This window comes from Microtus pennsylvanicus, chromosome 5 (assembly GCF_037038515.1).
Source record: "Microtus pennsylvanicus isolate mMicPen1 chromosome 5, mMicPen1.hap1, whole genome shotgun sequence".
NCBI lineage: Eukaryota > Metazoa > Chordata > Mammalia > Rodentia > Cricetidae > Microtus > Microtus pennsylvanicus.
The window spans coordinates 41,290,440-41,421,380 of record NC_134583.1 but is presented as its reverse complement, the minus strand read 5'-3'; the positions used below and the strand labels follow the sequence as shown (position 1 = coordinate 41,421,380).

Sequence of the window (130,941 nt, the reverse complement as noted above, 5' to 3'; positions counted from 1 at the left end):
TTTCTTTCGCCACCACTGGCAGGAAACTGTCATTACAGGTAAATAATTTTCTTTTATAAATAAAAATAAATACTGATTTGATTGAAAATGTTTGAAAACGTTACCATTCAAGTAACGCCACCACCACCCAGCCTTTAAATTGATTTTACATAGAAATTAATTTCTTAGCCGGGCGCATGCCTTTAATCCCAGCACTTGGGAGGCAGAGGCAGGCGGATCTCTGTGAGTTTGAGGCCAGCCTGGTCTACAAGAGCTAGTTCCAGGACAGGCACCAAAAGCTACGGAGAAACCCTGTCTCAAAAAATAGAAAAAAAAAAAGAAATTAATTTCTTTCAGTTGATGAGAAGAACTCACATTCTATTCCTAAAATATTTTATATCTGCCCCCATCTTTGCTCCTCAAGTCTAACATGCCCATTTCTACAAAGCTCTGCTATAGGAACTTTTTCTGCTTCCCCTTACATGTCCTTCCCACCCCCAACCCATACTATTCTATTTCCAAAGACTTTTCATTGAATGCAGTTAAGATGAAATCTGGCATGCGAAGTGAGTCCTAATAGGTCCTTGCTAGCCTGACTCTAGACATTGTCATCTCCTACCACTCTTCCCTTCGGATAACATACTCTAAACACACGGCCTTCTTTTCGGTTCTTATATGCATCATATCTTCTCCTCCTTGGGGCCTTTTCTTCTTCCACCCATCATTCTCCTTTCTCCACTTTTTGTTCTTTTCAAAAACGGTTGTTTTAGAAAATTTGTTATAGGCAAATTCTAATAATGAAAAGCCAATAAATATAATTGAGGAAATAATTTTGTATAAGAGTCACAAAAAAACCGGCAATAAAATTTCTACACATTATTTAGCTAAGAGAAATAAAGCACATGTTCACAAAATGATTTGTTCTTTAATGTTCCTAAGGACTTTTATTAGTAATATTCTGTGATGATTAATCTTCACTGTCAACTACATTGCACTTATAGTCAGCATAGAAATATACCTCTAGGTATGTCTATAAAGATGTTTCCAGGTTTAACTGAGCAGCATAAACCCATCCTGAATATGGGCAGTGCCTTGTCTGTGAGTTGGGGGCTCAGACTGAATCCCAACACTAATCTCCTCTGCTTACTGGATGTGAGTGCAGCGTGCCCAGTGCTTCCCCCACCATGATGGACCACATCCTCAAACAATGAACAACAAATGTTTTTCTTCCTTGACTTGCTTTTGTCAGGCATTTTGTTATAGCATAAGAAAATAAACTGATAACAACAGATCCCACACTAAGAACAACCCAAACTCCAGCATAAGAATGGATCGACAAATTGTGCTGTATTTATATATCATACAAATCCATTAACAAGCAATTCCAAGGGCAAGCAAAAATGGATAGAGATAGACATGCTTCCAGTTGAGAGGCAGAAGTGCATTGGTTTGAAAGGCATATGAGAACTTCCATGGGTAATGGGAACGGTCTGTGTCATGCTTTGAGTAATGACTTGAAACACATAGATAGATACATAGATGATAGACAGACAGACAGACAGATAGATGATAGATAGATGGATGGATGGATAGATAGATGATAGATAGATGATAGACAGATGATAGATAGATAGACGATAGACAGATGATAGATAGATGATAGATAGACAGATGATAGACAGATGATAGATAGATGATAGATAGACAGACAGATGATAGATAGATAGATGATAGATAGACAGATGATAGATAGATGATAGATAGATAGATGATAGACAGACAGATGATAGATAGATAGATGATAGAGAGATTATAGATAGATAGATGATAGACAGATGATAGATAGATATATGATAGATGATAGATATATGATAGATAGATAGATGATAGACAGATGATAGATAGATAGACAGATGACAGATGATAGATGAAAGACAGATGATAGATAGATAGATGATAGGTAGATGATAGACAGATGATAGACAGATGATAGATAGACAGATGATAGACAGATGATAGATAGACAGATGATAGATAGATGATAGATAGATATATAGATGATAGATAGACAGATGATAGATAGACAGATGGTAGATAGATAGATGATAGATAGATAGATAGACAGATGATAGATAGATGACAGATAGACAGACAGATATGAAGTGCATCTCAAAAAGTGACATGATCTTGTGTTATTGTAGTCTGGTTACTCAGAAGAGGCTCTTAAAAGAGTCATATCTAATGAGTCACACTGTTTTCTTTCTCACCTCCTTTATCTCTTTTGGATCATATTCAGAGGTTACATATGTTAATGTGAGCGGTTACCACACACTCTGCTCTCCAGGCCTAAAGTAGTTTTATGATTCCATGTATCATTCCAAAGTTACATCAGATTAGAAGATGGATGGTAGAACGTACACATTCAGGCATATTAGCAATTGTGTAGGTTCATATTGTGATACTAGGGAAGAAAAATTAACTCTAAACCATGACATAAGAATTCTAAAGTGTGAGCTTGTGATAACAGATAAAATCAGGCTATTGTATCTTTTCCTTTTGAGGGAGGGCGTCAACTTTTATAATAGATTTTTATAGTAGATTTCATCCTGAAAACTTTCTTTTTGTAGCTTTGAAGCCTGTCCTGGAACTACCTCTTGTAGGCAAAGCTGGCCTCAAACTCACAGAGATCTGCCTGCCTCTGCCTCCCAAGTTCTGGGATTAAAGGAATGTGCCACCACTGCCAGGCTTCATCCAGAAATCTTAAAGGATAGCCTGTTTTAATGCAAGGCAGAAAATATAAGTGACAATTCCATAAAGAGTATAATTTAAATAATTTTTTTTTCTTGGTGCTCTAAGGAATAAAACTTAAGATATTTAAATCAATCCAGATAGGGATTAAAGTCATTCTGTGGTATAAGCTAGGACTGTTGTTAAAAGAGGGATAAATACAAAATATCAAACAACCAAGTGCAGCTCTAATCAGCTAGAACAGGTCATGCAATCCAACAAAGACTTCCTGAGCACTCTTGCTGCCTACAGAGATGATGTGGCAGGAGGAATACTCTTGCGGACCTTCTCTCTCTGAGCACACACCACATCTAAGCCATTAAAATGGTCTTGCTAGTTCCTCTGGAAGTATGCATTCTTAATGACATCCCAGAGTGTTTTCGCAGTGATTTTTACTCTACAGACACATGGCTATAGAAACTGCCCCGTGAGCTTTGACACCAAACCAAACCAAGCCAAAACAGCACAAATGCTGTCAACTGAATACACTTAGTTCTTGTGTTGAAGGAGGCTCTTCCTGAGTTGAACTCCAGAATGAGAGAGAAAAGGGTAACCCTTCCAAAGGGCATCTCGGGGAGGGTGGGGAGTAGGGGTACTCCTACCATCTCGGGGATGGTGGGGAGTAGGGTACTCCTACCATGAGACCTATCCGTTAATTTGGAATCTTGCTTGAAATAGACGCAGGGATAAGGGAACCACTGAGAAATCAGGAGAGGGAGGCAGCAACTGTTGGAAGAAGAATGCCTGGAAATGTCAGACATAGTCAGGAGAGAAGGGTATGTAGGTGTGGGAAGGTATCAGGGAAATCATCGCTGCCAAACAGATTTGTTTTGTAATTGTCAAAATCATTCTTGGATAGTCTCCTTAACTTGCCAGGTCTAAGGAAGCTAAATTTCAACCATATCACAAATACAGGCAGATGTATTTTAAATCACAGATGAAGTCTAAATTACAAAGTTAAATTTAAGTGGAAAATAACTTTATTTATGTTTTTCTAAGAATACTTTGAATATTCTGGGGAAAATCCAAACAAAATAACTTACTGATTCCGAAGCGTTAGGTAGGATGCGAAGCTCACTCAGGACAGGAAAGCTGGCTTGACTTGATGACACCTGGGGAGCCCCACGCTCCCAGAGTGCAGGGGGACTGACCTCCATCTCCAAAGGTCCCCTTCCCACCCTGTGAAAGCCTCACTTCCGGGAGAGCCTGCGGCTTCCGGTGTCCACCTAACGAACTCCAGTCCTCTTTTAACAGGTAGGATTGTATTTTCATGTTCTCAGAAAAATTTTAATGTTTCTGAAAACAAAAATCTCTTTTCTGGAAATATTTTTGGGTCAGTTAAGTTTCCTTTAGAAAAACCTGAACCAACTGGGAAGAGTTGTTGCGGGAAAGCAAGCCGTGGAGAGGAACCCCTCAAATATAACTTCATGGTGGTTGCCAGGATTCCTTCCTTTGGCAGTGCTCGTCATAGGCCTTTGTTTTGTCGGAATGAAGGAGAGGACAAATGCGGAGTGACGACGCCATTCTGTGATCCTCAAGTGGAGCTGAAGGAGCGTCCACCCACTTCTGTAGTGAGGAAACAGGTCCAGAAAGTCACCGAGTTTAAAAATAAGAAACTTCAGGTTTAAACTTAGGTCAAGGCCCTAAAATGAAAAAGAAATGTATGTTTAATTTTCCTCTTCTTTTCTTTGGAGACAGGGATTCTCTGTAGCTTTGGAGCCTGTCCTGGAACTTGCTCTTGTTTATTACTTTTGTTTTTCGAGGCGGGGCTTCTCTGCATAGCCGTGACTTTCCTGGAACTCACTGTGTACTCCAGGCTGGTTTTGAATCCACAGAGATCAGCCTACCTCTGTCTCCCGAGTGCTAGGATTAAAGGCATGTGCCACCACTGCCTAGCTAAAATTAAAAACTTAACTGCAAATATCATTAAATTGTAGTAAATTCATAATCCCAGCAGAGCATTCAGGTACACCCTTCCCCAGCTCCCTCCAGAACTGACAACTGTACAGCCACGGCACATCTGTCAATATTGACACGATGCTTTTAAACTGTTAACCTTATTTAACTGTACAAGTTTCCCTCCTTAGTATATTGACTATCTTGATATATTTCAGAATCTCCTAGGCTAGTCCAGCCTGTCATAGGTACTAAAATACCTAGACCTTATTTGTTTGTTTGTTTATTTATTTATTTTTGTGGACACAGGCTCTTTTGCATTTTACAATAATCTAGAACTCAGTGTGGTAAAAGTAAGCTTGAAAGTCTGCTCCTCTTGCCTTTGTCTCTAGTTACTGAGAATGCAGATGTGTGCTATCACGCCTCTTTATGCAGCTCTGGGGATGGAACCCATGGCTCTCTGCAGCCTACATAATGTATTCTACCAGCTGAGCTTCACTCCACTCCCAAATTTTTTCTTTTATGACCTTGACGCTTTAAATTTATTTGGTTCTTTTATTTGTGCATATGAATGACCCGCAGACTTGTTAAAATTCATGCTTTTTGGGCACTATGAGACTCTGCATACCCAAAGTGCATTCACTTGGTGCTAATTCTGCAGCTCCAGATTCATGCTCAGTAGGTAGAGCAATGGTTCTCAACCTTTCTGCTGCAGTGACCCTTTAACACAGCTCCTGATGTTGGGGTGACCCCCCAACCATAAAAATTATTTTTGTTGCTACTTCATAGGTAATTTTGCTACTGTTATAAATCATAATGTAAATATCTGATGTGTAGATGATCAGACCCCTGTGAAAGGGTTGTTTGACCACAAAGGTGTCAGGACCCACAGGTTGAGAACTGTTGAGCTAGCGCTGAGCCCTCACCTGTAAAGTAACATCAAAAAAATATAATGGACTGGAGAGATGGCTCAATAGTTAAGGATACTGACTATTCTCCCAGAGGATCTGGAATTATGCCCGGCACTCATACAGTAGCTTATAACTGTCTGTAGCTCCAGTTCCAGGAATCTAGTACCCTCTTCTGGCCTCCACTAGTACCAGGTAACCACAAAGTGCACAGACGTACATACAGGTAAAATATCCACACACATAAAATTAAATTAAAACTAAAAATATATATATTTAAAAAACCAACTGTCATATGCAGTAGGCAGCAACTCTGAACTATGTATGTGTTCCTTAATACCTTGTTTTAAAAAGTAATTGTAGAAATAGGAATAGTTTTAGAAGATAAGAATTGGCATGAATGTTTTTATATAACTTTGATAAAGATGTGATCATCACAGTCCTCAGCAATAAACTCATAATTATATATGCACCATCACTGATGTAAGTGCCCATAGAATTTAAAGCCAGTGTAACAGAAAAATTTAAATGTAAGTCTTCAATATTAGGTTTTAAGTTTAATTAAAATATAATTGCACCATTTATCTCCATCTCCTCCCTCATACCCCTCCCGTGTCTGTCCTCCAATTCTTTGTCTCCTCTTTTTAAATCATCGTTATATATACGTACAAAAGAATGTAAGAATGTGTCCTGTTTAGTCCATTCTGTGCTGGCTGCCCATATGTTTTTAGGGGTGATCATTTGGCATTGGATAAACAATCAGGGGCTCATTCTTGAGAAAGACTGATTGTCCTTCTCCATGCAGATGTTAATTGCTTGTAGCTCTTCATCTAAAGGGAGGGGCCTTGTGAACTTTCTTTCCCCCATCTTTGGTGGAATTTCAAAAAAACAGTCAAAATGACTACATTCTACACATGCACCTTTTAATAACTCTGAATAATAATAGAATGACTCTAAAACCAAGTAACACAGACTGACTGAATAGATCAAGGAACAAAATCCAATCTGTTGTCTATAAGAAACTCAGCTTTAAAGATAGACAGGCACCACGTATAGTAAAAGGACAGAAGAAAGCACTCCAAGCAAAGGAGGTAGCGGGCAGACATTGGCATCCTAACCCCTGAAAAAAGAGACTTCAAGGTAAGACTAACCAGAAGAGACAAAGAAGGGCACTAATCAAGACATGAGTCAATCGGGAGAACATCACAGCACTAATCAAGACATCAGTCAATCGGGAGAACATCACAGCACTAATCAAGACATCAGTCAATTGGGAGAACATCACAACACTAATCAAGACATCAGTCAATCGGGAGAACATCACAACACTAATGAAGACATCAGTCAATCGGGAGAACATCACAGCACTAATCAAGACATCAGTCAATCGGGAGAACATCACAACACTAATCAAGACATCAGTCAATCAGGAGAACATCACAACACTAATGAAGACATCAGTTAATCGGGAGAACATCACAACACTAATGAAGACATCAGTCAATCGGGAGAACATCACAGCACTAATGAAGACATCAGTCAATCGGGAGAACATCACAACACTAATGAAGACATCAGTCAATCGGGAGAACATCACAACACTAATGAAGACATCAGTTAATCGGGAGAACATCACAACACTAATGAAGACATCAGTCAATCGGGAGAACATCACAGCACTAATCAAGACATCAGTCAATCGGGAGAACATCACAGCACTAATCAAGACATCAGTTAATCAGGAGAACATCACAGCACTAATCAAGACATCAGTCAATCGGGAGAACATCACAGCACTAATCAAGACATCAGTTAATCAGGAGAACATCACAGCACTAATGAAGACATCAGTTAATCGGGAGAACACAGCACTAAAACTTAGATGTACTGCTCTGGGGCACCCAATAGAGGTGATTTCAAACCTCCATCTCTCCAATAGACAGGTCATTGGGACAAAATATAAAGAGAGGAACCTTAGAAGTAAGTGACATCTTACATCATCAAGTGGACCTAAGAGATATCTATATGATAGTCCACTGAACACCAAAAAATACACACTCTACTCAACAACACATAAACTTTAAAATAACCCTTATCTAAAGACACAATGCAACCTTTTTTAAAAAACATATAATCAGTTTATTTTAAAAAATATTGGTTTTTTTTTTTGAGACAGAGTTTCTCTGTGTAGCTTTGGAGCCTGACCTTTTACTTACTTTGTATTCCTGGCTGGCCTTGAGAGCACAGAGATCCACCTGCTTCTGCCTCCTGAGTACTAAGATTAAAGGCATATGCCACCATCACCTGACAAAGCAAACTTTAAAAAAATATTTGTTGTTTTTATTGAGTTATATATTTTTTCTCCATTCCCCTCCCTTACTCTCCCTCTCCCCTGGTCCCCATGCTCCTAATTTACTTAGGAGATCTTGTCTTTTTCTACTTCCCATGTAGATTAGATCCATGTATATCTCTCTTAGGGTTCTCATTGTTGTCTAGGTTCTCTGGGATTGTGAATTGTAGGCTGGTTTTCTTTGCTTTATATCTAAAAGCCATTTATGAGTAAGTTCAGATGATATTTGTCTTTCTGTGTCTGGGTTACCTCATTCAATATGATGTTTTCTAGATCTATCCATTTTCCCACAAATTTCAAGATGTCATCCTTTTTTTTCTGCTCTGTAGTACCCCATTGTATAAATGTACCACATTTTTATTATCCATTTTTCAGTTGAGGGGCATTTAGGTTGTTTGCAGGTTCTGGATATGACAATCAATGCTGCTATGAACATAGTTGAGCACATGTCCTTGTGGCACGGCTGAACATCCTTTGGATATATACCCAAAAGTGGTATTAGTGGGTCTTGAGGGTCCTAATTTTCTGAGAAATCATCATACTGATATCCAAATGTACCAGTTTGTACTCCCACCAGCAATGCAGAAGTGTTCCCTTTACCCCACAACCTCTCCAGTATAAGTTGTCATCAGTGTTTTTTATCTTGGCCATTTTACAGGTGTAAGATGGAATCTCAGAGTTGTTTTGATTTGCATATCTCTGATGACTAAGGATGCTTAGCATTTTCTTAAGTGTCTTTCAGCCATTTTAGATTCAGCTGTTGAGAGTTCTCTGTTTAGTTCTGGATTCCATTTTTTGTTGGATTATTTGGTCTTTTGATGACCAATTTCTTAGTTTTGTATATATTTTGGAGATCAGCTCACTGTCCAATGTGGGGTTGGTGAGATTTGCCTAGGATGTAAAATACGAATAAGGAAGTTGCATGCACTATAGACCCATGATTTCTGCCTCTAAGGGGGGAAACAGGATGATGATCAAAGAAAGCCATTATGTCCCTATACCCAAGATTATGTATGAGTTCTTTGGTCACATAGCTTACAGGAGTAATCAGGTTTTGGTGTGCACCATGAAAAAAAAAGTTGTGAAAGGAAATTAGTTGACCATATTGTGTGTAAAGAAAAAAGAAAAAAAATAGATGGTTAGCTAGACCACTTGTTTAAAGTTTTGTAGAGTAAAAATAGGATTGGAATCTGCTACACTGAAACAAGAAACTGGCTGAGATATACTTGGCTTGCTTAAAACTGTGTTAATCAACAATAAAAGAGTCATTTGTGGGGGTGAAGATGTTAATGGGAAAATTAATACAAATTGTACAAAGAAAAGTGTTTAACTACTTGTGGACTCCTGATCATAATGTGATTATTTTCTGTGTAAAGAGTTTAATTGGTTTTTTGAAAATATGTAACTTGTGGTTGTAAGGTAATCTTTTCTTACATAGAAATTTTTGTCTTAGGTAGTATAAAAGGAATAAGAAAAAATAGAGTCATAAGAGAAAGAGTATAAAGAGAAAAATAAAATGAAGAATTAGGCTTTGCCCCTCAGATAAGTCTCCTGTGTGTTCACAGCAACAATTCCGCACCTCTTTTCCAGTTTTTCTGACTTGTTTCTGAAGCTGGATGTCAGCAGCAACTTTAAAAAAGCTTATAATTGTAGCGAGCTGCGTGGTGTCACACCTGATGGAGATGTATAATCAACTCCTGAGATGGCTAAGGTCTGACCTATGCTATGATCACGCAATGATCATCAGCTGCCTGCATATGCGTGAGCCTATGGGCAGTGCCTACCTGGCAGTTCGGGGTTGGTAGCCCATGCCTACTTAAGGGCTGGGAGAGGTTTGCCCGAGGAGAGAGAAAAGGAAAGAGAGAGAGGGGAAGGAGAGAGAGAAAGTGAATAAAGTCCTGGAATAAAACTACAGTGAGAAGAGCTCCGGGTGTCGCATCATCCTTGTGGGTCGAGGGCTGAACGTGACTTATAATACAGAGCTTATGGTGTCAGAGAGTTTGAGTCCATGCTGACAAAGCAAAGGCACGACAGTAGGAACAGTTGAGAGCCTACATCTTCATCAACAATCACAAGGCAGAGAGAGAACACTGGAAATGAGGAAAGTCTTTGAAGTCTCAAAGCCCACCTCCAGTAACCTATCTCCTCCAACAAGGCCATACCTCTTAATCCTTACCAAACAGTTTCACCAACTGGGACCAAGCTTTCAAGTATATGATTCTATAGGGACCATTCTCTTTCAAACCATCACAAGAAGAAACATCCCCTCTGTTAGATTTGAAAGAAAAAATAGAAGCCAGATGATCACTGCTCTGAGATACTCTCCTGTGATCTTTGATCTCCATAGGTTCTTAACCCCTTTGCCTGTGCTCTTTAAAGGGAACGACATCTGTTCCTAATTTCCAGCTATCTGGAATCAAGATCATTTTATTTCCCAGTTCACAGCAATCTCAAGACAGCCAGAATCTTTGTCTTCGGGTTGCCATGGCATGGAATTCTATTTGCATATTGGCTTGTTTCTTAGAAACAGATAAAAAGACCTTGAGGGTCTAAGCAAGGATATTCCGTCCCTCTTCCTTGAGCTTGTTTTATTATCTCTCTCTCATTTTCACTAAAAGAATTTGAAAAGTGAAAGTTTTAGGGGGAAGTTCTGGTGGGTGAGCCTGGGGAGAAGAGAGGGTTTACTGGAGTTGTTAGGAGCACTTAGGCATGAAGGATTGTCTTAGCTCTGCTGAGGAGAGAACCGACAAGCCTCTTCCTTCCTTGAAGAACATGCAGAACCTCTATCCTGGACACAAGAGCCATTAGGTTGGCAGATATAGTACTAGCCTTATTCCTGGCCATGAACTGACTGATCTAATTGACTTAACAAGGTTAGTTTGGGGAAAATTAATAATAAAAAGAAATGTAAAGAAAGAAAGGTTATTACCCTGAAGGGTAGCAGGAGAGAAGAATGGCATCGGGAACTGGAGTGAAGTCTGTTTCTCAGTGTAGGTCGAGGAATGGCTAAGCTATAAGACATTAGACCTTCTGTGTTCCTCTGCCCAGCCCTGCTGCCCAGTCCCGTTGCCAGTCTAGCTCTTTCCAAGCCCCAGCAAAATCAGTGCCTCACAATTGGCAGGAAGTGAAGTGATATGAGATATGATATAGAGATGGCTTTGGCTTGGCTTGTCCTGGTTCCCACCTGAGAGACTCCTGTTTCCACTGTGCACAGATGGTTACTGCTGGAAGATATAGATTTTATATATGTCTGTGTTACTGGCTTCAAATCATAACCAGCATCATTGTCTAAAATTGGTCTATTTATTTTTTATGTTCATTGGTGTTTTACCTGCATGCATGTCTGTGTGACAGCCCCAGAATCCAGAGTTACGGACAGGTGTTAGCTGCCATGGGGATGCTGGGAATTGATCCGAGGACCTCTGGAAGAGCAGCCAGTGCTCTTAACTGCTGTGTTATCTCTCCATTCACAGGTCTATTTAGTTTTGTGTTTTAAATTTTTGCTGGCTCTGAAGACAGTATGCTGTTATTAACTTGGCTGATTATTTGAAAATCTCTATTTACTGATGACCTGCAGTTTTCTGGAATAACATAAATCCACTTATAACCTCTTCAGCATATCTCTCTTCTCTTCTCTTTGACCTTGGATAGTCTTTGACTAGACTATTTCAGGATGGAAATATTGTAAGTTACCTTGTTGATTTAAAAGTGGTTTGAAGTCAGGCATGGTGTCACAAACCTAACATCAAGGAGAAGGAAGAAGGAAGGTTGCAGGCCAGCTTTGTCTACAACACAACACCTGTTAAAAAAAAACAAGAATAAGAAAGATCAAAAAAGAAGGTTTAATTGCACTTTCTTGTCCCATGTAGTAAATGTGTAATCTCTAAAATATCTTATATTTAAACTAATGTTAATTTTTGTTGAACATTCAACAAATCTGTTCTTGTATGTCTAGAATTGAAATATCAAAAGAAAACATAATTTATGTTTCACAGATATGACAAATTTGTACAAATTGCAGATTTAAGAATATTAAAGATTCAAGATGTTCTATATATAACATGTATGTATATAAAATTTATAAGTATATAAGACTGATTTCCATCCTGACTTCAATAATATAAAATGTACTTTTAACACATTGAATATAAAATTCATTTATGCCATTTGTTTTTTAGGCTGTGGATTAAGTTTAATCACAAGACAATATCATGCAGGTATTTAAGAAGAGCCCTTTGTATCTCTGGTTAGAACACTATGGATATAACAGGTAAGCGACACCTTCCCAATGTGCTGTTCTCCAACCACAGCTCTCAGTGTGGTTAACAGAGTCAGGGACATACGTGCACCTTCTTAATAGATGTAAATTGAATAGAAATGCTATTTGACAAGTTCACAGTTTAGAGAAACCTGGGCGCATAATTTTCCTTTAAAATACTACAATTTAGGCATATTCCATTCACTTTAAGTTTTTCCTCGAGGGACAGCTGTTTGAATAATGGTGGATATCCTGTGTAGGGTTGGTAAGCTAGTATTTGATTCAGGAAGCCATTCCACAGAAATGGTCACCTCTTAGTACCAGTTGATCTGTCTCAATTAATTTCTAAATAATGTTTGTCATTCCTTTAAAGGTCAAAAATGGGTTTTTACTAATGAGATTAATGGATGTTGGCTTTATATGAAAAGCTGCAATATTTCAAGCAATTCCACTCATGTGAGAATGCAATATAAGATATTTCTGAGGCGTCCGTTATATAACCTTGGGAATGACACACGGGATTTGGTCCCTATGTGGTCTTATCTTTAGCTGATCACTTGTAAGATTTTTTGCCTCTGTAATACTAGAAATCTGTTGAAACACAACTTTCATGCAAGGCACTGTTTGAACATCAACTGTGTTTCAGAGCTCGTGGCCACTATTTGTTGTTCTTGGCTGTTAAATGTTTTGTTCTATGACATACTTTGATAGAGCCCAGTATCATGATTATAAAGGCTTAAATGACTTTGACCTGCCCCAAACTTGTACTGTGGTTACTCCTCCCTGCCAAAATGAATTGTGAGGGTCGGTCATAACCAAGTTAGTTTAGGATAGTTCACAGGTATTGATTACATACTATTCCTGGTGTACAGGGGAAATCGTATCTGTGTCCCTCTTGGCAACTTGACACATTGTTACTGCAGGCTTGATACAATACTATACCTGAGCTTCTTTCATGTATTATTTATGAATGTCTCATGACCCATGTAGATTGATGCCTCAAGGAACTTCTCGGTTTCCCTGGTCTGTCACCTCAATGTGCTCAATCTAAGGAGTCACTTAAGTATCTTTTCCTCAACTGAAGCCATCTGTGAAATCCATTAATCACTCAAGGCTTCCTATGAAAGAAAACACTTCTAGACCCCTTTGGAAGTCAGAACCTTGTTTCCTGATCTGATTTGTCCGTGTAATCTGCATAGTTTGCCTTGTTGGGATTCTTACTGGAAACTGGTAGAAGCTTACGAATGACTTTGTTTTTGTAAAGGAATCTTATTTCTTAAGTCAGGAAGGAACTGGAGCCATGCTTTAAGACTGATACCTCTCTGGAACTTAAAAAGTGACTTTTATGGATCATAAATCGTCAAATTCTATTCTTTCCTTAGAAACAGACTGAAAAATAACAACAAAGGAATATATTAACTTAGACTTTTGAGCTATTGGTTAATATAGAATTGGCTTGTAAAAAGGTTTTTACTTAGCAAAATTAAGAAATGTCATTAATACAATATTTGCAAAATGTGTTTCTGCCACTTTTCCTTTGTCCCAAAGACTTCTGCAGTTAAGTAGGGTTTATGACTTCCTTCAAATTCTTTTCTTAGAGATTCACAGTGCTTGTTAGCAACAAAAAATGCATATCATAAATTTCTCAGACCCACTTTAACAATTGAAACGTTTGGAAAATCTGGTGGCTGATAGTGTGGACGCTTCATTTAGATGATTTGAGTTGCAGATCTATCATCCAGACTCATGACAAGAGGCACATGGCTCAGCCTTTCTGTGACTCTTTGCTCACACTTAAAATAGTAACAATAACATTGTAGCCCTCATATGATTATTGTGATACTAAATTAACTGGATGAGAAGCATTTAGAGTAGCACCTATGAACTATCCTGTTTTGTCATTTTCTGTTAATATCTCCCAAATAATTGTTCCCTTATAAGAACTTCAGCAAATACTTCCCTCCAATGTGAGCCAAACACATCATATTAGCTTGCTGGGATGTTCATTTGAGATATGTCTGGGGAGAATGTTTATAGTGAAGTTGAACTATTTATCAGTTGGAAACTTGAAGTTCACTGTCTTCCGTGATATCTAGAAGTTTATGTAAAGAAAAAAATAATGAAAAAATGTTGTAAAGACAGATATGTGAAAATAATAGAAAAGAGAATCTCTGAAAATTTCAGTTAATACAGGGAAATCAGAATGTCCAATGTCTACTTTTAGATGTCTGTGAAGTGTGGGGTGATTAAGAACTAAGAGTTAAGGCAGTAAGATGTCTACTTGCTTTAAAATCTCAGCACTAATTTTCTTATTGTTATGACTCTTGAAACACAACCAAAACAGAAGCTTTGAAAAGACAGACTAACTTTCAGAGTGATGCTGATACTCTTGGTGAAGATGCACATTAGTATTTTTGCAACTTAAAAATCTCAACTTTGACTAGTTGTGAATCTCAGCATCGACTCCACAGAGAAGCTTCTCTGATGAGGGCTGAGTGCTGCACTAATCTGTGGGGACAGAGAAACGTATTTAGAAGGCAGTTTGATGCTAGGTCCATTTAGCAAAATTATGGTATTAAGTTTACTCCTAGGATCTGTGAGCTCCCCAGACATGGGTTCTTGTTCAGACTTATGGTTTCAGAATTTCGTCCTGTGGAATTCATTCATAAATAAGTTGGTTGCTTCTACAGCATTCATGCCAGTGTTGTCTGTACGGACATACCTTGCCCGGCTGGTTGTTGTAATAGCTCTCAGGGGTTACAGTTTTACAAGACTTATTCTAACACCTTTAAAAAATAACTCTGTGTGTGTGCACAGAGATGCAGTAGTGTATATTACATATGTGCTGACTTGTAAATTCATATTCCTGTGATCTGTTGGCTGATTGTTTGCAGCTGTTGTCTCAGCATAGTATGAAGATTTATAGATTTAGGTAAGGAACTAAACGTCACCCTTATTGAAAGCCAAGACGGAATCTGTGCCTTTCTTTGTTTTAGTTTAGCATGATGAGAGGTAAAGGGGTCTGGAAACACTGTGAAACAGGCAACTGCTAGGGTCAGATGACGTCCCCTTTGAGCACCTGGGGAAAGCAGCCCTCCTCAGGGATTGTCATGTAGGCTGTGGAGATGGAGGACTGAGAAGAGAAGACCCAGTGATTGCCTTTGGCCCTTCCCTCATTTGTAGGCTTGTCATCTTTAATATAATTCTGACTGGGTAGCCACTGTTGATTTCTAAGAAAAGGCCTTAATGGTTTTCAACCAGAGTAATTCCACAAAAGCATTTGTCTTCTCTGTGGGGTACTTTGTGGGGTCCCGCAAGATTGCCTTTGATAGCCTTTCTGTCCCGTGTGTCGCGGGTATTACGGCATCCACGTCTTTGGTGTCTTATTTAGAGCTCATTTGTTATTTGTTTCCCTCCCTCCCTCCCTCCCTCCCTCCCTCCCTCCCTCCCTCCCTCCCTCCCTCCCTTTCTCCTTCCTTCCTTTCTTGAAATAGGATCTCATGTAGCTTAGGTGCTCACCTACACTGACAAGTAACTAAAGATAAATTTGCACTCTGGATCTTCCTGTCCCTACCTCGGAAGTTCTGGGATTACAGGAGGGCACCGTTATAGTCACATTTACTGCTATCTCTTAAAATATGTTATTTCCAGGTTGTTTCTGGAGTATGGGATAGATGATACCACAGGAATTTTTTCCAGATATAGGAATGTATGATTTCTCAGGTTATCATAAGAGATTTTTTTTTGTTTTGTTTTCAAGAGTGGGTTTCTCTGTGTCTTTCTGACTGTCCTGGAATTCACTCTGTAGACAAAGCTATCCTCAAACTCACAGTGATCCACCTGCCTCTGTCTCCCTGAGTGATGTGCCACATCAACTGACTCAGAAAATAATTTTGATGAGAATATGTTTTGAATCTCAAAAATACATATTTTTTGCAATATAGTACTTTGTATGTGTGTGTGTGTGAATGTGTGCATGTGAATGGTGTGTGTGAGTGTGTGAGTGTAAATGTGTCTGTGTGAATGTGTGTGTTGGAGACAGAGCTTCCAAACCTCATCTCCCAAAAGCTAGGATCACAGGTATGTACCACCACACTTACATTGTGGCATAACGTATACTGGAACACAAGATGAATAAAATTCAATTATACTCGTGAGTGACAAGCAGTAAGCGTGGTTTTATTAATTTGACCAAAGATACGTTTTATATGTGGCATAATCTACAGAGGAAAGATTTATTTATTTATTTATTTTTTATTGAGAAAAGGAAGAAAAAAAAACAAGTTTCCACCTCCTCCCAGCCTCCATTTTCCCTCCCCCTCCTCCCACCCTTCTCACCCTCCTCCCACCATTCTCCCCCTCCTCCCACTCCTCTCCCCCTCCCTCTCCAGTCCAAAGAGCAGTCAGGGTTCCCTGCCCTGTGGTAAGTCCTAGGTCCTCCCCCCTCTGTCCATATCTAGGAAGGTGAACATCCAGACTGGCTAGGCTCCCACAAAGCCAGCACATTGTATAGGATCAAACCCCGTGCCATTGTCCTTGGCTTCTCATCAGCCCTCATTGTTCGCCATGTTCAGAGAGTCCAGTTTTATCCCATGCTTTTTCAGTCACAGTCCAGCTGGCCTTGGTGAGCTCCCACAAGATCAGCTCCACTGTCTCAGTGGGTGGGTGCATCCCTCATGGTCCCGACTTCTTTGCTCATGTTCTCCCTCCTTCTGCTCCTCATTGGGACCTTGGGAGCTCAGTCCAGTGCTCCAGTGTGGGTCTCTGTCTCTATCTCCATCCATCACCAGATGAAGGTTCTATGGTGATATGCAAGATATTCGTCAGTATTGCTATAGGATAGGGTCATTTCAGGTTCCCTATCCTTAGCTGCCCAAGGAAGTAACTGGGGACCTCGGCTTGGGCTCCTGGGAGCCACTCTAGGTTCAAGTCTCTTGCCAACCCTAAGGTGGCTCCCTTAACTAAGAATTGTGGTTCCGTGCTCCCCTATCCAACCTTCCTTTATCTCAATCCTCCTTTTTCCCATAGTTCCCCCCATCCTCCCCTTCTCCCTTTTCTCTCCCCGTCTCCCCTTACCCCCATCCCACCCCACCCCCAAGATCCTAATTTTCTCCCCGGCAATTTTGTCTACTTCCCATAGCCAAGAGGATAACTATATGTTTTTCCTCGGGTTCACCTTCTTACTTAGCTTCTTTAGGATCACCAATTGTAGACTCCGTGACCCTTATTTATGGCTAGAAACCAATTATGAGTGAGTACATCCCATGTTCATCTTTTTGGGTCTGGGTTGCCTTACTCAGGATAGTGTTTTCTATTTCCATCCATTTGTATGCAAAATTCGAGAAGTCATTGTTTTTTACCGCAGCATAGTACTCTAATGTGTAGATATTCCACACTTTCATCATCCATTCTTCCATTGAGGGGCATCTAGGTTGTTTCCAGGTTCTGGCTATTACAAATAATACTGCTATGAACATGGTTGAACAAATGCTTTTGTCATATGATAGGGCATCTCTTGGGTATATTCCCAAGAGTGGTATTGCTGGGTCCAGGGGTAGGTTGATCCCGAATTTCCTGAGAAACTGAAACACTGATTTCCACAGTGGTTGCACAAGATTGCATTCCCACCAGCAATGGATGAGGGTACCCCTTCCTCCACAGCCTCTCCAGCAAAGGCTATCATTGGAGTTTTTTATTTTAGCCATTCTGACAAGTGTAAGATGATCTCTCAAAGTTGTTTTGATTTGCATTTCCCTGATCACTAAGGAGGTTGAGCATGACCTTAAGTGTCTTTTGGCCATTTGAACTTCCTCTGCTGAGAATTCTCTGTTCAGTTCAGTGCCCCATTTTTTAATTGGGTTAATTAGCATTTTAAAGTCTAGTTTCTTGAGTTCTCTATATATTTTGGAGATCAGACCTTTGTCTGTTGCGGGGTTGGTGAAGATCTTCTCCCAGTCAGTAGGTTGCCTTTTTTGTCTTGGTGACAGTGTCCTTTGCTTTACAGAAGCTTCTCAGTTTTAGTAGGTCCCATTTATTCAATGTTGCCCTTAATGTCTGTGCTGTTGGGGTTACACATAGGAAGGGATCTCCTGTGCCCATCTGTTGTAGGGTACTTCCCACTTTCTCTTCTATCAGGTTCAATGTGTCCTGACTGATATTGACGTCTTTAATACATTTGGACTTGAGTTTTGTGCATGGTGATAGATATGGGTCTATTTTCATTCTTCTACAGGTTGACATCCAGTTATGCCAGCACCATTTGTTGAAGATGCTTTTTTTCTTCCATTGTATACCTTTGGCTCCTTTATCAAAAATGAGGTGTTCATAGGTTTGTGGGATAAAGTCCGGGTCTTCTATACGATTCCATTGGTCGACTTCTCTGTTTTTATGCCAGTACCACACTGTTTTCATTACTGTAGCTCTGTAATAGAGTTTGAAGTCAGGGATGGTAATGCCTCCAGAAGATCCTTTATTGTATAGGATTGTTTTGGCTATCCTGGTTTTTTTTTCCATATAAAGTTGATTATTGTCCTCTCCAGATCTGTGAAGAATTTTGATGGGACCTTGATGGGAATTGCATTGAATCTATACATTGCCTTTGGTAGAATTGCCATTTTTACTATGTTGATCCTCCCAATCCAAGAGCAAGGGAGGTCCTTCCATTTTCTGGTATACTCCTCAGTTTCTTTCTTCAATGCCTTAACGTTCTTGTCAAATAGATCTTTCACTTCCTTGGTTAGAGTTACCCCAAGATATTTTATGCTGTTTGTGGCTATCGTGAATGGAGAAGTTTCTCTGATTTCCCTCTCTGCTTCCATATCCTTTGTGTATAAGAGGGCGACTGATTTTTTGGAGTTGATCTTGTATCCTGCCACATTACTAAAGGTGTTTATCAGCTGTAAAAGTTCTTTGGTGGAGTTTTGGGGGTCTCTTATGTACACTATCATATCATCTGCAAATAACGAAAGTTTAACTTCTTCCTTTCCAATTTGAATCCCCTTGATCCCCTATGTTGTCTTATTGCTATTGCTAGAACTTCAAGCACTATATTGAAGAGGTATGGCGAGAGCGTTGGGGAGAGCCAGTGTTGGGGTGCCAGGAGAGCCAGCGTTGGGGAGAGCCAACATTGGGGAGAGCCAGCGTTGGGTAGGCAAGGAGACATGATCCAGTAAAAGAAGATCCTTAAGGGAGCATTTGGAAGAAGAGATGGGCAGACGCCATGGCAAGAATTCGTCCAGCAAGCTGAAAAGCAACATGAAGCCACCAGAATCCAGCGACCTCACAACGGGAGGACATGAACACCTTAATCAGGAAGAAGTAGAAAAGATTGACTTCATGAAAGTGATTGACGCCCTTAAACAGCTTGTAAAAAACGCCCTTATAGAAATGGATGAGAAATATAACAGAAAGTTTGAAGAATTGAATAAATCAGTGAATGATACCCTAGAAAACCAAGGAAAAACAATCAAACAGATAATGGAAACAGTTCAAGACTTGAAAACTGAAATGGAGGCAAAGAAGAAAACACAAACAGAGGGCCGGCTGGACATGGAAAATTTAAGTAAACAAACAGAGTCTACAGAAACAAGCATAACCAACAGAATACAAGAGTTAGAAGAAAGATTCTCAGATTCTGAAGATACCATAGAGACTGATCAAAGAAACACACTGATCAAAGAAAACAGCAAGTCCAACAAACTCTCATCACAAAACATTCAGGAAATATGGGACACAATAAAAAGACCAAACCTAAGAATAATAGGAGTAGAAGAAGGAGAAGAAGTGCAGCTCAATGGTCCAGAAAATATATTTAATAAAATTATAGGAAGATTATTTTTATAAAGAGGCAGAGGCACCCTAAACCAGCGTTTGGATAGATGGAAGTCTTGATTGTTCTGTTGCTGGTTGTGTGTTCCACCACATTCTACCCTTACAAATCTTTTAAATATGATTCAGAACATCTTTGACCTCTGAATAATGGTGACCAAGAACTAAACCTTGCTATGGTGGTGTTTGTTGATTTGGAGTTTTCTCTTTGTCTTTCCCCTCATGAGCGTTTGTTTGGGTACCCCTTCTTATCCCTATGCTTACAAGTCTAGCTTCTGTTACAAGCTTATCCAGAGTTACTTGAATGTCACACAAAACAGAATAAAAAGGAAGACCATCATCACTGTCTTTAGAGTCCCTGTCTTCTCTTCAGTAATGTGCACGTGATACATGGAGGTTGCTTCAGGGTCCCCCGTTCTGAATTCCATGTCTCTTTCTTGAGTTTTTTATAATTTCTTGTGATTCCTTTTTACTTTTTGTTTCGTGGAATCTGATAGGAGAAAAAATTATTGCCTTGTAAAATGTTTAGCTTGATGTTGCCTGTGCTCTTTACTCTTTGGCAGAACTGCAGATGCTTTCACCATGTATTCTGTGTCCTTGGAAAGAAGTCCCAATGGGTGAGTTGATTCGACTGATCTGAGAAATAACACGTACTGGGAACATATAGCACTAATTGGTTTCTTAGAAATGTAAACGCGTGTGTCTTTTAGGAGTAAGTAAAGAATAAATAAAGCTCATGACCATGGGAAATTTGCTGTAACCTGTTTGTAATATGTAGCGGTCAGATTTCTTAGGATGTTTTCAGATACCCTGTTTTACCCTTTACTGGGTTAGCTTAGAAAGGGAAGAAGGCTGTGCTTGGGACAAGGAGGACATGAGAGTGGAAGGAAGAAGAGCTCCTAGTAGAAAATGGAGGGGGATAATGGGGTTTGAAAGTGTGCCTCACCTTCCATAACTCTGCCACTAAGGTGAGTAGTAGGTGCCCCCAAATCAAAACATCAAATTGAATTGAAGAGGCTCAGGCCTATAGCTACTGTACCTTATTTGGGGGTCAGAGAAGGCAGTTATGGTGGGTAAAAGTAAGGAGGGATGGAAGGACTGAGGAACAAGTCATTAGAAAGGACTGGAGGGATGCTAACATGCTAAAGGCGCACTGTAAAGGGATCTTTCATATAGTGTCTGAGTTTAGTAGTAAATAATTGTTCTTATTCTTGAATCACTATATTCCAGTAGGACTTCAATGATATTACTGTCATGTGAAATGTCATTTGTAGGAAACAGGGCATTAAATTCCAAATTACTGATTTATACAAAAGGATATTAAGAATCAATCAATTTATAAGTACAAGATTAATTGTAACTAATTTAAACTTTTATGAAAACATGAATCTAGGAAGTAATTATATATCTTTGTTTATATATCTCTTAATCACTTAGCACTGTCTCAGCTGGATGTAAACAGTGCTCTTAGGTGGTTTGAGACCTTTGGTTTCTGCTACAATATGGATACCGGCCCTCTCTGGGACCCCTCTTGGCTATTCTGTTGTTGCCTTGTGTTATGGAGATCCTGTAGCTTTGTATCTGCAGATACAGCCCCTTCACATGCTCTTGCAGTTCATCAATGAGGTGGATTCTGGTGTGGGCTACTTCATATTCCTGGTTCTGGGCCTGGGTGGTCCTCGTCGTCACCACCAGGGCATGCTCACTAGCCCTGCCCAGGCTAGTTCATCCACTGCAGCACGTAGCAAGGAGCTAGGTCAGTTCTTCCTCTCTCATAGCCTTTGGTCCAGCTCACCTGTACTCACAACACCGGGGCCAGCTCTACTATTTTATCCAGAGAGTAGTGCAGGACCTTCTCTCTGGATTGCTGCACTTGGCCAACTTTTCTGTTCTCATGCCCCTTGCCCCAGGCTGGCTCTCCTGCCTGCCGTAGGTAGCAAGGGTTGGCGGGGGTAGAGGGGGTATTTCCACTATCCTTGCCACCAAATGGCATATGAAGGAGGGGGCAGGGGAAGCTCCCCTGCTTTTACAACCACAGGTCTGGCTCACCCACACTCTCACCAACAGGGTCAGCTCTAGTGTACTGCCCAAGTGCGGTACCGAGGGGCAGGGCTAGTTCTTTCTAGTGAAGAAGGACACTAAAAAGAATCCCACACTAGCTCAGAATTAAGAATAATAAAGGGTTATTTATTTAGGGGTACACTCATAGATCACAGTTCTCTGCATGAATGGGGAACAGGAACCAAATTCAACAACCAGAAGAGAGAGCAAGTACACACTTTGCATAGGCTTTTATAGTATATGAGGCCACGCCCAAGTGGGCTGGTATCTTAAAGGCTGTTCCTACAGCACTCTAGTGTTGCAGCCAGTGAGGGGCAGGGCCAACTCTGTGCAGTCCTATCCTTACTGTTTTTGGTGGTAACAGGAATTGCAGACATCAACACGGGCACCATAGCTCCTGGCGTCAGATCTGAGTAGTCCTGACAGAGGCTCAACACTCAGACACTAACCCGACCCTAGGTGGCAGCCCAGGCCCTTGACAACCTCATGGCCCTTAGTGGCACTGTGGTCATGGATATCAATATAGACCCCAGCTTAGCAGTCCTTGGCAGCAGTCTGGGCTCAGATGAAGGTCACTTTGATCAGCACGGACCCAAAGACAGCATGGCCTTTGAATCCCCACATGGTCCCAAGAGTAGGCCCAGATCCCGGGCATCTGCACTGCCTCCAATGGCAACAGGAGCCTCAGACATCAGCACAGGTCCTGGGCTGTGGCAGGGCTACAGACACAGACATGGCCTTGGTTACAGCTTAGGCCTTAGGTGACTGTGCATGTCACCCAGGTCTATATGGCTCAGAACCGCACAGCCATTGAGCACCTAAAAGGCCACGGATGGAGGCCCAGATCCTGGGCTTCAGTGTGGCCTTTGGTGGCCACAGGCCATGGGCATCAGCACAGACTTAGGCTGCAGTAGGATCGTGGATCCAGATCCCTTGGCATCAGCCCAGGCTCAGGTGTCATTGTGGCCCTTCTTGGAACTGCAGATCACCAAGTTGGCATGGCCCTAGTGTTAGTGTGGTCCTGAAACACCACCATGACCCCAGGTGACAGCCCAGATCTTGAGGATCCACTCAACCTTCAGTGTCAACAGGACAGTGACATAGACCCTGTCTGTGGTAGGGCCACAGACCCAGACATGGCCCACAGCCTCAGTTTGGGAACAAATGACACAATAGCCCTAGGTGGCAGCTTGGGCCATCTAGGTTTGTATGGCCCTGGCAGTACCTTGAACCTCTAACACTAACATGGTGTCAGGTGTTGGCCTGGACTTCAGGCTTCTGCATGGCCCTCGGTGGCAACAGGAACCATGGACACCATTTCAGAGCCCAGAGCCCACAGACCTAGACATGGCCGCTGGCAACAGTTTGGACTGGACGTCACTATGGGGTCCTGGATTGGCATGGTCCCTTTAATATCAGCTTGGTCATAGGTAGTGACCCTTGGTGGTAACAGGAGCTGTGGACATCACCATAAACCCCCAGAGCTGCGTCAGAGCCATGGACCAAATCACGGCCTTCATAAGAGCCCAGACCCAGATATAACTGCTGGGTGGCAGCAGGGCATCTACCTCAGCCCATCCCTCACTACCCCCACCTCTTCGGATTTGAATCATCCTGCCTCTCTCTCTCCCATTTTGCCATCCTGTACTCACTCACCATAATGGTGCCCAACTGGTTCATGAGTAAATTCTTCCCACCTAAGGTTTAGAGACCTAGGGTGGAACTGTTTGTCCTTCAGAGCCCTCTTATTTGTTTTTAAATGCCGAGGCTCTAACTTAGGGCCTCATACGTGCTAGGTGAGTACTTTATCCCTGAGTCACGAGCTCGTCTTCCATTCCTGTCTGTTACCTATCCCTGGTATTCATTTGCTCATTTCATGGTGTCCCAGAGATCTTGCATTTTCTCTTCACTCCTTTAAAAATACTATTTTTAATTTAAATGTTTAAATGTTCTAATTTGTCAGTGTTGTCAAGTCCACTTTTGCTTTTACATTGTGAGATTATTCACTGAGTTATTTTAACATTTAATTTACTGAACTTTTACATTGTGAGATTATTCACTGAGTTATTTTAACATTTAATTTACTGAACTTTTACATTGTGAGATTATTCACTGAGTTATTTTAACATTTAATTTACTGAACTTTTCATTTAGAAGATTTCTAGTTTTTCCCCAGAATCTTTGTGTCTTTGACTGAATTGCTCTTTTATGTTCTTTGTTGTCTTCTCTAACTCAATTAGCTGATTATTTAATATTGTTTTTGAAATTATTGTTAAAAAATCATTTTTTAAAATTATTTATCTGGCATCTAATCTAATTTTATATATTTGGAGTTCATTTCTAGAGTTCTTTTAATGTTTGGAGAAGCCATGTTGCCTGCATTTAAAATTCCTTGTGTTTCTCTGTTGAGCTTTGTGCATCTGTAAAGTCCTCCTTGGGGCGCAGCCTTCCCTTGGCATGCCCAGGGCAGTCAATTTGTGTGTAGTGTAGTGTTGGGTATAATTCCAAATGAATTCTTGGGGCGCAGCCTTCCCTTGGCATGCCCAGGGCAGTCAATTTGTTTGTAGTGTAGTGTTGGGTATAATTCCAAATCAATTCTTGGTGTAGTTTCTTTACAGCTTCTTCAGTAATGATGAGAGGCTTTGGGACAGTGTATTTGTGCGGGAGCCCATGTGACCTGTTTCCCATGTAGGTTATAACAAGGGTGGGGACTCTCTGGAAGTGAAGGTGGGTGTTTGTAGACAGATGTGCACATGGATATGTGTTCTGTGTGTACTTCTCTGGACAATCAGAAGTGACAGGGTTACCTATGCTGAGGACTCTTGTCGACGTGGTGTAAACAGAAGTTTCGTGGTCACTGCTGTCACAGTGGAGGTAAGATGGAAGACGGCTTCTCAGCTCTTCCCTGTTTGTGCCTGTTTTGGGGGAAGAGCTGATGACTGGCTGTTTTTATCTGCCTTATTCTTAAGGTTGAAGTATTTTTCAGCTTCAGTCAGTACTATATTGTAGCTGGATTGAGGTTTGATCACTCATAACAGGGTTGAGAGTATATTTAGTAACAAATGTTCAGGGCCTGGGATCTGTCCGTAACACCTCTCAGAAAGAAGGAAACAAGTATCAGAAACAATCATAACATATGAACAAACTAGATATGAAAATACAGTTATAAACAGGAATAACTAGTACCATCGCATCAATATCAGTAGAAAAGTCAGTCGAAAAAATTATATAAAATAAATAAAAAGTAACTCATATATAAAAACCCAAAAGAAATAACACATAGGACCAGCACGATGGTGGTTAAAGGGGCTTTTGTCGTTTCCAGTGATCCACAGAATGGAAGGAGGGAGTCAGTTATCAGAAGCTGTCCTCTCACCTCTACACGCATGCCTTGGCATGAGCATGCATACTGACACACATAACACACGCACACATGAACAAGATAAAATTTTAGAAGAAACCAATAAGGCTAATAACTTTACCCACTCATTTGGAGAGGCATTTCCCCAGCCTGTTTGATCTGTGGATCGAAGGAAGGACATCCTGGAGTTTTCTTTCTAACCCATAACAATTCCATTGTTGCTGTGGTTTGGGAAGGAATGCTGCATGTAGTTTTATTTTTTATTTTCCTAGGAATATAGGAAATTTAAGGTTTCATAGGAGTTGTATTTCTTTAATAAGAATATATATTGCAGAATTTAAATATGTCAATTTGTATGGTTGCTACATAGCAATTTAAAATATTAATCATTTGTTTATTTAATAATATTATTCTCTGATCTTTCATATGCTGTATTTTGTTTATTATTTCTCAAGGATATCATACAGAGGGTTCCCCTAGCTCTTTCCCATGGGATCTCTCAGCTTTCCCTTTTAGCCCATATCCATTTCTTTGCGTCAGCTCCTGACCTGCAGAAACTCTTTCTATAAAGGACTCCCTCCCAGTGGCCACCGTGGGCAGAGATGAAGGGAGGGGTTATTAACCAGATGACTTTACTGCCACAGTAGCCTGCTGATCAAAAGATAGAAAACATATGGAGGTCATTTAATCTTTATCGCTGAACTTGGTAAGTCCTTCTGTTTCCAGTAAATGTGTGTATCTTAATCACAGAAGCTTCTTTTTGCAGTAAGCTGTGGCCAATGAAGAGACAAAACTGGTCAATGTGCTGATATTAAGGAACTATGAGCACACACTCACACACTCTCTGTATCTCTCTCTCTCTGTATCTCTCTCTCTCTCTCTCTCTCTCTCTCTCTCTCTCTCTCTCACACACACACACACACACACATACACACACACACACACACACACACTATGTGTTCACATACATTCCTGAGAACAGTTCATGTTTCCACTCTGGTAACCTGAGGCCATAACCTAAACTTCTGCTGTGTGCCCCACAATACATTGTTTGTAACCTAGTTTTGTGTCTTACAGGGAAAAATCACGAATTCTTTGATATTTTCTAACTATTTTTGTGTCTATTTTTTGTTTGTTTACAGAAATATAAAGGAGTCACCAAGTGCTTCACAATCTCTTAAATTAGATGGCAACATTTGGTGAGCTGACTTTTTCTTCTGAATGACATTCCTCTGAATGAAAACCATTTTACTGTACTCATGACAATGCACATACAACAACCTTTCAGCATTTGCATGTGGCGTTGTTTTTTGGTAGGTACAAGACGCAAAATAATGGACCTGATCAAAGATACTTGATCACAGTCTGTTGAGAACTTCAGAGTCTAGCAACCATAAACTCTAGTTCAACTGTTTAAATGCCTGTGTGTTGGTGGAGGCTGTTTGTTCATTTCCTAACCACTCAGGACTGAAGTAACCACACAGAAACTTTCATCTAGAGCATTGCTTGGCCTGTTATCTTATGCATACTTTTAGCTAGCTCTTTAATCTCAAATTGACCCATTTTTATGATTTTATATTTTTCCAAGAGGCTTGTGGTTTACTGGTAAAGTTTCTGAGCATCTCCCTCCTTTGGTGGCAGCTACATGGCATCTCTTTGACTTTACCTACTCTCTCCTCCTCTGTCTGCTTGGAATTCCCACTTGGTCCTGTTCCTCTAAGCCACTGGCCAATAAAGCTTTATTCATGAACCAATAAAAGCAGCACACAGAAAGAAAGACTTCCCACACCATGATGCAGGGAGATGGAGAGGTGGGAGTAGTAGGCAACAGAGGAACTCTCAATAAAGAAAACAGAGTTCTCCAGAACTTTGCTTCCACTTAAGCCTGGCTCCCAACCCAGACACACCAGTGTGCCAGCAACACCTACAGCTTCCAGAGCTGTTGCTCCCTGACATCACATGATAAGTGGTAAACACAACCTTGCTAGGTGAAACTAAGGGAGAACAAAATGACAGAAGGCATAAATTTAGAAGGACTAAGAAGGGCAGCATCCGCCCAAATGTATTACTTTTTACTGAGAAATTTTACTGAACAGGAAACAAATGCAGTGTTACATAATGGAGTGCTCATGACTGGATTATTAATAACAAATAAAAGGTTTTTTTTTCCTGTAAATAACTAAAATCGGTTTTTAACTTAGATTTTTAAAATCCAATTTCCCTGAGCATTCTGTGACTTGATCTCCTATATATAAATATGTCTTATACATCATTCATGAAAATATAATAAGCACAGATTACCAAACAAAAACAGAAACAAGGAAGGGTGACTCCTCATAAAATTCATTTTCATTATAAAAGACTTTCATATCACATTAGGTTTCAAACTAAAGTTCTTAAATCTTGATATATTAAAGTATCTTTTGTACGCCTGTATATTTCATTCATGTAAACCTTCATGTCTAAGGACAGGTTGTTTCTAATTCTGTTCTAATGCTTAAATTCATGTCAGTTTTTATATAGTGATTTTATTTATTCTTTAAGAATTGCATGCATGTTTTATGCACTTCTACCTCCAGGCCCCCTCTCACCTGCCAATACATTCCCTTTCCAACTTCATTTCCTCCTTTTATTTTGCTTTTAAATACTGCACTAAGTTCAGTTAGCACTGCCTGTCATACCCAAGCATGGAAATACTCACTGGGATGTAAGTATTTTGCCCCTCGTCACATACCCAAAGAAATATGACTCTTTCTGCCCAAATAGCCATCAACTGCCAATAGTTCCTCAGCCTGGACTGGGACCTGATGAACTCCTCCTCATCCCATGCCCTAGTGTTGACTGGCGTGATCTTGTACAGGTCTTTTTCAGGTAGGCACAGTTGCTATGAGTTTGTGAGTGCCATGACCATGTCATATCTGAAAAGACAGCACTTCACAGCAACTCTCCTATCCCCCAGCTCTTACATTCTTTCTGCCCCTTCTTCCATGAAGTTCTCTGAACCTTGGGTTCCTATTCAGGACCTGAGTATTCATAGTGATTTAATATCAGCACTGTTATATCTCTTTATTAACCAAAGCTTACTGCAAAAAGAAACTTCTCTGACAAAGGGTGATACTAGCACAAATCTATTGGATATAAGATATATATATTTGGTTTTACGAGACAGGGTTTCTCTGTGGTTTTGGAGCCTGTCCTGGAACTAGCTCTTGTAGACCAGGCTGGTCTCGAACTCACAGAGATCCGGCTGTCTCTGCCTCCCAAGTGCTGGGATTAAAGGCGTGTGCCACCACCTCCCGGCAAGATATATTTATAATATAAATATTTAGAAGGTAGTTTGACAACATGACCATTTAGAAAAATAGCAACAGTAGGTCCCCTTCTAGGGCCTATGGCCTCCACAGTCAGTGGTTTTGACCAGGTTTATAGCATGAATTCTCTCCTGGTGAGATGGCCTCAAATCCAGTCAGAAGGCGATTGGTTACCCCATCATATTTAAGCCCCAATGCCTCGCTGAGTACATCTTGCCTGCATACCAGTATTGTATTAAGTACTATCCAGCACTGAGTAAGAACATTGATGCTATTACTGTGAAAAATAGCTCACAGGGAGGAATTTCCCAGTCAATTCCAAACTGATTTTTCTGTGTCCAACTACCATAGTGTGTAGTGTATTTGGCACTAGAGTCTTACTTTCTAGATCTGCTGGGCAACCCAAAGCAAAGGCAGGAGCGTTCTGAGACCTTCTGAAGCATTCCATTCATACCCAGTGTTGAGATTTTTGTTTCATAACCTATGTGTTTTAGAAGTAGCATTGTCTACCCATGCAGAGTATCTACATTTTTTATATTAGCTTATAAAGTGTTGAGTTTCCATAAGAGTTTTCATAAGGCTTAGTGTTAGTTAACCCACCTCCCCACTCCCTTTTCTCCTCTATCATGTCAGTTTTTTTGGTTCAACCAATTTATAAGTTGTAGGAAAATTTAGTGAGAAGTAAGTCTGTGGTTTAAATGGTGTTTGATTGTGTACAATTTCAATTCTTTAGCTGTGACACAAATGAAGAGTCAACACTAACCCATAATGGAAGCAGCGGTGGAAGGTCAGTTACATGCATATACAGGTATTAAGCATAGAGTGCTTTGGATATTCTTTCTAAAGTATTGGAATGCCAGTGTCTGTTTATCATGCTTCTTGTTTTGGTTCTAGTTGAATAAATGAAAAATGTATCAGGAGAAACTTTAGCAACTAGTGACCCAAACTCATAGAAAACTTTTGAATTGCCTGTGTGTAAGAAAAGTCTATACACTGTGGCATTAATTTGCTGTAATAATAAAACATTCTAAATTAGGTAGCTTAGACTGTAGCAATTTATTGCATTACCCTTAGTGGTAGAAGTCTGCTACATGATGTCCTCCAGCTAGCTCTTTTTAAAGACTGCTGATTGTGGGACATCTTTGGCATTCCCTGGTGTCTGTATTCACTGCTGGATGTGGGACATCTTTGGAGTTCCCTGGTGTCTGTATTCACTGCTGGCTGTGGGACATGTTTGGCGTTCCTCGGTGTCTGTATTCATTCTCCACGCCTCTGCCTCAGTTTGTGCTCAGCGGTCTTCCTATGTGCGTCTTATTTCAAAATATCCATCTCTGTAAGGATACCACTCATATTGGTTAAGACTGAATTTATTAGTGTGATCTCATCTCATAACTGTTTATGCTTGTGGTGACTGTCTTTAAATAATAACATTGATAAGGACGTCAGTAATTTAATTTGGGGGGCAACACTCAAATTGAGGGGTAATCCTGCTTGTGATGAAGACAGTGGTGATGATCAAACACGGGGCTGTGGGGCACGAACAGTAGTGGTGAGGCCCGAGGATTCTTACAGCAGCTCCAGCCCTCCAAACCCTGCAGCTGACACAAATTCACCACCATGTTGGAGTAAGCTGCTGACAGCCCTTATCTGATGGGCAGAAAAGACATACATAAATGTGTAAATGAGCAGGCAATCATGAGAATTCAGAATCAGGAATCAGGTGAGTTCACGGGCATGTGTACTTACAAACTGAAGTTCAGTTTGAAATTCTATCACCACAAAAGACTCTTACACACTGGTAATGAGATCATAGTTAAGTCTGTGAAGATTACTATCTTCATAGGCCTAAGATACTCTTTTTTTTGTCACAATCATTTTGTTTTATAACCGAGTCTTACTCTGCAGCCACTGTGTACGCTGACCTTAGACTCTTGGCATCTCCTGCCTGAACCTCCTTATTGCTGAGATCATAGGCATAAGTGTCAAAGCTGGCAAGACAGCCATTAACACCTAAAGTCCAATCCCTAATCAAAATGTGATACCAAGTTGAAATAATGATCTTCATATGGATATTCAAAGATCGACCAGCTAGCGTTTAGAGTAACTATAGTTATTTTAACTTAGAAATTTAGTAAAAATTGTTTGTTTTGTATGTGACATTATACTTTTATATTCCATTAGTTCATATCCAGATGAAGTGACATCAGTGAATTATCTGGAGCCTGTCAGTGACATGTGAGTTTAAAAAAATATACACATAACATGCATAAATATGTGAATATGTATGTACATATATGTGTTTATATCAAGACAAGTACATATACATGTAAAGAGTCTTTCTCCGTCCCAAATAAAATGTAGTCAGACTTTCCTTTGGGCCGCTAGCCCACCCCCAAATAATAACAAGGGATCTTATTATTAATTTTGAAGGCTTGACTTTAGCTTAAGCTTGTTTTTAACTATCTCTTATAAGTTAAATGAACCCATTTCCATGAATGTACATTCCATCAATGCTGCCCATCCTTCTTCTTCCATACATCCTCTCTGTGTCTCCACGGCATCTCCTTCGCACCTTCACTCATCTTCTCCTCTCTCTCCCGAGAAATCCCACCTTTATCTCGTGCCTAGCTAATCCAGTTCTTTATTAAAGCAATCACAGCAATATATCTTCTCAAAGCGTGCAAATATCCCACAACTTATACACATACAGAAACACTGAACAATAAAAAGACAAAACAATTCAACATTAAACGACGATTGAATCACCAGTCTGAAGTGGGATATATGTTTCTCACCGCCTAAGACTTGGGGAGCACTGGAGAAATGTGGGTAGAAAGAATGTATGGGCTGGGTGATAGAGACGTGTGCTGTAAAACCTTACCTCTAGGGCTTGACATGGGTGTGGCAATCATGAGTTCACAACAGCTGCCATTGCCTGCAGTGAGTCTGCATGAGACTGGACGTGACAGCATCCACTCATGAGAGGAGAAGGGGCTGTGAGGCCCTGCTTCTCCCTCACCAGGAACCATTGACTGTTTGACTGTTTATGGCATCTAGAAAAAGGGGAAATCATTGTCTTGAGTGGTGTAGCCACAGGGTAGTTTCCATACTCCAGCGGCAGTTTCCATACCCATGCTCATGTGGTGGCCCTGGTGAAACTTGGTGTGTCAAAGAACAAAAACAGAAAGATGCCAGGTGGGTGTGGGGCATGCCATCTTGAAAAACCAAAAAATTAAATAAAAAAATATTTACTTCAGGTACACCAATGGTGAAAACAAAGGTCTTAGTTGCTGTGTCTGTATAAATCTCTCTTAATTAAGATACATTGAGGGTGTCCGTATTTCTTACTTTTAATAACAACCAATGTATTGGAAAGAATCAGATTTACTAACTGAGATAGCAATAGTGTTGACCAAAGAGAGAATCCTTTTAGAGCATAAAGACAGAATGGTGACTGGTAGCACTGGAGGCCTTAGCAGAGAAAGACTTGCCAATGAGACCTGTATGTGTCCCTCGCCATTCAAGCTCTCTTGCTAGGTAAGGCTGGTGCCCACATGAACACTCACTGTTAAATTAGATGGAGCCACTGCCTCCATCCACAGATACTTCATCCAACCTCAGCGGGAGCAGAGAACCTCCAGGGATGAGAGTAAGAAGGTAGAAGACAGTTAAGACTCAGGAATTTCTATAAACTGTAATTGGATTAGACATAAGTACACCAGGAGACTGTTCCACTTTGGTGATAATGGTTAATCTGGATATTTTACATTTCTTTTTTATTTTTGAGGTTATATTTTCATTAAATTTTTGTCTTAAGTTTCCCTCCACAGAACCCTTCCAGTATCCCCCTTTGTCTCCTTCAAATCTATGGCCTCTTCTGTCAATTATTATAGTGTGATATATGTATATGTATATTATATAACCTGCTCAGTTGGTAGAATGTTGCTCGTATGTGTGTTTCCAGTGCTGACCACCGTTGGTGTGCTTTTCTCTGGAGAAGACCGCCTCTGCCATCCCAGCTCTCTGCACTTGCTACAGGATGCAAATTAATGATTTTCACATGAATATTTTAAAATCAGCTACCATATAATAAGTATAATAGCTGTAGTTATTTGATCTCCCCAAAAGTGGTTGCATTTTAAACATATGTACTTTTTACTGACTTTTCAAAAATTTAGAACATATACGGATGATTCGGCATCAGTACAAATCCTTGATGGAGCTGTGAGTGATAGGTGAGTGAACTGAATTAAAAATATACACCCTTAAGTACATTTACATGCACACACGTGTAAATATCTATCTATCTATCTATCTATCTATCTATCTATCTATCTATCTATCTATCATCTATCTATCTACCTATCTATGTATTTATCTATCATCTATCTATCTATCTACCTATCTATCTATCTATCTATCATCTATCTATCTATCTACCTATCTATCTATCATCTATCTGTCTATCTATCTATCTATCTATCTATCTATCTATCTACCTATCTATCTATCTCTCATCTATATATCTCTCATCTATCTATCTCTCATCTATCTATCTATCTATCTATCTATCTATCTATCTATCTATCTATCTATCTATCTACCTATCTATCATCTATCTGTCTATCTATCTATCTATCTATCTATCTATCTATCTATCATCTATCTATCTGAGTGTGAGTGTATATATACTGACTAGTGTGCACCAGCAGTTAGAAAATTTGAGTAGGAGAAACGAGAAAGAATGAGCAGAGAGGGAGGTGTGGGGCATGTAGTAGAACAGAAGACACACAGGCGATGGAGCCTGGAAGCATCCTCGCCCTGCAGATCCCCACCGTCATCTGCAGGGAGCGCCTCCATCAGAACAGGAAAGACAGCATGATTGGGAATCATAAAATGAGGAAAGAGGGGTTTCCTTGTAATCTGCAGGTATTATCTGAGATAAGTTACAACAAGAAAGCCTGTTATAGTTTAAGAGTAAAGTAACAATTGCTTCTCTTTGGAATCTTTTCCATTTTTACAGATTTGAGGAATTCAGTACTAGCATAAAAAGCCCAATGTTTGAAAAAAAATAAATCTCACTGGGCAGTGGTGGCTCGTGCCTGTAATCCCAGCATTTGGAAGGCTGAGACAGGCTGATCTCTATGAGTTCAAGGCCCCCCTGGTCCAGGACCAGGACAGGCTTCAAAGCTACAGAGAAACCCTGTCTTGAAAACAAAAACAAAAACAAATCTCCTGCTTAAGTTTATGGCATATACATTAACATTTCAATATTGGTTATTGATTTATGGATCAATTGTTACTATATAAACTAATTGTAGAATTATCTATAAAATTTTTTTCTTTTTCTTTTTTTATTGAGAAAAGGAAAAAAAGTATCCGCTTCCTCCCAGCCTCCCCTTTCCCTCCCCCTCCTCCCACCCCTCTCCCCCTCCACCAAACTCCTCTCCCCCTCCCTCTTCAATCCATAGAGCAGTCAGGTTTCCCTGCCCTGTGGAAAGTCCAAGGTCTGCCCCACTCCATCCATGTCTAGGAAGGTGAACAACCAGACTGGCTAGGCTCCCACAAAGCCAGAACATGAAGTAGGGTCAAACCCCGTGCCAATGTCCTTGGCTTCTCATCAGCCCTCATTGTTCGCCATGTTCAGAGAGTCCGGTTTTATCCCATGCTTTTTCAGTCACAGTCCAGCTGGCCTTGATGAGCTCCCACAAGATCAGCCCCACTGTCTCAGTGGGTGGGTGCACCCCTCGTGGTCCCGACTTCCTTGCTCATGTTCTCCCTCCTTCTGCTCCTCATTGGGACCTTGGGAGCTCAGTCCAGTGCTCCAGTGTGGGCCTCTGTCTCTATCTCCATCCATCACCAGATGAAGGTTCTATGGTGGTATGCAAGATATTCGTCAGTATTGCTATAGGATAGGGTCATTTCAGGTTCCCTATCCTCAGCTGCCCAAGGGACTAACTGGGGACATCACCATGGGCTCCTGGGAGCCACTCTAGGGTCAAGTCTCCTGCTCACCCTAAAGTGGCTCCCTTAACTAAGAATTGTGGTTCCGTGCTCCCCTGTCCAGCCTTCCTTTATCCCGATCCTCCTGTTTCCCCAAGTCCCCCCCTCATTCCCTTCTAACTTTTCTCTCCCCATCTCCCCTTACCCCCATCCCACCCCACCCCCAAGATCCCAATTTTCTCCCCGGCAGTTTTGTCTACTTCCCATAGCCAAGAGGATAACTATATGTTTTTCCTTGGGTTCACCTTCCTATTTAGTTTCTTTAGGTTCACCTATTGTAGACTCCGTGACCCTTATTTATGGCTAGAAACCAATTATGAGTGAGTACATCCCATGTTCATCTTTTTGGGTCTGGTATACCTCACTCAGGATAGTGTTTTCTATTTCCATCCATTTGCATGCAAAATTCACGAAGTCATTGTTTTTTACCGCAGCGTAGTACTCTAGTGTGTATATATTCCATACTTTCTTCATCCATTCTTCCATTGAAGGGCATCTAGGTTGTTTCCAGGTTCTGGCTATTACAAATAATACTGCTATGAACATAGTTGAACAAATGCTTTTGTCATATAATAGGGCATCTCTTGGGTATATTCCCAAGAGTGGTATTGCTGGGTCCACGGGTAGGTTGATCCCGAATTTCCTGAGAAACTGAAACACTGATTTCCACAGTGATTGCACAAGATTGTATTCCCACCAGCAATGGATGAGGGTACCCCTTCCTCCACAGCCTCTCCAGCACAGGCTATCATTGGTGTTATTGAATTTAGCCATTCTGACAGGTGTAAGATGATATCTCAAAGTTGTTTTGATTTGCATTTCACTGATTGATAAGGAAGTTGAGCATGACCTTAAGTGTCTTTTGGCCATTTGAACTTCCTCTGCTGAGAATTCTCTGTTCAGTTCAGTGCCCCATTTTTTAATTGGGTTAATTAGCATTTTAAAGTCTAGTTTCTTGAGTTCTCTATATATTTTGGAGATCAGACCTTTGTCTGTTGCGGGGTTGGTGAAGATCTTCTCCCAGTCAGTAGGTTGCCTTTTTTGTCTTAGTGACAGTGTCCTTTGCTTTACAGAAGCTTCTCAGTTTTAGTAGGTCCCATTTATTCAATGTTGCCCTTAATGTCTGTGCTGCTGGGGTTATACATAGGAAGCGAACTCCTGTGCCCATCTGTTGTAGGGTACTTCCCACTTTCTCTTCTATCAGGTTCAGTGTGTTCGGGCTGATATTGACGTCTTTAATCCATTTGGACTTGAGTTTTGTGCATGGTGATAGATATGGGTCTATTTTCATTCTTCTACAGGTTGACATCCAGTTATGCCAGCACCATTTGTTGAAGATGCTTTCTTTCTTCCATTGTATACTTTTAGCTCCTTTATCAAAAATGAGGTGTTCATAGGTTTGTGGGTTAAAATCCGGGTCTTCTATATGATTCCATTGGTCGACTTCTCTGTTTTTATGCCAGTACCACACTGTTTTCATTACTGTACTGAGTTTGAAGTCAGGGATGGTAATGCCTCCAGAAGATCCTTTATTGTATAGGATTGTTTTGGCTATCCTGGATTTTTTGTTTTTCCATATAAAGTTGATTATTGTCCTCTCAAGATCTGTGAAGAATTTTGATGGGACCTTGATGAGGATTGCATTGAATCTATAAATTGCCTTTGGTAGAATTGCCATTTTTACTATGTTGATCCTCCCAATCCAAGAGCAAGGGATGTCCATCCATTTTCTGGTATCCTCTTCAATTTCTTTCTTTAATGCCTTAAGGTTCTTGTCAAATAGATCTTTCACTTCCTTGGTTAGATTTACCCCAAGATATTTTATGTTGTTTGTGGCTATCGTGAATGGTGAAGCTTCTCTGATTTCCCTCTCTGCTTCCATATCCTTTGTGTATAAGAGGGCGACTGATTTTTTGGAGTTGATCTTGTATCCTGCCACATTACTAAAGCTGTTTATCAGCTGTAAAAGTTCTTTCGTGGAGTTTTGGGTATCGCTTATGTACACTATCATATCATCTGCAAATAACGAAAGTTTAACTTCTTCCTTTCCAATTCGAATCCCCTTGTCCCATTATGTTTTCTTATTGCTATTGCTAGAACTTCAAGCACTATATTGAAGAGGTATGGTGAGAGTGGACAGCCTTGTCGTGTTCTTGATTTTGGTGGGATGGCTTTGAGTTTCTCTCTGTTTAATTTGATGTTAGCTGTCGGCTTGCTGTATATAGCTTTTATTATATTTAGGTATGACCCTTGTATCCCTAATCTCTCCAAGACTTTTAACATAAATGGATGTTGAATTTTGTCAAATGCTTTTTCAGCATCTAATGAAATGATCATATGGTTTTTTTCTTTCAGTTTATTTATATGCTGGATTACATTGATAGATTTTCGTATGTTGAACCAGCCCTGCATCTCAGGAATGAAGCCTACTTGATCATAATGGATAATTTTTCGGATGTGTTCTTGGATTTGGTTTGCCAGTATTTTTTTGAGGATTTTTGCGTCGATGTTCTTGATTGAAATTGGCCTGTAATTCTCTTTCTTGGTTGAGTCTTTGTGTGGTTTTGGTATTAGGGTAACTGTAGCTACATAAAAGGAATTTGGTAATGACCCTTCTGTTTCTATATTGTGGAATACATTAAGGAGTATAGGTATTAGGTCTTCTTGGAAGTTCTGGTAGAATTCCGCATTGAAACCATCTGGTCCTGAGCTTTTTTTGGTAGGGAGATTTTTGATAACAGCTTCTAATTCTTCGCGACCAACAGGTCTGTTTAGATTGTTCACCTGGTCTTGGTTTAACTTTGGTATATGGTATTTATCTAAAAATGTGTCCATTTCTTTTACATTTTCCAGTTTTGTGTTATACAGGCTTTTGTAATAAGATCTAATGATTCTCTGAATTTCCTCTGTGTCTGTGGTTATGTCCCCCTTTTCATTTCTGATCTTATTAATTTGCATATTCTCTCTCTGCTGTTTGATTAGTTTGGATAGGGTTTTATCAATCTTGTTGATTTTCTCCAGGAACCAGCTTTTTGTTTCATTGATTCTTTGGATTGTTTTCTGTGTTTCTATTTTGTTGATTTCTGCCATCAGTTTGATTATTTCCAGTCTTCTACTCCTCCTAGGTGAGTCTGCTTCTTTTTTTTTCTAGAGCTTTCAGGTGGGCTGTTAAGTCTCCAATATGTGCTTTCTCTGTTTTCTTTAAATGGGCACTTAGTGCGATGAACTTTCCTCTTAGCACTGTTTCATAGTGTCCCATAAGTTCGAGTAGGTTGTGTCTTTATTTTCATTGAATTCAAGGAAGACTTTAATTTCTTTCTTTATTTCTTCCTTAATCCAGGTATGTTTCAGTAGTTGACTGTTCAGTTTCCATGAATTTGTAGGCTTTCTGGGGGTAGCATTGTTGTTGAATTCTAACTTTAATCCATGGTGATCTGATAAGACACAGGTGGTTAGTAATATTTTTTTGTAGCTGTGTAAGTTAGCTTTGCTACCGAGTATGTGGTCATTTTTCGAGAAGGTTCCATGAGCTGCAGAGAAGAAGGTATAGTCTTTCCTATTTGGGTGGAATAATCTATAGATGTCTGTTAAGTCCATTTGCTTCATTACCTCCATTAATTCTCTAATTTCTCTGTTAGGTTTCTGTCTGATTGACCTGACCATTGGTGAGAGAGGAGTGTTGAACTCTCCTACTATTAGTGTGTGCAGTTTGATGGCTGCCTTGAGTTTTAGTAATGTTTCTTTTATGTACGTGGGTGCTTTTATATTAGGGGTGTAGATATTCAGGATTGAGACGTCATCCTGATGAATTGTTCATGTTATGAGTATAAAATGTCCCTCTCCATCTCTTCTGATTGATTTTAGTTTGAAGTCAACTTTGTTAGAAATTACCATGGCCATACTTGCTTGTTTCTTAGGTCCATTTGCTTGGTAAGCCTTTTCCCAACCCTTTACTCTGAGTAGGTGCCTGTCTTTGTGGTTGAGGTGTGTTTCTTGTAGACAGCAGAATGTTGGATCCTGTTTTCGTATCCAATCTCTTAGCCTGTGCCCTTTTATAGGTGAGTTGAGCCCATTGACATTAAGTGATATTAATGACCAGTGGTTGTTAACTCCGGTCACTTTTTTAGTAGTAGAGTTTGTGTGTTTCCCTTCTTTGAGTTGTGCTGGTGAAAGGGTCTCTAGATGTCTGAGTTATTGTGGTCATTGTTGGACTCCTTGGTTAGTGATTTTCCTTCTATTATTTTCTGTAAGGCTGGATTTGTGGCTATGTATTGTTTAAATTTGTTTTTATCCTGGAAAATTTTGTTTTCTCCATTTATAGTGAACGAAAGCTTGGCTGGATATAATAGTCTGGGCTTGCATCCATGGTCTCTTAGTTTTTGCAGTACATCTATCCAGGACCTTCTGGCTTTCATGGTTTCCATAGAGAAGTCAGGTGTAAGTCTGATAGGTTTACCTTTATAAGTAACTTGGCCTTTTTCCTTTGCGGCTCTTAATATTCTTTCTTTATTCTGTATATTTTGTGTTTTGATTATTATATGGCGAGGGGATGTTTTTTTTTTTTTTTTGATCCAGCCTCTTCGGTGTTCTGTATGCTTCTTGAACCTTCATAGGTACATATTTCTTCAGGTTGGGAAAGTTTTCTTCTATAATTTTATTAAGTATATTTTCTGGACTGTTGAGCTGCACTTCTTCTCCTTCTTCTACTCCAATTATTCTTAGGTTTGGTCTTTTTATTGTGTCCCATATTTCCTGAATGTTTTGTGATGAGAGTTTGTTGGACTTGCTGTTTTCTTTGATCAGTGCGTTTATTTTTTCTATGTTATCCTCAGAATCTGAGATTCTTTCTTCTATCTCTTGTATTCTGCTGGTTATGCTTGTTTCTGTAGTCTCTATTCGTTTACCTAGATTTTACATGTCCAGCCGGCCCTCTGTTTGTGTTTTCTTCTTTGCCTCCATTTCAGTTTTCAAGTCATGAACTGTTTCCATTATCTGCTTGATTGTTTTTCCTTGGTTTCCTAGGGTATCATTCAGTGATTTACTCAATTCCTCAAACTTTCTGTTATATTTCTCATCCATTTCTATAAGGGCGTTTTGTATATGCTGTTTAAGGGCCTCTATCCCTTTAATAAAGTCAGTTTTTTCTACTTCTTGATTAAGGTGTTCATGTCCTCCTGTTGTGAGGTCGCTGGGTTCTGGTTGTTTCATGTTGTTTTTCAGATTGTTGGGTGAATTCTTGCCTTGGTACCTGCCCATCTTTTCCTCCAAATGCTCCCCTATGGATCTTTTTTTACAGGATCAGGTCTTCTTGCCCACTGATGTCCCTTCCCAGTGATGTCACTCCCCAGTGATGTTTCTCCTGGTGTCCAGATCGGATCTCTGTGCTGCTTGGGTGGCTTGCAAACAAAGTGCCCACCCTGCTTGCTATGGAGACAAAGGAGCTACCGCCCTCCCCTTTTCCCTCCCGATTCGGGTTTGGTCCCAGCGCCCAAGCAGGCTGAGCTGGGAGGTGCTATGCTGCCAAAGAAGGGAGGGAGGGAGGGAGACAGGGGGTGGGGGATCTGGATGTAAGCTGGATGGGATAGGAAGAGAGAGGAGGTATCGGGCAGTATAGCCCCTGTAGGATGACCAGGAAGTGTAGGAGGGATGAGGAACATCTGAGTTCCCTGTTCCTGGCTGCTGCAGCACTCACTCACCACAATGATCTCTATACAGTTTTTAAATGTAAAATAAAGCTTAGACTTACAGTTCATATATGATCATGTATTTTCATATCCTTTAACCCAGATGTAGATACTTTGCTATCCATGATATCTGAGAGAATTACCAATTTTATAACATGATGTATAAAATGTAAATGAAGACACTTAAATGTATTAATATGTTCACACTTCTAGAATATGCTGTGCACACATAAACCCAAGCATTAAAACTGTTGATGGAAGGAGGTTGGAATTTGAGAGCTGCACTCTGAGGAGCACCCACAGCAAAACGGAGTGTCTAAGCTGTTTCTAAACAGTCTTCCTCATGTATCTGTCTGGAACAGTCTTTTTAGTTTAGTGCAGGTTAAAGAAAAGAGAATCGCTCACAGAAGGATGATTTGTACCATGTGTATTGTCCTTCTATGTTTGTGTAGCAGTCAAATGTTTAGGACATTCAGGCTTTTTATGTGTTGTACATTTGGCAAAGGCTAGAGAGATTCTAATGGGAGCCAGAAAGAAGGAAGAATAGGAAGGAGAAGAGGGGCCTATGGCCAAGAACACAGTAGTACTGGAAGAATCCATCAACCTGTAGAACTCTGCCACCATATTGAGGTGGGGACCTCAAGCACAACCCTCCTGCGTGCCCCTGTTCAGAGCCCAGCACAGTCCTGTACTTGAGCTTCCGTAAGGCAGAGAAAGACTCTGTGGGGCAACAGTAGGAAACAAATGCCCAAATCATTCGATAAGGTAAAATGGATTTGTACCTAGAAACTGCATTTGCAATTATACTTGAAAAACGAAAAATAAATAAAAATTACCTGAAAGCAGAAAGCTGTCACTTGGCTGAACCCCAGACAGAAGTCTTATTGAATTTTTACCAGACAAGATATGTCTGTTTCAGATATATAAAATTCATTTTGGTGGAAAAGTGATATGGAAGCTTCAGAATGACTAATTGTGTTAATAAAGGGAATCTGAAGAGTGTAGAGTCCAGGAATACAGTGAGGAGGAACGGCTGCATCCCACCGCCTGGCTAGCTTAACCCCCGACATAACAACACCCAAACTATATTTATTTAAACACTGCCTGGCTAGCTTAACCCCCGACATAACAACACACAAACTGTATTTATTTAAACACCGCCTGGCTAGCTTAACCCCCGACATAACAACAAACAAATTGTGTTTATTTAAACACTGCCTGGCTGGCTTAACCCCCGACATAACAACACACAAACTGTGTTTATTTAAACACCGCCTGGCTGGCTTAACCCCCGACATAACACACAAACTGTGTTTATTTAAACACTGCCTGGCCCATTAGCTCTAGCCTCTTAGTGGCTAACTCTCACATCTTGCTTTAACCCATATCTAGTAATCTGTGTAGCACTATGAGGTCGGTCGTGGCTTACCGGGAAAGGTTCAGTGTGTCTGACCTGGCGTCTCCATGGTGGCTCTCTGACTCGGCTTTCTTCCTCCCAGAATTCTGTTCTGTTTGCTCCACTCACCTAAGTTCTGCCCTATCAAAAGGCCAAGGCATCTTCTTTATTCAACCAATGAAAGCAACACATAGAAAGAAAACCCTCCTATACCACAGGCAGTCATATGATGTTCACTACTTGTGTACCTTCCCATGTGAATTAGTGCATGGTAAGAAGCTATGAAGGAAACACATAGATACATAATGCTAAGTTTATGACTGGCGGTGATGACCCTCAGATGTGCCCACCAGAGCACTGCCCATCACCATACTAGATGGAGTGCCTTCCACAGGATGAAAATGAAGCCAAGGAGAACTTGAAACTGGTAGGAGGGGCAAGTATCTTTAAGCAATAGCTGAATTTGAAACACATCCCATCAAAAACCATGTTATATAGTGGGAAGAGCCTTGGTCCTGCCTCAAAGCAATGTGTTAGACTTTGGTGACTTCCCGTGGGAAACCTTACGCTCTCTGAGGAGTGGATAGGGGTGGAGTGGAGTAAAACTGGGATTCATATGTGTAACTAAAAAATAAAAGCAATAAAACATAAAAAACTGTTATATATTGGAATTAAGATACTGGTTACTTAAATGTAGGTCAATTACTATTTACACATTCCCAGTAGATTCATTACCATTATATATAGATAGCCACTCTTCTAATATAAAAATGCCAAACTTGAATTAGTGATATACATGAATATTTAAAACTCTATTAGTTCACAACTCAGAACTCTTAGAAACAATGTAGTTATTTGACTCTGGAAGTCATTTATGTTTATATAGTTTCTGACTATACTTTGGAGTACTTTATATCACACATGATTGAATTGTGAAAGTCAAGTTGCAAGTTAAGACAGTACACACAACTATAAACACGTACAAAAGGACAAATATTTCTATGAATATGTACATGCATGATACACAAAAAGGGTAGAACTGTGAAAATAAGGAAGGTTCAGTTTTGCTTAAAGTACTCTACATATTTATTCTTAACAATACAGAGTATATTAGGCACTGTATCTAAGTCTGCATCAGTAATAACTTTCCTCTTTTTTATCAAATTGTTTGAAAGGAGTCTAGATCATGATCAGGATACTTCTTCATGTCTACATGAGAGGAGAAGTTTAGGGTTCAACCAATTTATATGTTGTGAGAGAGAATCATAGCTAATAAAAAATTTAAAAGGGTCTGTGAACTTATACACTTTTTCATTATAGTTTACTTTCAATTCTTACATAATGAAGTGATATTAATTATCTATGATAGAATCACTAATGAAATATCTGGGTTGTATGTTAATAAAATACACATGCAACAAATATATATTCACAGAAACATAAAAAACAAATGAGAGATTAATACTTGGAATGGAGCAAGAGAGAAAAAAAGCTTCTTTACAACAAAGAGAAATTAGCAGTGAGCAAGGCGCACTCTAGCTCTCAGCATGGAAAAAGTAGAACTAATTAAAGTTGAATGTGTCCATCACTTCAGAACTCTGCCACCGGTTAAAGCTGGTACTCCACACTTCAGATCACCATTGTACGGGGTGAAAACACTGCCTCAGGTCTGTGACTACCTGATCACATCTCATTATCAGATAATTCAGCAAAGGTGTGTGAAATAAGGAGATAATGATGGGACTTGGGAAGTAGGACATTAAATGAGATTGAATATCTGAGTGTCTACAAAATAAGTGTAGTTCCAAATAAATTGAACCAAAAAGACTAACATAACTGATATTATGTATTATGTAACAGTAAAAACTAAACTATATTTCTGTATTGAGTTACTTTTATTTTTACTACTCATTAGAATCATGCAAAGCATCATTCCTACAAATATGTCATATCGTATTCCAAATATTTAACTCTAAGGTATAGCATCTTGACTTACTATGTCTGTTTTTATCCTTCAGCACATCCCTGTATGAACTGAATTCCTCGAGTGAAGTAATGAAAGAAATGTAAGATATGATTAAATAAATGGATATATGTGTGTGTGTATAGTATATATTTGTTTGTGCATAAGTACTTACATACACATGTACACACAGATTGATATCTGTGCTATTAATAGTCAGGAACATAGTACTATTACAAGTTCCCGTTCCAACTGTTTCTAGTATCGTCTCATAAATATTCTTGGTCTTTAATCATGTAGAAAAATAGAACAAATAAGAGATGGGCTCCTCTGGTGTTTGTCACTTTTGGTTACTATGTTAAAAGTTCTGCTGATCACAAATAGAAGGGATCTTCTATACAGCCAGGAGGAGGCAGCAGTGGGCTGGGAGAGAAGGCCCCACAGGACAGTAGAATAAGCTAAAAGATCCTGCACCTTTCCCTCATCTCCAGAGTTCTGCTGCCAGGGGTTCTAATGTTCCAAGAGTGTAGTCTCTTTGGATGGAAGCTATGCCTCAGAACTTGCTCATCATATATAAAGCCTTATATCTCATTCTTGGCACTGCAAAAATAAATATATATTAACAAATATTTACATGAACATCTGAACTCACACATTTACAGAAAGGCAGGTAAGGCAGATATGAATGATCATAGAAGCATACATGTTCTATACTCTTGATAGGACTAAAGAATTTGTTACAACAAAAACGTGTGTTTGTGTACTTACAGCATCATTTGCAGAGAAAATGACATATTTAACCTGTTAACAGATTTAGATAACATTTCAGAAATCAATCACTTATAAATTGAAGATTTTAATTAATTTTCATGAAAGAAGTCTAAGTCATGTAGTTTCTTTTTAGCCCATGAGTAGTACTCAATCTGAATTGAATAGGTCATCAGTAAGTAGAGTCGCTGCCAATGCAATGAAGGATATAAGGGAATTAACGATACATGTTTGTATGTACATGTGTGTTTACATGTTTGTGTGTACGTGTGTTACATGCACATAAAAATTAATAATACATGTTTGTGTGTACATGTGTGCTTACATGTTTGTTGTGCGTGTGTTTACATATGTGTACATGTGTGCACGTGTGTCAATGTTTGTGTGTGTACATGTGTGTGTACGTGTGTTACATGCACATAAAAATTTGTACCCACACATACCACACCCTCTGAGATATTAACATTTGAGATATTCTCTCTTGGGAACATTCATGAGATATTAACATTTGAGATATTCTCTCTCGGGAACATTCATGGGATAACAGGGCTCCTTTTCATTCTCATGTCTTCTCACATTAACTTTTCATAACAAATGGTGCCTCATGAATAAAGAAGACAAAATGAGCACTAAGTTACTTATATATTCATAAATGCATCAGCACAAGTGGCTCTGTCTGTACATTGTTACCTGAATGTATGTTTTTGGAACTGAACTCTTGGTATTGGATAACTAGTTGCTGTGCTCTTTCCTGGGGAAGATTGTTTCTCCCACTTCCAGCATTCCTTAGTTGCCTGTAATTTGTCTAGGGTTGAAGTTCCGTAGGCTTTCCTCTTCTATTTAGCATGTCTGTTGGTGTCATCCTTGTTCAGGCCATGTTTAGACAGCCTGAACTGTCTAACTGTTGGTGAGACTTCATGCGGGTAGCTTTTCACATTTCTGGGAGACACTATGCTTCTTTTGATTTTTTTTAGAACTATCCATTAAGAATTGAATTCAGGCCAGGCAGTAGTGGCACACGGTTTTAATCCCAGCACTTGGGAGGCAGAAGCAGGTGAACCTCTGTGAGTTTGAGACCAGCCTGGTCTACAAAGCAAGTGCCAGGACAGGCTCCAAAGCTACAGAGAAATGCTGTCTCCAAGGGGAAAAAAGAATTGAATTCAGTATCCTGGGGTAGACTCACGAATGTATTGTGAAATATAAATTACATACAGTATCTATATATTATACCAGCATGAATTCACAAACATGGTAAAATTTAGATTCAGACATTTACTCTCAGAAAAATCCTCAGGAATCCAGTTTCCTGAATGTTGTTCCTAAATTCCTATTATGGAAATTTCTGTTATGGAAGAGTCTTTATCTTTAGACTTGAGGTTGAGAAAGGAAAAATAAACCATAGAGGGTGTTTTCTAGCTCCTGAAGTTTGTTCCCTTTGTTAGCCAAGGGAAGAGAGAACTCTATTTAAAACCAGAATATAGAACTTGGAAGGCTACAGAGGAGCCTTCAGCAAAGGGAACAGACTCAATAGCCCCTACCATGGAACCTCTCTCCAGAGGGATGGCGCTGTGTATCTCCAAACTCATACTCCCATCTTCACTTTGTTTGACACCCCTGACTTGTGCCTTTAGATTCCTTGTGTGAAAGCAGGAAAGAAGGCAAACAGCCAACAAAGGGACCTGAGGAAAGATTTACACAATAAAGGAGGAATTGTGTCTAGAATTTGCAGCTGAATTTAGATTCATTCATCAAATGCTTTCTCAGTATGGTTAAGTCAATAAGGAACTGAATTTAAGGATTTCACAGGTTTAAGATATTCATAAGAGGGGCCAGGGAGATGGCTTGTGTTTTAGAGTACTTGCTGTTCTTTCAGAAGACCTGTGTTCAGCATGCATGTTGGGTAGCCCTCCCTCACCTACAACTCTAGCATCAGCAGATGCCACCCACTCTTATGTTCTCTAGAGAAACTTCACACAAACACATAAATAATAAGAAATCTTAAGAAAATATTTTCATTGTAAACATGAAAAATTTTTTGCCTTTTTTTTGAAAATAGATTTTTCTAATGTAATATATCTTGTTTATGGTGTACCTCCCAAATATACCCTCTTCCTACCCTTATATCTGTTCCTCTCTGTTCCTTCCCACATCCTCCCATCCAGATTCAAACTCTGTCTGTCACTAGAAACAAGCAGACTTCTAAGGAATAGCAATAAGATACAACAAAAATTAGCACACCAGAATAAGGCAAAAGAAAGAGAAAACAGAAGGAAGAGAACCCAAGAAAAGGCACAAGAAATAGATTTAGATACACTCATTTGCACACTCAGGAATCCCATAAAAACACTAAACTTGAAGTCCTAATCTACAGCTAAAGGCCCTGTAGAGTAACCTGAGGGAATGACAGTATGAGACAAGGAACTTCCAAAGACACCACTGAGCTCATGTCCTGTTGACCGTATACTGCTGGGCCTGCAGCCTACCCTCGGAGTAGTTTGTTTCCTCGGTGAGTCTCCTTTGAAGAAAACTAAATTTTCATTTGAAAGTGGTTATCATTTGAGGCTTAGGGATGGAAGCATCCACTTTTGCTTTCGGCTGTAGGATGCACTGGTGCAGACCCCTGCAGCTCTTGTGCATGCTGCCTCAGTTCCTGTGAGTTCATATGTGCATCAATCCTGTTGATATAGAGGTCCTTGATTGCTTGGGGTCTTCCTTTTTGTCTGGCTCTTACACTAGTTCTGTCTCCTCTTCCACAGGATTCCCTAAGCCTTGTGGAGAGGGATTTGATGGAGACATCCCATTTAGGGATGAATGTTTCAAGGTGTCTCACTTTCTGCATATAGACTGGCTGTGTCTCTATATTTGTTCCCATTCACGGCAAAAGAAACTTTTCTGATGTTGAATGAGCAAGGCACTGACCTATGAATATAGCAGAATATCGTGATGAGTCATTGCTACATTCTTTTGTAGAACAGTTGTATTTGGTTTCACCCTAGGTCCCTGGGCTATCTAGTCTCAGGTTCTTAGTCACCCAAGCAGTTTCAAGTATGGGTTCCATCTCATGTAAGGAACCTTTAGTCAAATAAGATATTGGTTGGTTACTCTCACAAGCTTTGTGTTATCACTGCCCCAACATATTTTATAGGCAGGGCACCATTGTAGATCAAAGGATTTGTGGCTGAGTTGGTGTTTACATTTCTCCTTTGTTTATCTGCAGAGTACCTTCTGGCACCAAAGACACTAGCATGTTGGGGTGCATGTAGATACCCACTTGATTCTCCATATTCAATGAGTTGTATCAGTTTGTGTTTTTCTCTATCTTTTTTCTTTCTTTTTCTCTCTGTCTCTCTGTCTCTCTGTCTCTCTGTCTCTCTCTGTCTGTGTGTGTGTGTGTGTGTGTGTGAGTGTGTCTGTCTGTCTTTTTCTTTTTTAATTTTTGAGACAGGGTTTCTCTGGGTAACAGTATTTGCTATTCTGGAACTAGTTATGTAGACCAGGCTGGCCTTGAACTCACAGAGATCCGCCTGCCTCTACCTCCCAAGTTCTGTGATTAAAGGTGTGCACCACCACTGGCTGGTTAGTTTGTGGTTTGTAGGAAGAGTATATGGAAGTTTTCAAATAACACTGCCATGTATGTAAATGTTAGCCAGCTTATAGTGTTTAGAATAATTTAAGTGAACTTGAGCCAGCAAGCTGTGCCTTTGACATCACGTGACATCTAATTATATGTATTTTTAATCTTCTAGCCTTTCCCAGAACAAGTCTCTGACACCACATGGTGATGGAACTGCCAGTGAACTGTGAGACATACACTAATATGTTAACAAATGCATCAGTGAATGATAATGAATAATGAAATGTATGGATATAAATACATGCTATTTGTATTTTCATGCACACACAACAAGACATGCACCACTTGCACCACTGTAGATACAGAAGCAGAGGAAGATGTAAGATTTGGAGGCTTCTAGGACTGGTCTCTCAAGCATATAAATGGAACTTTCTGTCATTTTTGACCAATTTGGATAAAATAAGTCGCTCTCATAAAACAATGCTTTTCCCAATTACTGGGTGTTTAACACTCTAAATAAGCACCAGATGAAATGATTAGGAAAATTTCCAACTCTATGTGTATTAGATTTTATTACACTGAGTAAGAAAGCAGAGACCCCTGTTTGAAGCCATGCAATAGCAGGGAATAGGAAGTAGAGGAGCCCTTGCTGGAAAAGAATACAAACAATGAGCGCTTGATGTGTCCATCACCCTCTAGACCTCAGCTACCAGATGAACAGGCGTCCCAAACTAAAACATCATATGTTGAAAAACTTTGACTCATACCTATAAGATGCTTTCTGGTGTAGTAAAAGACAACTGGTGGAGCACGCCTTTAATCCCAGCCCTCGGGAGGCAGAGGCAGGAGGATCTCTGTGAGTTTGAGGCCAGCCTGGTCTACAGAGCAATTTTCAGGGTTGCTGGGACTGTATTACAGAGAAACCCTATCTCAAAAAAAAAAAAAAAAAAAAAAAAAACAGAAAAAAAGACAGCTGGTGGAAATAAGAGGGCAAAGGAGACACTTAGGAACAGATATCATATGTGATAAGTTCCATCAGCTTCTATGCATGGAATTGGATTTGAAGTAATTTATATTATAACATTCACACATTGGTTCAGCTTTAGTACCAAAGACATTACTTACTTTTTTCTTTTTGTTTTCTTTGTTGTTTTTTTTTTCTGAGATGTTTTGCTATGTAGCCCAGGCTGACTTTAAATTTCTGAAATTCTTGCCTTAGCTTCTCAAAAACTGGAATTATAGTGGTATACCACAACATCCAACTTCTCTCTTTAAACAAGACTAAAGTATTTATTAAAATATAAAGCATCATTAAAGGAATATGATATGTTTATTATAAACAGTGGGTTTACATGTGAGGTTTTGTTTTGTTACATTGCTAGGAGGACCTTTGTACATATTTAGGCAGGTGCATTTCCCATTGAACTACAGCACCAACCCTATATGTGAAAAATCTTAAGGTTCAAAAAGTTTATAAATTAAATTATAATTATAATCATTAAATTGTAATAAATTCAAACTCATTTGAGTTTTTTTTTATTCTTTAGCACAGTCTCAAGTGGATTTAAACCAGTATACTCAACTGTGTCCACCAGTATACTGTAAGATATAGATAAATTAATACTTCTTTCTTTGCACTTTTCCTCTCTGTGTATACCAATCCTTCCCATGTAACATGTAGAGTTTGAGATCAGAGCGGGCACTATCAGGACCATGCAAGGAAACACAGCTCTTTTTGTACACTCATGTTCTGTGATGATGAGCTTCTGATTATAGCTCTTGAATCGTGGTGCAGAGAAGAATATAAAAAAGAGGGAACCTTCTTATTCATAGTCTTCAATCTTAGTGACTAGCAGCCAAAACCCACAGAAAATTATTAGAATGTCTATGTATGACAGAATAGTGGAGAATGCGAAGAGTAGATAAATATCCATTTAGATGGAAAAAGGAGGTATCAGTGGACAGGAAACAGATACTCTCAAACAAACAAAAACAGAAGCAAATAAACCATCGCTGTATCCATCACTTCTGAGCGCTTTCCACATTAGGGCAGTGTCACAACCCACAGTTATCACCATCTTGAAAGGATCTTCTGACTCAGGTTGACAGTTACTGCCTTATCTGAGGGACAGAAACAACTATAATTAGTAAAATATCCAGTGATGCTGGATATATTTGAGATTCATAAAGGAAGGTATCCAAAGACAGATGGGTACCTAAGGACTAAAGCAGATTCTTTATTGGTACAAGCTTTATAAAATACCAATGATGTTCTTTGCAATATTAAAAAGGTGTGTCTGAAATAAGTACAAAAGCACAAAAGATCCAAAAGAGGCTAAGCGCAAAGAACAAAGCTAGAGGCATTCTACAGTACAAGATTCCAAGACATAAAAACAAATCCATAGCACATGACCACAGTGACACAGTATAGTTTTTGGCATAAAATAGCGCATAGACCAGTAGAACAGAGTAAAAACCCAGCAACAAACCACATGTCTATAACCAGCTGATTCTCAACAAAGATGCCAGAAACCAAACCCTGCAATGAGGACAGCCTCTCCAACAAGTCATGCTGGGAAAACTGGTCATCCACATGCAGAAGATTGAGACTAGATCCGTACAAAATCAACTCAAAACATAGCAAGGAATTTAAGCAAGGCCAGAAATTCAAAAACTGTCAGGAGAAAGCACCTTAAGATACTGGTACAGGTGATGATTATCTGTAGAAGACTCAAAAAGCACAGGAAGCAAACATGAAATTTGACAAAGATAACATAAAAATGAAAAGCTTCTGGAATGGGCAAGATTCCAGCAGGTAAAAGCACAGTTGCTTAAGCTGAGTCATTCATGGTTAAAGATGAGAACTCCTTTATGCAAGTTGTTTCCTGACCTCCTCTCAGGCTGTGGCATGTGTATGTACACACACACACACACACACACACACACACACACACACACACACACACAAATATAATTTTAAAAAGTCTTAAAGCTTCTTCTGTATAATGAAACAATAAGAGTGAAGACACAGTGTATAGATGGTAGGAAATGTTTCTCAACAATTCACATCACAGACATCAATACTGAGAATATATAAAAGACTAAAGAAATAGCATCAGTAATATCAGTTTAAAGATGACAATCTGAAGAGATCCTTGGCCTAGACTCAGAGGAAACAAAGTCAACATATAATGAAGATATTTGCATATCCATGTGTGTTACTGCTTTATTCTCAATAGCGAAGGTATATATTGAGCCTAGGTGTCTACCCAAAGATGAGTGCAGGAAGAAGATGTGATATATGGATAGAGTGGAATATTGTTAGCCAAAAGGAATGGAATTCTTCCATTTTCAACAAAATGAATGGAACTGAATGACACTAAATAATAAAATATATAATAAAATATAGTAGATACTAAAAGACAAGTGTCACGTAATTTCTCTTCTCTGTGAGTAAAAGCAAGAGTTGATTTGAAAGCAGAATATAGTTGTTACACGGGACTGAGATGGTTACTGGGCAGTTGGTGAGGGGAAGTGGATCACATGCCGAATGCATCCTGTAACTCTATGGGAATATCAGTAATGCATGCTAGTGAAAGGATAGGAAAATCGAACCCTGAAGTAAATCATTATGAAATACTGTTTCAATTTAAAAGAAAGGTCTTTTAAACCTTTGTCATTTTGGATATATTAAATTTTATTTTTTTCCCATTAAATTATTAAAAGTTAACAAGTTCATGAATGTCAAACAGTAATCATAGCTAGTTTGAACAAAAAAATCAATTTAAAAAAATCATGTGGTATTGACTACCTGTTCTTTAAAAACTACTTTAGCATTGCCTCGTCTGATTTAACAGCAGAAATCAAGGAAGAAAACATCAACAAATAGTAAGGTCTAAAAATATGTATTAATATATATTATATGTAAATATATATTTCAATTTTTTGGAATGCACCAGAAAAGAAACATACTGAGATTTATGGAGTTGATTAGTAGTGTTAGTGACAATTATAGATTATGATATTATTTTTAAAAGTCTTCTTATCATAGTATCTCTTGATACCTTTCTATCTTAGTTGAATGTAAGGGAAAATCCTTGGAAAAGTGTTTTGAACTCTTAATCTGTTGATCACCTGTGTAACACCACAAGAATGAGAAGGCGGGGGAGAGATCCTATTTGTAGCAAGAAGGGAGGTGACAGACAAGAAGGAAGAAAGTGGAACCCTAAGAGAAAAGAATCAAATTAATAGGCCTTAAACCTGTTCCTCACCCTCCAGGGATCTGTCTCTACATGATGCTGGTGTCTCAAATTTATAACCATTATCACAGACCTTCTCCTCCTCACAGACCTTCAATTATTTTAATGCTACACAGGACAAGAAAATTTCCATGGTATATGAAAAGTACAGAGTGGTGGAAGGACTTGAAAATCATGAAACTAGAAAGGGCAACATTTAAATACCTACACTTTGAAGCTGAATTTTGAAATAGATGTAACCTCCGAAATGGCAGTACATATTGATTCGGATGTAGTAATAAAAAAATCACACTTTAATCCCTATTCATTGTGTTGTTTTGCAGGGCTACAGTGATCTTTATAGTATACAAGGGTTAATTTAGATAAAATTATATTCCAGTTTCCAGACAACGAATAGGTATATAAGTTATAAGTGTTTAACAATTTTATGAAATATAGGACAATTGTGCACATTTCAACCCAAAATAAGTCTTTGAATTTACTCAGCTCCTAGATGAGTATTTTAAATCTTTAATACTGGCATGATTACAATGACATGAGTAGTCAGTCATTGACTGCTTTGTTAAAACATTGATATAGTTCATGTTGCAATGATGATATCATCAAAGGCTGCTTATATATATGTGTGTGTGCAAATATATATATATACACACACATGTGTATATGCATATATACACACGTGTATGTGTGTGTGTGTGTGTATGTATGTATCTGTCATCAAAGACTGTTCTGGCAGAGAAAATGAGACGAAACCAAGAGAGGAGAAAGAAATCTGTTAAATCTTGAAATCACTCATGGAAAACAGTGATCTGAACATGATTCTAAATTCTATTTTTTTTTTCAGAAAATTTGTATCTTTTAGGTTCAAGGGATTCTTGTTCATAGAATCTTTTCATATTACTGTTGAATGTAGCACTCTGTAATGATGTCTCTTTCCATTTGTTGGTGCTAAAGCAAGTTAAAACAGGTCTCCAAGTTCTATGACGGTGATGAATGCATTGATATTCGCAAGACATATTGGTAAGTAAGTTTGATATCTGGAGAAAGGGGAAGAGCCATTGATGGATCTCTTATCTTTTGGAAGGCAGAGCAGTGCTGTGGAAAAGCTAACAGTAGAGAAATGTGGACAGTAACTCAGTAAGAGCCCATTGTATTTATAGACAGGTCAATGCTGCGGAAAACATTTTTTCTACTCACAAAAAGTTTACTTTGTTTAAAAATTGATAATGTTCTTTCTTGGTAGTAATTTTATTGAAGCATTTCTTTAAAGATAATTGTAGAATTCTACTTAATTTTTAACATTGGTCTTTTCTATTTTTCCTGGATATTTTCTGATTCCCAGTTTACAGATTTTTGTCTATGAGAAATGGTAGGAAAAAGAAGCATAATTTGTTAATAGAAGACCTCTTCATACTCATTGAGATTTTATTAATTTTTGATTTATTTATGAATAATGTTTCCTGGGATACTTCCTACTGCACAAATCTAGTAGTACATAATGTGGGGTTTTTATTTATTTAATTATTTATTTTATTAAAAATTTCCGCCTCCTCCCTGCCTCCCATTTCCCGCCCCCTCCCCCCGCTCCCCTCTCCCTCCCTCTTCAGTCCAAAGAGCAGTAAGGGTTCCCTGCCCTGTGGGAAGTTCAAGGTCCTCCCCGCTCCATCCAGGTCTAGGAAGGTGAGCATCCAAACAGACTAGGCTCCCACAAAGCCAGTACATGCAGTAGGATCAAAACCCAGTGCCATTGTCCTTGGCTTCTCAGCCAACCCTCATTGTCCGCCACGTTCAGAGAGTCCGCTTTTATCCCATGCTTTTTCATTCCCAGTCCAGAATAAAAAACAATATGTTCATAAAATCTTTTCTGTCAAGATTATAGATATATTGAGAATTCTGCCCTTTTGGATACTCATTAATTGGCTTTTATCAGTGATGTAGAGGGAATACGTACTAACAGAAGTGAAATTAACTGGTCACTATTGTAAAACACTATTGTGTTCAGATATTACAGGAAAAACAAAGGACTAACTAATGACTATAAATAAGTTTTCCAAGTAGCCAGAATTTCCACTTTAAATAACTTCTAAAAAATTTTGGATCCTCATTCCAGAGAGATCACACTACTACTTTATTAAACTCTGAGTATTAACTAAACATTTTCTCCAATGGAGTTATCAGGGATGTGGTAAAATTCAGGCAAATTGAGCAAAGCCAGTATTTTTTTTGCTCCACTTCAAAAAAGTAAGCTTTGTTGAAGTATAAAATCTTCCTGTCACCTACACGCTGCTATTCTCCCTTTCACCCCATTTCCACCTATGGCTCCTTTACACTTTCTAGTTTCTGTGGTTACTCCATCTTGTATACCTACCTCTGAAGATTTGGACCTGGGGACTTGACGTGAGAGAGAACATGTGACATTTATCTTTCTGTGTCTGGGTTGCCTCCTTCAAATTCCATTCATTTATCTAAAAATTTCATGATTGCATTGTTCCTTACAGTTAAATAGTATTCCTTTATATAAATTGTACTGGATTTTTATTATCCACTCATCTGTTAACAGACATTTAGGTTGTTGCTGTTTCCTAGCTATTGTAAATAAGACAGCAATGAACACTGGTGATCAAGTATCTGTTGTAGGCAGACTGCCCAGATCAGAAATAATCATAGAAACTGTATTAATTAAAGCACTACTTAGCCTATTAGCTTAAGTGTATTCCTATCTAGTTCTTATATCTTAAATTAACCCATTTCTATTAATCTGTATATCACCAATGTGGTTGTGGCCTACCAATAAAGTTCTGTTTGGCATCCGGCATCTGTCTCCTGTAACAGTTATATGGCCTCTCAATGACTCAGCTGACTCTCTCCTCCTCTGTCTGCTTAGAATTCCCACCTTGCCCTACTCTGTGCTGCAATAGGCCCAAAGCAGCTTCTTAATTCAACAATGGTATTCACAGTCTAAGAGGGGAATCCCACATCACCTCTGCTTTTCTGTCAAAATAAAAGGAAGGTTTTAACTTTAATATAGCAAGACTATATATAACAAAACACTTATTAAAGAAAAAAGATTATAGTTACAGTATTTATACCTACTTTATATTATGCTAAAACTGAATAAAACTAAATATAACTATCTATTCTTTACTCCATAAAAAAATCCCAGAAGGATATAATATTATCTAAGTAAACAGGAAGTACATTGTAAGCAACTTCTAAAACTCTAGAATTGACAGACACATCTCACTGCCTGGACAGTCACCTAAAGTTCTTTTGTAATATTGGGAAATCCATCTTCAGCCTACAGGACCATGGTATCTGGCAGACTTTTCCATGAAACAGGAAATTTCAAGATATTTTATGCCTTGTACTGGTAAAGTTCATAAATTGATTTCTTATGTGTCCTGCAAAATGTATGGCAGATGATTCCATGAAGCAGGGACCCTGAAGGACTGTCTCACCTTTAGGCAAGTTCATCAGTCATTTTTCTATCCATCCTGCATGTCCAGGACATACAGCATAACATCAAGCAGTCCAGGCAAGAGCAGTTTCTTGCCCAAATGTCTAACAAACTCTATAAGGAACCTCTTCGATGCCCATAATCCTCTTGAAGTAGATTGGCTCTGCCAGAAGCAGGTGTTTCTCATTGCCATGAAAAGTCCTAAGTTCTTGAAACATTTTAAATGCTATATTCTCCTAGTCTTTGAAAGGTTTAAAGATTATCTATTGAAATAATATCTCTGTATATCTAAAAATCCTAACTAACATGACTATAAGCTTGACTATTGTAAATGACTATATATTAACCTATATTCCTTGATTATACATTACATTTTTAAATGAGCTGCACAAACACAATACCTTAATCAAAAGCAGAAATATACATATAACAAAATTGTGCTTAAATTTGTATTAATAGACCAAAATCCATCCGAGTGAAAAGTATTTATCTCTATAGCACATCTCCCTTTAAATGTAAACAAACATTTATAAGCAATATTTGGGAATTTGGACATAGTTCTCTCCAAAGTACTTCCTGCTTTTGGTTGGGCAAAATAATTTTGGAGTTTATGGAAACCTTTCAGGGGGTCTATATTCATCAAACCACATTAGTTTGGAAAGAATCCACAGGTTCTTATCCTCTGTGGAAACAAAAGAAGAATTTTTTCCCAAACCAACATATCCTAGACTCAAATTTTGAAGTCAAGATACCTTTAGTATATAGGTTGGTTTAGCTTAGCAGCCCTCACAATGAAATGTCTTTGTACTTAGCTCATTCACAGTCAAAAATTCAAAGAAAACAAAATAATATACATAATCTAGACTCTGGGTAGTTTCCATCTTATTTATTTATTTTATTTTCTATTATTATTGAAAACAATTTCTGCCTCCTCCACGCCTCCCATTTCCCTCCCCTTCCCCTGGTTCTCTCCCCATCCCCTCATTCCTTTCCCCCTCCCTTTCTAGTCCGAAGAGCAGTCAGGGTTTCCTGCCCTGTGGGAAATCCAAGGTCCTCCCACCTCCATCCAGGTCTAGGAAGGTGAGCATCCAAACAGACTAGGCTCCCACAAAGCCAATTCATGCAGTAGGATCAAATCCCAGTGCCATTGTCCTTGGATTCTCATTAGCCCTCGTCTGCCATGTTCAGAGAGTCCGGTTTTATCCCATGCTTTTTCAGTCCCAGTCCAGCTGGCCTTGGAGATCTCCCAATAGATCAGCCCCACCGTCTCAATGGGTGTGTGCACCCCTCGTGGTCCTGACTTCCTTACTCATGTTCACCCTCCTTCTGATCCTCATTTGGGCCTTGGGAGCTCAGTCTGGTGCTCCATCGCCAGATGAAGGTTCTATGGTGATATGCAAGATATTCATCAGTATGGCTATAGGATAGGGTCATTTCAGGTTCCCTTTCCTCAGCTGCCCAAGGAACTAACTGGTGACATCTCCCTGGACACCAGGGAACACCTCTTGAGTCAAGTCTCTTGCCAACCCTAATATGGCTCCGTTAATTAGATTATATACTTCCCTGCTCCCATATCCACCCTTTTTTTATCCCAACCATCCCATTCCCCCAAGTTCCCCCCATCCTCCCCTTCTCACTTTTCTCTCCCCATCCCCTTACCCCCATCCCACCCCACCCACAAATTCTCAATTTTTGCCTGGCAATATTGTCTACTTCCAATATCCAGGAGGATAACTATATGTTTTTCTTTGGGTTCACCTTCTCATTTAGCTTCGCTAGGATCACAAATTATAGGCTCAATGTCCTTTATTTATGGCTAGAAACCAATTATGAGTGAGTACATCCCATGTTCATCTTTTTGGGTCTGGGTTACCTCACTCAGAATAGTGTTTTCTATTTCCATCCATTTGCAAGCAAAATTCAAGATGTCATTGTTTTTTATCTCTGAGTAGTATTCTAATATGTATATATTCTACACTTTCTTCATCCATTCTTCCATTGAGGGGCATGTAGGTTGTTTCCAGGTTCTGGCTATTACAAATAATGCTGCTATGAACATAGTTGAACAAATGCTTTTGTAATATACTAGGGCATCTCTTGGGTATATTCCCAAAAGTGGTATTGCTGGGTCCTGGGGTAGGTTGATCCCAAATTTCCTGAAAAACCACTGCACTGCTTTCCAAAGTGGTTGCACAAGTTTGCATTCACACATGCAATGGATGAATGTACCCCTTACTCCACAACCTCTCCAGCAAAGGCTATCATTGGGGTTTTTGATTTTAGCCATTCTGACAGGTGTAAGATGGTATCTTAAAGTTGTTTTGATTTGCATTTCCCTGATCGCTAAGGAGGCTGAGCATGACCTTAAGTGTCTTTTGGCCATTTGAACTTCTTCTGTTGAGAATTATTGGTTCAGTTCAGTGCCCCATTTTTTAATTGGGTTAATTAGAGTTTTAAAGTCTAGTTTCTTGAGTTCTTTATATATTTTGGAGATCAGACCTTTGTCTGTTGCAGGGTTGGTGAAGATCTTCTCCCCGTCAGTGGGTTGCCTTTTTGTTTTAGTGACACTGTCCTTTGCTTTACAGAAGCTTCTCAGTTTCAGGAGGTCCCATTTATTCAATGTTGCCCTTAATGTCTATGCTGCTGGGGTTATACGTAGGAAGTGGTCTCCTGTGCCCATATGTTGTAGAGTACTTCCCACTTTCTCTTCTATCAGGTTCAGTGTGTTCACATTGATATTGAGGTTTTTGATCCATTTGGACTTGAGTTTTGTGCATGGTGATAGATATGGGTCTATTTTCATTCTTCTAGAGGTTGACATCCAGTTTTGCCAGCACCATTTGTTGAAGATGCTTTCTTTCTTCCATTGTATACTTTTAGCTCCTTTATCGAAAATTAGATGTTCATATGATTGAGGGTCAAAATTCGGGTCTTCTATTCTATTCCATTGGTCGACGTCTGTTTTTATGCCAATACCAAGCTGTTTTCAATACTGTATCTTTGTAATAGAGTTTGAAGTCAGGGATGGTAATGCCTCCATAAGTTCCTTTATTGTATAAGATTGTTTTGGCTATCCTGGGCTTTTTGTTTTTCTATATAAAGTTGATTATTGTTCTCTCAAGATCTGTGAAGAATATTGATGGGACCTTGATGGGGATTGCATTGAATCTATAAATTGCCTTAGGTAGAACTGCCATTTTTACTATGTTGATCTTCCCAATCCAAAACCAAGGCAGATCCTTCAATTTTCTGGTATCCTCTTCAATTTCTTTCGTCAAAGACTTAAAGTTCTTGTCAAATAGATCTTTCGCTTCCTTGGTTAGTGTCACCCCAAGATATTTTATGCTATTTGTGGCTATCATGATGCTTCTCTAATTTCCCTTTCTGCTTCCTTATCCTTTGTGTATAGGAAGGCAACTAATATTTTGCAGTTGATCTTGTATCCAGCCACATTACTAAAGCTGTTTATCAGCTGTAAAAGTTCTTTGGTGGAGTTTTGGGGGTCGCTTATGTATACTATCATATCATCTGCAAATAACGAAAGCTTAACTTCTTCCTTTCCAATTCGAATCCCCTTAATCCTCTTATGTTGTCTTATTGCTATTGCTAGAACTTCAAGCACTATATTGAAGAGATATGGAGAGAGAGGACAGCCTTGTCGTGATCCTGATTTTAGTGGGATTGCTTTGAGTTTCTCTCCGTTTAATTTGATGTTAGTTGTCAGCTTGTTGTAAATAGCTTTTATTATATTTAGGTATGACCCTTGTATCCCTAATCTCTCCAAGACCTTTATCATAAAAGGGTGTTGAATTTTGTCAAATGCTTTTTCAGCATCTAATGAAATGATCATATGGTTTTTTCTTTCAGTTTATTTATATGATGATTACATTGATAGATTTTTGTATGTTGAACCAGCCCTGCATCTCTGGGATGAAGCCTACTTGGTCGTAATGGATAATTTTTCTAATGTGTTTTTGGATTTGGTTTGCCAGTATTTTATTGAGGATTTTTGCGTCAATGTTCATGAGTGAGATTGGCCTGTAATTCCCTTTCTTGGTTGAGTCTTTGTTTGGTTTTGGTATCAGGGTAACTGTAGCTTCATTAAAGAAATTTGGCAATGATTCTTCTGTTTCTATATTGTGAAAAACATTAAGGAGTATAGGTATTAGGTCTTCTTGGGAGTTCTGGTAGAATTCTGCATTGAAACCATCTGGACCTGGGCTTTTTTTGGTAAGGAGGTTTTTGATAACAGCTTCTAATTCTTCACGACTAACAGGTCTATTTAAATTGTTCACTTGGTCCTGGTTTAATTTTGGTATATGGTACTTATCTAAAAATGTCCATTTCTTTTACATTTTCCAACTTTGTGGCATACAGCCATTTGTAGTAAGATCTAATGAATCTCTGAAATTCCTCTGTGTCTGTGGTTATGTTCCCCTTTTCATTTCTGATCTTATTAATTTGCATGTTCTCTCTCTGCTGTTTGATTAGTTTGGATAGGGGTTCATCAATCCTGTTGATTTTCTCCAGGAACCAGCTTTTTGTTTCATTGAATCTTTGGATTGTTTCCTGTGCTTCTATTTTGTTGATTTCAGCTCTCAGTTTGATTATTTCCAGTCTTCTACTCCTCCTAGGTGAGTCTGCTTCTTTTTTTTCTAGAGCTTTCAGCTGTGCTGTTAAGTCTCCAATATGTGCTTTCTCTGTTTTCTTTATGTGGGCACTTAGTGCTATGAACTTTCCTCTTAGCACTGCGTTCATAGTACCCCATAGGTTTGAGTATGTTGTGTCTTTATTTTCATTGAATTCAAGGAAGACTTTAATTTCTTTCTTTATTTCTTCCTTGATCCAGGTGTGGTTTAGTAGTTGACTGTTCAGTTTCCATGAATTTGTAGGCTTTCTGGGGATAGCACTGTTGTTGAATTCTAACTTTAATCCATGGTGATGCAATAAGACACAGGTGGTTACTAATATTTTTTTGTAACTGTGTAAGTTCACTTTGTTACCGAGTATGTGGTCAATTTTCAAGAAGGTTCCATGATCTGTGGAGAAGAAGGTATATTCTTTCCTATTTGGGAGGGATGTTCTATAGACGTCTATTAAGTCCTTTTGATTCATTACCTCCATTAATTCTCTTATTTCTCTGTTAGGTTTCGGTCTGATTGACCTGTCCATTGGTGAGAGAAGAGTGTTGAAGTCTCCTACTATTAGTGTGCGTGGTTTGATGACTGCTTTGAGTTTTAGTAATGTTTCTTTTACATAAGTGGGTGCTTTTATATTAGGGGCATAGATATCCTGGATTGAGACTTCATCCTGATGAATTGTTCCTGTTATGAGTATAAAATGTCCCTCTCCATCTCTTCTGATTCATTTAAGTTTGAAGTCAACTTTGTTAGAAATTAGCATGGCCACACCTGCTTGTTTCTTAGGTCCATTTGCTTGATAAGCCTTTTCCCAGCCCTTTACTCTGAGTAGATGTCTGTCTTTGTGGTTGAGGTGTGTTTCTTGTAAACAGCAGAATGTTGGATCCTGTTTTTGTATCCAATCTCTTAGCCTGTGCCTTTTTATAGGTGAGTTGAGTCCATTGATATTAATGACCAGTGGTTGTTAACTCTGGTTATTTTTTTTGGTAGTAGAGTTTGCATATTTTCCTTCTTTGAGTTGTGCTGGTGAAGGGTCACTAGATGTCTGAGTTATTGTGGGCATTGTTGGACTCCTTGGTTTGTGATTTTCCTTCTATTACTTTCTGTAAGGCTGGATTTGTGGCTATGAATTGTTTAAATTTGTTTTTATTTGGAAAATTTTGTTTTCTCCATTTATAGTGAATGAAAGCTTGGCTGGGTATAGTAGTCTGGGCTTGCATCCATGGTGTCTTAGTTCTTGCAGTACATCTATCCAGGACCTTCTGGCTTTCATGGTTTCCATAGAGAAGTCAGGTGTAAGTCTGATATATAAGTAACTTGACCTTTTTCCTTTGCAGCTCTTAATATTCTTTCTTTATTCTGTATGTTTTGTGTTTTGATTATTATATGGCGAGTGGAATTTTTTTGATCCAGTGTATTTGGTGTTCTGTATGCTTCTTGAACCTTCATAGGAATATCTTTCTTTAGGTTGGGAAAGTTTTTTTTAATATAATTTTTTTCTTTTTTTATTGATAAAAGGAGAATAAAGAAAAGAAAAAAACAAATTTCCACCTCCTCCCATCCTCCCATTTCCCTCCCCCTCCTCCCACTCTTCTCCCCTCCTCCCACTCTTCTCCCCCTCCTCCCACCCCTCTCCCCTTCCCCCCACTCCTCTCACCCTCCCTCTCCAGTCCAAAGAGCAGTCAGGGTTCCCTGCCCTGTGGTAAGTCCTAGGTCCTTCCCCCTCCGTCCATATCAAGGAAGGTGAACATCCAAACTGGCTAGGCTCCCACCAAGCCAGCACATTAAGTAGGATCAAAACCACATGCCATTGTCCTTGGCGTCTCATCAGCCCTCATTGTTCGCCATGTTCCGAGAGTCCAGTTTTATCCCATGCTTTTTTGGTAACACTCCAGCTGGCCTTGGTGAGCTCCCAGTAGATCAGCTCCACTGTCTCAGTGGGTGGGTGCACCCCTCGTGGTCCCGACATCTTTGCTCATGTTCTCCCTCCTTTTGCTCCTCATTGGGACCTTGGGAGCTCAATCCAGTGCTCCAGTGTGGGTCTCTGTCTCTATCTCCATCCATCGCCAGATGAAAGTTCTAGGATGATATGCAAGATATTAGTCAGTATTGCTCTAGGGTAGGGTCATTTCAGGTTCACTATCCTCAGCTGTCCAAGGAACTATATAGGGACCTAAGCTTGGGCACCTGGGAGCCCCTCTAGGGTCAAGTCTCCTGCCCACCCTAAAGTGGGTCCCTTAACTAAGAATTGTGGTTCCGTGCTCCCCTATCCAACCTTCCTTTATCCCGATCCTCCTGTTTCCCCACGTCCCCCCTCCTTCCCTTCTACCTTTTCTCTCCCCATCTCCCCTTACCCCCATCCCACCCCACCCCCAAGATCCCACTTTTCTCCCCGGCAATTTTGTCTAATTCCCTTAACCAAGAGGATAACTATATGTTTTTCCTTGGATTCACCTTCTTACTAAGCTTCTTTAGATTCGCCTATTGTAGACTCCGTGACCCCTATTTATGGCTAGAAACCAATTATGAGTGAGTACATCCCATGTTCATCTTTTTGGGTCTGGGATACCTCACTCAGGATAGTGTTTTCTATTTCCATCCATTTGCATGCAAAATTCACGAAGTCATTGTTTTTTACCGCAGCGTAGTACTCTAGTGTGTATATATTCCATACTTTTTTCATCCATTCTTCCATTGAAGGGCATCTAGGTTGTTTCCAGGTTCTGGCTATTACAAATAATACTGCTATGAACATAGTTGAACAAATGCTTTTGACATGTGATAGAGCATCTCTTGGGTAAATTCTCAAGAGTGGTATTGCTGGGTCCAGGGGTAGGTTGATCCCGAATTTCCTGAGAAACCGAAACACTGACTTCCACAGTGGTTGCACAAGATTGCATTCCCACCAGCAATGGATGAGGGTACCCCTTCCTCCACAGCCTCTCCAGCAAAGGCTATCCTTGGTGTTTTTGACTTTAGCCATTCTGACAGGTGTAAGATGATATCTCAAAGTTGTTTTGATTTGCATTTCCCTGATTGCTAAGGAAGTTGAGCATGACCTTAAGTGTCTTTTGGCCATTTGAACTTCTTCTGTTGAGAATTCTCTGTTCAGTTCAGTGCCCCATTTTTTAATTGGGTTAATTAGCATTTTAAAGTCTAGTTTCTTGAGTTCTCTATATATTTTGGAGATCAGACCTTTGTCTGTTGTGGGGTTGGTGAAGATCTTCTCCCAGTCAGTGGGTTGCCTTTGTGTCTTAGTGACAGTGTCCTTTGCTTTACAGAAGCTTCTCAGTTTTAGTAGGTCCCATTTATTCAATGTTGCCCTTAATGTCTGTACTTCTGGGGTTATACCTAAGAAGCGATCACCTGTGCCCATGTGTTGTAGACTACTTCCCACTTTCTCTTCTATCAGATTCAGTGTTTTCAGGCTGATATTGAGGTCTTTAATCCATTTGGACTTGAGTTTTGTGCATGGTGATAGATATGGGTCTATTTTCATTCTTCTACAGGTTGACATCCAGTTATGCCAGCACCATTTGTTGAAGATGCTTTTTTTCTTCCAATGTATACTTTTAGCTCCTTTATCGAAAATGAGGTGTTCATAGGTTTGTGGGATAAAGTCCGGGTCTTCTATACGATTCCATTGGTCGACTTCTCTGTTTTTATGCCAGTACCACCCTGTTTTCATTACTGTAGCTCTGTAATAGAGTTTGAAGTCAGGGATGGTAATGCCTCCTGAAGATCCTTTATTGTATAGGATTGTTTTGGCTATCCTGGGTTTTTTGTTTTTCCATATAAAATTGATTATTGTCCTCTCCAGATCTGTGAAGAATTTTGATGGAATCTTGATGGGGATTGCATTGAATCTATAAATTGCCTTTGGTAGAATTGCCATTTTTACTATGTTGATCCTCCCAATCCAAGAGCAAGGGATGTCCATCCATTTTTTGGTATCCTCTTCAATTTCTTTCTTCAATGCCTTAAAGTTCTTGTCAAATAGATCTTTCACTTCCTTGGTTAGATTTACCCCAAGATATTTTATGCTGTTTGTGGCTATCGTGAATGGTGAAGCTTCTCAGATTTCCCTCTCTGCTTCCATATCCTTTGTGTATAAGAGGGCGACTGATTTTTTGGAGTTGATCTTGTATCCTGCCACATTACTAAAGCTGTTTATCAGCTGTAAAAGTTCTTTGGTGGAGTTTTGGGGGTCGCTCATGTACACTATCATATCATCTGCGAATAACGAAAGTTTAACTTCTTTCTTTCCAGTTCGAATCCCCTTGATCCCATTATGCTGTCTTATTGCTATTGCTAGAACTTCTAGCACTATATTGAAGAGGTATGGCGAAAGTGGACAGCCTTGTCGTGTTCCTGAGTTAAGCGGGATGGCTTTGAGTTTCTCTCCGTTTAATTTGATGTTAGCTGTCGGCTTGCTGTATATAGCTTTTATTATATTTAGGTATGACCCTTGTATCCCTAATCTCTCCAAGACTTTTAACATAAATGGATGTTGAATTTTGTCAAATGCTTTTTCAGCATCTAATGAACTGATCATATGGTTTTTTTCTTTCAGTTTATTTATATGCTGGATTACATTGATAGATTTTCGTATGTTGAACCAGCCCTGCATCTCAAGAATGAAGCCTACTTGATCATAATGGATAATTTTTCGGATGTGTTCTTGGATTCGGTTTGCCAGTATTTTGTTGAGGATTTTTGCGTCGATATTCATGAGTGAGATCGGCCTGTAATTCTCTCTTCTGGTTGAGTCTTTGTGTGGTTTTGGTATCAGAGTAACTGTAGCTACATAAAAGGAATTTGGTAATGACCCTTCTGTTTCTATATTGTGGAATACATTGAGGAGTATAGGTATTAGGTCTTCTTGGAAGTTCTGGTAGAATTCTGCATTGAAACCATCTGGCCCTGGGCTTTTTTTGGTAGGGAGGTTTTTGATAACAGCTTCTAGTTCTTCGTGACTGACAGGTCTGTTTAGATTGTTCACCTGGTCCTGGTTTAATTTTGGTAATTAGTATTTATCTAAAAAAGTGTCCATTTCTTTTACATTTTCCAGTTTAGTGGCATACAGGCTTTTGTAGTAAGATCTAATGACTCTCTGAATTTCCTCTGTGTTTGTGGTTATGTCCCCCTTTTCATTTCTGATCTTATTAATTTGCAAATTTTCTCTCTGCCGTTTGATTAGTTTGGATAGGGGTTTGTCAATCTTGTTGATTTTCTCCAGGAACCAGCTTCTTGATTCATTGATTCTTTGGATTGTTTTCTGTGTTTCTATTTTGTTGATTTCAGCCCTCAGTTTGATTATTTCCAGTCTTCTACTCTTCCTAGGTGAGTCTGCTTCTTTTTTTTCTAGAGCTTTCAGCTGTGCTGTTAAGTCTCCAATATGTGCTTTCTCTGTTTTCTTTAAGTGGGCACTTAGTGCTATGAACTTTCCTCTTAGGACTGCATTCATAGTGTCCCATAAGTTCGAGTATGTTGTTTCTTTATTTTCATTGAATTCAAGGAAGACTTTAATTTCTTTCTTTATTTCTTCCTTAATCCAGGTATGGTTCAGTAGTTGATTGTTCAGTTTCCATGAGTTTGTAGGCTTTCTGGGGGTAGCATTGTTGTTGAATTCTAACTTTAATCCATGGTGGTCTGATAAGACACAGGTGGTTAGTAATATTTTTTTGTAGCTGTGTAAGTTAGCTTTGTTACCAAGTATGTGGTCAATTTTCGAGAAGGTTCCATGAGCTGCAGAGAAAAAGGTATATTTTTTCCTCTTTGGGTGGAATATTCTATAGATGTCTGTTAAGTCCATTTGCTTCATTACCTCCATTAATTCTCTAATTTCTCTGTTAGGTTTCTGTCTGATTGACCTGTCCATTGGTGAGAGAGGAGTGTTGAACTCTCCTACTATTAGTGTGTGCGGTTTGATGGCTGCCTTGAATTTTAGCAATGTTTCTTTTACGTACGTGGGTGCTTTTATATTAGGGGCATAGATATTCAGGATTGAGACTTCTTCCTGCTGAATTGTTCCTGTTATGAGTATAAAATGTCCCTCTCCATCTCTTCTGATTGATTTAAGTTTGAAGTCAACTTTGTTAGAAATTAGTATGGCCACACCTGCTTGTTTCTTAGGTCCATTTGCTTGATAAGCCTTTTCCTAGCCCTTTACTCTGAGTAGGTGCCTGTCTTTGTGGTTGAGGTGTGTTTCTTGTAGACAGCAGAATGTTGGATCCTGTTTTCGTATCCAGTCTCTTAGCCTGTGCCTTTTTATAGGTGAGTTGAGCCCATTGACATTAAGTGATATTAATGACCAGTGGTTGTTAACTCTGGTCACTTTTTTAGTAGTAGGGTTTGTGTGTTTCCCTTCTTTGAGTTGCGCTGGTGAAGGGTCTCTAGAAGTCTGAGTTATTGAGGTCTTTGTTGGACTCCTTGGTTAGTGATTTTCCTTCTATTATTTTCTGTACGGCTGGATTTGTGGCTACGTATTGCTTAAATTTGTTTTTATCCTGGAAATTTTTTTTTCTCCATTTATAGTGAACGAAAGCTTCTCTGGATATAGTAGTCTGGGCTTGCATCCATGGTCTCTTATTTTTTGCAGTACATCTATCCAGGACCTTCTGGCTTTCATGGTATCCATAGAGAAGTCAGGTGTAAGTCTGATAGGTTTACCTTTATAAGTAAGTTGGCCTTTTTCCTTTGCAGCTCTTACTATTATTTCTTTATTCTGTATATTTTGTGTTTTGATTATTATATGGCGAGGGGATGTTTTTTTTTGATCCAGCCTATTTGGGGTTCTGTATGCCTCTTGAACCTTCATAGATACATCCTTCTTCAGGTTTGGAAAGTTTTCTTCTATAATTTTGTTAAGTATATTTTCTGGACCGTTGAGCTGCACTTCTTCTCCTTCTTCTACTCCAATTATTCTTAGGTTTGGTCTTTTTATTGTGTCCCATATTTCCTGAATGTTTTGTGATGAGAGTTTGTTGGACTTGCTGTTTTCTTTGATCAGTGCGTTTATTTTCTCTATGTTATCCTCAGAATCTGAGATTCTTTCTTCTATCTCTTGTATTCTGCTGGTTATGCTTGTTTCTGTAGTCTCTATTCGTTTACCTAGAATTTCCATGTCCAGCCGGCCCTCTGTTTGTGTTTTCTTCTTTGCCTCCATTTCAGTTTTCAAGTCATGAACTGTTTCCATTATCTGCTTGATTGTTTTTCCTTGCTTTCCTAGGGTATCATTCACTGATATACTCAATTCCTCGAACTTTCTGTTATACTTCTCATCCATTTCTATAAGGGCGTTTTTTATATGCTGTTTATGGGTGTCAATCACTCTCATGAAGTCAGTTTTTTCTCCTTCTTCTTGATTAAGGTTTTCATGTCCTCCTGTTGTGAGGTCGCTGGCTTCTGGTGGTTTCGTGTTGTTTTTCAGATTGTTGGGTGAATTCTTGCATTGGCGTCTCCCCATCTCTTCCTCCCAATATTCTCCTATGAATCTTCTTTTACAGGATCAGGTCTTCTTGCCGACTGATGTACCTTCCCAGTGATGTCACTCCCCAGTGATGTTTCTCCTGGAGTCCAGTTCGGATCTCCTTGCTGCTTGGTTAGCTCGCAAACAAAGGGCCCACCCTGTTTGCTGCAGGCAGGCTATGGAGACAAAGGAGCTACCGCCTTCCCCTTTGCACTCACCTTCGGGCTCAGTCCCAGCGCCCAGGCAGGCTGAGCAGGGAGGCGCTCTGCCGCCCCAGAAGGGAGGGATGGAGGGAGACAGGGGGTGGGGGGATCTGGATGTAAGCTGGATGAGATAGGAAGAGAGAGGAGGTACCGGGCAGTATAGTCCCGTAGGTTGATCAGGAAGTGTAGGCGGGCTGTTCCCGGGTGCCGCAGCACTCACTCACCACAATGATGTTTCACTAGGTGCCCTGATCGAAACTCCGTGCTGCTTGGTTCGCTCGCAGACAAAGGGCCCACCCTGCTTGCTGCAGGCAGGCTATGGGGACAAAGGAGCTACTGAGCTCCCCTTTACCCTCCGCTTTGGGTTAGGACCCAGCGCCCAAGCAGGCAGGGCAGGGAGGCGCTCTGCCACCAAGGAAGGGAGGGGGGGGAGAGAAACAGGGGGTGGGGGGATCTGGATGTAAGCTGGGTGGGAAAGGAAGACTTAATATAATTTTATTAAATATATTTTCTGCCCTGTTGAGCTGTACTTCTTCTCCTTCTTCTACCCTTATTATTCTTAGATTTGGTCTTTTTATTGTGTCCCAGATTTCCTGAATGTTTTGTGATGAGAATTGTGATGAGAATAACCGCACTGTTTTCTTTGATCAGTGCGGTTATTTTCTCTATGATATCTTCAGTGTCTGAGATTCTTTCTTCTATCTCTTGTATTCTGTTTGGAATTCTTGTGTCTGGAGTTCCTGTTTGTTTACCCAGATTTTCCATATCTAGTCTTCCCTCGGTTTGTGTTTTCTTCATTACCTCCATTTCATTCTTCAAGTCTTGAACCGTTTCCCTTACCTGTTTGATTGCTTTTTCTTGTTTCTCTTGTTTTTCTTGGGTATATTTGAGAGATTGATTCATTTCCTCTACCTTTTTGTTTTTCATCTCTTTTTCTTTATTGCAGTTTTTCACCTCCTGTTTAAGGTCCTCTATTATTTTCCTATAGTTCCGTTTAAAGTCAATTTCTTCTATTTCTTCTGGAGTAGGGTGTTCAATTCTTCTTGTTTCGGGATCCCCGGATTCTGTAGTAATATGGAGCTGCGGCGGGGCTGCGTCCCCAACACCCCAGCCGCCTGCCCGGCTAGCTTTACCCGAAATAATTACACGGACACTGTATTCTTTTAATCACTGCTTGGCCCTTAGCTCTAGCCCTTACTGGCTAATTCTGATATCCCAATCAACCCATCTCTAATAATCTGTGTGCACCGGTCTTACCGGGAAGATTCTAGGTCAGAGCTTCATCGCATGTGTCTGCCCGGGATCGGGGCATGACGTCTCTCTCTGAGGTGTCTGCTCCCGAGAGGAGAGCTGTGGAGTCTGGGGTCTGACCTCACTTCCTCTTCCTCCCAGCGTTTTGTTCTGTTTACTCCTCCCACCTATGTCCTAACCAATGAGAGCCAAGCAGTTTCTTTTATTTTAACCAATGACCTTCCTCCATCATTTCCCCTTTTTCAGTTTAAACAAAAAAAAGGCTTTAACTTTAACATAGCAAAATTACATATAACAAAACAGTTATCAAGTAAAAGTTACAATAATCTTTATCATAACAAAGGAAAACTATAACTAACTATTCTTAACTCCATCAAAGACTCCAGAAAGATACAATACTACCTAAGCAAACAAGAAAAAAGCAACTTTTAAAACTCTAGAAATGACAGAGACATTTCGCTGCCTGGACAGTCACCCAAAGTTCCTCTGTACCGTTGGGGCATTCATCTTCAGCCTTCAGGCCCATGGTATCCAGCAGACATTTCCATAACGCAGGAAAATTCAAAGTCAGTTCAGTCACTATCTGTTGTGTCCTGCAGAATGTCTCGCGGACTCTTTCATGAATCAGGAACCCCGAAAGATCATCTCACCTTAGGCAAGTTCAGTAGTCCTCTCTCTGCGGGTTCTCTGTGTCCAGTTTATGCAATAGTCCAGGCAAGAGCAGTTTCTTGCCCAAATGGCTATCAAACTCCATACGGATCCTCTTCGATGCCCATCTTCCTCTTGAAGTAGATTGGTGCTGCCAGGAGCAGAGTGTCTCATTGTCATGAAAAGCCCTAAGTTATTAAAACATTTAAAATGCCATATTCTGTAATCTTTGAAAGACATGAAGAATGTCTATCTAAAATACATCTCTATATATCTAGAAAATCTAACTAACATGACTGCAAGCTTTACTATTATCGATGATTATCCATTAACAACCTATATTTCTTAATTATACAGTACATATTTAAATGAACTACACAATCACAATACCTTAATCAAAATCAGAAACACTTATACATATAACAAAATTGACCTTAAATCTCTATCAATAAAGCAAAATCTATACTAATGCAAATTATTCATACCTATATCATATCCCCCTTTAAATGTAAAAGAACATTTATAAACAATATTTTGGGAACATGGGCGCAGTTTTTTCTCTCCAAACTGCTTCCTGCTGAATGGGGGCGTCGTTAATTAGATCTTTCATGGTATAACCTGTGTGCTAGTTTCATCTCAGTTGGCAGTTGAGCGAAGTAATTTTTTGAGGGTGTTCACAGGAACTTTTCGGGAGGTCGTGGTCTATCATACCAAATCAGGATAGAAGAAATGAACAGGGTCTCATCCTCTGTGAAAACAAAATAAGAAACTCTTTTCCAATGTATCATATCCTTAGATCCAAATTTTGAAATCATACCCTCATGATATCCGTTCTGGTTCCACTTGGCAGCCCATATAATGAAATGTCTCTCTGTACTTAGCTCCTTCACAGTCAAAAATTTTAAAGAAAACACAATAATACAAAGAATCCAGACTCTCTGTGAATTTTCCATTTTTATGTGGCTTATTTTTATTTATATCTATAACTATCTGTACTCTGTCTCTTTAAAGACTTTACTTTTACTTTTTTCTTTTTAAACCATTAACTTTATTCTCTATATTCTTTTTCTTCTCTCTCCCAAGCCTACGTACATTCATCCAACAGTGTGACTCATTTAGTGGTCTGAATCTGTCCTATTGTGAATCTGCAATTTTTTACTATCCAGGAGCACTTTTGATTTGCGCCTTTAAATCACTACGCGCTTAAGAATCTAAGCTGTGACATTCCTAGGTTAACTTTTTGCTTTTTGAGTGTATATCTTTGACCTGTAGACCAGGCTGTCTTTGAACTCTCAGAGATCCGCCTGTCTCTGTCTCCCAGGCATTGGGATTAAAGGTGTTTGCTACTACACCTTGAACTCACAGAGATCTGTTCGTCTCTGCCTTCTAGGCACTGGGATTAAAGGCGTGTGCTACCACACCTTGAAGTCACAGAGGTTTACTTTAAGAATTTTAACTTTTAGTCTGCATATATTTTTAACACATTTTAAACCATTCAGAAATTTTCTCTGTCTTTGAATCTCTCTTTACTGTATATCTCTCTTTTTTTTTGACCACATGAGTCTTTAATTTACCAAGCAATCTCAGTAGGACTAAAGCCGTGGCATTGATGGCTGGATCCTTAGCTTTCCAGCCTCATGGCTGAGGTACTGGCTGTAGCCATGTTTATAGCATTTCAAGGTCCTTGCCAGCCAGCTAGCCACAACAGACAACACTCAAATCCTCTCTCTGTAGCCGGCCCTCCTGCCTCAAACAGTCAGAGTTTGCCCTGGCAGGATGGCCCAGAAAGCCGGCATTTTAAAACGGCACAGCTTTTTTCCTGCTACGGCTGAAAACCGAAAAGCATGCGTTCAGCTTTTCATCAACACCGTTTAAGTGTTTCGTGGCAGGACCTCTTAATGAGCTGCAGGCTTTGCAGCTGAAGCTGAGTCAGGAAGCCTCTCTTAGATGAGGTGCTTGCTTAGTAGACCCAAGAAATTGCCATAAGAAACATGCTTTACTCTATTCTTTTCCAAGCTTTCTCAGACTTTCTGTGGACTCAGTTAGCCACACGTCTGGGCGTCATTTGTAGTAATATGGAGCTGCGGCGGGGCTGCGTCCCCAACACCCCAGCCGCCTGCCCGGCTAGCTTTACCCGAAATAATTACACGGACACTGTATTCTTTTAATCACTGCTTGGCCCTTAGCTCTAGCCCTTACTGGCTAATTCTGATATCCCAATCAACCCATCTCTAATAATCTGTGTGCACCGGTCTTACCGGGAAGATTCTAGGTCAGAGCTTCATCGCGTGTGTCTGCCTGGGATCGGGGCATGACGTCTCTCTCTGAGGTGTCTGCTCCCGAGAGGAGAGCTGTGGAGTCTGGGGTCTGACCTCACTTCCTCTTCCTCCCAGCGTTTTGTTCTGTTTACTCCTCCCACCTATGTCCTAACCAATGAGAGCCAAGCAGTTTCTTTTATTTTAACCAATGACCTTCCTCCATCAGCTGTATAAAAGGGTTTTATTTTTACAATGTACCACACTTGTCAATTCTCTCCTTAATTCCTTGGTAAATAAAGTCCTGTTCAGAAAACGCTTTTCTCTACCTATATCTTGTAGGGAAAACCCATGTTTTCTTCTAGCAGTTTTAGTGTTTCAGGTTTAAAATTGAGGTCTTTGATCCACTTGCATATATAGATCCTATAAAGATATATAGGTCTAATTTTAGTCTCATGCATGTGGATATCCAGATTTCCAGGCACCATTTGTTTAAAATGCTGTTTTTGCCTATTTGTCAGATACAAAAAGACATACTTGGTTCTTGTATTTTGTTCAATTAGTATACATGTTTGCTCTTGTGGTGGTGCCATATTGGTTTTATTATTTTATATCTTGAAGTCTGAAATGGCAATCCCTCCAGTATTATTCTTTTTTTTCTGTGATGATTTTTTTTATGACAACTTATGCTGGAGACGTTGTGGGGTAAAGGGAACACTCCTCTATTTCTGGTGGGAATGCAAGCTGTTACAGCCCCTTTGGATGTCAGTGTGGTGATTTCTCAGAAAATTAGGAAACAACCTTCTTCAAGACCCAGTAATACCACTTTTGGGTATATACCCAAAGGATGCTCAATTGTGCCACAAAGACATAAGCAGCATTGTTTGTCATAGCCAGAAACTGGAAACAACGTAAATGCCCCTCTACCGAAGAATGGATAAGGAAAATGTGGTACATTTACACACTGCTTTGGGTTTTTCTCCATTTAGGACAACGTGACTGTGGGTTTGTCATATACAGCCTTTATTATGTTGAGGAGCACTGTTACAGGAGTGGGTTACTTGTTCATCCAGGCCGCCCATTAGCTTACATCCAAGATAACAACACAGAAATTGTATTTATTAAAACACTGCTTGGCCAATTAGCTCTATTGGCTAACTCTTACATTAAATTAACCCATTTCATTAATCTGTATATTGCCACGTGGCAGTGGTTTATCAGGAAGAGGATCCACAGTGTTGACTCCTTCTCCACCTTCCTTCTCCCAGCATTCTGCCTAGCTTTCCCTGCCTACCTAAGTTCTGCCCTATCAAGGCCAAAGCAGTTTCTTTATTCATTAACCAATGAAAGCAACACACAAACAAAAGGACCTCCTACTCCAGAACACGACTTCCACGTTTACTTCTCCAGGACTTTTTATCATGAAGCATGTCAGATGTCAGTTTTTACATCTCTTGTCATAATCATATGCTTTTCTCAAGTTATTTGTTTGATTTACTGTACTTATTGACTTATGTTTATTGAATCAACACTGCATTTACAGGATTAAGCCAACTTTATCATGGAGAATGCTTTTGTAATATGTGTTTTTATTCAGTGTGCTAATATCTTACTGGGGCTTTTTGTATCTATGTTTGTAAGGAGTATCTATCTATATTTTTGCTGTATCTTTACCTGGCTTGGATATTAGAAAAATACTGGCTTTAAAGAAAGAGTTTGGGAGTCCTCCTTTAGTTATTGTTGTTTCTAGACAGGGTTTCTCTGTGTAACTGCCCCAACTGTCCTAGAACTTGCTCTTTAAACCACAATGGCCTTGAACTCACAGAGATCTTTCAGCCTCTGCTTCCCAAGAGGTGGTATGCACCAATACCACCTGGCTTTAATTTGTATTTTTAAGAAGAAAACCATCATTTTGTTGCTAGGACACTGAGGTATCTCCAAGTCTGACGATTTGCTGATAGAAGAGTGGACACTGGAATCCTTTTTAAAAAGCCAGCCTTCTTCATCCCCATCCATGATGCTTTAATTGGCTGTTCCCAAGCTCAATGTTTCCTTAAAGCTGGAGTTGGAGCTTTCCATGCCAAGATATGTTTACTAAATATCCAATGCAAGGTGTTTTATTCACATGTATTCTAGCTAGAAACACAAAAAAAGCAAAAGCACAAATATTTTAATTACTAGCATAGGACATTTTGGTATACATATTATGAGGAATATTATGTAAAATTTATACTTATAAATTATTTTTTTCTAAGTTCATAATACATGTTAGGAGGAATATGTGATTGATTTAATTTTCCTAACTTTTATAGGAACACGATTAAGGAAATAGCCTATTTCCTTGTATCATCAGTTGCCTTCAGGTATGTGAGGGTCTTGAAATGGAAGTAAATATTTTTGACATTTATGTTTAAAAATTTAATAAAAAGGGACCTGAAAAAAATAAGAGAGAACAAAATAAAAGAATTTTTGCATCAATGTGTTGCTAAATTAGTTCATGCATCCACAATATATAATCTAATCTATCTTGCAAGTTTAGTTAAGACTAAGCAGTATGAAGTACAATGGAATAACCTTTTTTCAAATCTAAATGTTACATATTGATTTTTATCTGATTATAAATGTAAAAATAGGAAAGAGTACAATTTTAAATTCTGTAATTATAAGCTAAATGTTATATAAATGCTTTATACACCCCAAATTACTCAATTCCAGAAATACTTTAGTATTTAATTAGATTTATTTGACACATGATTACAAAGATTTATGCAATGCAATTATTTTCTTTAAAATTAATTTTGTATGTGTATGGTGTTCTTATTTGTACAGATGTGTGAGTATATACGTATGTGTATCCACATCTCAACATTGGGTATCTTCTTCAATGTCTTGTCATCTTATTGTTTTGTAAATAGGGTCTCTCATTATATATGTCATTCACTCAGGCTATGCTGACTGACCAATGATTTCCCAAGATTCTTCTGTCTCCATATGCCTAGGAATGAGATTACAGGAGCTGCACTCCCCTGTACCCTACTTTTGCATAGATGCTGTGGATGGAACTGGGGAGTTCAAGCATGAGTGGCAGGTGTTTTACTACTGAACTATTTTGCCAACTCCCAAGTTAGCAATATTTTAATTGTATTGGTAGGTTTTAAAAAGCATACTTTAAAGTTGAGTTGATTCATCTTTGTAATTTAGGAAAATAATAATCTTATATGTTTTTTGAGACTATGCAAGAATAAGTCTGGGACAATTAAGAGTTGAATTAATCATTCAATATTTATGAAATTGAATTCTTTCTCATGTATCTGTTCTGTATGCAGGATCCATGTGTGAACCCGTGCATATGTAATCGTGTATTTACGGGTGAAAGTGTGTTTTAAAGGGAATATGTTATTCATGCTTTCACTTCTTTTTGTTGCTAAAGTTAAACTTATTTGGACTAATGTGATTTCATTTATTATGAGAAATTTGTAAAAAGTCATTATAAATTCTGAGCATTTAAAGGGTTTACACTGAGAAGCTTATGACTTTAATTTAGATTTGTTGTTCTAGCTTAGAAGTGTTCAACTGACATCCCTGCTGTAGGAAGTGTGGAGGGGCTTGGTGCAGATTTTAATCACTGCTTTTATTGTGTGAAAACTGAACATTTTCTTAAGACTCTAAAGCAGCACTGTTCTTTCTGTCACAGGACAGTTTAGCTTTAAAAAGGAATTTTGGGGGCATCTGAGCATTGGCTTTAATATTGTGTCACTATGGAGGCAGCACCTTCACTCTCTCTGTTTGTTTGTTTTAGAATATTTGAAATTATGCTGATCTTTCTGGACATATTTCTTGTGGCTATAGATCTACATCTTAATAAAAACATATTTTATATTCCTCTGGAATATAGTTCAGTTTCTTTTGCTATTGCTTTGTTTTTCCTTGTGGATGTTCTTCTTCGAGTATATATAGAAGGGTAAGTGTGATTTTACTTATTTTTTTGAAGCATAAAGACAATTTTTGCAGTGATATAACAAGTATCCTGTAAGAATTGTCATGTCAGCTCAACAAAATGGGTTCTCCATCAAAGTGATTCTCCTCATAGGTTTGTTCCACAGAAAAGCAATCAGCTAAAGTCAGTTTTCTGTGGAGCAGCTTTGCCAGTGCTGCCATTGCACCTCTGTCTACAACAATGCGCTGCAGAGGATTTTCTCAATTGTGTCTCTACATTCATGAATAAAAGGAACATGTATGTGATTGTTTTAGTTAGGGTTTTTATTGTTGTGAAGAGACACCATGACCACAGTAACTCTTATAAAGAAAATGTTTAATTAGGGCGGCTTACTTAGTTTCAGAGGTTCAGTTCATTAATCATGTTGGTGAACATGGCAGCATGCAGGCAGACATGGTGCTGGCTATATCTTGGCTTGCAGGTAATAGGAAGTTGACTGAAACACTGGGAAATATCCCGAGCATAGGAATTCTCAAAGCCTGCCCCCACAGTGACATACTTCCTTCAACAAGGTCATACCTACTCCTATAAAGCCGTATCCCCTAATAGTGCCAGTACCTATGAGATTATGGGAATCAAATTACATTTAAACTATCACATTTCAATCCCTGGCATCCATAAAATTGTAACAGTTTCATAATGCAAAATTCATTTACTCTAACTTACCATAGTCGGTCACAGTCTCAACAATGTTTAAAAGTCCAAAGTTCAAAGTCTCCTCTGAGATTCATTCAATCTCTTAACTGTAATCACTTGTAAAATTAAAATTAAAAATGATCACATACTTGCAGCAGGATATGCATAATGGCACAGGATATGCATTACCATTCCCAAATATAGGGAAGGTAGCATACTGAGGAAATGCTGGACCAAAGCAAGAAGGAAAGCAAGCAGGGAAAATTCCAGATTCTGCATCTTCATGTCTGATGTCAAAATGGTCTTTAGATCCCCAACTCCATCCAGCTTTGTTGACTGCAGCACACTTCTTTCTCTTGGGCTGGTTCTACTCTCAGCAGACACCCCACAACTCTCGCATCTCCAACATCTTGGGATCTCCAGGGAAATCCAGGCTTCAACTTCATAGCTTCACAAAATGGCCTCTCTAGGCCTCCATTCAGTGACAACGCTGACACTTGCCCGGCCTCAATGGTTTTCATCGGGTGTGGCAGCACATTACCTAACCCATTTCTTCTACCCCTAACTCTAAAGTTAGAACCACATGGTGGAAGCTGACAAGTTTTTCTGCTTGCTAGGCCTGGAACATGGCTTCCTCATTCAATTACATTTTTACCAGCTTTCTGTTCTTCACTGCCTAAGATTGGCTGTCTTGAAACTGGATCTCTAGACCAGGCTAACCTGAAACTCAGAGATCAGCCAGCCTCTCCCTTCCCAGTGCTGAGAATAAAGGCTTGCCCCACCACTCCTGGCTCTAAACTTTTTTCTAGTTCCTTTTTACAAGTTGAAAATTCAGCTAGGTGAGATCTTGCCCTGAGGTCATCACTCTGTTTATTGCATTTCTTATCCATTTATCTTTTTTTAAAATACATTATTTTTTTTTATTTTATTTGCATTGGTGTTTTGCTTGCATGTATGTCTATCTGAGAGTGTCAGATCTTGGAGTTACAGACAGCTGTTAACTGCCATGTGGGTGGTAGGAATTGAACCTGGGTCCTCTGGAAGAGCAGTCAGCACTCTTAACCACAGAGCCATCTCTCCAGCCATTTATCTTGACTGTACTTTCTAATGGTCTTTCTCTCCTCAAAATTTACATTTTGTAAATTACCCTGATCAGTTTGCTCCTTTTAATTATAAAACTTTATTAGAGTTACCACAAATAACCACATAACAGTGTCTATACTAGGTTGAGATTTCTTTGGCCAAAGGAATTAATCCAAACCACTTCACTTTAGCATCAGGCAGACTCTTCAGACAAAGGCAAAAGTCAGCCACTTTCTTCACCGATGTATCACAAGACCAGTCTCTAGGCCACATACTAACATTCTTCTCCTCTGAAACCTCTTGATAACCACAGTTCATCAAATCATGTTCAGAAACACTGTCTTCCATGAGAGTATAGTCTATTAAGCAGTGCTTAAAGCATTCCACTGCTTTCCTAACCCAAACTCCCAAAGTCCATATTTCTCTAAACAAAACACGGTCAGTCCTATTCCCGCAGTATCCCAGTCCCTTGTATCAACTTCTATCTCAGGGTTTATTGCTGTGAAGAGACACTATGACAGCAGTAACTCTTATAAAAACATTTGATTTGGGTGGCTCAGTTTCAGCTTCAGATGTTCAGTCCACTATCATCATTGTTGGGAGCATGGCAGCATGCAGGCAGGTGTAGTACTGGCTGCGTCTTGGCTTGTAGGCAGCAGGAAGTCGACTGCAACACTGGGCAGTTTCCTGAGGATAGAAAACCTCAAAACCTGCAACTACAGTGGCACGCTTCCTTCAACAAGGCCATACCACTCCAACAAAGCCACACTTCCTTCAACAAGGCCATACCCACTCCAACAAAGCCACACTTCCTTCAACAAGGCCATACCACTCGAACAAAGCCACACTTCCTTCAACAAGGCTATACCCACTCCAACAAAGCCACACTTCCTTCAACAAGGCCATACCACTCCAACAAAGCCACACTTCCTTCAACAAGGCCATACCACTCCAACAAAGCCACACTTCCTTCAACAAGGCTATACCCACTCCAACAAAGCCACACTTCCTAATGGTGTCACTCCCTGAGGTTATAGGGGCCAAGCACATTCAAACTACTATAGTAGTGTACAAATATTTACATTGATTGACTTGAATTCCAAATCAAATGTGATGACACACTAAAGAATAAGTCACATGGGCTGTGGTGGTGCACGTCTTTGATTCCAGCCCTTGGAAGGCAGAGACAGGCTCCAAAGCTACACGGAGAAACCCTCTCTCAAAAAACAAAAACAGAACAAAAAGAATACATCACAAATAATTCATATTTCAACATAAATAAAAATGTCAATTATATTACAGTGCAGAAGAGTTCAGAGGCAAATTCTTTCCATCAACAAAATCGCAGTAAAACAGACCATGGTTTTCTAAGCCATACTTTGTGGTTATATTGCTCTGGGAGTCAGGGACTAGATTCTCTAGTTTCATTTTATTCTCGAGCATCTCAGAGTGCAATTTCTCTCCTTTCCTAAGAGGATTTTTATCCTCGTGTACTTTTTTGAGCTAAGTATAGTTCTCCACTGCTCAGTTTCCCAGAGTCTGAGGAAAAGGCTCTCACTAGTTTCATCAGTGATGTAGTCATTGCTAAGGTGTTTATGCTTCTGTAAATAATCCTTCACTGATAGTCCTCTAAGGAACCCTATGGAACTCAGACCTCAAAACAGACACATAAACAAAAGTCATCTGAAAGGACAGAACCTCAATTCAGAAATGTCATCCATAAGAAGCAGCTGTAGTGCATTTTCTTAACTAGTGATTGATGAGGTTCTGAGTTCTATAGGAGAGAAGGCTGAGCAAGCCAAAGGGAGCAAGACAATAAGCAGCACCCCTCCATGACCTCTGCATCAGCTCCTGCATCCAGGTTCCTGCTCTGCTTGAATATTTGTCCTATTTTCCTTTGGTGATAAACATCACTGTGGAAGTGTAAGTCAAATAAACTCTTCTTCCCCAACTTATGTTTTGGTCAAATATTTCATTGTAGCAATATAAACCATAACTACGACAATTGAAAAACATCCATCTAAAAATAGATGCTATCTCAAAATCAGAAGAAATTTTCTCTAGAATACCAGTAATCACATATGAAGAAAGGAAGTCTGTTTTTGACCTGGACAGACTATATTTGTTCATTGAAACACCAGGATTCATACAAAGCCAGGTCCTGAGTTTGAAATAATGGAATCCTCTCCTTATATAAGTTTCTTCTATACTTTCCCATTCCCAGTTTCTTTATACTCCTTATTCAGCTTCATCTGCTCACCAGCAATGCATATTGTCTGTACTCTACCTACAAAGGAGAAGGAAGTTCTTGCCTCTTGCTCAGTGGTTTACTTCTGTCTCTTATCAATTATGAATTGCTATCTTGACACTTTAGATAGATAGATAGATAGATAGATAGATGACACATAGATTGATAGATACATAGATAGACAGATGATAGATAGATAGATAGATAATAGATAGATAATAAACAGATGATAGAGACGTGATAGATGAGAGGGGGGATAGATGCTTTACCACGTGAAAACTCTATATTGATGTATGTTTCCACTACTTCAGTAGTTTTGATAATGCATTTTGAACAGATTAAGACAGGACTCTTTTTATTTTGGTGAATTAGCAAGTTTATTGCAGTTACATACAGAAGCATGAACAGCTTGGCCACCTCTACCCCATCATAGGTGGTAACTCTCAAAATTTATTGGCCAGTCTCAGCTCCAGCCAGCCTACACACCCAGAAGACACTTGTTCTTGGAACATAATTATATGCAGGTGACAGAGTGGGGACCAGGAGCCAGTAAGTGGTTAGAATCCCGGGACTACTGATAGGGCTGAAGACAGAATTCCTCATGGAGATGAGTCAGATAACTTTCCCATCTTTCTGCCCCAGGAGACAACATTACTTTTCTGACTTACTGAACACCCTAGACGCCGTCGTCATTGGTGTGACTCTGCTCATCGCCATCGCTGTCATGTTTTACGAGAAGAAGTTTCTTAGAGATGTCCCAATGTATGAAACATATTGTTTACCTCTCAAAACTACTACTTTTATGTTTTTTGAGTTGTTTGCTTCCTTTGATTTGTTGCATTTCCCATGGTTTTATTTACTATTTTGACTGAACTCTCTCTTGGCTGTTCCAGATAAGTCGTCTACAAATAAGTGTTCATATAAATTTCCATGTACTTTGAAATTAAAACATGTTGGTATTTAGGGGTCTGTTGAGGATATACACACCAACAATCTTTAACTGAATAAAAATTACAAAGGGGAAAAACTAGACTTGACTCCTCTTATATCAACTTTAACTTCAGAACGTAATGTAATTTCATAAATTCCCATTTTTGCTTCAATAACAAATACCTTAGATATAAAGTATTGCAGTCCGGGGATTTACCTGTAACCAAGAGATTATTTAACATGTATATAATTTGAGTGACTCCAGTTAATATCTCTAAAGTATAACAAGCATAGCAAGAAACTAGGAGGTAATGTGGGCAACCACAGACAGGAAGTTTTGCAGGGCAGTTGTACTAGGAATGAGACGACTCTGGCAAAGTCTGAATTGGTAGGGTCTATTAGGAGGGTTCTCTTCTTTCCCTTCCCTCATCCTCCCCAACTTTCCCCCTCCTTTTTTTCCTTTCTCTCCCGCTTACCCCCTCTTTTTTACTGTGGCAATGTAGAACAGAAAGATATGTGTGTCTAAAGATCACAGGGGCAGTTTTATTCATTTGTTAAATAACTGGCTTCTTTCTGTACCCCAACATCCTAGGACTTCAATCTAGGATTCAACTAAATGTGTTGTATATTGGAAGTAACCTGAGCAACCAACCTCTCAGTTGACACCTTAAAGTCAATGAATTAGGGGCTCTAAAACCTGTTACCCTATGCTTTATTTTTTATCGTTTTTAAAAACACTTATTCATTTTTATCTTATTTGTTTGGGTGTTTTGCATGCATGTATATATATGCACCATACATCATCAGTGCCTGTAGAGACCAGAGAAGAGAACTCGATCCCCTGGAACTGGAATTGCAGATGGTTGTGAGCTGTCGTCTGGGTGCTGGGAACTAGACCCATGTCCTCTACAAGAGCAAGTGCTCTTAACTGCTGAGCCACCCCTTCACTCCATAGCCCATGCTTTGAAGAACTTTACAGAGCTCTTCATGGTGCCTTGTTCATATGGCTTCAAATTAAATACCCAGGGCTGGAGAGATGGCTCAGCAGTTAAGAGCATTGCCTGCTCTTCCAAGGTCCTGAGTTCAATTCCCGGCAAGCACATGGTGGCTCACAATCATCTGTAATGAGGTCTGGTGCCCTCTTCAGGCCTGCAGACATACACACAGACAGAATATTGTATACATAATAAATAAATAAATATTTAATTAAAAAAACAAATTAAATACCCAGTTTTTAGAGCAGTAGTTCTCTACCTTGGTGTTTTACATGGTAGGAGAAACAACAGTGAGCTTATTTGGCTAATATTTGAGTCTATTTTCTGATATATCCTTACCAGCAGTAGTGATTCTTTATTTACTGATATTAATATCACAGGCAGTGTTTTGATGAGCACACAAACATGCACACTCACAGAACAGGGGAAAAAAAGAAAAATGGTGTTAAACCACAAATTCTGAGTTTATCTTTTCCAAACTTAACATTATTGACATTTTAGGTCAAATAATTCTGGCAAAGGATGTCATTCATGATGAAACATTTATTAGGGCACCTATCCCATATCCGCTTAATAGAGTAGCAACACACCCACATAATATGACAATCAAAAGTGTCTTCTACATGGGAGTAAAAGAACGCTGCCCTGACCAAGGACCACTGTTCCAAACTGAAAACAGAAGTAGGAGCATGCTTGGCCCGCAGCACCAGCAAAAATGAATGAATGACTGTTAAACTTAACACACAGTAACCAAATATTCTGAGTACTTAAATTTTTATGTATAAATTTACTTAGATTGGGAATTGTATTTCGACCTCTGCGGCTTTTTATTCTGATACGAATTTTGCAACTGGCTCATCAAAAAAGAGACCTTGAAAAGTTGCTGAGGCGGCTGGTGAGTGGCAGCACATTTATTCTTTCAGGTGGTAGATTTGTGTATTTTGTTATTTTTTCCTGATGATCTGTGTCTAAAACTTTATGACTTTCCAATTCAGGTTTCAGGAAACAAAAGACGATACATGAAGGATGGGTTTGACCTGGACCTCACTTATGTTACTGGTTTGTGAAACCTACCTGTTGATATTGTTTATAAAAATTGGACATTTTGTGTGTGACTAGTAGATGTTGCATTCTCTTTTGATTACTGCAATGTTATTTCAAAGGATTCTTTATCTAGGAGCACACATGCCATTGTGGCAGTGTGACCATGGTAATGGGAATATCTACTTATGTCACTTAAAACCAGTACAGGAGGTGGGATGGGTTATAATCTTAGTAGGCTTTTATTTATTCAGCTCAGGTAGTTAACCGTGGTTCCAAGGACCCCAGGAGAATTTCCAGTCTCCTTACAACTCCAGAAACAACAACTCTGTTGTTCTCAGATTTCCTGAGACACATGCCTGGAAAGTTCTCTGGAAGTTGCTGCACTTACTGGAGTTCAGGCTGTTTTCTTTGGTTTGTTAAAGAAATTTTACTGATACTGAGGAAGCTTCAGACTTAGCCCTATAGAAATCTGTGGTCAATAGATGATCCAATTGAGTCTTAGGATCACTGTACCCATTTAATGGTTATTATTATATCGAGTAATTTAATATAGTAAATCATTCAGATTATTCAGAGAATGTTATTATTCTATTCCAAATGTTGTCTTTATTTTTTTAAAAAAGGAGTTTTTCTATATGTAGTTGAAATTTTTATATGTTTTGTCATCTTTATTATGATAGTCATCATAGCAATTACTTTGACCTGCAGAGCGTATTATTGCCATGTCATTTCCGTCATCTGGATGGCAGTCTTTCTATCGAAATCCAATTAAGGTAAGGCTGCCCCTTAGCCAGTGCTCACTGCTCCATAATAACCATGTTGATATACTTCTAAATGCTATTCTTTAAGTCAAAACTCTGACTGATTGGCATCAATTTGCTTTTTCTATTTATAAACTATTCTAAAATTTTACTGGCTTGAAAGCACGATTTTGTGTATTTTTGGTTGTGAGCCTTTTAATGGCTGAGCCATCTCTCCAGCCCTAACCATTATTATTATTTTTTTTTGATTTTTCGAGACAGGGTTTCTCCATAGCTTTTGGTTCCTGTCCTGGAACTAGCTCTTGTAGACCAGGCTGGCCTCGAACTCACAGAGATCCGCCTGCCTCTGCCTCCCGAGTGCTGGGATTAAAGGCGTGCGCCACCACAGCCCGGCTCTTAACCAGTATTTTTTAAACTCATGATACTGTGGCTTAAGGGTTAAGCTGGGTGGTTCTAGTGAACCAAGATGGAACTGATTTTCTCAGCGGGAAACTCTTGCATTTGTGAGAAACTACTGGGCCATCTGAAGATTTACCCGTCCTCAATAGCTTAGTCTCTCTCTCTCTCTCTCTCTCTCTCTCTCTCTCTCTCTCTCTCTCTCTTTCTCTCTCTCTTTCTCTCTCTCTTTCTATATATATAAAATGTTCTTAAAATAAGGCTTCTTGATCAGCACAAGCAGGCCAAGATTCAACTTTTTTACATAAAGGCAATGGCAGAGGTTACAAAAACAGCAGTCAAAAGAGACTGCAAAGCCACTTAGGACACATGCTCAGCCTAGTGTGATATGGTCGCCTCTGCCATTCTATTAAAACAAGTAAATTACAAAGCCAGACTTGATGAAAGGAATAGAAAATAAGTTGTATCTCTTAATGGGAGGATCTGAAAAGAATTGTGATGATTTTGTGAGGAAGAAATAAAAAATGATATAAATAAAATATATATTCTTTAAAAAAATCATTAGCTAATTTATCCTTTGAGAATTTCATATATGTATGCAATGTATTTTGATTGTCTAACCCCACTTTCCCCACTCAGCCCCCCAGAATTCCTGCCAGCTCATCCCCCTCCCAACTTCATGTCCTCTTCTTTTCCATATCCTGTCAGTTCTCCTTATATGTACATGGTGTGTGGCCATGCCCTAGAGCATGTGCAAAGGATCAGAAGCTACACCCTCAAAACTGACTCTCCCCAAGCAGTCACTAACTTCCGGGGGTTCCTCAGCTATCAGGGAAGCCCACTGTGTCTCCACCCTCCATGCTGGTGTTGACTGGCTTGACTTGACGCTGACAGCCACGGCTAGTATGAACTAAGACATCATGTCCCGAATACAAGCTTTTTATGGCACCCTCTGCATTCCCCAACTCTTTCTTTCTTTATCTTTTTATTTATTGATTGATTGATTTTTCCATTAAAAAAATTTACACTTCTTCCCCTCCTCCCATTCCCCTCCCACTCCCACACTCATCCTCCTCCTTCCCCCTCCCTGCTTGAGAGAGAGCAGGGAACCCTGCCCTGTGGGAAGTCCAAGGCCCTCCCCCTTACATCCAGGCCTAAGAAGCTGTGCATCCTTATAGACTAGGGTCCCAAAAGGCCAGAACATGCAGTAGAAACAAGTCCCAGTGCCTTTATCAATGGCTTCTCAGTCAGCCCTATTGTCAGCCACAATCAGAGAGTCTGGTTTGATCGCATTCAGTCCTGGTCCAGCTGGATTTCGTGAGCTCCCATTAGAACAGGCACACTGCTTCAGTGGGTGGACCAACCCCTCGTGGTCCTGACTTCCGTGTTTGTCTTCTCCTTCCTTGTGCCTTTCAACTGGACCTTGGGAGCTCAGTCCAGTGCTCCGATGTGGGTCTCTGTCTCCATCTCCATCCATTGTCAGACAAAGGTTCTATGGTGATATGCAAGATATTCATCAGTGTGATAGTAGGGCAAGGCCAGTTCAGGCACCCTCTGCTCTGCTGCCCAATGACCTAGCTGGGGACATCCCTATAGACACCTGGGATCCCCTCTAGAGCCAAGTCTCTTGCCAACCTTAAAATGGATCTCTTAATGTAGATATCTTCTTCCCTTCTCCTATATCTGCCCTTCCTCCATCTCAACCCTCCCACTCCCCCAAGCTCTCGCCAGTCTTTTCCTTCTCCCTTCCCTCTCCCCCTCCCCTTACATCAACCTCATCCCCACCTCTATACCCACACCCATGCTCCCAACTTTTGCTCAGCGATCTTATCGGCTTCCAATTTCCAGGATGATCTATATATGTTTTTCTTTGGGTCCACTTTGTTATTTGTCTTCTCTGGGCTTGTCAACTATAGGCTTAATGTCCTTTGTTTATGGCTAGAGTCCACTAGTGAGTGAGTACATACCATATTCATCTTTTTGGGGATGGGTTATCTCACTCAGGATAGTGTTTTCTATTTCCATCCATTTGCATGCAAAATTCAAGATGTCATTGTTTTTTACCACTGAGTAGTACTCTAATGTGTACTTTCTTTATCCATTCTTCCATTGAGGGGCATCTAGGTTGTTTCCAGGTTCTGGCTATCCCATGCTCTTGGATAGGTAGGAACAACATAGTAAATTCTATGGCAATTCTACCAAAGGCAATCTATAAATTCAACGCAATCCCCATCAAAATCCCAACAAAATTCTTCACAGACTTTGAGAGAACAATAATCAACTTTATATGGAAAAACAAAAAACCCAGGATAGCCAAAACAATTCTATACAATAAAAAAGTACCTCTGGAGGCATTACCATCCATACCTGACTTCAAACTCTATTACAGAGCTACAGTGATGAAAACAGCTTGGTATTGGCATAAAAACAGAGAGGTTGACCAATGGAATCGAATTGAAGAAATGGATATTAATCCACAATCCTATGAACACCTGATTTTCAACAAAGGAGCTAAAGTTATACAATGGAAGAAAGAAAGCATCTTTAACAAATGGTGCTGACCTAACTGGATGTCAACCTGTAGAAGAATGAAAATAGATCCATATCTATCACCATGCACGAAACTCAAGTCCAAATGGATTAAAGACCTCAATATAAATCTGACCACACTGAACCTGACAGAAGAGAAAGTGGGAAGTAGTCTACAACACATGGGCACAGGAGACCACTTCCTACGTATAAACCCAGTAGCACAGACAATAAGGGGAACAATTAATAAATGGGACCTCCTAAAACTGAGAAGCTTCTATAATGCAAAGGACACTGTCATTAAGATAAAATGGCATCCTACTGAATGGGAGAAGATCTTCACCAACCCCGCATCAGACAAAGGCCTGATCTCCAAAATATATAAAGAACTCAAGAAACTAGACTTTAAAACACTAATTAACCCAATTAAAAAAATGGAGTACAGAACTTAATAGAGAATTCTCAACAGAAGAAGTTCAAATGGCCAAAAGACACTGAAGGTCATGCTCAACTTCCTTAGAGATCAGGGAAAGGAAAATCCAAGCAACTTTGAGATACCATCTTATACCTGTCATAATGGCTAAAATCAAAAACACCAGTGATATCCTTTGCTGGAGAGGATGTGGAGTAAGGTGAACACTCATCCATTACTGGTGGGAATGCAAACTTGTGCAATCACTTTGGAAATCAGTGTGGCTATTTCTCAGGAAAATGGGAGTCAACCTACCTCAGGATCCAACAATACCACTCTTGGGAATATACCCAAGAGATGCCCTATCATACTACAAAAGATTTGTTCATCTATGTTCATAGCAGTGTGATTTGTAATAGCCAGAACCTCCAACTCTTTCTTTCTGTCCTCCCTTCCATGTTGTTTCCTGAGGTGTGTGTGTTTGTGTGTGTGTCTGTGTCTGTGTGTCAGGAGGGATTATACAGATGTCCCATTCAGGGATGAGAATTTACAGTCACTTATTTTCAACACTTTGACCAGTTATGAGTCATTGTTGATAAAGATAGAAAGCAACACAAAACTTTGTATATAAATATAAATATTTAGAAGGCAGTTTGACAACATTAATTTGGCAAAATAACAGCAGGTTTCCCAGTTGGACCTATTTCCTTCCTAACCATGAGCTTTTGCCCAGCTTTACAGTACTAGGCATGATTAACCTACTGTTAACCTCAAATCCCACAAAAATTAAATGATCGCCCCATAACAGTCAACACTCCTATTGTACATTTTGCCTACTAGGTCAATATTATACTATGCAGGATCCAGTGTTGAATAATATCATCGATGTCTTTTATCCCCCAGTAATGTTTTGTTTCCCACATCTATTAAAGCTAGCCCTCAGGGGGAAGATTCCTAGTCAGTTTCAAATTTATTTCTCTGTGTCCTTCAACCAACTTGTGTGCTGTTTTCAGCAATAAATCGCATCATCTAGTTGTAATGGGTAACCAAGAGCAAAAGCAATACCCACATTATGTTGTTTTTTATTGGAGGGGGTCTGTTGTGTTGAAATAAGAGCAGCGGGTCTGCGTCCCAGGCACCCGGCCGCCCTCATGGCTGTTGTAATATGAGCAGTGGGCTGTGTCCCGCCACCCGGCTAGCTTTACGCGAAATAATTACATGGAAACTGTATTCTTTTAAACACCGCTTGGCCCATTACTATCCAGCCTCTTTTCGGCTAACTCTCGCACCTGGACTAGCCCATTTCTAATATCTGTGTAGCCCATGAGGTAGGTGGCTTACCAGGGAGATTCTAGCCTACGTCCATCCTGGGTCGGAGCTTCATCGCGTGTGCCTCAGAGAGCAGAGCTATCACGTCTACCCGGGAGAGGGGAGCATGGCGTCTCTCTGAGGCGTCTGCTCCCGAGAGGAGAGCTGTCGAGTCTCTGAGCTCACTTCCTCTTCCTCCCAGCATTCTGTTCTGTTTACTCCACCCACCTATGTTCTAAGATATGAGGCCAAGCAGTTTGTTTATTACCTAACCAATGAAATCAACAGATTGATATGACACTCCCGCATCACTGTTGGGTCTTCAGGACCATTAACTCATAAGGAAGTATCCTATGTTTGGGGAGAAGATTGTCATTTAATGGCCTCTGTTTTCTGGGATAAATATTGTCCATCCATGTAGGTTATCTTCATTCAAGCTCCTTTAAAATGTGTATTTATATATTGAGTTTGCAAATTATAGTGAAGAAATATTGCTTTGGACATCTTTCAATGACTAAATCAATTTGATCTATGCAAATGGGCAATGTTACTGTTAGTGTTTCTATTGCTATGGTAAAACACCATGAACTCAGGGGAAAAGAGGTTGATCCACCATCTAGGTAAGTCAGGGCAGGAACTCAAGGAGGGAACCTGGAGGCAAAAGTTGATGCAGAGTCCACAAAGGAGGGCTGCTTACTGGCTTGCTCTCCAAGGCTTGCTCAGCTTACTTTTTGTATACCCCAGGATCACCTGAACAGAGATGGTGCCACCCACAGTAGACTGAGCCTTCCTATATGAATCATGTAAGAAAATGCACCACATACTTACCCATAGGCCTGATTGGGGCATTTTCTTAATGAAGTTTCCTCTTTTCAAGTGAATCTAATCTAGCTTGTGTCAAGTTGACATAAACTAGCCAGCACAGCTATGGTCTCTGAATTTCCAACTGAAAGTAATTGCTTAAAAAGTTACCTTATATGTATGTATATTAATGTCTAATTTACCTCAGTAAAAGTTTAATTTCACAAATATACAAACATGTACAATATACAGATTACATATGTGTGTAATTATACTTTTATTGATATATATGCATATGTATCTCAAAGTGCAGTATTGTATTACTTAATGATATAATATGTTTCATTGCGTTATTTTGTTATTGTGTTAGCGTTGTGTTGTGTACTTAAACAAGATAGCTAAAGGATCATTGGGTACATCATAGTTGCATAAACTGTTCATCATTGATTAAAATGCCACTTTTCCCAGACAGTTCTTTTAATAAGAAATATGGCCGACAGGTATATGAAATATTGGCAGCATACTAATTATCAAAGAGTTGCCAGTAAAATATATAATTAAATAGTACCAATTTCATTAGGAATGGCAATTACAAATAAAAAAAACAATACCAACAAAGATGTAAAAGAAGACTCGTGAATTATTGGCAGGAATCTAAACTTTTACAGTCATTTTAGAAAACCCTATGAAAATGCCTAAGAAATGCAAAATAGAATTACAATGAGTTCAGGTAATATCAGCAGTAGGTATTTCAACTAAAAAATGAATTCAGTGTATCAGAGTTTGTCTGCCCTGCTGTGTTTACTGCAACATTGTTCGTGAACAGCGGAGGAAATGGTTGTTTCCATGAACAAAAGAGTGAGTGATGAAAATAATACAATTGGATACTAGCTAGCCATAAAAAGAGTGAAATCCTGTCTTTTCAATTATACAAACAGAACTGGGAGCTCATCTTCTCCCTCCTTCTGCTCCTCATTGGGAATATCGTTTTAAATGAGTAAGGCAGGCACCGATAGACAAATGTTGCTCTCACAGGAGTTGATAGCATCATGGTGTTTGCCAGAGACTGAGGAGAGAAAGCAGGAAGGATCACAAAGGAAAGATTGGCCAATGGGTGAGCAGGACTAGATGCTCTGTGAATGTCTGTGCTGAAGAAATGATAATGTTCAGTGAGGTAGATGTTTGGCCTAACTTAAATATTTCACTATGGATCAAACTAATCATATTCCATTAATATGTCTAACTTTTATGTTTTAATTCATCAGTAAAAGTTAAATTTAGCTAGTTAAAAGTGTCCTTGGGGTCTGGTGAGTTAAAGAAACAGCATTTTCCAGACACGACAGTGAAGATGCGTGTATGAACTCAGAGACTGTGACAGCATACACAGATCTCCAGACTCAAGCCAGACAAAACCAATGCAAAGGAAGGGATGTGGGCATGAATTCCCAACACTGGCCAAGATTCTGGGAAAAGGAATTATTAGTTTACTTCAAGTGATAGTCACACTCTCAGGCATGCCCTGTGCTCTGAGTAGTTGGCCAACACAAACCAGAATTCATGTTTTCTAGTAGCTTTTCTCTTTTGTCTTTGATTTTTTTAAAAATAGGACCTGGAAACATGACTGTAAACACCGACTGCTCTTCCAGAGGTCCTGAGTTCAATTCCCAGCAACCACATCATGGCTCACAGTCATCTATAACCGAATCTGATGCCCTGTTCTGACATGTGGTTAAACATGCAGTCAGAACACTGTATACATAACAAATAAATAAATCTTTATAAAAAATGGAAATGTAGAACATGAAGTTGGGTAGGTAGGGAAGGAGGAGGATCTAGATGGAGTTGGAGGGTGGAAAAGTATACAATAAAATATATACTGTATGAATTTATGAAAAGTAAAATGTCTTTAGGTCACTCGTGAGTATATCCATATTTATACCTTCTTGTATATTTATTAAAGTATACATTAACTTGAATTGATCTTATATTATGTATACCTTATCAAGGAATTAAGCCTTACTTAACTCCTTTTTGTCAGTATCCTAACATACTAGATATAATCTTCATTTTGAATCATGTCATCATTATTTCCTCAATTTCACATAAGTGGAATTTATTGTAAATTTTGACTGGATTTTTATTTTCAGAATAAATTATTCATATTCACCCAATATTGTTATGTATAACAGTAATTCTTTTAAAAGAAAATAGCATCAGCATTTATCACTGTATAGAAAATACTGTCAATTACATAAAGAAAGCATACACTTATATACCACATGACAAAGTCGGTGAATACAAAATTCATTCTGTAAGAATTTCAAAATTATAAATATAAACAAGTACAGCTGAAGAATGACATACAAATTGGCCATTCAGGTCATTTTCTCACAAACTCATAGAGTCATTTTTGTTGAGATCTCATTATTGACTACTTATCAAAAGATATAAAAAATTGTCAAAATTTACCAAAAAATAACATTCAAACAACTGATAAAATACAATTCCTGTCAATAGAAATAGGAAAATATTTTTAAAGGTTTTCTGAGAAGACATTTGGTTAAATGCACCAGAATGAGATGTTCTCCTTTTAGTCACAGATAAGCTCTTGTCTGTGAGGTTTTTATTGTTTCTAGAGAAAATTGTAGCCATGTGAGCATGTTTATTCTTGTTCTTGTTTAGCTCATGCTTAGGCATTCGTGTTGTTGAGACTGTATGTGTATAGCTCCCAACATTCCTAGGAGACACAATCTCCTAACAAACTTCTTCAGTGATTCCTGAACCTTAGGTACAGAAGTTGTATTGTTGATATGTCGGTTGGGACTATGCACCACCACCATTTAGCATTTTGATTCATTGTGTTTTCCTGTAATGATCTCCACATGCTGTTCAAAGTGATGTTTCCTTGAAAAGAGGTGAGGGCTTACACCTATCTCTGGGTATAAGGACAAGCATTGGTAATGTAGTTAGGGATTCAGTTGGTTTAGTAAAGTGGCAGCTGTATGTTCTCCTCCAAGACCCACAGCTTCACTAACCCTGACTAGTTGGCTAGGTTTCCTTCTTGTTGAGAGGGTCTCACGTCTAATGGGAGAGCCGTTGGCTGTCATCAAGGTGTGGGCGTCACTAGTGCACTGTGAAGGTTGTCATGCCATGTTGGCCATAGGTGAGTAAGTGATTGTCTGCTTTTCTCCTTTGGAAGCTGGTGCAGCACATTCTGGTCACCATGAAAGCTAGTCATCAGGGATGAGCCTTTTAGGTCACTATATCATATGAATTTCAATATGTGAATTTGAAAATAATTAAGTTAGACTAATAAATATGTTTCGTGTTCATCTACAAGCAACAAATATAAAAATATCGGTGATGCTTGTTCAGCCATATTTAATTCACCTATAAAAATTGCCATAATTAAGATTTATGGGTAACACATTGTAGCACAAATAATAAAAACTCAGAGACAGATATTGGGGTTCAAACTGGAGATCAGAAAAACAAAACAGCCAAGCCACTAGAGAGCTCTCACCTCAATGAATCTTCAGACTGAAAGAGAGTGCGTTCCTGTCTCATCCCACCTGATACTCCTCTTTGGTGCTGAGACTAGAGGTGTACAGCCACTGTCTGGCCTGTGTGGCTGACTAGTGTGGCTGCTTTGCACTGACCTTCAGACAAGCTTTATTTATTAAAACACAAATAATATGCCCATATAATAAACATATTTTTTGGTAGATATTGTTTTTCAATAGATTAAGCTGGTAAATTGTAATTAATTATAGTTTGCTTAAATTGAGCAGATTGACTTTCTTTCAATAAATTTGGTCTCAATTTAACAATATTTAATATTAGCTGGATTTTTGCTAAAACAAAAACCCAGACCTTCATTTAAATTCAAAGCAAAAACATTGCTTAAGTGAGCTTTAAACTAGTGTTTTCTATCCGTTTTGAGTTGATACCTCCTTGGGGTGTTGGTTAGTAGTCATTGACTTCTTTACTATTTTAATAAGCCTTCTAAAGACCATCTATTTCTACAAATAATAAACCTTCTAAAGACCATCTATTTCTACAAATAATAAACCTTCTAAAGACCACCTATTTCTACAAATAATAAACCTTCTAAAGACCACCTATTTCTACAAATAATAAACCTTCTAAAGACCATCTATTTCTACAATATGCACAAGACATAAACTGCCAAAAAAGCCTATCTACTGTTTGAATGACTATGTGTTGGGGGAGGCTGCGTGTTCATTTCTCAGCCACCCAGATTTCCATAATAATCACACAGAAACTATATTATTTAAATCACTGCTTGGTCAACCATGTAAGCATGTTGCTAGCTTGCTCTTCTGTTGTAAAGTAACCCATCTCCATTAATCTGTGCATCACCACGAAGTCATGGCCTACTGACAAGGTTTTGGTGGGCTCCAGCAGAGGTGTCTGTTCCCAGTGGTGGCTACATGGCTTCTCCTCAACTCTACCTACTCTCTCTATATGTATCTTTTCCAGCGTGGATACATTCTGTGAAGCCATTGGCTGAAAGCAGCTTCTTTATTCATTAATCAATGGTATACAGAGGGGAATCCTACATCAACTATGTATTCCATCCAGAAAGCAAACTCACATCTAAGCTGCTATTTGAGCAGCTGATGGACTTGGTCACATGCTCCATAGCAACTGTGCATCTTGTACAGGATGTCATTTTAACTCAAGGGTAACTAATAAAAAATGATATCTGTAGATGGTAGCCTTGTGGTCGCCTTAATCCTTAAAAAGAAAGGGATGCTCAGGATGTATTGGCATATTGGGGGGGGGGGTACCTGAAGTCATCCAGGCAGGGATGTGAGCCTCTCAATGAGAGAAGAATGAAAACTGGGTGCAGATTGACTTTGTCAACCTGGATCAGACTGGGGGGAGTCTATCTCAGGTGGTTCATTATCAGCATATTTAAAACACAGTACAATTTGGGAAAAGGTTTCCATGCACCAGTCAGTCCAATTTCAGGAACACAATAAAGCTTAAGGTGCAATTGCACAGAGACTCCTTTACAAAGTGTCTGTGACCATGAGGGTAGCTTCTATAGTTAAAGGCCTAGGATGTAGTGTAGCCTCTAACCAACAGCAGAGAGGTCAGCAGGCCATAGAGTACATGTGGCATCTACCCTAAGGATGGGTATGGTCTAGGGAGGGAAGAGTCTGGAATAATCATTCTGGGGAATCTGGACGAGGTCAGGCACACAATGGCTCAGCCACTGAGAAAGGCCAAATGTACTTTACCTAAAGTCCTAAAATCTTCTCAGCTACTTTCTTCTGATACACGTGTACCATTTATTAAGATATATTGAGCCATCAAGGGGAATAGCATCATAAGACACCATATATTGCCAGGCATTTTTTATGACAATTAAAGTCAACAATTTTCCCTACTGCTTCACACAGAAATATTTCTATATTTTCATATTACCTTCTACATTTCACCCAGAAGTCCTTTTACCATTAAATAAATTGACTGCTCACTTCTTTTTGTTGCTGAAGAGTGATCCCTTGCATAGACAACACTATAGTTTGTTAATGCATCAATCTATTGAAAACCTTTATGGATATGTAAATATTTGAATGCCGAGTGTATATAGGCATATGTTGTTCAGTTTAGTCAGGTAAACAGCAAGAACTTGATTGCTGGATTGTATGACTTTCCAAGAAACAACCAATAATGGATACATCAATATTTCCTTTTTCTTTCTTTCGGTGGAATGGAAGGAAATGCACACACACACAAACACACATACGCACACGCACACACACACAAACACATGCACACACAAACACACATATGCACATGCACACCCACACACAAACATTCACGCACACGCACACATACACACATATATATAAATTTTAAATCATAGTCTCATTTTCTAGTCCAAATTGACGTGGAACTAACCATCTTCTCTTGCCTTCTGAGTACTGGGATTACACACTTGTCAAGATAATTGGCTTTTATCTCTCTTATTGCATCTGTTCGTGGCATACCTGTTTTGATTTTTCAAGACAGGCTTTTTCTGTGTATCTTTTGGAACCTATCCTGGAAACTCACTCTGTAAACCAGGCTGGCCTTGAATTCAAAGGAATCCACCTGTGTCTGCCTCCTGAGTTCTGGGATTAAAGGCCAGACCTGCATACTCTTTTGCTTTTGTTTTTTATTTATTTTTAATCTATTAGATTTTTTAAAAATACCAATCCAAGTTCCCACTCCCTCCCTTCCTCCTATTCCCTCCACATACCCTCCCATCCTACCCCCATCCAATCCTAAGAGAGGATAAGGCACTTTGCTTTGGGGAAGGTCCAAGACCCTCCCTGCTATATCTCGGCTGAGCAAGTATTCATCCAAAGAGAATAGGATCCCAAAAAGCCAGTACATGCAGTAGAGATAAATTCCTGTGCCACTGCCAGTGGCCCCTCAGTCTGCCCCAGCCATACAGCTGTCAGACACATTTAGAGGGACTAGTTCGGTCCTATGCTTGTTCCTTCCCTGTTCGACTGGAGTTGGTGAGCTCCCATTAGCTCAGGTAAACTGTTTCAGTGGGTGAACCCATCATGGTCTTGACCTCTTTGCTAATATTCTCATTCTTCCCACTCTTCAGCAGGACTTTGGGAGCTCAGTCCAGTGTTCCAATGTGGTTGTCTACCTCTGTTTCCATCAGTTGCTGGACTCAGGTTCTATGGTGATGTTTAAGATATTCATCAGTCTGATTACAGGGCAAATCAATCTTAGGCCACCTCTCCTCTGTTGCTTAGGGTCTTAGCTGGAGTCAGCCTTGTGGATTCCTGGGAATTTCTCTAGAGCCAGGTTTCTGCTAACCCTATAATGGCTCCCTCCATCAAGATATCTCTCTCCTTGCTCTCATCTCTGTTCTTCCTCCATCTTGACCATCCCATTCCCTCAAGTTCTCCTCACTCCTCTCCTTCTCCTCTCTTCTTCTCCTTCCACCCTCTTTTCTCCTCCCATCCCCATGCTCCCAATTTTGTCAGATAATTTTGTCTGATTCTAGTCTCCAGGAGGATCTTTATATGTTTTTCTTTGGGTTCATTTTATTATTTAGCTTCTAGGATCATGAACTATAAGCTCAATGTCCTTTGTTTATAGCTAGTATCCACTTATGAGTGAGTACATACCATATTCATCTTTTTGGGTCTGGTTACCTCATTCAGGATAGTGTTTTCTATTTCCATCCAGTTGCATGCAAAATTCAAAATGACATTGTTTTTTTTTTTAACCAATGAGTAGAACTCTAATGTGTAAATGTGCCACACCTTCTTTATCTATTCTTCAGTTGAGGAGCACCTAGGTTGTTTCCAGGTTCTGGCTATTACAAATAATGCTGCTATGAACATAGTTGAACAAATGCTTTTGTAGTATGATAGGGCATCTCTTGGGTATATTCCCAAAAGTGGTATTGCTGTATCCTGAGGTAGGTTGATTCCCAATTTTCTGAGAAACTGTGGGTCTCTGCACCTACCTCTGTCAGTTGCTGGATGAAGCCTCTCTGATGACAATTGGGTCAGGCATCAGTCTGGTCACAGGAGACAGCCAGTTCAGGCTACTTATCCACTATCACTAGGAGTGTACACTGGGGTCCTCACCATACACTCCTGGGAGATTCCTCTGTGCCAGGCTTCCATCCATCTCTGAAATGCCGCCCAGCAGTCTCCATCAATGCCCCCGCTACGTGATTGTTCATGTTCCCATCCCTAACTCACAAAATCTCTTCTATTTCCCCTTCCCAAGGAGATCTGGGTGTCCCTCATGAATCCTCTGGGTCTATGAATTATCCTTTATTTTAAAGCTAATGTCCAGTTATGAGTGATTACACACCATGTTTGTCTTTCTTAGTCTGAGTTACCTCACTCAAGATGATTTTTTTTCTAGTTCCATTCATTTGCCTTCACATTTCCTGGTGTCCTTGTTTTTAACAGCTGATTAATATTCCATTGTGTAAATGTATCATATTCTCTTTATCCACTCCTCAGTTGAGGGACAACATCTAGGTTGTTTTCAGGTTCTGGCTATTACAAATAAAGCTGAGCAAATGTCCTCATGGTATTATTGATCATTCTTTGGGTATATGCCCCAGAGTGGTCTTGTGGTAGATTGTTTCCCAGTTTTCTAAGAAACCACCACACTGACTTCCAAATTCTTTGTACAAGTTTGTACTCCCTCCAACACAGAAGGAGTGTTCCCCTTGTCCCATATCCTCTTCAGTATGAGCTGTGGCTTGTGTTTTTGATCTTAGCCATTCTGACAGGTATAAGATGGAATTTTCAGAGTTGTTTTGATTTGCATTTCTCTTATGACTAAGGATGTCGAACATTTCTTAAAGTGTTTCTCAGCCATTTGAGATTTTCTTTGAGAATTTCCTATTTAGATCTGTACCCCATTTTTAATTGGATCATTTGGTTTATTGGTATCTAATTTCTTGAGTTCTTTATATCTGTAGATAAATTATATCATTATGACTCTAGATAAGTTATGTTTGCTTGGGTGGTGTTGGAGGCCGTGTGGGTCCAACACAGATAATTATTTCCCTTAACTGAACTGGTACAGAGTCGCGAGGAATAATCAGACACAGTTTACATGGTCATCATGGAAGGGCATCTCGGGGTCTTTTCTCCTGATGATCTCCCGAAGATCTCCCTCCTTTATTCTCCAAACAGCTTATATACCATCACATAAATTGAACAGGAAAACACATTAGGCTGTCTCCTAGGTAACCAACTAGGTGAATGCCTTTTGTCACATCCGCATTCTATCTGTATGCTAGCTGTCATGTAGGCCTGAATTAGCATCTCTATAAGACATCCTCCAAATTACCAAGAAAGAAGCACCAAACCTCCTGACCCCCAGCTTCAGTCAACACCTCTCCTCAGGAGATCTACATTTATAACAAAAGAGAAAGGAGCACTATTGTTAGGCAGAGACAACTTGTCTGCAGACACCCAGTCAGCTCATCTCAGCAGGATCTCTTTGTCCAAAGTCTCCCTGCAGAGATGCGAGTTGCAGGTCTGGATCAGGTTCCTCTCAGCGGGCTGAGTTACTGATTCCTCCTGGAGCTCTTCTCATTCCGTTCCTTCTGCTAGACCGTTGTCAGCTAAGCTGTCCTCAGGTCCGTTGTTTTTCTGCTGAGTGCATCGAATTAGTCTCTCTGGAAGCCATCTGGCTTGATTTTCATCCTGTGAGAAAACACAGACATGTCCTTGACCCCATATTAAAATGGGATCGGATCCTTTCCAAATTCCAGTGCAAGGATCCTTCCACCTTGCTTTAGAAAATGTGATTTTTGTACTATTATGCCACAATCTGTCTGTAGCTGATCACTCATGGACATCTGTATTTAGAAATTTTAGCATAAACAATGCATGATTTAAGGCATTGTGTGTTGTCTGAAGATACAACTCCCCTGTCTTTATTTTTTGGAGTTGTGTTTTCAAGGAGCTATGTGCACGCTCCACAATTCCTTGTCCTTGAGGATTATATGGAATACCAGCCTTGTGAGCAATATTCCATTGAGTACAAAATCTTTGAAAAGCTTTGTTAACATATCCGGACCCATTGTCCGTCTTTATTACCTTTAGGGTTCCCATGCATGAAAAGCATTTTAAGCAATGAGTTATTACATGCTTGGCAGCTTCCCCAGTTTGTGCTGTGGCCGATCCTGAATACAAATCCTGAATACGTATCAATTTTCACATGCACATATCTCAATTTTCCAAACTCAGTAATGTGAGTTACATCCATTTGCCATATATGGTTAGGAAGCAGTCCTGGGGATTTACCCCCAAATGAGGCACAGGTAGATATTGTGGGCATCTTTCACATCACTTAAAAATTTGTCAAGCAGCCTCTCTGGTCAGCTTAAATTGTTTTCTTAAACTTAAGCTGTTTTGATGGTGCAAAGCATGTGCCTGCAGTGCAAGTTCAACCTGAGATATAGCAATTATTTTTGTTTTTTAAATTTTATTTATTAAAGATTTCTGCCTCCTCCCCGCCACCACCTCCCATTTCCCTCCCCCTCCCCCAATAAAGTCCCCCTCCATCATCAGCCTGAAGAGCAATCAGGGTTCCCTGCCCTGTGGGAAGTCCAAGGGCCACCCACCTCCATCCAGGTCTAGTAAGGTGAGCATCCAAACTGCCTAGGCTCCCACAAAACCAGTACGTGCAGTAGAATCAAAAACCCATTGCCATTGTTCTTGAGTTCTCAGTAGTCCTCATTGTCCGCTATGTTGAGCAAGTCCGGTTTTATCCCAGGCTTTTTCAGACCCAGGCCAGCTGGCCTTGGTGAGTTCCCAATAGAACATCCGCATTGTCTCAGTGTGTGGGTGTACCTCTCGCGGTCCTGAGTTCCTTGCTCGTGCTCTCTCTCCTTCTGCTCCTGATTTGGACCTTGAGATTTCTGTCCGGTGCTCCAATGTGGGTCTCTGTCTCTGTCTCCTTTCATCGCCTGATGAAGGTTAATATTCAGGAGGATGCCTATATGTTTTTCTTTGGGTTCACTTTCTTATTTAGCTTCTCTAGGATCACGAATTATAAGCTCAATGTCCTTTATTTATGGCTAGAAACCAAATATGAGTGAGTACATCCCATGTTCCTCTTTTTAGGTCTGGCTTACCTCCCTCAGGATAGTGTTTTCTATTTCCATCCATTTGCATGCAAAATTCAAGAAGTCATTGTTTTTTACTGCTGAGTAGTACTCTAATATGCATATATTCCATACTTTCTTCATCCATTCTTCTGTTGAAGGGCATCTAGGTTGTTTCCAGGTTCTGGTTATTACAAACAATGCTGCTATGAGCATAGTAGAGCATATACTTTTGTTGTATGATAAGGCCTCTCTTGGATGTATTCCCGAGAGTGGTATTGCTGGGTTCAGGGGTAGGTTGATCCTGAATTTTCTGAGAAACCGCCACACTGCTTTCCAGAGTGGTTGCACAAGTTTGCATTCCCACATGCAATGGATGAGTATACCCCTTTCTCCACAACCTCTCCAGCAAAGGCTATCATTGGTGTTTTGATTTTAGCCATTCTGACAGGTGTAAGATGGTATCTTAAAGTTGTCTTGATTTGCATTTCCCTGATCGCTAAGGAAGTTGAGCATGACTTTAAGTGTCTTTTGGCCATTTGAACTTCTTCTGTTGAGAATTCTCTGTTCAGCTCAGTGCCCCATTTTATAATTGGGTTGAGTAGCCTTTTACGGTCTAGTTTCTTGAGTTCTTTATATATTTTGGAGATCAGACCTTTGTCAGTTGCGGGGTTGGTGAAGATCTTCTCCCAGTCAGTGGGTTGCCTTTTTGTCTTAGTGACAGTGTCCTTTAGCAATTATTTTTGTATGTTTGTCAGCATTACCTTCAGCTAATGGACCAGGAAGACTTTAATGTGCTCTGATATGTCCCACAAAACATGGTAACTTTCTGCATTGTATGGCTTTCTGAATCTGTTGAAACAATATCTTAACTTGTTTATTACTAGTCTCTCTATATGATATATTTTCCAAGATTTGTAATGCCTCATAAATATACCGGCTATCAGTATATAAATTAAAAAGCCTTATTATCAAAATTCTTAAATATCAGAGCTACAGCCCACAGTTCAACTATTTGAGCTGAAGCTGGTTCTGTCTGTACCACGTGTCCTTTGCCATTGACAACATAAGCAGCTTTTCCATTAGATGAGCCATCAGTGAAAATCAAAAGCATCCTTTAAGGGAATCTTTGTTATTATTTTAGGAAAAATGAATGAATGCTGTTGAGTAAATTCTTAAGATCAGTTTTTGACACTGAATAAAGTGTAAAGGGATTCAAAAATACATCTGGAACCTAAGCATGTATGCAGCATCTTTTTCTTTTTTTTTTTTCAAGACAGCGTTTGTCTGTAGCTTTGGGACCTGTTCCACTAGCTTTTATAGACCATGCTAGCCTCGAATTCACAGAGATTTGCCTGTCTCTGCCTCCTAGGTACTGGGAATAAAGGCATGTACCATCACCACCTGGCTGCATGTATCGTTTCCATGTAGAACTTGCTATTGGCTATTATTATGTTTACGTATATACTGTGTATTTGCTGCAACATATACTTCATAGGATCATTTGTTTGAATATTTGTTCTCCAGCTGATGGTGCTATTGTGGACAACTTTGGAACCTTTATTACTTGGTGCCTTGCAGAAGGAAGAGGATCACTGGATCAAGATTTGGGGGCTTGATAACCTACCCACCTCCTGCCCACTCTCTTTGAAGAACCACACTTAATGCCATGCTTCTGTACATGGACAATAAGCCAAAACAAACAAACAAAACCCCTTTCTCCCTAAGGCTGTCAGGTATTTGGTCACAACAATGAAAAAGGAACCAATACAGAAAACCGGTACCAATAAGTGGGTCACAGAGCTATAATAAACATGAGCAACCTTAACTATTTGCTATGTAATTATATTCAAAATTTTATATTAGTAGAAAAGATATGACAAATTCTATTTTGTCAAAAAGGTTTCACATTTTAAAAAATCTATGAGACCCAAAGCATTGGGCCAACAACAATTATTGTGTTTTTTGTAAAAGAGCAATTTTATGTGGTGGGGAAAGAAGTTAATGGAATCTCATTTGAAAACAAAACATACTTGAGTTAATCAACTCTGAAAAATAAAACCAGAACTCAAAATGTTCCACATAGGGAGTAAATAATATAAATGTTTTAATATGTATATTTGATTTTCCATAATTGGAGTTCTTCATATTTAGGTAAATGAAATAACCCAAACTCAAGGTTATTCTTTTTTTCTTTTAATAAACAATTTATGTAACATGAAAAGAAATTTATTACAAGCTTTCTTTTGATAGACATGCACTCCTAAATTAAAATAATGATATATCTGGAAGATGTAAGATAATGTAAACTTTCTATGAAATTTCTAGCCATGTGATTAAAAAGCAATTTTAATCTTTTTTTTTTGGTCTGCATTAAATGTTCTGCTATCCTGAGGTACATTCCTTTGTATCTGGAAGAGAGCCTCCAGTAAAGTCTGTCCCTATCGAAGGCCAGTCATCATCATCTTTAACTTCCTCATAGGACTGTTACCACGCCCCTTTCACATGTCAGTATGCTAGCAGAAAGACAAGCATATTTAGCAGAGGACAAATTCATGGGTCCTGTAAGGAAAGAAAATCAAGATAGCAATCTTCTTTGATGTGGAAATAGCAAATGCAATAGAGAAAAAAAATAGTCAAAAGTCCAAATAATTTATAAAAACAGAAGCCAGATTTGTATTCTACACCAGTGCAGCCTTGTTTGAAAACCTCTGCTCTTGGAGTAAAGATTTGACAACTAGAGTGATTTATCAGTAAAGCCATGTCAACACAATGAGAAGTCATCAAGACTGGACTACTGCCCTAAGGGCAGCACCTATATGACAAAGATGAAGCATAAAGATGGCTCATCACAACCTCTTTGAAGCTTTAAATCCTACTACCTTCTTTCGTTTGTGGTCTATACTATGATAACCAAAAAAAAAAAAAAAAAAACCCTCAAGACCCTCAAAATTTAGAACGCTGTATTATGTGGCAATCTAAAACATTCCAAACAACAATGAAATAGTTTAACTTACTTGAAATGCACAGAAGTGTTTCCAAAGGCTGAGTAAAGTCCGTTATGTGGTGTGTGATGCAAATAGAGTGCAATCTAACATTATGCCTCGTTACAATATTTTAAAAAATTGTTTTTGAGATAAGGTTTCTCTGTAACAGCCCTTGCCATGCTGGAACTAGCTATGTAAACCAGGCTGACCTTGCAAGTGCTGGGATTAAAGGCATGAGCCACCACCGCCCAGTTACAATATTTTTAAATTAAAAGTTCCCTACAGAAACACTATGTGTAAGCATAGGTAAGATAATCCCAGGTTTGTTTTGTGGAACCTTTTGAAAGAGCTAATGTCTTCAGGGTGAAGTTTTCCTTCTAGTATCTTCTGTAGAGCTGTATTTGTAGACAGATAATATTTATGTTTGGCTTTGTCACAGATGCTTTTCTCCCTCTATCTATTGTGATTGATAGTTTTGTGGTGTATGGTAGTAGTCTGGGCTGACATCTATGTCTCTTAGAGTTTGTAGAACATTCATCCAGGCCCTTCTGGCTTTTCAAGTCTCCTTTAAAAAGTCAGGTATTGTTCTAATAGATCTGGTTTTATATGTTACTTGGTCTTTTCTCCTTACAGCTTTTAATATTCTTTCTTGTTCTGTATTCTGTACATTTATTTTTTTTATTCTCATGTATCATGGAGAATTTCTTTTATGGTCACATTGTAACCACTCTCAGAAAGGAGAGAATGAGCATGTGACTAGAATATAAAGCCTCAATACTTTCTCCCAGTAACCCACTTCCCTCAATAAACTCAGCCTCCTAAAGTTCCACAACTTTCTCAAATTACACCACCAGCTCTGGGACCCATTGCTCAAACATGTGAGCTTATAAGGGGCATTCAATTCATGTTATGGAAGAGGCTAATATTAGTACCCAAGCCTTTTTTGCTGGTGGAATACATATGATACAAAATCTTTGTAGCCTCATATTCAGGGAATTTTCTAGAAGATGCCAACGAGAAGCAGGTAAAATAATAGTAGCCATTTTTGGTTACTCCTAGGTGTTCCCTACTTACTTCTGTATGGCACTGGATATATAACGTTTGTGTCTGTCTTTCTTCAGGAGGTTGTGCGGTTCCTTGACACCAAGCATCCAGACCACTATCAAGTCTACAATCTCTGCAGTATGTATACGGCTCACTTTTTTGTTTCTGTGGATAGAGAACAGATTAGTTTTGCTGACTCTTCTCCTACGTTTTATTTATTTGTAAGTATTTAGTGGCAGAGAGTCAGAGCAAAACTTCCCATTTGGTTGGCTTCATGTTGTAGGAACATTAGCTCACCAAGCACAAAGCACCCTGGGAGGGAGGCAGAGGTAAGCCTAGAAGGGCGGAACAGGCAGAGCCGAGATGAACCATGCTAGAGGATGTCTGTTCTTAAGTTCAGAAAATCTTTAGTTCCTTCTAGGTTATGGTAAAGGTGTAAACATTAGCAAGTCTGCACTCTAACCTACATGGAATAGTTCGTTATAAAGAGAGAGCCCTGGGTAAGACAAAAACAAAAAGGCAACCCTTTGGAAATATTTGTTTTGTGTATTTTATTTTTTTTTAGTTGTTGCAAAAAAAAAAAATTTCGCCTCCTCCCCGTTTCCCATTTCCCTCCCCCTCCTCGCACACATTGCCCCCTTTCCCTACTCCCCTCCCCTTCTCCCCCTCAACCCCTTTGGAAATATTATACCTCAGTTTACCACCCTATCCCTGGTGATTTGTTCAATGCCTGCAAATTAATGACCATTTTCAGGAGCCAACATCTCCACCAGCTATATTTGTCTCTGTTCTGTGGTTTCTAACACCCACCACAATGTGCTGAGAAGGCACTAGAAAGCTAAAGTTGAAGCCGCCTTTACAACTTGAGTTTAGTGTCTGAGATAAAATATCACCAAACTTTTTTTCTTTTTTGCAACTCTGAAAAGATTGTTTTTAGAACAAACAGAAGACGACTCTTGAAGATAGATAAGAAATTTTCTATTTGAGACTTTAAATCCATTTATAATTTTATTGTTTGCTATGTGACCAGGCATAGATGTATGACATGTATTATCTATTTTAGGCGAGAGAGCTTATGACCCTAAGCACTTCCACTACAGGGTCCGCAGAATCATGATTGATGATCACAATGTCCCCTTGCTTGAGTGAGTTTTACTCCATGTTGACTACCAGAAAAGGGATAAATACCTTGGGTTCAGTGTTTTCAAAAAATGATTGTTTTGGCAAATTTTTAATTGAATGAAAAATCTCATTTTTGAATTCAGGGAAATGCTGTTGTTCTCGAAGGAAGTGAATGATTGGCTGGCTCAACATCCTGAAAATGTTGTGGCCATTCACTGTAAGGGAGGAAAAGGTAACAGTGCCTTTCTTTCATTTCCTTTTTTGAAAAGAAACTTGCATGAGAACTACTGTTGTTAATCATATTAATCATTAACACTAAAATACTGGCTTCAAAGCAGACGGAATGCAAGAAGAAAGGCAAGGAAATAGTGGAAGGGAAGAAAGGATGAGAGGGAAGGAAAGGAGTTAAAGAAGGTTGGGAATATTTTCCCCTGCTTACTAAATCTTTGGATTATTTTACCCTTAACTTGACAATGTAAGTCTGTTAAAATACCAATGATGTTTTATCTTTAGAATAGAATAACACATTATTTAAGGCTATTTTTCTGTTATATATATTTATGATATGCATTATAAGTTTGTAGTTATATTTACTGTGGAGTGGCTGAATGCAACTAATTAACATATGTATCACTTTATCATACTTATTTTATTGTGATTAACATGCTTTTCCCTGATGGCTGTTGATGGTGAGCATTTTTATATAACTTGATCACATGTATGTTTTCTTTTGGAAATACCCTTGAACTCTTCCTTTGTGTTGGGTTTATTATTATTGCTGTTATTTGTTTAGAAAGGTTTTTGTGTCTTGCTTTGGAATTGTTTGTTTGTTTCTTTTCCTTGAGTTTGTATAACTTTGTCCACAACCTTTGAACTACCTATGTATTCCAGGCAGGCCTCCAATTCATGATCCTCCTGTTTCCTTCCAAATACTGAGATCACAGGCATGATTCCTAACCATGTTGCTGGTTTATTTTAGAAAAGATGTACTCTTCTTTTATTTAATTTTATTTAAAAAAAAGAAAACAAGCCGCCTTCTTTCATTTTACATGCCAATCCCAGTTCCCACTCCCTCCCCTCCTATTCCTTCCGTCTTTCCCACCCCCCCTCCACTCCTCAGAGAGAATAAGGCACTCTCTCTCCTTACCATAACTAGGCTGAGCTAGGTATCCATCCAAAGAGAATGGGTTCCAAAAAGTCAATACTAGCAGTAAGGATGTGCTGTTAAATAGCACAGTATTAAACAGTAACAAACAACCTCCTAATGATTTATTGTTTTACCCATTTTAGTGCATCTCTTAGCCATCATCAGAGAAGACTCCTTATGCTATAGATGGTGGTTAATATAGAGAATCATGGATATCACACTCTCCCTTCCCAGGGCTCAGGGATCAGTGTAGAAGAGGGAAGGGAAAGACTGTAAGAGTCAGGGGCAGTGGACAGCTCTGAGGAAATAGACAAAATCCCAGAATAGAGATGGGAGGTTCTATTCTTTCCCTGTCCTACCACAAATGTTCACATTTCCCTTCCCCACTCTACTTTAAACTCATGGCCTCTTTTTCATCAGTTGTTATTACATGCAGATGTGTATGTGTATATACATATGTGTTCCCAAATATAACCTGTTGAGTCCATAGAATGTTGCTTGCATGTATGTGTGTTCTGCCTAGGGAGACCCTGCTCTTCTGCTCTGAGCTTTGTGTATGGTTGAGGCCTTGTGGGCTTTTCTGTCCAGTTTGCCATGTTCATTGGTATCCTTTGTTCAGCTCACATCTGGGCACTGATGTTGGCAAGACTATGGGTATAGCTTCTGATGTCACTAGGAGACATTCCCACACAAAACCCCTGTTCCTCTGGTTCTTACAATCTTCCTATCCCCTCTTCAACAGTGTGCACTGAGCCTTAGGTATGGGACTCTTTTGTCTCCACAATTCTGTATTTTGATTGGCTATACTTTTCTGTAATGACATCTTGTAAAGCAGAATTTTTATCTTATTGTTAAGTAAAATCAATTGATAAATTTTTAAAAAGATGAGCTGGGAAGAGAGCTCAGTCACTAAAACACTTTTCATGTAAACACAATGACCTGAATTTTGACCTTAGAAATATATTCAAAAGCCAGCGTGCATGTAGGCAGCATGTGCTAGACAGACAGATGTGCTCGACTTGATAATGAGCTAGCGTAGCAAATCAGTGATCTTCAGCACCTTTAAGTCCTTATCTTAAATAATAAGGCACAGAACAATAGAGGACGAGATCCTCTGTGCCCACATGCACAAGTACCCACACATCTCATACACACACACCACCCCACATACCCCCACACACTCACATATACACTGCATACACACATACACACATATTCACACAAACCACATACACTCTCTCATCTCATACACATACTGCACACATATACACACAGCACTCACACACCACATGCACTCACATACAACACACATACACACAGCATACACACACTCACACACACACCCTACACACCACACACATACATACACACACTCAAATACCACAAACACATACTCCATAGACATTGCTCACACACCACATACACAGCTGTCACAAAATCAACCAAGTGCTCTCTGAACAAATTTCCTAGGACTCCAAGCCCTTCTCAGGTTCCTAGTTTGTGGAGATAACTCACACAAATCAGTATAGAAAAGATGATTTCAGAGAAGTCTAAACAGTCACTTAGCCCTAAGCAGTGGAGACAATGAATATTGGTGGCTATCAGTGAGCTGAACCCTGTAGGCTCCTCCAAAACTAAAACATTTAGCAAATTAATAACCTCCAGCCAAAGTACTTTTCCAGATAACTGGGCCCAGCATGGAACCAATTCATCTTCACCAAAACCCAAACTCAAACCCCTTTTTATTCACACGACAAAGCAATCAATCAACGCTACCATTGCTGTATACGAAAGCACTACCTAGCCACTGCTCGGATGTCCCTGGAGCGCTAGCCATTAACTCAGCTAGCCCCTAGCAGCAGTCGAGCTGACATCACTTCAAATGATGCATTAAAATGAGATATTTAACAAGATACTCTCCATCCCTGAAGTAGACGGCAGTGACTCTTGGGGTCAGGTTCTTTCTCTTTGATGACTCTGCCATACTGCTACTGTTTTTGAGGATCCTGCCATTTACCATTCCACTGAAGACCCAAGGTACAGAAATTGGCACAAGGAAGCAGGTTTGTGCAAAGTCTTCCTTGAAGAGGGCAAAATTGAATATCTGACTCAAATCTTTATCTCAACTTCCAAGACAAATGAGACATTTGTGCAAGAAAATAGTGTGTGTGTATGTGTGTGTGTGCATGTGTGTGCACGTGTGTGTGCTTGCATGTGTGCGCGTGTGCGCGTGTGCGCGTGTGCGTGTGTGTGTGTGTGTGTGTGTGCGTGTGTGGAAATTCTGGGCCATTAGCATCAGAGCTGGAATGACTTTGAGAGCAGTCTGGACTGCATGAGTCTGCGGGTAATTTTAATTAATTAAGAACTTTTAAATGGAAAGAATAATGGGCATTGCAAATGCTAGATGGTATTGTGGGTGTTTTGTTTCTATCAATTACAAAGCCAGTCTGTAAGCAGTGCTTTAGACTTGGATTTCCAACAGAGTTGATTGTCTTTACCATACAGCAATGTCAGCATTGAGACTGAAGAAAAGTCCACAGCAACCATGTAGCATGTCCACAGTACGACACTGAGTTCTGAGTGCTTCCAGAGCAGTGATTTGGGCTACTTCTAAACTAAAATATTTGGGACAAGCACATTTACTTACGCAAAATGCATTTTTGGTATTTCTGCTTTAGTGTCAGAAATTGACCTTGCGGTTTCTTCCTCAATTGTCTTTCTTCTTAAAATGTATTCTGTATTAAATATATGCTCTCTCTCTCTTTCTCTGTGTGTGTGTACATGTGTGTGTACATGTGTGTATGTGTGCAAGTGTATGTGTGTGCGCATGTGTGTATGTGTGTGTACATGTGTGTGTATGTGTACATGTGTGTGTATGTGTGTGTATGTGTGTGTAAGTGTGTGTGTGTACATGTGTGTGTACATGTGTGTATGTGTGCAAGTGTATGTGTGTGTGCATGTGTGTATGTGTGTGTATGTGTACATGTGTGTGTACATGTGTGTGTATGTGTGTGTGTATGTGTGTGTGTGTGTGTGTGTGTGTGTACATGTATGGTGCGTGTGGAAGTCAGAGGATGATTTGGGGGCGTTGATTCTCCCCTGTGGTTCTGGGAATTGAACTTAGGTTATCAGCTTGTGCAACCTTTATGCTACCGTTAGTAGCCTTTAAGTTACCGCCCACTTGGGTGTGGACTCTTAAACTATTTATGCCAATGTAAAGAGTGTATCAGGCCTCTTTTCTGGCTGCAGGATTGTGATCTGTGAATATACCCCTAAATAAATAATCCTCTATTATTCTCAATTCTGAGCTAGTGTGGGATTTCTTTTAAGTGTCCTCCTTCACCTTTATCCACTGAGCCATTTTGCTGGCCCTCGACCTTATTTTTGAGACAGGGTCTCTCACTAGCTAACTGTTTTGGCTACTCTGGCACTGGCCAACAGACCTCTGGATGCTGACTCTCCCCAGTGCTGGCGTCAAGGTTGATACTAACATGACAGACAGCTTTTTACATGGCTTCTGCGATCTGCATTCCAACCCTGAGTCTTTTCTTATCAAGAATTAAGCCATCTTCCCAGGTCTATGGAATGCATTCTTAAGTTGAGCACTACTGTGAACAATGATTCTTTAAATAGCCTTCTTTTCTTTCTAGGAAGAACAGGAACCATGGTGTGTGCCTGCCTCATTGCCAGTGAAGTCGTTTTAAAGGCAAAGGTATGAAGAGGCATCTGCTGTGCTGTGAACTGAATCTACTTACTCTGGAGCATCACTGTGTTCTGATGATTCGTTGAGCCATGGCTCATAGAAGTTAAACTGGAGAGGTGTTTTTCAGAAACATGTGGCTTTGGTGCTCCCTTGTTTATTAACTGGTAATTGACCTGTCTCTTGCACTGGGCCAGGAGTAGGCTGAGGTCAAAGAGACAATTTTGGGAAAGCACAACACTGCAGTAAACATCTCTCCTTAGGCAAAGTCCGTGTGTTGGAGATATCTGACCTCACTAGCAATGTCTGAGGAGACAAGCTGTGCTCTTTCCAGATACTTAAAAAGACATTTTTTCTTTTTACATTTATTTGTGTGTGTGTGTGTGTGTGTGTGCGCGCGCGCGCGTTGGTTCTCTTTTTCCACTGTGTGGGTTCTGAACTTGAAACTCAAGTCATCAGTTTTGGCAGCAAGCTGCTTTACCTGCTGAACCATCTTGCTCGTCCTGTTTTCACATTTTGAAACAGAAGTCTGTCATTTGCCTTCAGGGGCTTGCTGGGAGTTTAGCACATACAAGCTCTGTTTATCTCTCCTGTAGTCTGTAGAGGAGGATCTTTGACTTATAAACATATCAACTTTCAGAATCTCACCACCCTTTCTGTTTTTATAATCGACACACAGGTTTTGAAAATGAGTGTTTTATCCTGATTTTCTGTAGTCCCTGGAGTCTGTGGGTGATGTCATGCCTGCCCTAGGACTATATCAGTTGGTTTAGTGCCTGGGGGCCAAGGGAATAGGTGAAAGGGAAAAAAAAGTTGTCCGGAGACAGTGTGTTTTAAATTACAAATCAGTAATTAATGAATGATAAAATCAACTTAATGGAGGGCTAGGGAGATGGTTCAGTTGGTAAAGGGCCTGTTGTACAAGCATAAGGACCTGAGTTCAGAACCCTAGCATCCACATAAAAACGTGGTAGCATGTGCCTGTCCATAAGTCCATGATGGATGGGGAGGGAACTAGAGAGAGGTGGTCACTGGAGCTCACTGGACATCTCCACTGGAGAGAATGGGGAGATGGACCTGTGGGTGAAGACCAGAGCTGAGATTCCTAGCACCTATGTGAAAAGCCATGCACACACTGAGTATGTGTGCTCCTGTAACTTCAACACAGGAGGGTCTGCAGAAGTGCTTGCTGGCTTGCCAATCTAGTTGAATGAGTGAGCTCCAGGTTCAGTGGAACCCTGAATTAACCTACCTGCTTCCCTGACTGGTGTGTGGCTCAACTTCCTTGTTTCTAAAATGGAAGGTAGAAGGGTTGGACCAGATGCTCTATCTAGCCTTTCCATGTGTTTATGAGTCTTCAGGCTAAAGACGTCCCTAATGCGGCTTGCTATCTGGGCTCTTTGGCACAGCCTCTACGCAGAGACTGCCAGCTTAAGGAAGTCAGACTCCAGGAATTCCTGGATTAGGAAAACATAGAGTGCAGCTAAACTATCACTGTGTCGTCCTCTTTCCTGTAGGAAAGTCTTTACTTTTTCGGGGAGCGGCGAACAGATAAAACCACCAGCTCTAAGTTTCAAGGAATAGAGACCCCTTCTCAGGTAAAATCTCTGTTTTGGGAGTTCTACGGGAGGGCAAGAGGCCTCAACATTGTCATTAGCTTCATGTCCCACCCTCCAAGTCTGATGAGCAGTTGTTGACAGTGCTCAGGTGCCCTGGGCCAGGCTGAGAACCCCACCTCAGATGCCAGATCTGTGGTCTACCCAGAACGTTCTACTTCACATTTTGTTTCTTGATTTCTCAGAGTTAAGGAATTGATTTGCCCTTCCAGAGTAGGAGGATTCTGACCTATAACCATCATATAAAATCTCCTACCACTCAATTTCCTGACACATATTCAGACACATGAATAAACCATCACAGGAACTGTTTCTGTATGATTCTTGTGAGTGTCTGTGTGTGTCTGTGTGTGCCTGTGTGTCTCTCTGTGTGTGCCTGTGTCTCTGTGTCTGTGTGTGTGTCTGTGAATATGTATTGTAAGGAGGTAGGATGCAGAGAGAGAGGAAAAAATATATTTTAAAAAAGATAGAGCGAGGCAGTGGTGGTACATATGTTTAATCCTAACACTTGGGAGGAAAAAGCATGCAGATCTTTGACTTTGAGGTCTTCCTGGTCTACGTAGTGAGTTCCAGGATAGTCATGGCTACACAGAAAATCCCCATCTCAAAAAAACAATACAGCAAACAGAATGAAAAGAAGAAATAAGTACCTTAGAAAACATTACTCTCAGTCAGCCATGGTGGCTCATGCCTATAATCTTAGAGTGAGGTAGGAAGATTGCCCTTTTAAGGTGAGCCTACATAAAACCTTATCTCAGAATATATTTATTAATATCAGATAAGATTGTATATCATATATATGTGTTTGTGTATCTAAATGTCACACTTAATTCTATAAACTAACCATTGTAAAGTATATGCTATTTTTTTATTCTTTAAGAAACAGTTTATTATGGAATTTTCCAAATATAGGGAACTAGTGAGAATTGATAGTGCAGTGTATGTGATCAGGCAGTTTAAAGATGGGGAGGTTTGTCTGGTTCAGTTTAGGTTCACGGTCAACTGGTCCCTTTTCTTTGTCCCTGAGGGAGGCAGTAGATGAGGAAGCCAAACCATAAAACTCTCCAAACTATAACACATACACAGAAATGGAATTGACCACTTTATAGTCGTCACTCCACGTCGGCCCACCAGCATTCAGCTCTACCCGTGCACATACACAGAAATGGAATTGACCACTTCATAGTCGTCACTCCACGTCGGCCCACCAGCATTCAGCTCTACCCGTGCACATACACAGAAATGGAATTGACCACTTCATAGTCGTCACTCCACGTCGGCCCACCAGCATTCAGCTCTACCCGTGCACATACACAGAAATGGAATTGACCACTTCATAGTCGTCACTCCACGTCAGCCTACCAGCATTCAGCTCTACCCCTGCACATACACAGAAATGGAATTGACCACTTCATAGTCGTCACTCCACGTCGGCCCACCAGCATTCAGCTCTACCCGTGCTCCTAAACCAAGTGCCGCCCTTCACACCGTCTTTCCCTAAACCTGAATTATTTGGAACCAAATTCCGCCTGACAGATTGTTTTACCCCACAATTATTTCAGCATGACATCTGATATAAAGACTCTCTTTAAAATCCCTTAATATCCATGAAACATGGCAGTACATGCCAGTACTCAGAAGGCAAAGATGGGTAGATCTCTATGCACCCAAGAAGGCTAGCCCAGGCTACATAGAGAATTCCAGGATAGCCAGGGCCACACAGAGAGACCCTGCCTTAAAGCAAAACAAAACCCTCCACAATATCATTTATCAAGGTTACCAGTGCAAGGACTCAACTATGGGTTTGAGAGGAATAGAGTGTCCTGTGTTGAGTTCTGGTGACCTCAGCAGTTGGGTGGTGGTCCTTATACACCATCATGTTCTATGACTTGTGGACACTCTACTGGCTACATGACTGTTGAAGGAGAGAGGGCCTGCTTGTTCATCCTGGCCACCAGGCTAGCTTAGTCCCAAAATAACTACACAGAAATTGTATTAATTAAATTACTGCTTGGCCCATTAGTTCCATCCTCTTATTGACTAACTCTCACATCTTGATTTAACCCATTTCTATTAATCTATATATCACCACGTGGCAGTAGCTTACCAGGAAAGATTCAGCATGTCTGTCTCTGGTGGCTCCATGGCGTTCCTCAGACTCTGCCTTCTTCCTCCCAGAATTCAGTTCCGTCTTCCCCGCCTACCTAAGTTCTGCCCCTATCAGGCCAAGGCAATTTCTTTATTCTTTAACCACTATAAGCAACACTTAGAAAGAGTTAAGGACTTGTAGAAATCTTTCTTGTAACTATCATTTCCTTTTTAATACTTAATAGTTTAGGTTAGCACACAAAATAATTGATTTCATCATTATGTCTTTATACATGTGTCATATTTTGTTTCCATTCACTTACTGCCCTTATACCCACTGTCCACCCTCTGGCTCTTTTCTGTCATCCCCTGAGTTAGTAACCCCTTCTCCTCCTCATTATTATATGTAATATATATAATAATTCTTATTAATTATTGATACATATAATAGTTCTTATTATATGTATTCTATTATTCTCTCTGTGTGCCCATTTCTTTACAATCTCTTCCTTCACTCCCATGATGCCCTTTCTAGTATCACAAGCTATGACAAACATATACAAACTTATAAATACACACATGCACATACACATCAATATATTTTTAGGTTCTGTATAAAGAGAAAACATGACAGACTCAGAAAGACACATGGCTTCCATTTCTTTGTGTGTGTGTGTGTGTGTGTGTGTGTGTGTGTGTATGTGTGTGTGTGTGTCTGGTGTATGCATGTGAGTATGTAGGTTCAGATGCTGTGTGTGCCCATGTAAGGCCAGAGAAAAGCATTGGTCATCTTCCTCTATTGTTCTGCACCCTAGTGTCTTGAGATGGGCCTCTCACTGAACCTCAATCAGTCTCACTGATATTTAGACTAGGATGGCTAGCAAGTGAGCACCAGGGATTCATCGTCCACAAAACAATGCCGGGATTACAGGAATGCACAGCCATGCCTGGATTTCTTTTCCATGATTTTTTGAGATTTAAGATCAGTTCTGCATGCATAGCAAGTGCTTTTACCTACTAAGACATCTTAATGATCCCAGACTTCCATTTCTAGTAGGAAGCATGGATTTTAATTTTGTTAGCACTTTCCAGTTGGCTCAACACCAGAGTGTTTAAGCTTGAAGAAAATCCTGTGAGGAACATTCCATAAGGAAAGTAGAGGGCTAGCAATTCACAAGGAATTCTCCCAAGGATGATAAGGAAAGGAACGGTGAAGATGCTGTTCAGCTGTAGAGTGGAGAGACGAAGAAGGATGGCATGTGATCTACTGACATATAAATGGCTTCTGGAGTCCCCTCTTATGCTGTTCTGCTATGAATAAGGACCACTCTCCACCAAATCACGTTTTTTTTCAATGTAGTCATTATAACTAATTTTCAACTACCATATTGAAATGTTGGGGCTGTTTTTTTAATTTATTTATTTATTAAGGATTTCTGCCCCCTCCCCGCAACCGCCTCCCATTTCCCTCCGCCTCCCCCGATCAAGTCCCCATCCCTCATCTGCTCGAAGAGCAATCAGGGTTCCCTGACCTGTGGGAAGCCCAAGGACCGCCCACCTCTATCCAGGTCTCATAAGGTGAACATCCAAACTGCCTAGGCTCCCCTAAAGCCAGTACATGCAGTAGGATCAAAAACCCACTGCGATTGTTCTTGAGTTCTCAATATTCCTCATTGTCTGCTATGTTCAGCTAGACCGGATTTATCCCATGCTTTTTCAGACCCAGGCCAGCTGGCCTTGGTGAGTTCCCGATAGAACATCCCCATTGTCTCAGTGTGTGGGTGCATCCCTCGCGGTTTTGAGTTGTTTTTTTTTCTGAGCAGCCACCTTCTCAAGCATGAGCTTGGACTTGGGAGGTGGTTCATTCAGTAAAGTGCCTGTCACTCAAGCATATGAACCTAAATTCAGATATCTGGCACTCATGTGAGGGTCTGGTGCTACAAGTCTGAAATCTCTGCACTTGGCAAGAAAGAAAGGTAGAGCCTGGTCACTCTACAGAGCTCACTGCCTAGTCAGTCTACCTAAATGGATAAACTTTCAAGTTTACTGAGACAGCTTGTGTCAGAAAAATAAGATAAATTTATGGGAATTCTAAACCATCTTGGCCTACATAGCAAAGTCAAGGCCAACCAGGTCTACACACTGAGGTACTGAGGTCTTATCTCAAAGATGATGAAAATGATGACATATGATGATGATCCAAGGAAAAACTAGCACCAACCTCTGGCCTCTGCACAAAACACACACACACACACACACACGTGCAAAAATAACAACATGGCAGATCACTTGCAAGGACTGACTCCTGTCATGTCCATTCACCACATCATCAAAGTTAGTACTTTTTCTTGATAGATATTCAATCATGAGATAACATATATGAAATACACACAACTACGTAATACCCTCCTGCAATTGTTTCCTCACCTAAACTGTACGTGACAAATTCTTTGTTAATAAAGGGAGATGGGGAGGAAGACAAAAGGAGGCAGGATTAATCACACTGATTTTTGGCTTTTTATTTTCATCTAAATTGAGCCTTCTGTTGCTTTGCAGAATAGATATGTTGACTATTTTGAAAAACTGAAAATTAGCTACCAATGGACTCTCCCTCCAAGAAAAATACTTGTGATAAAAAGATTTATTGTTTATTCTATTCATGGTAAGTACTTTATTTGGAACTGAAGGGTTGGGTAGAAGGACCAGTTTTTTCATGTTCAAAGAGTAGCTGCCTATTGACAATGTCTCAAACATGAACTCCTACTTCTATAATTGTCCATTGGCCATGTGACAGCCTGTTGACAGCTCCTAAGTGTCCTGCTCATTCCCTTTTCTTCACCAGTTGGTGTGGTGGTTGGAGAAGTCATTCCTTGTCCTCTCTCATTGCTTCTTAGCCCAGAGTAGATTTGGGGCCCACACTTTAGTGGAGGGGCAGGGAAATAAGACCCATACTCATCTCTAGTTCAGGATCCTTCTGCTTCCCATCACCTGATCTCTTCATTTACCCCCATCCCCTCCTACTACAGCCTTCACTGGCATCTCTGCTGTGATGCCATAAATACCCAGGCAGAAAATGTTTTATTTGTTCTCGTATAACTGATAAGGCTTATTCCAGTGTCTCCTTCTCTTTAGAAGTTCTTGAATATACTCTGCAGTCTTTTATACTCTGCAGTTCTAAGTCTTAGTGTTGATCACCACCTACATAAAGTGAAACATATATATGGTGCCATGGCTGAGATCATTGGGAATACGGTGTGGAAAGAGTTGAGAGTGGACGACCGCAAGGAAACAGTGCATTCCATGCACAATGAGGAAACTGCACACATGACTTTCCAGTGTTGTGGCAGAATGCACAAGATTAGTGCAAGCCCAAGTCAGATCAAATCCCAGCAGAAGTAAATATTTACTTTGTAGAAAATTGATAATTACAAATAATCTTTCCAAAGAAATCTAAGTTAGCTGTGTCTGGTAGCTTGCACTTACCTGTAAGTTCAGTCATTTCCTGTCTGCCTGTTCATGTGTGATACTTTGCAAACCTATAACATTGTACTTCTCCTTCTCTTATAAGTTAAACCCAAATTTTGGCAGAATCCAACGCAATGATATTATATTAAACCTTTTCTGTAAAACAGAAAGGGTTAAAAGGGTTCATCTTTACCTGGGAAACAAATATTCACAATTGATAATGTTAAAAACAAAAAAACAAAAAGCAAATCAACTTGATTTGCCTAGTTTTATTACAAGGCAAGGTGCTTAGTCTTACAACTTGATATGTCATGTTTTGTTGATATCCTTGGAAGGCATACCCTTTCTGAATAGAAACAGAGGAGGAGTGGATGGGGTGGGGAGGGGAAGTGTGGGATGAGAGACTGGGAGGAGACAAGAGAGGGGAAATGTGTGTGTGTGTACAAATATGTGTACATGAATGTGGAATATATACACACATCCCACGGGATGGAGAAATGGTTCAAGTATGTGTGCATGCATGTGGAATATATACACACATCCCACGGGATGGAGAAATGGTTCAAGTATGTGTGCATGCATGTGGAATATATATACACACATCCCACGGGATGGAGAAATGGCTCAAGTATGTGTGCATGCATGTGGAATATATACACACATCCCACGGGATGGAGAAATGGCTTATGGGATAGGCACACTGACTGTTCGTCCAGAGGACCCACGTTCACCTCCCAGAAACCACATGGCAGACCACAACTGTCTGTAATACCCATGGTAAAACACCGTGCACAAAAAAATAAAAATAAATTAATTAAAAAGAACAAAAATTCCCATCAACTAAAAAAGTAAACAGGTAGTATTAGTTACAGACTTGGGGCTAAGGAATAAAACAGGTGAAGGATGGGCAAGACAGATGCTTTGCCTCATAGGAATTTTTTTGTTTTATTTGTGTTTTTAAATCATTAAAGTCTGTCCATACAGTTTGAAATGTCTAAGTGTGTGAGAACTTAGGGATATAGATATTAATTTTTCTTGTCATGTGGCTTCATATATTTGTCTTCATGTAGTTCTATAATTTTTTAATTTTATCATCTATAGTCATTGTACATAATACGGTGTTACATAAAACATTTCATATGAGCAGTAACAGTTTTTACATTTTATTGATTTCTGGTAGACATCAGCAGAAGTTCAGTAACTGGAATGGAGCATAGGGAACTGAGGCAAGAAACCACAATTCATAATGATAATTTAGTAAGATGGTGTTAATGAAACCTTAAATATAAAGAAAACAATGTTAGATGGACCATCAAAAATTAGTGTGTCTTATTAGAGTATCTGTTAAGGTACAATATGGGGGAAAGTTAAGAGGAGGTTTCCAAAACCAGGTTCTGAGGAAATGACAAAGGAAGTGCGGACCATTAGAAGTAAAGAGAGGGGCACAAGAACATTCATGAGACGTTTACACTGAGTACTAAAGAAAGACTGAATATGGCCACCCTGTATTTTTGGGTTTTGTTGTTGTTGTTGTTAAAAATTCAAACATTTTATTTTATTTTATTTTTTGCTTTATAAATAATGCCATTCAAAATTTCCACCTCCTCTCCTCCTCCCATTCCCCCACTTCCCCTCCCTCTCCATTCCTAAGAGCAGTCAGGATTCCCTGCCCTGTGGGAAGTCCAAGGTCCTCCCCACTCCATCCAGGTCTAGGAAGGTGAGCATCCAAACAGACTAGGCTCCCACAAAGCCAGTTCATGCAGTAGGATCAAAACCCAGTGCCATTGTCCTTGGCTTCTCAGTCAGCCCTCATTTTCAGCCACATTTAGAGAGTCCGGTTTGATCACATGCTTCATCAGTCCCAGTCAAGCTGGCCTTGGTGATCTCCCAATAGATCAGCCCCACTGTCACAATGGGTGGGTGCACCCCTCACGGTCCTGACTTCCTTGCTCATGTTCTCCCTCCTTCTGCTCCTCATTTGGACCCTGGGAGCTCAGTCCAGTGCTCCAATGTGGGTCTTTGTCTCTATCTCCATCCATCGCCAGATGAAGGTTCTATGGTGATATGCAATATATTCATCAGTATGGCTATAAGATGGAGCCATTTCAGGTTCCCTATCCTCTGCTGCCCAAGGACCTAGCTGGGGACATCTCCCTGGACACCTGGGATCCCCTCTAGAGTCAAGTCTCTTTCCAACCCTAAAATGGCTCTCTTAATGTAGATATTTTCTTCCCTGCTCCCATATCCGTCCTTCCTCCATCTCAACCATCTCACTCCCCCAAAATCTCCCCAATCCTCCCCTTCCCTCTTCTCTCTCCCCCTCTCCCTTTGATATTTAGATGAGTATTTTTAAATGTCATGATTGAAAGTTTAAGAAAGTTTGCAAACCACCTTCACTGTTTTTTTTTCTAGAAAGATGAAACAATGGAATTCTAACTCTAAACTAACTTCTAAAGAAATGAGTTTTTTCTCCCTCTCTCTCTAGCCATGCAAATTCTACTTTAGGAGACAAAATTAGGTCTTTAAAGTCTTGGCTTTCAAAATCAAAATCTTTACAAGATCAAATGATTAAATATGACCACATTGTTCAATGAGATCATTGTTCCCTTCTCAAGCTCTGTGTCAACAGGAGAGCTGATTTGAGTTAACAAGTCTATATTTTTCACTTTCACTCAGGTGTTGGAAAAGGTGACGGAAGTGACCTAGAAATACAGATAGTGATGTGGCAGGAGACTGTATTTTCCTGTTTTTCTTCTAAAAATTGTATGGTAAGAGAAAACACATTAACTGAAATTTCTGGTTTTATTTGTCATTTGTTGGCGTGTGTATGTGGAGGAGTATAGGGACATTGACTGGTGCAGGTGCAGGTATGTGTGCGTGCATGCAGAATTGAGAGGTCAACATTTGGTGCTTGCCTTTATGGCTACTCACCTTATTTTTTGAAGCTGAGTATCTCATTAATCCTGGTGCTTTCTAATTCAGCAAGACCAGGGCTCCGTGTGTCTGCACACTCCCAGTGTTAGGATTACAGAACTATCTTCTTGTGTATGTGCTGAGTATCCCAGCCGAGCTCCTCATGCTTGCACAACAGTCTCTTTACCAACCAAGCGCTTTCCCTAGCCCTGGAATTTCATTGAAAACATAGCATCAAGTCAGGCAGTGGTGCACCTTTAACCTCTGAGTTTGAGGCCAGCCTGGTCTGCTAAGGGAGTTCCAGGACAAGCTCCAAAGCTACAGAGAAACTTTGTCTACTGAGTAGAATATATACTCTTCAGTGTTTGGGTAGGATAATTGATAGATGCCTGCTAGGTCCATTTGATGTCTGATGTCATATAATTCAAATGTTTCTCTGTGATTTTTGTCCAAATTACCTTTCTATTGGAGGTGAGCTACTGAAATCAGTCAAGTGTTATTAACACTGTGTTTTGAAATTCAGTAGTACTTTCATTTCTGTTTGTTTTGTTTTCAATACAATCGAGTGCCTAGGAATTTGGTGCGTGTGTGTGTGTGTGTGTGTGTGTGTGTGTGTGTAGGACTGTAAAGTCTTCTTGGTTAATTGTTCTCTTGATCAGAATGGTGTCACCTTTTTATCTTCTGAATATTAGTTTGAAATCTGTTTTGTTAAATGTTAGGACAGCAACACTTGCTTAATCCCTGTTCCTATTTTCTTGTGATACTTTTTCTCTCCTTTCCCTCTAAGCTGGTGTCCATTTGTGAAGATGAATGGAGTTTCCTGTAAACAACTCAAAGATGGATTTTCTTTCTTATTCAAATAGCCTGTGTCTTTTGATTGGGGAATCAAGGTCATTTATTAAAGTGTGTTCATTACTGTCTTTTTTGTACTTTGTATTATTTTTTTTCAATTTTGTGTTCCATTGGATTTAGCATCATTTATTTTCCTTCTATACTCCCCTGTTATTGAGGTATGTCCTCAGTTACTAGGTGTATCCCCTTTTTAAATTAAAGTTTTAAATTTAATTTAAACACTTTTATTGAAAATGAAAATTTTCATCGACTATATTCAGATTACCATTTCCCTCCCCAACTACTACTCCCTACTTCCTCTCTCAGATCCAATCCCTTTCTATCTCTGTTTTGAAAACAAACAAGAATCTAAAGAATAATTAATAAACTAAGATAAAAGAAACTAGAATATGCCAGTACTGAATTTGAAAGTACTACCGAATTTCAAATATGAATATGCCAGGTGATGGTGGTGCATGCCTTTAATCCAGTACTTGGAAGGCAGAGATAGGCGGATCTCCATCAGTTCGAGGCCAGCCTGGTCTACAAGAGCTAGTTCTAGGACAGGCACCAAAGCTACAGAGAAATCCTGTCTCAAAAACTGAAAAGGGGGAAGCCATAATAAAACAAAGCAAACAAACAGAAGAAAATTAGCCAAAAGAAAACATGAGAAATACCTATAAGTAGACACACATGTTTATATACCCTAAACACAAAATTAGAAGACATTTTTTATATGTGTGTGGTTAAAAATATAAATAAAATAAATAAATTCCCTGAGACAGCATTATGAGACATTTAGTTTATTTCATGTTGGCAATCTATTGCTGGGCATGGGTCTAGCCTTTAAGAATGGTTTATATCCCCAGCGAGTCTCCATTGTGAGTGATGATTAAATGAAGATAGCTTCTGGTTTAGGGATGTGGGCTTGTGTGCATATTTCCTCTCAGCTAGAACCTCATCTGGTGCAGAACCATGCAGGCCCTGTGCTTGCTAGCACAGTCTCCGAGTTCACATGTATGCCAGCCCTGCTGTGTTTGGAGGGCCTTGGTTCCTTTGTGCCTTCGTTCCTCCTCTACTGCATGGTTCACTGACTCCTGACAAGAAGGATGTGATGAGGATATCCCATTTAGGACTGACTGTCATGGGTCTTTGTATGTGTTTCCATTCAATTCCTTGGCAGGCATTTTCTTTACCCTTTTAAATGCATAGTCATTTCTTCAGTTTGAAGTATTGCTTTCAGTATTCTCTGTGGGGCTAGTTTTTTAGGCATGATTTTTTAAAAAAATATTTATTTATTTGTTATGTATACAATATTCTGTCTCTATGCCTGCAGGCCAGAAGAGGGCACCATACCCCATTGAACTCAGGACCTTTGGTAGAACAGGCAATGCTCTTAACCTCTGAGCCATCTCTCCAGCTCTAGGCATGATTTTTTTTTTTAGCCCCCTTATATCATGGAAAGTTTTTTCTCCCCCAATTATGGCTGATAATTTTGCTGGGCATAGTAATCTCAGTTGTCACCTGTGTTTTCATTTTTTACATTTTAAAATATTTTTTAGACTATCATTACCCTCTCATATGCTTCTCCTTGTTCTCATCCAAATACGACTCGTTTCATTCATTGCTATTGCATGCACATACATGTATTTATGTGTATATATGTATGTACATATTTTTTCATGACTATAACCTGCTACATCTAAATAATGTTACTTGTATGCTTGTTTTCTGGGTTAACCACTTGGTATTGAATAACTAGTATGTGTTCTCTTTTCTGGAGAAGACCGTCTCCCACTCCTGGCATTCCTCGGTTACCTAGAGTCTTTGGTGTAGTCTTGAGCACCACAGCATCTCTCTGTCCACTGGCTTGTCTATTAGTGTCATCTTTGTTCAGCTCATGTTTGCTCGGTCATACCAATGAGATTTTATGAGTATAGCTTTTCACATTACGTCACAGCAAACTGCCTGCCCTTTTGACTCTTACAGTCTTTCTGCCCATTTTCTCACAGCGTTCCATGAGTTTACTAGCGCTGAGTCCTTAGCTAGATTTCCGGTATCTGGCATGGCCTTGGGTTTGGTGATGTTCTGTAAGCACTTACCAGGCTAGGTCAGCACAGAAGCTGAGCTAACAGTTAGGCCTGGGTATTGAGGGTGTTGTAAGTGGTTCAGGTTGCCAGGAACTCACCAGAATGGGTACAAAGACTGCACAACCAGCACAAGACGTGGGGTTTGGGGGTGGCATGCATAGCACATTTTTTTAAAAAAATGCTTTGACATAGGAAAATCAGATGATGTATATCCAACAGCAATGCTTTCTTGGTTGAGATCTACTATATTTACTGCTGTATTTTCAACAGTGTGCCATCATAGCCTTCAACAGATGTAAGGTTAATTTAAATAACCGAGTTACAATTTCATAGAAAGACTATTATCTACTTAAATATGGACTTATTGGGCTATGGCACCAAGAATATTTTATAACTTTAGGATGTTTGACAGAGTAAAGGTGAACTTTATGCTTGCACTTTTTAACCAAGATATAATTCTGTATTTCATGTGTATTACAGATGTTTCATGATGTTGAAACAGACAGAGTAATAATTAATGTATTGAACTGCCCAGCTCTATATGATGATGTGAAAGTGAAATTTCTCTCTCCGGTGAGTAATCAAGACACACCTTTTTCTTTTCTTTCTTTTTTTTAAAAAAAATTATGTATTTTTTATTGAAAATTTCCACCTCCTCCCCTCTCCCCTCTTCCCCTCCCCCTCCCTCTCCAGTCCAAGGAGCAGTCAGGATTCTACCCTATGGGAAGTCCAAGGTCCTCCCTGCTCCTCCCAGGTCCAGGAAGGTGAGCATCCAAACAGACTAGGCTCCCACAGAGCCTGTCCATGCAGTAGAATCAAAACCCAGTACCATTGTCGTTGGCTTCTCAGTCAGCCCTCATTTTCAGCCACGTTCAGAGAGTCTGGTTTGATCACATGCTTCATCAGTCCCAGTCCAGCTGGCCTTGGTGATCTCCCAATAGATCAGCCCCACCGTCTCAATGGGTGGGCACACCCCTCACGGTCCTGACTTCCTTGCTCATGTTCTCCCTCCTTCTGCTCTTCATCTGGGCCTTGGGAGCTTAATCCAGTGCTCCAATGTGAGTCTCTGTCTCTATCTCCATCCATCGCCAGATGAAGGTTCTATGAAAGATACACCTTTTTCTTGTCTTGTTTTTTTTCCTTGTTTTGGTTTTTTGAGACAGAATTGCATAGCACAGATTGACTGTAAGCTTACCATACAACCCAATTTGGCCTTGAAGATGTGGTCCTCCTGCCTCAGCTTCCCAAGTGCTGAAATTACAGGTTTGTGTCACCAAGCATGACTTTCTGGTCTAGTCTTTTGAATGGTTTTGGTTTGGAATTTCCTTTGCTACAGTGCCCAATAAAGAAAATGACAGACATGTCTGTTGAAGCACAAATAATAAAAAGCCAGAGACAGATATTAGGGTTCAACCTGAAGATCAGAAAAGCAAAGCAGCAAAGCCACTAGAGAGATCTTGCCTCCACCCTATAATGCATCTTTCCATCCTCAGACTCCACATTCCTCTTTCCCTTTATAGTTCTCTCCACCCAGGCATATCGCTCCTGTCTCCACCTCCCCAGTGCTGGGATCACCTTTGTGTGAGCTCTATTTCTCTTTTAGACAGATTCAATCTTGTTTAGCACAGAGTGGCCTTGAACTCACAGAGCTCTGACCTGGGATTAAAGATGTGTGCCACTCTCTGGCCTGTATGGCTGACTAGTATGGCTGCTTAGCCCTCTAATATTCTGTTAAGTTTTATTTATTAAAACACAAATAATAGCTGGGCCATAATGGCACACGCCTTTAATCCCAGCACTTGGGAAGCAGACGCAGGTGAATTTCTGTGAGTTCAAGGTCAGCCTGGTCTACAGAGTGAGTTCCATGAGCCAAGGCTACACTGGGAAATCCTGCTTGAAAAGTCAAAACAACACACAAATAATAAACCGCTATAGCAAAGAAATTAGAGGAAAGTAACAAATAAAAATGAAACACATTTTCCTAAAGAACATATATAATATTTTTATTTTTCATGAATTCTATAAATAAGTGTATATTAATTTTTAAATAAATATGGAAACATCTTGATTTAAAAATAAACAAAATACTACAAAGCAGTGATTATGTTTTTGTTTTGTATATTTAAAATACATTGTGGCCACTGGGAGTTCTACCATATGTCTTTAATCCCATCACTTAGGAGACAGAGGTAGGTGAATCTCTATGGTCTGAGGACAGTCTGATATACATTGTGAGTTGCAAACCAACTGGGCCACAATAGTGAAATTCTGTCTCCCCAAAACCCAAAATGACAAACCAAACTTATTGTTGCCACTATATTAAAACATATTTTAAGCATAATTTCTTAGCCAGGCATTGGTGGTGCACAGCTTTAATCCTAACACTCAGGAGGCAGAGGCAGGCAGATCTCTGTGAGTTCAAGCCACCACATTGCTATGTTTGTCTTCTTCTTTCCTTATTTGTATCACTTTAATTTCCTTCTTGTAGGCGGAGGCTGCTTGTTTGTCCCTGTCGCCCAGAACCAAAATAACCACACAGAAACTATATTAATTAAATTGCTGCTTGTTCATTAGCTGTAGCTACTTATTAGCTATCTCTTACATATTAATTTAATCCATTTCTGTCAATCTGTATATTGCCATATGGCTGTGGCTTACGAGGTAAAATTCCCAGCATCTGTCTCCAGTTGTGGCTGCATGGCTTCTCTCTGACTGTGCCCTCTTTCTCCCAGCATAGAGCCTAGCTTTTCCCACCTAGCCCTTGCCATGGGCTCAAAGCAATTCTTTATTCATTAAGCAATAAAAGCAACACATAGACAGAAGGACCTCCCACACCACCTTCTCTTGCGTAATTGCTCCAGCTAATATTTCTACCACAATATGGAAAGGGAGTAAGGGTAGTGAACATCATTTTCTCATTCTGAGTCTATCTTTCTTTTGATTAATTGGAACAAAGATCTGCCAATCTTGTTACTCTTCTCAAATAACCAGATCTTAGATTCATTGATTCTGTGTATTGTTATATGGCATGCTTTTAATTTTTTTTTCAGTTTTTAACAGTACAACTACCTGGAAATTTCCTATAATGCACATAAGTCACTATATATGTGTGTGTTTGAATATGTGTATATATATATGTATATATATATGAATATATGAGAATAAAGATGGGAATATGTGTGAGAATATATACTGTATATTATATTCTTTCTATATATAAACTATATATAGTATATAATACATAAACAAATGTATGTATTGATTATCCTTCAACATTCTCTTGAAGCCTTCTTGTGTCTTGACTATATCATTATAAACTGTAAAGTGCTACAAATTTAATTGATATTATTGCTAATATGGTTTTACAGGATTAAGGGAAGAAATTTTAAATTCACTGGATTATTAGTTCTTTGTGCCAGTTTTATTAGGAAATTAATCTTTTTTTCTTTAACCATGTCTTTTTTAGAATCTTCCTAAATACTATGATGACTGCCCTTTTTTCTTTTGGTTTCATACATCTTTTATACGAAAAAACAGGTAGGGATACATTGTAATCCAACAGAAACAGCCTAATGTTCCATGTATATTATGACAAGGTTTATGCCAGCTGTCCTAAGTTATAGAAACAAAACAAATCCTTGAGTTATTCCAGTGCATCGGTTATCTTAATGTGGTCTGAAAATCTTTTAGGGTTTGTTTGCATTTATTATTACCATGAAATACACATACAATATACATTTACAATTTGTGTTTACTTTTTATGGAACTCAGTCCCATTAGCTACTCTTACCTCCACTCTGTTCCTCTCACTTGGGACATTATGTGCCTTGGTGAAGGTTATTTTCAAAATAGAGATGCTTCATTACAAGCAAAGTGCCCTTAGACTATAAGTTAAAATCTATCATACTCAGGTCTTGAGTGTGACCGTAAACTTTTTTCATGGAAGTTTAACATGTATCCCTTAATGCCTTGACTTTGGTAAGGCCTTGAGGAGTGTTGGCTAACTGGCACCCAACCACCAAATTCCAAGTGTGATCCAGGTGTCCTCAGCTAAGAAACTGATTGGTGCACCTAACATCTAGGACAGAAGTTAGAAAGCATGGGGATTAGTGAAGTCACCTAAAATCATTCATGTGATAATTTCCCACTTAAATATGATTTATTAGAAAATCATTTATTAGAAATTAAGCTGAAAATCCTTTTTTAAAAAATTAATTGGAGCCAGGCAGTGGTAGTGCACGCCTTTAATCCCAGCACTCAGGAGGCAGAGGCAGGCGGATCTCAGTGAGTTCTAGGTCAGCCTGGTCTACAAAGTGAGTTCCAGGATGGGCAGAACTGTTACACAGAGAAACCCTATCTCAAAAAAATAAAAACATTACTTGGATTTAATTATTCCAAAGAATTTTATGGTCATGAGAACAAGGGGAGACAGTCAGCTAGACAGAGGGAATGAGAATCTACTACAGGCAAAAAAAAATGGTCAGTTGGTAGATGGTGTTGAAATGGTTGTCACTGAACAGGCCAGGAGCTAATATTGTCTTAATCACTGCAAACTGACAAACTGACTAAGACCTGATGATAATTCAAGCCTTGTAAGACACCAGAAGGGAAAAGCACATGATTTAGATTTGTAGTAAATTTGTATTTGGTGGAGATTTTGACCATTTATTTCTGGATGTGCACAATAGGAAAAGCAAAGTTGGATCATTTTAATTCTCACTTTTATGTAAGATGCTAAAGATGTTTGTAACATTTAATTTGCAGATGGATAAGATAAACTGTTTATAGGCAGGAGACAGATGTTAAGCCAAAACACAAAATTCTTCACTTAAAGGAAAAGCAATGTTTTATTGCTGGGTTTTATTCCACACCTCTTATAAAAATATCATGAATGATATCCTATGAACCAGTGTTGTAAGAATCAGAAACTGCTCTTATTAAGGTACTTTTGATCTTGGAGAGATGGAAGGGGTCAGCCAACACACAGAGAGGGTCTGAGACTCTGACAGCTAGCGGGGTCCTTTTTATAAAGCACCAACAAATTAATCATGGCTTCCCATTAGCCCTAATAGAAAATGTAATGATTCTTTTCTTATTCTTAGGCTTTATCTACCAAGAAATGAATTGGATAATACCCATAAACCAAAAACGTGGAATATTTACAGTCCAAAGTTTGCAGTAGAAGTGTATTTTGATGAGGTATAGCCCAAAGTTGTGTAGTAGCTGTTGACTAAGTGCTGTTCCCCTTCTTGGAGAGAAACATGTTCTTTCCACTCCGTGCTGCGTATTTGTCTTCTAACCTATGTCATTGACGGTGTGTCTGTAGTGTATGTGTGCACATATTCCTGGGAAATATATTAAATGTATACAGGAAAAATTATGTCAACGGCCTTTTTTTTTCTTTTGAAGGCATATACAATATGGTCTTTCTCTTTTTATTTTTGAGAGAGGGTCCCACTATAAAGCCCTTGCTGGCCTGTAATTCACTGTCGGCTAGATGTGAACTCATAGAAATCTACCTGGCTGTGCCACATGAATTCAGGGATTAAAGGTGTATAGCACCATGCCTGGATCTCTTTGTACGTACTGTTTGGAACATTCTATACATAGAAGTATTAGGTATTATTTTAAAGAACTTTGAAGCATTCAATCTTTCATGTCAATATTAGGGACATTAGGTATCATTTTGAGAAATTTTGAAAGAGTGGAGCCATTATAGAAGTTATCTGTGTTCCCACAGCACACATGTGTTTATATGTTTCAGAACAAGTATTTATTCTCTTTTATGTTTGTAATTTGCCTCTACTTGATTCACAGATTGTTAAGATACATAAGATTGACAGCAATGCTAAAGATTTTTTTGTTTTATTTATTTTACCTGCACACTGTGTCTCTATGTGCGTATGCACGGGTGTACATGTGCCATTGTGCACATGTCAACATCAGAGGACAGCACTGTTCTCTCCTTCCGGCACATGGATTCTGGGAAATGAACTCAGGCCCTCAGGCTTGACATCAAATACCTTTACCCACTGAGCACGCCATCTCCCAGACCAGCAAAATCAAAGTTTTAAATCCAGTAGAAAAAAAAATCTAGTCCGTTACTGGTAGCTCACACTTTCCCCTCTCTCTAGGGGATGTACAAGTAGCTTACATGATGAATTCTTTTTAATTACACATAGGAAGGAGAAAAAGATGCTGGTAAACATGAAAAGCAAAGGCCTTAGTGACTGCTGCTTTTGTGTAACATTAAGTGAAGTTGAAGGAAACCAATCTAGATGTATTAAAGTTCATTGTCCCTGCCCTCCTAAACCAATTAGCTCTAAGAAATGTTGCCTTTAAGCACTGGTTAGCCACACAAATTCATTTTCTGCTTGGTTTCAAGTGCATAAAAGAACTGCATTCTAAGTCCCTTCATGGCCACAAAGTCTTGATCATCGTTGAAAAGAATGTCATTTGGGGCTTCACTGAAATAAACTTATTTAGATTTCCCCTTATTAGCAAGGATGTCAACAACTGTGCCAAGGTGAATTTGTTAGGAAATTAAAGATAATTTTAATTTAACTAGTAAAACTGTCTGTTATCATTGCAGGGACACCTTCTAAAAATGTCAGCAGATGACTCCATTATGCAGACCATAGAGTGATTCTGCATAAAGACAGCTACAGCATCAATGGACAATATAATCCTACAGGACCACATCATATGCACAACTTCGTAGGCAGAAATGTCACTTTGCAGAACATTGCTGTTTAACTCCTGAAAAACCCTGCATTCTGTAGAAATCCCTCTAAAAACAATAGCTCATGAAAATAAAAGAGGTTTGGGGACAGACCACTGATGTAGAAGGGTCTTTATCTATCTGTTGTTTCATTGGTTGATTAATAAAGAAAACTGCTTGGCCTGATAGGTTAGAACATAGGTGGGTGGAGTAAACAGAACAGAATGCTGGGAGGAAAGGGAAGTGAGCTCAGACGCCATGCCTCTCTTCTCTAGGGCAGATGCGATGAAGCCAGCCGCCAGGTCAGACATGCTGAATCTTTCCTGGTAAGACTGGTGCTACACAGACTACTAAATATGGGTTAGGCAAGATATGCCACCACCTCGTGGTGCTACACACATTAATAGAAATGGGCCAAGCAGTGTTTATATGAATACAGTTTTTGTGTTGTTATTTCGGGGCATAAGATAGCCATGCGACTGGGAGCTGGCGGCAGGAAAGTAGCCGGCAGCTCCCACTACAGAACACAGCAATCAAGCAACTCTGCGTAGTCAGCATTCTGACCACTTGGGCCTCTGCATTAGCAGCTCTAAGCCTAGAATGTAAATCTGTGTGTTTGTTCTGAAGTGAAAATAGAATAAATCAAGGCTATGAATGCCACAACTCTTACTTAGCTCAAAGTTTTTCTGGTAATGGGAGCAGTAATCTGCACAGAGCTGGGAGATGGATGTTTGTTTTACTGCCTCTTACTTGCCGTCCTCTAAATAATCCACAAAGGGCTTCAGTCCTGTCTTCCCCTAATGTGGTTGTATGATCTTCCATAAATCCAGTTATGGAAACACGAGCTGGAACATGACAGGATGCATACTATGTAATTTGATTTGCAAGCAGCGTTGATCCACCCATAGGCAGAGTCCATGATTGGTTAGCCTTTTAGTTTGGCACACTGGAAATAATACTTAAAATAATAATACTTAAAAAGTGTTTTTCTTTTTGAAAAAAGGTTAACATTGAGGTTTCTCTCCCACCATTCAAGACTCATAAAAATTTCTGCCAGTTGCCAGTTGCTAAACTGTTCTGATTTTGTTGACAGAAAGAAACTTAGTTAAGTGTCTGGCAGTTTTGCTATCTTAGATC

The 130,941-nt window shown here is 39.5% G+C and overlaps 1 protein-coding gene across 1 annotated transcript; it reads left to right on the top strand.

Annotated features, from left to right (window-relative positions):
* Positions 1-23,100: 23,100 nt before the first annotated feature.
* Positions 23,101-128,288, top strand: LOC142851251 (phosphatidylinositol 3,4,5-trisphosphate 3-phosphatase TPTE2-like). The gene is made up of 22 exons (XM_075975141.1): positions 23,101-23,269; positions 24,759-24,940; positions 25,036-25,085; positions 26,570-26,626; positions 29,472-29,525; positions 32,917-32,973; positions 74,623-74,673; positions 76,110-76,271; positions 80,917-81,036; positions 82,995-83,094; positions 83,195-83,258; positions 83,952-84,016; positions 104,189-104,249; positions 105,175-105,256; positions 105,377-105,465; positions 110,031-110,092; positions 111,598-111,678; positions 116,341-116,446; positions 119,926-120,017; positions 123,564-123,656; positions 126,550-126,620; positions 128,186-128,288. Exons 1-22 carry the CDS (start codon positions 23,101-23,103, stop codon positions 128,286-128,288), a joined length of 1,971 nt encoding a protein of 656 aa, XP_075831256.1.
* Positions 128,289-130,941: the final 2,653 nt, after the last annotated feature.

Excerpts from the sequence above, each read along its gene's own strand:
- LOC142851251 (XM_075975141.1), top strand. The coding sequence starts at position 23,101 with ATGACCCCAGGTGACAGCCCAGATCTTGAGGATCCACTCAACCTTCAG. Across the intron at positions 83,259-83,951 it reads GGACCTCACTTATGTTACTG|AGCGTATTATTGCCATGTCA; the intron begins GTTTGTGAAACC and ends TTTGACCTGCAG. Across the intron at positions 105,257-105,376 it reads CACAATGTCCCCTTGCTTGA|GGAAATGCTGTTGTTCTCGA; the intron begins GTGAGTTTTACT and ends TTTTGAATTCAG.